Genomic DNA, 106,976 nt, shown 5'->3' on the forward strand with positions numbered 1-106,976 from the left:
AAAAAAAAAAAGATAAAATGTGCTGACCTTAAAAGATTGAACAATGTTTAAGAATACCGCTATTCATTTGAAATAATGCACTTATTGTTCATCTCCTCTATGGAGATATTTTCCATGGCGGCCATCTATGATCATGCTTGAGGTTTCACCAAACAAACCATGGGTTTTGAGGTCTTATATTTTTTGCTGTATGTCAACAAAATCGATTAAATTTTCAGGATGATCTTATTTTCATGTTGTTATAAGCAAATATAATGTTCCAGAAAACGCTAGTTAATAAATACATTAAGAAAAAGTACCTTAAAGTTGCACTTTCTGTTAGTATTCCTTTTTTGGACTTTAACTTTTTAACATGTTCTAGCAGCCCTATATAAAACCGTGACACTCGAAAGGCCATATCTTTGGAATGAAACGTCCGATTAAGATTATTTAAACGCCAAAATGTTTCTTTCATCAATTCCCAGCCAATAAGTTAGGTCTGAATCAATTTAAAAGCACTTCAATTTTTAGTGGACATGCCTACTATTATACCCTTTACTGGCAAAAACGCGTAGGTTGGCTCACAGGTCCCATGGCTAATGATTGGCTAAATGTATGAACTTCAATCGCTTGGCCGGGTGCACACCGGATATGCGCCAAACAGAGAATTGTGAAACTGCAATATTTTTGTAAAACCACAGAAGATAAGATATTACCTCTTCTCTGGTAGCTTCTGGTAAAAGCAAGAGAAGTGATATTTCGATGAAAATACATTTTTTTTCAATTTTGCGAACATATGGTTTGAAAAAACACCCCTTTTTTTGTGTGTTTCGCGAATCGCGTTTCTTCATCTGAAAACACCCCTTATTTCATGTGAAATTTTCAACGAGCATGAATACAGCGGATGCACAAAGTCTTGAGGGGCTGGGTAGACATAGACCTTAGGTACATATTTAGAGGAGCATAACAAACACCAAATTGGTGTCGTATGACCTTTGACATGCATGCATTCTTTTGTCGAGAGTGACATGGTCTTTCAATTCGTGCCGAGTGTCCTTGGCAGACTTGACTATGCTTCAGTGATCATGAAAGCATAGTCAAGAAGACTATCGTAAAGGCAGTTAAAAGCATATGGTCACATTTTTTAAGTTGGGACCCTATTGTGTCACATACACACATTTGACAAAAATTACATGCATTAGTGCTCTATGCCTAATAACTCGAAAAATAATTATCCAAAGTGTGCAAAAGTATACATTGTCGGAAACCTGAGATATTGAGGATTGCAAATATCTAATGATTTTTCCAGTATACAGGGTGACCTAGGAAATATACAGGGTGTAACAAAAGAAATATTACAATGTAATGCAATTTGTTGTATGCTTCCTAGTTTATACATAGTGTATTAAAATAAAAATTGAAGTTCATGTTTGAGAAGCCAAAAGTAATGCCCATCCAGACATACATAATTTATAGTGGTTAATTAATTGTATAACGGAATTACAGGGTGATCAAAATTTGTCTGATTTTTACATTAAAAAACTTTAAATTCTGTTTAGTACAGGCATATGACAAAAATGTATGTTCTATTTGTTCAAATTAAATACTTAAAAAGAAATTCATGAACATACATTCATGTTAGAAAGGAACAATTCATTTCAAAATGCCAGATTTGATTATACAGGGTGTTCAAAAAATGAAGAAAACAAATTCTGATGATTATGTAATTACCCACATTCACAATATTATTTATTGATGATCACAACATGTTGCCTGGCAATAATTGCACTGACATCTTGTTAATAGTTTTACTGCTGATCTGTGAAAATCAACATAACAATTTGACAATCATATAGGGTGATAATTTGTAAACTTGTATTTAACTCTAGATACATGCAGTTGCATGGCAAATGGCTCCTAAAACAATGAATGGTGTGCATATAATGTATAGTGGATAAGACTTCCTAGAAGTTAACAATTAATATAAAAGCTTTCAATTGTTTTAAAAAGTAAGGAACATTAATTAATAATAGCATGGCTGCATGAAACCACTGCAGAACTATTTCCCCCAATTATAATTCAAAATGGGTAATAATCGGCATTTTCGGGTGGTATTTGTAATATAGTGAGGCTCTAATTAATTAGTGATATTAATTAATTGGGAATTAAATTAACATTTATTTAGGCTGGGTTATTACAATAATGCTACTATCCAAATAAAATAATAAGTTAATGAACTAATATACACACGGTTATTCATTTATATTGCCTATCCCATTGAAATACACAGTCGCATCCTCACCCTCGCAAGCATCCTCACCCTCCTCCACCCCTGACCAATTATAATTAACGAGTTATAGTAATTAATCTAAACTTTCTTTATAATTTTATCTTATAGATATTATTAAAGCAATAAATTATCTTCCAAATGAGACTAAATATACTCAATTGTGATGTCTTGTTTGAGAAATATGAGCATTTGAATGGCAAATAAATGAAAAAATGTGACAAATCCACCCTTTTTAGGGTCCCAACTTAAAAAATGTGACCATATGACAATGGCGTATGTATACTCGCTGACCGTACAGAGGTCTAGTCCAAATAATCAGACCCAGAACAAAATATTAATTTCTGACATGATCGTGTACTGGGTCTGAACTGTTTCCATATGAAATCTTGATGGCAAATTGGACAATAGAAGCACATGGTTCTACGTGACAGCTTTTTAATCCCTCATGTTACGTGAATCACGCTATTGTGGACCATCCCCCGGGGGACCATCCTTCTGATACTTGAGTGTTTGGACAAGCGGAACGGTCTTTTGTCTACCTCTCTGTTTGTAAACACACCAGGAGGTCGAAATCGTCCTCCTCGCCGAATACGAAAGTCAGCGTAATATACTAATAGTACGGCACTAACAGAGGTCAGTCACAGGCTAATGTCATTAGCCTTAGTCGGATGTCCTTCAGCCTATTATGTGTTTTATAAACAGGTGGGAACACCCATTCGTGGCTGTAGATTCACCCTACCATGGCATTTTCTGCCATGAAGATATCGGGGCGATGTCACTGTGCGGGGTAGTATCATATGAATTTTATGATCACGACATCACATGCAAACTTTAATTAAGCTTAACTAAAGTGTACCGTTTGATTCCTAAAACCTGAGTATGTGGTGCCATGATTAAGCAATTGACAAATCGTACTCACCGTAACTTGTGCTGGAATCTTTTTTGTTGTAACTTTCATATATTTATAAGTAATTAAATTCAAACTCAAGAAAGATCACCATTCACCACCCGGATCACCAACGTTTCATTTGGACTTCGATGGCGCAATTTGTTGGTATGGAGAGACTGTCACCCATTTCTCACGGGTGCACACCGCCAAAACTAATGGTATTTACTATGAAGTGGAGAGGATCTTTTTTGGAGAGTTCAACTTCAAATGTGGCGAGTTATCACCTTCATACTGTATAGCCAGTGTGTGTGTGGGGGTGTGTGAGTGGATGGGGGGGGGAGCAGATAGCTATTAACCTGGAGGCCTAAACTGGTGCCCCACTGATACAAAATGAATGAGAAAAGTGCCCCTCAAAAACTGAAAAGAGAAAATTGGGAAGGCAAAGGAAAAGTACAGGGGCAAAGGAGCCTGTTTTCCACCAAAATTCATCCATATTTTGAGTCAAAATAGTGTAAAATACAAAGCAAAATTTGTGCTTGCGTAGCACGCACATTGCCACAATTCTGTCGGTCGGACATCCGGGCATGAACTGGCTTACAATAGCACTGGAGTGGAAACAACATTCGCATTCACAAGCTATCACACTGCACTATTGTGCCAGGTTCGACTCTCTGCAAATACAAATATGCGATAAGTTGTTTTCACGCCAAGGCATGAATTGATGTGACGTGGCCCGACCGAGAGAATAAGGCCTTTTTGGAAGCTCAGACTTTACATACATGTACATTCTCTCTAAAAAAACGATTATGTATAATAACCTCCGATAAGGGGGGCTGTCATTTTCTTCAGGGGGGTCATGAATATACTGGGGGGGTCATAGAATTTTAGACCAAAAATAGGGGTTATGATCATTTTACACCAAAAATAGGGGGGTTATAGAATTATTAATGGCTGGTGACCCAAATTTTTTTGCATGCGCGCATTCTTTTAGCTTGCGATCAAAATATACGCACAATCTTTAGTTATATAATTCAAAATTTTAATGCACTCCATGATAGGGGGGTCATAAAAAATTGACTCCGGTCACCAACATATTCATGACACCACCCCACCCCCCTTCCGAAGGAAATGGCATCCCCATAAAACTGGGTCAAAATTATGCAACCTGGAAATTTTTTTCGCTTTTACCCCCAAAATTTTATTTTTTCCCCCGACAAAAAAGCTGGCTACACCCCTAGATTTTGTGAGTATTCAAATTTGCAAATCTAGACTCCCTGCAAAATTAAATCCAGAAATATAGTTTTTACAGCACAATTTGGTCAGAACGGTGATATTTCCTTCATTAGAAATCAACTTGATCTTTATTTCACAGACCATGCCTTATTTTCCTTTGTCATTGAAATTGTGAGATAAAGTTGAATAAGTGACTACATGTAGATGTAGTCACATTGCATGCTTCGACGATCACTGATATCGTTTATTTTGTCTGTACCTGAAAGGTAGAGACTAGGCAATCACTTTTCCATAATGTATTATGTGCTTGTATGTAATATGGATGTAAATGTATCACTCAGGGGCGTCTATTCTTCCATTATTCGCCCCAAAGGGGAGGGAATAATTTTACCCCTTTGGGGAAGAATTTTGTGTTTTGAAAAAGAAAAAAAAGAGAGGAAAAGAAAACAGAAATCAACAGGATTCAAGGAAGATTTTTGTTAAAGTATTAATTTGGGCAAAAAGTGTATAACTGAAGCATGAAATAGATGATCACCTGCTGACAGTGAATGGTCTACAGGGTAGGTAAATTCATCAAGTGTCATTTGGGGAAGAATTATAACGGATACATAGCATTAGCATAGCAGTCTCTTGCCTTTTACCTATTCCCATCCCCAAAAAAATAGTTTGAGGGAAACCAGGGAATGCTTTAGCCCAAAACAAAACAGGGAAGAGTTGGGTCAGTAATGCTTCCCTGTCTGGGCAATGGTGACTAGTGGTCATACTAGCTATGTATCATAGCGATGTTTTTAAATATTTGTTGTGGGACCTGAGAGATCATCAGACATATCAAATTGCATTTTGAATGCAAGGAATGTCCTTCTGATATCAAATAATTTATTTTAAATTTGCGATATAATACACATTTTTTGTTGAAATTTAACAGCTCTCGAAGTAAATTGTATATAAATCTAATGATATATGTACTTAAAGTGTATGTAGCTGGGATGAAAAGCTGTCCTTCATATGACAATTTTGACCTTTTGTATTGAATATAAAGATTTTTTCCTCAAAACACCAAAAATATAGGTCTTTTTGAGAAAAAATGTATATCTTCAATATGAAAGGTCAATTTTCAATTGATGGACGGCTTTTCATCCCAGCTACATGTACGTTAAGTACATGTCATTAGATTTATAAAGTTTGCTTTGTCTTTGAGGACTGTTAAATATCTAAAATATTAAAAATATCAAATTTTAATAATTTGCCATAAAATTTGTATTATATCGCGAATTTCAAAAAATCTAAATTATTTGATATCAGAAGGACATTCCTGGTATTCAGAATACAAATCGATATGTCTGATGTGCTCTCAATTCCTACAAAAAATACTGTGCAAACGTTGCTATCTGATTCCTTAAAACCTTTTGTTGTAAAAACTTGATGAATAAAAGTACTACGTAAAGACCTTTTCCTGAAAGAAACCCTTTGATTTTCTAACCATGCATCATGTTTTTGAGACCTTTCTCTTTTTGAACCATTTGGCCTTACATACACTAAGCCAAAAAAGAAAATTTTTCACAAGGTCGTATCTTAAAATCCTGTCATCAAAATTAACCAAAATTACACACAGGATTGCCTCAATACTCTACTCTAAACATGTCAGTAACGAAGCAGTTGTCCAACTGACACAATAGCAAAATGCACTGATATGGAGCAGCTTCCTGGACCACATTCACAGCCCTATTGGCACCCAGCAAACGACATCTGTGAGAACAGCATCTTGAATCACAGGTCACAAACTTACCAACAGATACAAACAGATCACAAACTTACCAGGATCATCATGTCACATGTCTAAACAAATATTGAAGTCCTTTAGTAATGGGTATGTCCACTGTGCGCTTGCACACATGCTGTGCACCTGCTTCTCATGCTTCCAACCAAGTTCTTGATGATATCCTGGGGAAGATTGCCCCATACTTCCCGTTACTAAAGGACTTCATTATTTGTTTGGACATGTGACATGATGATCCTGGTAAGTTTGTTTAATGTTTTTAACTTAATGTTGTTAAAATTGTTGGCTGTGACCTGTGATTCAAGATGCCATTCTGGAGGCATTCTCACAGATTTCTTTTGCTGGGTGCCAATAGGGCTGTGAATGTGGTCCAGGAAGTTGTTCCATATCAGTGCATTTTGCAGTTGTGTCATTTGACCAACTGATTGGTTACTGACATGTGTTTAGATTAGAGTATTGAGACAATCCTGTGTGTAATTTTAGTTAATTTTGATGGACAGGATTTTAAGATATGACCTTGTGAAAAATTATAAGTTTCTTCGAATACTAGTAGCAATAAATCTCATTTAATATAATATGTATTCCAAGTAAAACAGCATTGTCTGAAGGAACCCTTTTAATTTTGTAACCATGCGTAGTGTTTTTGACTAGTAGCGATCAATCTTATTTTAGTATAATAAATTAATATGCATTCCAAGTAAAACAGAATTTTCTGAAAGAAACCTTGCACTTCTGTAACTATGACTTGTACTCAAAAATATCTTTTCCTTTGATGTCTTTTATTTTACCAAATTTTATGGTAAATTACAGTATTTTACTGAAAATTACCCTGTAAAATACCAGGGGTTTATTTTCCTTACCGTTTTAGAACACTGCCTATGGGAGGTAACAATGAGGAAAAGTACATATGTAGATAGCAACCAGCATATTAAAAATGGGGAAGAAGAATCTGGGGAAGGATGTGACACACCGCGGTAGGGTGAGGAATAATTTAGATTTTCTGGAAGAATAGACACCCCTGAAATGTATATGTGTGTACTCCCGCATGGGCCAAGATGTACGATTGCTTTAACCACAGTTCCAATATCTGTGCTTTATTAACCATTTCACCTGCCCTTTATACATAACCTAGATGTCCAACTATTTCAACATTTGGACAATGGTCTAATTTCAAGTCATTTGCACACTCAGGAAAGTTGTAACGATAAATATGGATGGACTTTATTAGTCTTCATGCATCTAGCCTTGATATAAATAAGACAAACTGATGCAGTACTGTTTTGTTTTTTAGTAAAGGTTTAATTTGCATATTGTTTTTGCATCTGATATCAGTGACATGAAATACATTTCAAGGAAGAGAGTGAAATAGCCAGAGCAAAAGTCAGATCATGCCCCAAAATAGTACCATTTTTGTCATATTTTGATATGATTACATAATGCCCCCCCCCCCAATATGTGGAATGACAGGTTAAGGTTTCTCAAATACCTTGAAGATGCCCTTTGATAAATCCTGGATTTGTGAAATTGATGATTATTCTAAAGCCTTGTATACTTAAAACCTTACAAAAATCGTATGTATCATTTACAAGTATGCTTTTAGGAACTACATACATGTACATGTATATACAGAATATAATTTATATGAAAATTCAAAAATTAGTAATTTGTTGTCTTTGTTGATGTCTTTTTCGTCAAATGTAGTTATTACATTCCCTGAGTACACTAAGGTGATATTTAGTCACTATGATAATACTTATGCGACAATCTTTTCATGTTCATTCACCTGTGTAGGAACGACCTTTATTACATAAAATAAGCCTTTGCATCGGGGCTTGAGATTGGAATTCCAATTTCCTTTCTCACAAAGTAAGGGCTAAGAGTAAAATTGTACATTTGTGTTTGGGAATGGCCTACTCTCCTTTTCCTTGCTATATTCTTCCATTTCTTGCTTTGTTTATCTTGGCCAGCATGCGTGCATCTTATTAGCCTACACTAGCTATCCAGGCTTGTGCATTTTTATTGTATGAGCTTGGCACGTTCCATGGATTTCCCAAAAACAAAGGAAAGTTTTTAGAATAACAAAAGATCAAGCTCCAAAATCCTGTGTAAAAGCTACGGAGTGTGAAGTGAAACTGTCTGATTTACATAACAAAGCACAATTTTTTGAGAGCCAACGCCCTTTATAGCTGAGTCTAGTCCGGGAGTCTAGTATACCCTAGTCTCGGTTTTATAGGAAGTAAGTGTGGTTTCTCATGTATGTTTGGGGTATGGTTTCAAAATCCTATCATACATCCCTACCCAAACCAGTGGCGTAACTAGAGGGGCGGCGGCAACGTGCCCCGGGCCCCCACCCTTAGGGGTGCGCCAAATTGACCAATTCAGCATCGATTCTGCGCCCCTCCCAGCATTTCAGCACAAAATCAATTGAAAGAACATTTTATGACCGATATTCAACTTCTAGTAACCAAAATTAAATAGTGGCAGGCCTTATTTGTCCAAATTATTTCAAGAATTGGGGAGGGGGCACCATTATGTATCCTAAGCCCTGGGCACCACAACCCCAAGCTAGGCCACCAAGTGGTGGGGGTGGGGATAGGGGCGCCAATTATGTTTCTTGCTCCGGGCGCTACCAACCCTAGTTACACCACTGACCCAAACCAAATTTGAGACCCCTGGCAGATTTGCCCATAGTGGCTGCCCCCTGGATTGGTGTGTCTAGTTACCCCACAAGGTCCCCATGCAGGACACCATTACACTAAAAGTTCTAATAGAAAGTAAGTGTGGTTTCTCATGTATGTTTGGGGTATGGTTTCAAAATCCCATCATACATCCCTACCCAAACCAAATTTGAGATCCACACCTGGAAGATTTGCCCATAGTGGCTGCTCCCTGGATTAAGAACGTCTAGTTATGCCACCAGTGGTGGCGCTACGGTCAAGGGGCATTCCTCCCCCAATATTTTTCTTGGCCCCGACTTTTGAGCCCAAACCCCCAAAATTACGTAAATTTCCACTTTTTGCGGCAATTTTTTTGTTGATTTTGCCCCCCCCCTGAAATTTACTTTTCCCCATGCCCTCCCCACCCCCAAAAAATCCTGGTGCCGCCACTGTACGCCACAGGGTCCCCATGCAGGACACCATATATTAAAAGTTCTAAAAAATCCCTGTAGAGAAAAGGCTTTGATTTGTATAAAACTAACTTTATGCAGGGTTCAAATTTCAAAGTTGATCAAATCTAGTTTGGTGTTCTGGGGACCTCATAGAAATGCTTAAAAATTATGTTGCAATTTAGTTTCAATTGAGAAAAAATAACTATATTACCAATGTTTTACATGTTTTAGGGGACTTTTTCAGCAATTTTGGTATATCAAGTCAAGTATATCGATGGGCGACTTTTTGAAGAGCACTGTACCCCATGTGGGTGCATTTGGGCAAAGGTGCCCGTACTTTTTGTGCAAAATTGGTATACTGATGGGTAGACTTCTCTGTAGTCCACTTGCCATTGTGCATACTGGCTATTTACATTTACACATAAAAAACTCTGATCATATTAATTTGTGGCATAGTCTGATTGGTTGCAAAAACAGCAAAAAGTCGTCATCCCAAAGTCTTGATGAATAAACTTGTGCATAAAACTTGTTCTGATTTTTCTGCCAGAACATAGCTATCCCAAACTTATTAATACAGATACAATACATTGCACATACAATTGAACACCTAAGAGGAAGAACGGCTGGCCCTTCTTCCGGGCAAACTCCATCAAAACTGTTTTTGAGATATTAAGAAAAAACAAACTTGGTAAAGCTTTAGAGCCAGAATGTTGGGACCTTTAAAACATGAACAAACGTTTCTTTTTTTTCTTCGAACAAGTTCATTGTTGATTTCAACTGTGAATTTTGTCTGAAGAAGCCACTAGTGTAGTGGTGAAACATCACTAAAACGTGAGTGAATCACCTTCGTTTTTAGTTGGAATTGTTCAAAATTAACAAAATTCACAGATGAACAAACATTATTAAATACATACAATGTACATATAATGTTTCCATGGCAACAGTACAGGTTCTAACATGAGCCGAGTTGGGCCTTGCTTCCATAATATACCCAATATTTGTGGAAGAAAGTCCCAACTCCATGGAGTTGGGCTTTCTTACATGGAGACCATGATTAAGTGTACTTGGAAGACTATTTCGAGAGTGGATTTGAGCCCTTTTTTCAAACAAAAGAAAGAACTGTCTGCTAGCAATAAAATGCTGGGCCCAACCCCAACTAAAATGGCGGAGTTGGGTTCTTCTTCCAGTCTTCCACTTATGTATTCAATTGTAAGAAGCTCAGTTACTTATCAGTAAAACTATTCCATACTACGTATTCATTCCATTCCATCAACAGCCCGGAGCGTTTAACAAGTCATTTTGGGTGAGCACTTATTTTTTCACATTGTTTACAAAATTTTATATGTAAAAAATGGCCCAAAATAGTCAGCCATCATCATTAGTGTGCCATATGTTTTAGCCCATGAACCAGATTTACATGGGTAGTTAAGGGGGTACTACACCCCTCGATAAATTTGTGTCTATTTTTGCATTTTTCTCAAAAACTAATAACACAGTGGTAACAAAAGTTATACATATTAAAGGGGCAAAGAATCCAGTTACTATACTGTAATTTCAGTGACCCAAGACAAGCGGTTCGTTATTTATGATAAGAAATAAGGTACAGCTAGGACGTACCTCATTTCCTATCATATATACTGAACCGCTTGTCTTGAGTCACTGAAATTTCAGTGTAGTAATTGTATTCCTTGCCCCAATAATACACATAACTTTTGTTACCAGTGTGTTATTATTTTTTGAGAAAAATGCAAAAGTAGTCACAAATTTACCACAGGGGTGTAGTACTAATATCACATTTTGCTTGTTGGAAAGTCACTGGGTGGGTGCTTTTAGGGGCAAGAGCGGTTAATGGAATGAATACGGTCCCTGTGTAGTGTGTAACCATTTCCCTACATGAATGGCTGTGAATCCTGCATGCTATAGACCACTTGACATCATTGTTTATCAACAAAGCAAGGGACTCCTCTATTCATATGCTCAAACATGGCTTTCTTGTACTACAATGTATATGAAATGTGGTGGGCGATTTAAAATGCATGTGCCCTGAGCATACTACGATGCGTATGCACACTGCAGGGCAAAGAACAATAGAAATTGAAATAATTCGTGCGAATACTGCCGGGCAATGATGTTACATGTCAAGTGGTCTATAACAAGAAACAGAAAGCAAAATCAATAGTTTTGCTAACATACTACACAGGCCCGTACGCAGGATTTCCTTTGGGGGGGGTGCTGATTTTGAAAGTGGACTTTTTCCAGGGGGGGGGGGCAATTTTGTGAAAATTGGACTTCTTTCACAAAATTTGGACCTTTTTTGTCCAAAAAACGTAAAAAACCTGGGCCTGGCACTACATGATTAGGCTATATATTAAATTGGACAGATCATGCTTATTTGTCTCAAACAACATCATAATAACTCTCTACCAGCTCCTATCCGCCATAGAAGTGATGATGTAACAGGATTAACTACCATAGCATTAGCCATAGGTTAAAACAAGTTTTGAATATATCGCACTGCACTAGCATTGAGCCATATCATGTTGATCACTTGCACCTGTAAGATAAGTATCTTTGAAAGGAGCAGTAATGTATATTTTGCAGGAAATGGCAGACGTACACAGGTGATGAGTGGAACCGGCTTGTAGTGCAGGGTGATATATTAAAAAATTGCTATGGTAGTTAATTCTGTTACATCGTCACTTCTACGGCGAATACGGTTGTCATTCACCTGGGGGACAGGAACATGGTCGTTTCATCACATTGTCTTTGTTTAATTGTCATTCTGTAAAGTAGAGGTAAAATACTATATGGAACAGTTCAGTGTTTTATGATATTGTCTGAGGTTTCAGTTTCACTTCACACAGGCTCTTCACATAGACACATACCCACTGTATTAGGGGTGGTGCAATAATTATATGTACCCCTAAGGTGGTGAATTATAGGGCAGGAGCGGGAAAGTATTTTTTGGCAGTCAAAAGTGGGAGGGACAAGCAATTTTTAGCAGGTCGAAGGGTGGGGGCAAGTAATTTTTGGCATTTGTTTTGGGCACCGTTCTATATTACGCCCTAAAAGGTGTAGGAAAAGTAGGAAAACATTAAGAATGTGTTAAAACATATATGTGTAAAGGAGGAGGGGCAAAGATATTTTGGTACATCAAAAGTTAGGCAAAGGTTTGTTGGCATATTGAGAGGGGTGGGCAAAGATTTTTCAGTGTTGCCAAAGAGGGGGGTGGCAAGCAATATTTGGCAGACCATTTTAAGAATTCACCACCCCAGGGAGTACATATTGCAAAGCCCCTTATTATTTGTGAAGTATTATTGAGACTCCAACAATGTGATCATCACTCATCTGCCAGCTTGCTGTCAAACGTCGTGGGGAAATGACCGTGGCTGCATTGATCACCTCCCCTGTACTGGTCACTACTCCTGTGTGCTTGACCGAATACTCAAATTTCTGCATCGTTTGACCTTGGGATTTGACGCAAGCGATGGCAATGGTGAACTTCCTCCCGATGTGACTTGCAGCTGGCGAAACAATGTATTTTTCACATATTGGTTCTCTTGTGTAGTATCTATGCATGTTAACAGTCCATACTTTGTCATCATTTTTATCACCAGGGTATAGCAGCTTCTGTGAAAAACCTCCTAAGTCAGTCAGATCCATATGGTTCCACTTCTATAACATAAGACGTGGTATTCCGGTATCGTGTGTACACCCCAAAGGGTGGATACAAATAAAATCGTGGATTCATACGAGGGCATACCTGGGAGCTGCTCATATCACATGCACATGCTACTGCTACAAAACCTTAATTGTGATAATCTTCGCCTCTTGCATGCCTTACTGGCAATGTTACTCCTTTCAGCATGAATCTGATAGGCCTCACTGTAATATTTCTCCGAGATTTCTGTATGTTTTGTTTTGTACGACTGCAGATGATCAACGTCTATGTTATAAAGTCTAACAAATGGCAGCATCCTGTTCCTCAAATCCTCAGCATCAATATCCCATAACAAGTTTGTCAAACCGATCTCATTAATCAACACAAGTTCCTCCTGAACTTCAGGAACAGAAAGAATATTTCTGACCTGATTATGAGCCAACTTTTGAAACATATTTGAATACTCCACAGTATACACAATTCCTGCAAAGTTGGTCCTGATTGCACTGTAGCATAATGGAAGCAAATCAGGAAGGAAGCTTTCGACATATTGAAGCCATTGAAATACAGCTTTCAAAGTATCGCCATGGATACCTGTGAGGACATCTTTTATAAAACCCACACAGTCATCCTTCAAAGCTGGTATATCATACTTGTCTGCCAATGTGTGAATACCACACACATTATCAATAGTCAGTGTTAGTGTTCCTGTGTACAAAAACTTCAGGAAATCAGAGAAAGCTGCCTCTCCTTCTGGTGATTCTTGAAGTGTGATCTTCTTTTCTTCAGATTCTTTCCAGTTTTCCCCCATAAGCATTGTAAAGAAAACTTTGCTCTGTGTTGCTAGGACAAACCTGTGCGCAGGAAATACCTGTTCTCCTATTTTCAAAGTCACATCACTGATGTCTGCATTGTTAAAATGCTCACCAATGTTGGAAACAATGTTGGTCTTATGCTCAATGAACTCCTGTCCTGATGCTTTCCGTGCCATCTTGATACCAGATTGAAATTAATACCCCAGTATTGAAAGTTACCTGGAAAAGAAATTCATAAAATCAAATTTAAGAAATACAAAGGCGGTTCTCGAACCACGAGTCTCGCTTGCTTTCGCAAACCGCCTAATTTCAGCGCGAATACTTTTGAAGTAAATGAACCTGCAGCAACCCATGGTGATTTGCCTGTTCAATATGAGCTTGATTGGACCAATATTGAAATTTGACATTTGACCCCTAAATTTTGGTGGTTCTCAGACAAAAATGGTCAAATATATATGAATGATGATTATACTCCTTTCATTTACATATAAGCATCTACCAAAAACATATTACCCCCCCCCTTAATTAATGTCCATTATTCCAAAACGGTTAATCATATGCCAAATGTGGAATATGCATTCAAAGCAGAATTTATTTCTGCGCATTATGACCAGGGGCATCGCTAGACCAATATGATTCAGGGGGTGTACAGCATGTTTTGCCGACAGAAATATTTTGTGAATTGTAGACCCAATTTTTTTTAGCCAGGACAGCGCTCAATGACTCTTGCAATTTGCCGATAATCACAAATCTTTGACTGGTTTTGACGACAACAGTCAATTTTTGCCGGCAAAATTGTGTATTGGGGTGTCACACCCCCCATACCACCTCCTCTAGCATCGCCCCTGATTATGACACCTCATTTATTGCAAATGGTCCCAATATCAAAGTGTACATGTACATCTAAATGAAAGAAACCCAAGATTCAAAAGTTGCAGCAAAATCCTATTGCCTTGTATTCAGTGTCTATGGAAGGAAATGTTTTTATCATTGGATTAGTCTCTTGTTTCGTGAATTTTGAGGTAAAAACATGTGATAATCAGTAAAAAAATATAATTATTCACATCAGTGGTCATTGTTTACTTATTTCCATATTAAAACATGACAAGTTCAATGTTTTGGAGGACCAAGAAGTGGTGAATTTGGGCCCCCTCCAGTGGCAAAAATCCCAGCTACGCCATACTGGTTCAAACAATTTTTGAATGATTATATCGCCCTGCACTACAAGCAGGTTGCACTCATCACCTGTGTATGTTTGCAATCAAAGATTGAATACAATACCGCTCTTTTCAAAGATGCTAATCTTACAGGTGTGAGTGATCAGCATAATATGCATGCTATATTCTATAGAATTACGATCCAGGTCTTTATCCCTGTTCTTTGACATCAATGGTTCAATGCAGTGGTACAGTGTGAATGCGATATATTCAAAATCTGTTTGAATATATTGCTATGGTAGTTAATCCTGTTATATCATCATTTCTACAGCGAATACTCAAAACTGTCCGGTGGTGGACAGGGTGTGGCAGTCTAGATGTTAGTAACAAGTGCCAGTGGCATGCAGCTCCCGGAATTTTTCGGGGGCAGAGTGAATTTCAGAGAGGGGGCAAAATCAACAATTTTTGCGCAAAATTACTGCAAAAAGTGGAAATTTTCGTAATTTTAGAGCAGATTTCTGTCTGGGGGAACATTTTCCCCCCATGGTGCCGCCACTGACAAGTGCTCTTTTAAATCTTCATCGTTTATTAATAAAATTTTGAACCGGTTAATCGGTAAGATTGGTTAATTATGGTTGAAAAATATATAAATCCAAGCTATTCAATATGCCATCATTTTACTGAAAAACATTGTGCAACTAGAGTCAACAGACGCTGAATACAAGCCGCAATTTGACCCCTATAACTTGACCCCTGGGTTACGGATGGGGTCAACTGCTCTTGCACTGTGCTTAGGATGTCATAAGAAATATTCCTGGTGAATTTCAGCTTAATCGAACTTATACATGGATTTTGATTTTTGAAAATTTTTGATTGACCTTTGACCCCTTTAATGACCTTTGACCTCAATGTAAAAAAACCTTATGTACACCGACAAAATGCATTGTTCCAATTTTAATTAAAAAATTCTAACATGTTCAGTTCTTGAGATAAAAATTCTTGAAGTTATTCAGCTAAAAACAGGAAGTGACCCTTAATGACCTTTGACCCCAAAATAAAAATACCATGCATACATCAGGGAACACTAATTCATGTATGTTGGTTATATTATTCTGGTCTGTTTACATTTTGAGATAAAATTTTTTTTTTCATTTTTGGTTTTTGACCGGAAGTAACCCCTTAATGACCTTTGACCCCAAACCTGTAGGCATCCTAAAGACCCTGGCTAGTAGCAATGCATGTGTGCTAATGGCGACTCTCTGCTATATATTTTGTAAAGACAGTGATTTTTTGAATATTTTTAGCTTTCAGACCGGAAATGACCCCCTTAATGACCTTTGACCTCAATTCTTTTTAGGAAGTTTTAAGCACTGCCACATGTTGATTCATATGCATGAGTCACATGATCATTGCATGAAATTTGTGGAAGGAGTAGCATTTTTGTGAAATCACACTTTTGACCATTATAGCTAGGTCAAAGGTCACAGCAAGGTCAAAGTCAAATGGAAGGTTTGGCCTAGTCCAGTGGTCATTTGGCTCAACTATGGTTGAAATCTGTCGAAGCATAAGAGAGCTAGGGCGAAACGTGGCAAGTCACGCAAAATGTCACGAGTTGCCAGAAGAAGAAGAAGAATTGAGAAGAGACAGAACAAGCCGACATCCGTCGTCGGCTTGTAAGAAGAAAGAAGAAAGAAGAAGAAAGAATTGAGAAGAGACAGAACAAGCCGACATTCGTCGTCGGCTTGTAATCAACAGACGCTGAATACAAGCCGCAATTTGACCCCTATAACTTGACCCCTGGGTTACGGATGGGGTCAACTGCTCTTGCACTGTGCTTAGGATGTCATAAGAAATATTCCTGGTGAATTTCAGCTTAATCGGAACTTATACATGGATTTTGATTTTTGAAAATTTTTGATTGACCTTTTGACCCCTTTAATGACCTTTGACCTCAATGTAAAAAAAACCTTATGTACACCGACAAAATGCATTGTTCCAATTTTAATTAAAAAATTCTAACATGTTCAGTTCTTGAGATAAAAATTCTTGAAGTTATTCAGCTAAAAACAGGAAGTGACCCCTTAATGACCTTTGACCCCCAAAATAAAAATACCATGCATACATCAGGGAACACTAATTCATGTATGTTGGTTATATTATTCTGGTCTGTTTACATTTTGAGATAAAATTTTTTGAACATTTTTGGTTTTTGACCGGAAGTAACCCCTTAATGACCTTTGACCCCAAACCTGTAGGCATCCTAAAGACCCTGGCTAGTAGCAATGCATGTGTGCTAATGGCGACTCTCTGCTATATATTTTGTAAAGACAGTGATTTTTTGAATATTTTTAGCTTTCAGACCGGAAATGACCCCTTAATGACCTTTGACCTCAATTCTTTTTAGGAAGTTTTAAGCACTGCCACATGTTGATTCATATGCATGAGTCACATGATCATTGCATGAAATTTGTGGAAGGAGTAGCATTTTTGTGAAATCACACTTTTGACCATTATAGCTAGGTCAAAGGTCACAGCAAGGTCAAAGTCAAATGGAAGGTTTGGCCTAGTCCAGTGGTCATTTGGCTCAAGTATGGTTGAAATCTGTCGAAGCATAAGAGAGCTAGGGCGAAACGTGGCAATTCACGCAAAATGTCACGAGGTTGCCAGAAGAAGAAGAAGAATTGAGAAGAGACAGAACAAGCCGACATCCGTCGTCGGCTTGTAAGAATTGAGAAGAGACAGCACAAGCCGACGTTTGACGTCGGCTTGTAAGAAAGAAGAAAGAAGAATTGAGAAGAGACAGAACAAGCCGACATCCGTCGTCGGCTTGTAAGTATTTAACATGAGCAGATGAAGTGTGCTAGTCCACCTTAAGCTTTAAAACATTCCATTTTAAATTTGAAAATTTGAAAATTATTTTCATATAAACTTGGTCAAAAAATGTGCTTGGATAGGTAGTTTTCAACAGATTTACCACATTCGCCTTGCTATAACATTGAATTGCGTTATCTATTGACCTAATGGAGAAAAAAGTGCAAATTACGCATTTTCGGAAACTTGTGCACATATTTTGCTCTCAAAAATTGCATTTTCCCTATGCTTATCTATGGGTGGGTTTTCAGTGGAGACCAATGCCCCTAAAAGCGCCCAATTAGAGCAAATTTGGGTGCTTTTTGTGAAATATTGGTACACTGATAACAGCAAAGAGTAGTTATAGAGAAAGTCAGCATCCAAAAGTCTGCATGGCACATCCTCGATTTCCCCGTACCAAATTTGTCAAAGAACCACCCCCACGGATTTGTACATGTGCTCATGCCTCATAGACCATGATATAGTCTGCATGGTCTATGATGTGGTGCATGACACTCTAGGACTAGAGAATAAGAAGAAGAATACTTTTAATATTTCCAGTGAACAATGAAGTGATATTAAATGTTAAAACTTAAAAAAAGTATCAGAATTATTCAAAATTCATAATTACCGTAACCTATTTTACCACCGGTTAAATAAGATGCGGTTAATTAACCGGTAAGATTGAGGTTAATTAACCGACTAAGAACACTGCTTTTTGCTGGTGTGATCATGCTAATTCCCACCGGGAAAAGTCCTTCTCATCAGGCAGGCAGTGACTGGCAGTCAGTCACACATGAACCCCCCTGACTCCCACTAGTACTAGCAAATCTGAACAAAGATCAATATACCGTTTTTGTCAAAAACACAATTCATGGTGTGCAGGGCACATCCCACTCAGACACCCCCCTGCCGAGGTTCTTCTTTATCAATTCTTTTCATAGACCAGCCCCCGGTGTCTCAATTTCTGGGCACCCTTACTGAATAGGCACTATAAAAATGGTGGGGGTGGTCCCCAGCGTTTTCTTTAAGCATTTTGCTGAAGGGGTATGTTCAAATTTGTTGGACCCTTTCAATTGTGAATTTTTACTCTGAAGGGTCCAAAACATTGCCCAAGGGGTATTTGTTTTTTTTTTTTAAACCGTTTTTTAACCATATTGGGTGTTTCTATATATTCAAATTTCAAATCTTGTAATATTTGAACGTGTAAGTTTTCAAGATTTTGTTGGACTTTGAACTCCAGGATTTGCAAAGTGTGTGAACGCGTAAATATGCGCGTTTTGTGCATTAAAGTAAACGGGTCATTCTTCGGTAAGGTGCATATTAAAGGTTTCTGTTAATTTTTTTACAGATTAAGAAAGAGCTAGATATGTCTCCAGTGTAGTAAAAAAGTGTTTGGCTCAATCTTTATTAGCAGCTTGATGTATTTTTTTGGCTTTTTCTGTAGCTAATGTCATCTCCGTCATCGTCGTCATCTCCGTCACAATTGCAACGAAGTTCAATTGATACCATAGGCGTAGATCCCGGGGGGATGGGGGGGGGGGAGTATCAGGATTTATCCCCCAATATTTTACCAGGGGGATGCTCCATTATACAATCATCCCCCCCCCCCCAATGTTGACGCCTGAATATGGGTTTCTGATCAAATTAACCTCATATTTGCCCATTTTAGCCCCAAAAGTGCACATTTTCACGCGCTTCGCGAGCATTTATTCGCGTTTGCACCATATTTCATCAGTTTAGCTTCAAAATAGCAAAATTTTTCGCGCGCATTTGCACCATGAACTTATTCTGTCGCCAAAAAGTACTGCATTCATTATATTTCCAACCCCATCCCCCCAATGTCAAAAAGAAATCTACGCCACTGATTGATACCAAAAATGTGTCGCACATTGAACATTTGTTTTTTACCTACAGAGGAAGGGAGTATAACCAAGATTATGCAACATATCATTACATTTCCATTTGACCAGTTTTAAGGTCAAAGCAGGGCATTATCTGTAGAGTGACAGAGATGATGTCAAGGAATGGAAATTCTGCTGTATCATCTCCGTCACGTGACGGAAATGATTCTCTCATAGTGAAAATCACCTCCAAACGTCATATCCGTCACAAAATTGTGACGGATATGACGTGATGGTATATTACGAAATTAACAAATTTACGACCTAGTGGTAATATAATAGTGATAACTTACGACCTAGTGGTATATAACTATAATATAATAGTGGTATATAACTATAAGTATAATAACTATAACATACACATGGTCAATAAAGGAGGTGAATAGATGATGTCATGTCATGAATGGAAATTATGCTGTATCATCTGTCACGTGACGGAAATGATTCTCTCATAGTAAAATCATCTCCGAACGTCATATCCGTCACAAAACAAAATTGTGACGGATATGATGTGATATGGTATATTACGAAATAAACAAACTTACGACCCTAGTGGTAAAACTATAACATACACATGGTCAATAAAGGAGGTGAATAGAAATAAACGTACCGTACAACTGTTGTAATTTTGAAAAAATTAAAATAAATAATGCGAACATTTTAGGTATCAGAAGCAGGGGCGTAGCCAGCTTTCTTGGTCAGGGGGGGGCAAAATAAAATTTTTGGGGCACAAACGAAAAAAATTGCAGTTGCATCATACAATACATAGAGACTGTATGTGTTCGAGCTTCCCGAAAAGGACCTTATTGGGATGATGTGCGCTCTTAGCGTGAAAAAATGGTATTTTACACTATTTTCGCCCATTATCCGGCTAAGAAGGGCTTTATTGTTACAACGTGCGCGCGTAGCGCGGAAAAATTTTGTATTTTACACTATTTTGGCCCTGAATTTTGCTAGACAAGTGGCTCCTTGCCCTTTTTCTTTTCCTTTGCCCTCCTGATTTTCTTTTTCATTTTTTGTCAGAGGGGCACTTTTTCTTTCATTTTTTTGTCAGGGGGGGCACTCTGCCCCCCCTGCCTACGCTACTGATCAGAAGCGTTCAGAGATGATGATTAATAAAGGTACCCACCCGTATGAGTGAAGAAATGGTTATAGTTTTGATGAATTTATTGCGCCAACATGAGGAAAAAATGTCTAAATGAATTTACTGCATATTGACAAGTGCTCTCTGGGTCAAATATATCACCTTATAAAATTAGTCTTCTTCTCCAGGTGCTTCTAAATTTTCGTGACGGTAGATGACGCAGACATCGGGACAGGATATTAGACATATAGGGTGAAATTATTTTTACTCCTGGCTATGAAAGATGTGTTACAACAACATTTTCTACAATATACAATAAATAACTTGTCATTCCCGGTGTTTTTTACGATGCTGAAGTTATCCACTAAAAGATATCAGCATCAAAAGTTTTGGTACGATTTATCCGATTACCGAATAGGGTGCAACTTGCTAGACTTGAGTCCAGTCCTCGTTTACGGAGTTTAGGGTTAGGGTTTAGGGTTGGGGTGGGGCAGTCTTGTAATAAGACTAGTAGAGTTGAGTTGCACCCTATTTGGCAATCGCTCCAAAGTTTTGATGACCCCAATCGGGACATGGGGTTTTGACACCCTGTAGGCCTATAAGCAATTTTCTCGAAAATAAGAACTTCTTTTAATATTTTGATGTTTTAAGATATAAAAGGAACATCAATACTAAACAACTGCAAAAAATAAAATTCAAAATCATGTTACGTAATTTAGTTATGACTCCTGAAAGTGGAGGGACTGCAATTAGGCACCTTACCGAAGAATGACCCAAACCCTGGTGGTCCCCTCCCATCGCCAAAAGCCAAAACGGGGCACTTTGTGAGAGTAGGGAGCGAAAAAAAAACAGGCTTTTTTAAATCAAAAGAGTCCAAATTTGCCCATTAGCGAGCATAATTAGCATTTATGCAAATTAGCTCATTAATTATGTAAATTAGAACATAGAACATATTAAGGGAAGGGGTATGAACGTTTGGACTGTATTTATTGTGGGACATTAGAGCACATCAGACATATCGATTGCATTCTGAATACGAAGAATGGCCTTCTGATATCAAATAATTTTGATTTTTGAAATTAAATGTAATACACATTTTATGGCAAATCATTAAAAATTGATATTTTTGATATTTAACAGTACTCGAAGTAAACTTTATAAATCTGATGATTTCTACCTAAAGTGTATGTAGGTGGGATGAAAAGCCGACGATCAATTGAAAATTTTTACCTTTCGTATTGAAGATATGGATTTTTTTCCCAAAACACCAAAAAAAAAAATTTGGTCTTTTGGGGAAAAAAATCCATATCTTCAATATGAATGGTCAAAATTTTCAATTGATCGTCGGCTTTTCCTCCCAGCTACATACACTTTAAGACTATATCATTAAATTTATAAAATTTACTTCGAGGACTGTTTATCTTCAAAATGTGAAAAATATCAAATTTTAATAATTTGTCATAAAATTTGTATTATATCATGAATTTCATAAAATGAAAATTATTTGATATCAGAAAGACATTCTTCGTATTCAGAATGCAATTCGAGAGGTCTGATGTGCTCTCATGACCCACAAAAAATGCTGTCGAAACGCTCATTCCAGTTCCCTTAAACACTTTGACCAAGTTTCAGGGCAAAAGTATGCAAAATAAAAGTACCATGAACATTTATGCATTGATTTTTAGCAAATTAGGCCTATTATTAGCAAATTACATTCATTTTAATGAGCCTTTGCAGTCCTTTTAGCTCATTAACTATAATTGATGATTGATAAAAACAATGTTTACAAAGAAAATATAGGTAAACTGATGTAGGCCTATTATGAAACTGTATGTTCGATTTGCTCCAAACAAAAGGCATATTGATCAGTGTACTTTTATACCCTACTCAATTATTCTGTTCTAGAAAATGCCTCCAATACCCCAATACCACCTCTGCACTGACTGACACAAGAGCCACTTCTTGAGAGTCTCTTGAGCATGCTGAGCAGACACTCGTGTCTCAAATACTTTCACTATCAGACATTTCACTTACCTTGAGAGATTATTTTAGTGAAACATTCGGTACAATTTGACATCAAAAGAGTGGCAACCATGGGAAGAAGAAAAGCTAGTATTTGAACTGCATCAATAGTAGCTAATAGTACATTTATGCCCGGAATTTATGACACTAAATCCTAATAAATCCTTGCATTAAAGGAGTATTTCGTGATCCTAGCATCCTCTTTTTATGACATTTTTCAGTACATATCCACAAAAAAGCCTATTCCCAAAATTTCAGTTGATTCCGATTTTATGTTTTATGAGTTATGCATGATTATGTGTATTACACTGCTCCATAGACAATGCGTTGTAATTTCGCTCTGGTGCACCAGAACGAAATTCAAATTTCACGATATCTTTGCAAAACAAATTAATCTGCAAGAAATATTTTGTACATAAACATTATGTAGCCAGAGGTTTCCAGTGATATAAAAATCTCAACTTTTTTGAGAAAAGTGGGGGATGAGGCTGTGGATCACGAAATGCCCCTTTAATTGCGAAGGTCAGCATTGCAAGGTTTGGCGGTTTGTTACTATAGAGAGCCTGTCTCCCATTTATCACGCAGCTTATGGACGCACAACACTAAATAAATAAATAACGGCGAGTGGTTTCCTTCTCTTCGTTTTAATTTTCAGTGTATGATAACGTATAAAACTATTATCTTGTAGAGAATGCTGACGGGTTTGCGAGGAGATAGCTATTGAACCTAAAGGCCTGAACTGGGGCTCCACTGATAAAAAATGAACGAGAAAAGTGCCCCTCTGACCAAGAACTGAAAGAGGGGGGGGGCAAAACCTGCATAAAACCACTGGTGTGAAATACACAATTTGTGCACGCTACATGAATAGAGCCCTTTTCACCATCATGGTCCAACTCCAATATTATGCAAAATACAAAATTATTGCATGCTACGCACACACATTGTCCCAATAAAGTCTTTCTTGGAAGCTCAAAGATATATGTATGGGCCCTGAGCCAGGCCAAAATGTGGAGGCCATGCTGCGTATTTTGGGGAGCTTTAGGGCGCCAGCCAAAACGAAGGCGGCGGCGGGGAAGAAGAAGGCGGCAAAAAGAGGCGGCAAAAAGAATTAGTAAAGAAATAAGGCGGAAATGTTAACAAATTGTACTTATACATCAAAATGTGTTGCTTTTGGGGCGGTTGCACCTATAAATCCTTTTTTTTTTTTCTTTTTTTTTTTCAAACGACCGTAAAAAAAATTGGGGCAACCTTTTCGGGCTGTTGAGGAAGGGATGGCAAAATTGATTTTCTTCAGCCCCGGGAAGGGGCGGCCACGGCACGCCACTGGAGGCCCTAAACTCACTGGGAGGAAGGCATGTATACTCAAGTACCTGGATTTTTGCGGGCATAGCGCACGAAAAAATATTAAAATTCAGACTAATATAGCCCCAAATGAAGGTCTATTTTGGCCTTTGGGCTAAAAAGGAATGCACAGGGCAATTTTGGGAGCACCCAAAATTTAGGGGCCCTGGTCCAATGGTAAATCCGGCCCTGATCCCACCAATAATACTGGGTTATGATAATGCAACCAGGAAATTCTTTCCCACTGATAGTTTTATTTTGCCCCCCCAACTAAGGAAGCTGGCTACGCCCCTGGATACTTAGCTTAAAAGCTGAGTGTTAGTGGGATACAATAATTTGCGGTTGTAAATTAAAAGAATATCATTAAAGGAGAGTACAAGGAAAAATATGATTTTGAAGGCAACATAATATGTGTAACACCAAAAATACATGAAAAGAATATAATTTTCATTTATTTATACATTTTATTAGAATAATTATTTACATGTAAGCTTATATAACATCACCTCTTGAACTTATACATACAAGTTATTCACCCAACTAGTACCCCCAAATGCATGTGGGCATACATCTTTTATAGTTTCATAAACTATAGATTGTGACAGTGGTGGCAACAGGAATGTTTTTCAGGGGTAGGGCCGGGGGGCATGGGGGGAATTCAACAAATTTTACACAAAATTGCTGCAAAAAGTGAAATTTTGGTGATTTGGGGCTTTGGGGGGGGGGGGGGGTCCCCACTTCCCTGTACTGCTGCCACTTGATAGAACCAATCAGAACAAACATTTTCAAAATATCCGTACACTGATTGTGTATAAATGTATTTATATTTGCTTGCATTTTTACACATTTTTGGTGACAATTTTGTTATAAAAACAGCAAAAATCACAGATTTTTTCTTGTGTATGAAATAGGTCAATAAATGTACATCACTTGTTACTCAAAAAATTGAACAAAATAATGCATTTTTGTCCTCACGGTTGTTTGATGTGATCATTGTAAAAATTATTAATATTTCTACAAAAAATTACATAATCTTCAATTCTAGACCTTCACAATACCAACAGCTTTCACACTATTAAATAGACACATGTTTTGGGCCTATTTTTAACTTGGAATTTCTTTTCTTTATCAAATTTTTCATCTTTTCTGCCTTTTTGCAGCTGTATATTTGTGTGCAAACTGAGGGCGCTATTTATTTTTAATTTAATTTAGCCCCAAAATATAAGTTATTCCCAGGCGGCGGATGACATGATCGCGCCGGCAACTCGTGAAACCGCCCGGCCGTATGGCATTTTCCACATACTGGTTAGTTTTGTGGGGTTCATTATCGAACCCCAACGGTTTTAGCTTGTATTTATATTATTTATCAACATAGGCCTATTTGTTTGTGATATTTCAAGCGTTTTAAAATTTCAAAATAATCCCATTCAATTACACGGTTGACGATGAAAATTTACTGAATTTAGGGACTGCACGTCATACACCACCTGGTTATTCCTATCATTTCATGATCAAAAGTAATTTGAAAATTTCCTTGCTACTCATCTTATGTTTTAATGCCGTAACATGTATGACAATGGTCTACCCCTTGATGCAAACAAGAATTGAGATGAATAAGCGCCATCAGTGTTCAATTCTGCTTAAAAATGAATACAGTTCCAGGCGGCGAGTGGCATGATAGAGCCGGCAACTTGTGAAATCACATGGCCGTATGGCATTTTCCATTATACTTGGTTAGTTTTGTGGGGTTCATTATCGAACCCCAACGGTTTTAGCTTGTATTTATATTATTTATTAACATAGGCCTATTTGTTTGTGATATTTCAATTTTCAAGCGTTTTAAAATTTCAAAATAATCCCATTCAATTACACGTTGGAAATTTAATGAATTTAGAGAATGCACGTCATCACCACCTGTACAGTTCTATGTCATCATAGATGTTGTGCCCAAAAGGGTATATCTGCATTATTTTGTACAATTCCACTTCCAACACATGACAGACATCAAGTTTATTAAAGATAATAGATAGTAAGTAGAGAAATTAGCTACATTTTGAATGGACTGGGCTTCAACTTTGTCAATACTGCTGTTGTCTTGGTTTTTTTTGCTATTCAAAAAAAAATTCTTTTCAAAAATACCTTGAATGACTTTATATCCTTCACTTTTAGGCTATTTATAAACAATTTTAATTTTGTTATACTTGCGCTGGGATCACTGAATGTGCTTGCTCATTCAGGAAATCGGTAATTATTTTTTTGCACCTTAGGATAGTAGTAGCATATTAAAGCCAAACATATTTGACATGATATCTTTACATAAACTTAAAACATGTATTTATTTCAATGAGGCTTCACCTTTTGTCAATTCCCTAGCTGCTGTTTTCTTTGTTTTTTGCCAAACTTTTCATTTCAAAAATATCTAATGAGAATTTTAATGACTTATAAATCCTTACATGTACATACATGAGTAATTTCAATCTACATGTATAGGGTGCACAACTTATAAGTTCCCCCTAATGCTTTTTGAAATAAATCGAAAATTATTTAACGAAATGTAAAATTGTAAAAAGTTATGAGTAACCTTATTTGTTTTACAAATCTGGGCCAATTTGTAGTGTCACACATCATTGCGTTTGGTCACAATGGTTCATTATGTAAAAAAAGAGGGAGTTCTAAAAGTTGCACCTGAGTCCATAGGAGTCAATTGTCAAACAATACAGTATGTTAGGCCTGTCCATGTGTTTGTAATGGAAATAAAACTTAAAGCCTACATGTTTAGTAGGGGATGTGTCCTCCTGCATGGTTGACAATTGCATTGCAACGTCGCCGCATGCTGTTTATTAAATTCCGGACCCGTTGCTGGTCCATGTTGTTCCATACATGTTGGATTGCTCGGGTTAGCTCTTGCAGTGTTGTTGTTTCATTGATAAGGTGGTCAACCTCATTTTTAACATATCCCTTCCATCTCCGCCATTTATCATTAAAAAGAAAAGAATTAAACACCTGCTTTGCTTTTGAAAAAGAAGAAGAATACCAAAGATTATGTTTTCTTTTACAAACACATGAACATCCCTGGCCTACTGTATTGTTTGAGAATTGAGTCCTATGGACTCGGATGCAACTTTTAACACTGTCTAAAACGGTCTCTTTTTTACATAATGAACCATTGTGACTGAATGCAATGACGTGTGACGCTGAAATTTGGTCCACATGTGTAAAACAAATAAGGCTACCCACATCTTTTTACAGGTTTGCATTTCGTTAAATATTTTCGATTTTTTAAAAAAAGTTGTGGACCCTACCCATATCAAAAAAATAAGGTAGCGGATGCCTACCCGGTGCTGATCCGCAAGGTATCCGATACCTTGTGGATGTCATTTTTAAAGACATCCGATGGCACCCGCTAGCGGATTAGTTTTCGGATGCCTCAAAGTCAGAGGTGGGAGCTACCGGGTAGGTATCCGGTACCTTAACAAGTTATCCAAAAAGGCACCCGCTAACTTAGTCAATAAAAGGGAGGCATCCGAAAGGGCACCCGCTAACTCAGTCAATAAAAAGGAGGCATCCGAAAGGTATCCACTAACTTAGTCAATAAAAGGAGGCATCCAAAAGGTATCCGCTAAGGTCATGTGATCACCAACTGCCATTTCAAATTTGCTGTTGGATTCATGCAACATGCTGTTCTCTTGATGTGGTGTTTTGGTCTCTTCACACAAATCATTCATTTTTTATGGAGAATTTTATGCTACAGAATGACTACAATGACTATATTTATACACATGTTGATGCACAGGTAAATTAAAGATTTGCAGAGTTGCATTTCAAGCAGTAAATGTTATACGCTTATCAACTGCATGTACATAATGTGTGCACAGGCTGCTGAATTTTGCAGTATGCACTTGCAAGTATCCAAAATTAGTTTTCTGTGATAACCTTGCTTCTAGCCACTGCAAATTGGATTTATATCATTGGCAATTATACATTTTGTATATTTACACTTTTGCTGGGATCAATGACTGGGCCTCTACATTGTACAAAAGGATTTGAAACCAATGTCCCATATCAGAATCTTTATTGATATTCACCTCACATAGGGTATAATCAATGTACATATATCAACAATATACACAACACATACATAAAACACAAGTTAATATTAACAGTTCACAATAATTAAATTTGCTATTATACGCTGGCGAAGTTATGTAATAATCGGATTAACTACCATAGCAATAGGTGAAAACAATTTTTGAATATACCGCGCTGCACTGATACCTTCACTCAGTACCTCTGCATTGAACCGTATCATGCTGATCACTTGCACCTGTAAGATTAGTATCTTTGAATATTGTATTCAATCTATGCTTGCAGATCGACATACACAGGTGATTATTTCAACCTGCTTGTAGTGCAGCGCGATATGTTCAAAATTGTTTTCACCTATTGCTATGGTAGTTAATCCGATTTATTACGTAACTTCGCCAGCGTATAGTATTAGGGAAGCTGTTCTTATGTAAAATAATATTTACAACATAACAAAAGTAAGGTACATGTAAAGGGACATCCATGTAGCAAATGCACATACATGTAACATATACAAGAAATAGAGAAATACAATCATATTCATCTGCACTCACAATGAAAAGGATATGGTCATGTGTCATATGGTGGGGCACATTTGCGTTACAAGCACTGATTTTGATCATTTGTCCTCCTTTTCACTTAAATTGTTACATCTCTAAAACTATACATCTCACATCAACAAAACTATACATTTTTGGAAAGCTTATGTTCCAAGGAATCCAACTGGGCAAAAATGAAGTTGGTATACAGGGTGCGTAAGAAAATATATAGGGTGATATCATGAAAAAAATTAATTTTACTAATAAATTCATAATTTATTGCATTTGCTACTGATATGGAATACAATGTAATATAATTTTGTGGCAGGCAACACTATGAGCTTAAATAAAATGTTTACTTTTGCCATGTTATGATTGACCAAAGTGGTGATACAGGGTGTGAAAATATACGGAACTTCACACACAAAATGTTGATTACATTTTTGAAGATATTTTCTTTAGAGTGTATCCTACATTTATTTTAACTGCATATTTGGATTCCTGGGGTAAAAAGCTTTCCAAAAATGTATACTTTTCCTATCTTAGGGTGTATACTGTATAATTCTCAAGATACAACAATTGAAAGCCAAAACGCATGTCGTGACTGAAAATCTTGGCATTTGTGTGTAAGTGAATAGGAAAAAATTGAGGTTCTTGTGACTTGCGGTTCTCAGTGAATACTTGTTAACACGATTAGATAAAATTAATAGCTGAATATGAATAATGAATGATCAAGCTTTCATTTGAAGTATGATTTGCAAGTATAGCACACAATTTGGCAATGATATAATTTAAAATTCAAAAGGATGCCATGTCTCCCATAGAGAATGCACATACTCCACTACCGCTTATCCACTACCGCTTATCCACCAGGTTTATCTTCGTTAACATTTTGGTATTTTTCACTAATTAAACAAATTGGCATTCCAAATTGAGAAACATATTTGAAAATTAGAATAATCAGGCTGTATAATGAGCCCAAACTTGATGCAATTGGACCAAGAATACCCCTGTGACAACAAGTTAAATCTGAAAGAGGAGAGAAAAATGTAACGTCACCAGGTATTTTGGGGTCCCACCATAAGACACGTGACCATATATAAAAAAAAATTTGCCATAAAATGTGTATTATATCGCAAATTTCAAATTATTTGAACAAGGACATTCTTTGTATTCAGAATGCAATTCGATATGTATGATGTGCTCTCATGTCACACAAAAATACTGTGCAAACATCCATACCCCAGCCCTTGACAAAATTAAAATTTGATGGAAACTGTACATTATGGCTTTTAAATTGAATCATTGTACATGCAATGTATCAATAATTATTATATTCATATAAAAACATCCAAAATATGTTTGTACTACATGGAGAAATTTGGACTATGCCATTTTGGATGCAGGGTGCACAACACTAAAAGTTGATCAGAACAGTTTCTATTTTAGCCCCTATAGGCTTTATTACTTAACATTTTACTTATGCAGTAATATTGTAGCCATAATGCGGTGGTCATCACCTAATTTCCAGCTGTCTAAATCACGAAGTGGGGAAGCGACCTGGAATTGATACTCCAGTGTACTTGATACTGTACGAGCCAGGATTCACAAATTTGTTATCTTTTGACAGGAAACAAGCAATAGCCATGGTGAACTGTTTACCAACATGACTATGGTCTGGTGTCACAGTGTAGAGTTCACGAATGGCATCTGACGGATCTTCTTGGTAACCTCGATGCAAATTGATAACCCATTTTATGTCATTACTATCATCATCTGAATATTGTAGCTTCGGTGAGTAGCTTTCCAAGTCGGAAAGATCTATTGGTTTCACCAGGAATGAATCTAAACGAGTCCTATACCTTAAGCAAGTTCCGAATGGAGGATTAACATAAAGTCTTGGGTTGATATGGGGGCATACCTGGGAGCTGTCTGCATCACATGGACATGTTGCTTGCACAGCACCTTGTGACAATCTTCGCCTCTTGCATGCCTTCCTTGCAATGTTATTCCTCTCCGCATGAATCTTATACGCTTCACCGTAATATTTGTCCAAATTGTTTGCAGATTTGTGGGATTGAAGACGATCAATATCTATGTTGTAAAATCGAACAAATGACATGAATTTGTCCCCCCACTTGCGGTTGTCAAGAATTTTGAGCAAGCAAACTTCATCAATCAGAACAAGTTCCTCCCCGGCTTCAGGAACAGAAAGAATAGTTTTTATTTGCTCATAAGTCAAATTTCCAAAGATGTGCATATAAGAAGCATCCAACTGAATTTGTGCAAAGTTGGTCCTGATCGCACTGTAGCATGATGCGACAATGTCAGGAAGGAAGCTTTCTACATACTGTAGCCATAGCAACCCAGCTTTCAAAGCATCGCCATGGATACCTGTGAGGACATCTTTCATAAAGCCCACACAGTCATCCTTCAAAGCTGGTACCTGTACATCATATTTATCTACCAATGCGTGAATACCACACACATTATCAATAGTCAGTGTTAGTGTCCCTGTGTACAAAAACTTCAGGAAATCAGAGAAAGCTGCCTCTCCTTCTGGTGATTCTTGAAGTGTGATCTTCTTGTCTTCACATTCTCTCCAGTTTTCACCCATCAGCATAGTCTTGAAAACTTTGCTTTGTGTTGCTAGGACAAATCTGTGCGCAGCAAACACCTGGTCCCCTACTCTTAATGTCAAATCACTGAGGTCTGCATTGTTGAAATGCTCACCAATGTTGGTAACGATTCCGGTCTTGTGCTTAATGAACTCCTGTCCCGATGCTTTTCTTGCCATCGTGATATCAACAATTTCCATTTGGTTTTTATCTCTATGAGAGAAGAAAAAGAAGTATTATTTGTGTACGGAAAATTATCAAATGAAATGACAGATCTGGTTTGTATTACAAATTCAAACATGCACTTTTTATAAAAATGAGTTGAAAACATTGTACATGGGTGTAACATTTTGTGAAGTGTTTGCCGAGATCATTATATTCTTTCAAATCGGTCATATGATAGCAGTGTCGACTTCTTGAGAGTATAATCTAAGCCAGGGGTTTTCGGGTGGGCTTGCGGGTAGCCGCCCGAGATTACATTATCCGGGCAGGAAATACCCTGCCCGGGTGCCCGAAATTCCAAAAAAAAAGAGGAATTTTTTTTTGGTTTTGTAGGACCTAGACCTAAATGCTGGGCTGGGATCATTCATGGTTGACCTAAAAAAAAACTTGATAATTTGTATTCATGTCATACTCTATTAATGATATCAAAATGCATTCAAATTCAATGCATTTTGATATCATTTTTAAAATAGAGTATGACATGAATACAAATTATCAATTTTCATATGAACAACACAAAACATCATGCAATTTTGTTTGTTTGTTTGTTTGGTCAACCATGAATGATCCTAGCATTTAGGTCTAGGTCCAGGGACACTACAATTTCCCAAAAAAATAAATAACTTTTATCAAGTTGAATAGAACAGTTCATATTTCACCGAATGAAAATATTTTTTCCATAGAACAGTTCATATTTCACCGAATGAAAATATTTTTTCCATTGAACGAATAAAAGCATTCAATACAGAATTTCTTTTCTTCCAATGAATTTTGCAAATCACCAGGAAAACATTTAATCAGTGCCGCCGAGAGCTATTACGGGCCCGGGGGCAATGTGAACGCACGGGCCCCTTTGATCAGTGATGACGGTGCAGGACTTCATATAAGTGTGGGTGTGTGTGTGGGGGGGGCAACAGTGGCATAAATTTCTTTATAACATGGGGGAGGGAGGTTGGTGTAAAATCCTTGAACATATGTTGCAGACGGGAGCGAAAGTAGCATGTTTAGATGCCAATAATCAAATATGAACATTGAAGGAGACAAATGCTTGCTGAAGCCTTTAAATTTGCAATTTGAACGGCATTTTGCTCCCATATTAAGTTTCTCTGAACAACTTCCACGTGGGGTGTAAAAAATTTGACAATTTAAAGCCAATTTGAAGCTAAAATAATCCAAGTATGAATCGGTGTATTATGCGCGAAAAAAAAAAAAAAATTTGTAATTAGAATTAGCGACTTTTGCTCCCAGATTGGACATATTGAAAGAAACTCCGTGCGAAGTGCGGAAAAATTGCCAATTTTAAGGTAAATGATCATAATAAAGTGAAGGGCAGTAGGGCACAATGCGCGCGAAAATTTGCAATTTGTGTTCCCACGATAATTAAGCTGTGCACTCCCCTGATTTCTCGTAGATTTCATTATATCAAGGATGATCATTTTGGCAAAAGCAAAGAGTAAATTCAAGTGAAATATTTATTAGAGTGTGTGCTTCAAACGCTATCTTGTATTTTTTTATATAAATGCACGTCTCTTTTTCTATGTTTTTACGGGCCCGTTACTTTTGTTTGGTTTTTATGGGCCGTAAAAAGAGCAAAGAAAACATACCTTATAATGGACCCGTAAAGGCAAAGAAAAGAGACCGTAGTGAGCCCGTAAAAAGCAAAGAAAAGACACCATAGGCCCGTTAAGGAAAGAAAAGAGACCTTAGTGAGTATGTAAAAAAACCTTAATAAGCAAAGAAAAGATATATAATGGACCCATAAAAAGAAAAAAAGAGACCTCGGAGGGCCCGTAAAAAGCAAAGAAGAAATACCTTAGGCCTAAGAAAAGAGACCTTTGTCGGCCCGTATAGTAAAGTAACGAAAATATGCCTTAATTGCAAGATATCTATTCTGAACCTTTTACGGGCCCCTGAGGTCCGTTTTCTTGGCTTTTAATGCCCCATAGTAAAGTATCTTCTCTTCACTTTTTACGGGCCCCCTAGGACCCCGGGGTAACGACCCCGCTTACCCCCCCCCCTTGTCGGCGGCACTGCATTTAATAAATTTAATACAAAAATATAATTAGCAAGTCGAGGTGGTCACCATTCGTGATATAAGCCCGCGTCTGTCAGCATTGCCATGTTAGCGCTGTGCACCAGTGCAATGGAAAATGGACTATTGCCCTGGTGATGGTGCAGAGTGCAATATAGTGCCGTACTATTACGCTGACTTTCGTATTCGGCGAGGAGGACGATTTCGACCTCCTGGTTTGTTTACAAACAGAGAGGTAGACAAAAGACCGCTCTGCTTGTCCAAACACTCAAGTATCAGAAGGATGGTCCACAATAGCGTGATTCACGTAACATGAATAGGGATTAAAAAGCTGTCACGTAGAACCATGTGCTTCTATTGTCCAATTTGCCATCAAGATTTCATATGGAAACAGTTCAGACCCAGTACACGATCATGTCAGAAATTAATATTTTGTTCTGGGTCTGATTATTCGGACTAAGTGCAATAGTCTTTTTTTATGTAGCAAAAAAATAAATAGTAATTGACGTGATCAATCAAATGATAAGAATCTTTGTATGAGTTGTATAAAATAAATTAATATAATACTACACAGTTCATTTCATGAAATGTAAACATTAATTCTATTTACATACCGTACATGTACTACTCATAAATACTATTTAAAAAGAAGCTTACCAGCAGATGCAAGATGAAGTGATGATGTGGTCGAAAACTGAGTAGATTTCTTGTTTCAAACAACAGTAAACCAAATAATTCAGTGAATCAGTCCCAAAACAAAATATTCACAAACTGACAATGACTGAATTTGTTGAAATGAAAACCGCGGCGGTGGTTAATGAAAATGAAAAACTACACAGCTTTTTTAAAATGTATAATAAGCTTAAACCTCTATCCATGCTACGGAAAGTAACATATAGACTCTCTGGTCTGGTTAGACTGCGGAACTCAGTCCTCAATGGAATGATACTATTGATAGTCAGTCACTTATCTTTTGGTCGTTATATGACCCATATGACTATCATTTGCACCCCATGTCGCACGATGTCGCAATAAAATTTGGTCTTTGTATTTGAATAAATGGCGCTCGCCGGATGTCTTACGTAATACGTATTATACGTTTGGCTTTATTTATTCACCTGCAGCTTGCTTTTATTGACTTGTTCATGTTTTCGATTTCCCCTCTCTTTGTTTGTATATTGTGTTAGCGACCGACCGTCACCATCCAATCAATTTTCTATTTCCGGATGTAGACAACCTTTGACCTACTAACAAAAATATGGCAGAAAACGTGGATGAACCTTCGACGAGTAAATCGTCAAAAATGGATGGCACAGCAGATTCAGAGCTATTTCCTGGATTCAAAGATGTGACTATGTATGCTCAGGTAATTAGAGACATTAAAAATAATTTATTTATTGCATGGACAACTACGACTACGTAGTACGTACATCATGTACATTAAACTTGAGTAAGCTTAAAATCATGATTGAAAATCATTCATCTACAGTACATCATATAGGTATCCCAGGGCGGCAAACCTTAGTTAACACATTTGCCAGTCAGCGAAATTCGCCGAGACCGGGGCCCAAACACAATGCATATTTACATAGAAATTTGATTTTTTTTTTCGAGAACAGGTCGGTGAACATGGTGAAGGAAACCTACATAAATATATACAGGGGAAAGAAGAATTGCGCATCGCACACTAGCACATTTAAACATGGATTTACTAATGGAAACATAACATGCATAGGCAGATATACCAGCAGAGCAGGGGTAGAAATAAGGGACCATTACCTGATAGCCATCCGGGCTATCTAGCCATTTTTTCTGATAGCCCTGAAGGAAATTCAATAGCCCTGAAAAAGACATTGTTTTCGCACAATTCAAACCAATCGCTTGTTCAAATATTCAGTTATTAGTGAGTAACCCTTACCCCCAGAACCCCTGAAAGTGTTAAAATATGCACTCAAATCCTAAAATGAAGGGTTCTTAATCTCGAATCTGTCAAGTATTGAATGTACCGTTTTAATTAATTGGTAATTAAAGAAATGGAGCTCAGACAAACTGGCATTATAATAAATACGAACCAGCGTGCACTAACGATTACATGTCGTTGGCTCACCACCACACGCCATAACAGCTCATGGCGGATCAGCCGGCGAATTGAACATGTAATGATTTTATTCTCTCGTAAATGTCGCACGGCCAATGATTAATTGGTATCAGATTTTGTGATTTTGGTTACAATGATGTGTTACCGGTATAAATTCATGGTATAAAAAATTTAAGTTAAAGCCCGGCAAAAATGTGATCTCGCTTTTCACGCCACGATTCTCGCCTGTAACCAACCATCTCGCTTTTTAAGAAAGTTCCCAAGCAGTTTACTTACTATAAAAGTGTTGCTTTATGCCATAAAAGTTCGCCGAATTCCACAAAATGCAGTAAACTTCGGCAAAGTGCAGAATTCAACACCATTGGCACCACATGGAACCCATGCATTTCTCAATAAAAAATGACATTTCATTGCAAATGAGTTCAAGTTTAGGCCAAATATTATGATATTTATTGAATTACTGGAGTATGATGACTATAAAACATAATTCAAGGGCAACTTTTTGTCATTTTTTTTCTTCTACGGCCGATCATTGTGTTGTATTTCACCGATGGCATATCTCTACACACCACCCACAAAGCATTTCTTTCCGATCCCTAGAATTAGAAAATTTTCCAACTCATGTACGTGTCATCATTCAGCACTGCAATAACTTAGCAGCAGTGGTTCTAGACAATATCGCAATCTGTGTAATTATGCCGGCGGAGTGTATTTTATTTCTATTTTTAAATTATGTTACAATGCTACGGTGACTTCACTTCAACAAATGTCGTTACATTGCATTTTATGTTACATAATTTCTGGACAGGTCGTAAATATTGGAGATCGAAGCTTTTATTTTTCTTTCACAGGTTTTCATTTTTCTGCGCGCATGAAAACCCCTGTAGCCCGACGGGCTACATGGAGATAAAACCCAATAGCCCGACAGAAAACCTAATAGCCATGGCTATCGGGCTATCGCTTATTTCGACCCCTGCAGAGAAAAAACTCCGGACATACCTGCCTGTGCGGGGACTTGAACCCCAGACCTCTCGCTTGTCGGGCGAGCGCTCTAACCACTGAGCTACACAGACTTATACGTCGAACAACTGAATACATGCACAACGTACGGACCAATATATTTTTGTAAACATTTTAGGCCTATAAGTATAACAAAATGTATATTTTCGTACAATTGTACAACTATCGTTTCTACCCTATGACCTATAAAAGTTACCTGTTATCAAAGTGTCCGCAAAAAACTGGTCATCGCAAGTATCTTTGATGCTGAAAAGTAACAATATTCACGCAGGGACAGGCCGAAAACCTTACCTCTATCGTAAAATCCAGCCCATGCATGTCATAAATAATTCATTATTGCATTGTGTAAATGTCACTGAAAATCTCTGAGCACATGCACAGCGGATTTGACAGATAAAAATGACATTTGCAATTCTGAGCAACGGGATTCCATGAAATTGAAGATTATGTAAGTTATTCTACAGGATCGGTAATAATTAACAGCTGGTCTGCTGTATTTGAAGTGCATATTGAAGTTTGTAAGTTTGTGACTTCGTACGTTATGTGCAATAGATATTACAGGAAGCTTAAATTGGCACGCTTTCCTGCAATTTGTCTGTCGCCACGAAAGTTATTTCGAAATTCAGGGCACGCCACACCGAGTGTGACGTGACCTCGCTAATATAACACAGACTGTCCCTGATAAACAGGACTCAAGTCTGGTACTTATGGATATGAGCAGTCAAGGGTGAACAGTACAAACAACACATTACACACCAGTGTACGAGATCAATTAATGATGCTTACCCGCCAGCCTAATAAATCATACAAACAGAGGAAAAGGCTTACGCATCTTACACTGGAACATGGAAACATTCAAACTTTACAACTAGCGCACGAGATCAAATTAATGATGCTTAATCGTTATTCTTAATATATCAATATACAGGGGAAAGAAGAATTACGCATCGCACACTAGCACATTTAAACATGGATTTACAAATGGAAACATAACATGCATAGGCAGATATACCAGAGAAAAAACTCAGGACATACCTGCCTGTGCGGGGACTTGAACCCCAGACCTCTCGCTTGTCGGACGAGCGCTCTACCATTGAGCTACACAGACTGTCCCTGATAAACAGGACTCAAGTCTGGTATTTATGGATATGAGCAGTCAAGGGTGAACAGTACAAACTAGAAGGCTATATATTTGTACACAAATACGGCTATACCCGCATGTTATCGGTTTACACAAACTTACAGTCCTTATTTGCTGAGGACTTAGGTTGCTGTTGTCAGTCTCTAATTCACAGTGAAGCTATGCAATTTGATAGATTGAAATTCACAATGTGCAATTTGATTAGGGAAAGCTATTCCAGAGGGAGTATGTAAATTAAATGGAACAGCCATTTCAGAGGGAGTATGTAAATTAAATAGAACAGCCAATGGGTATGTAATTTAACTGGAACAGCCTTAACGCTTTCTGTCATCTATATTATTATAATTACGCAATTGTCTGTGAATGGGATGGGGTGGCTGTTATTAACAATATAATTCGCAGGTGCAATCTGTGTACAAACTCCGAGCCCTGAAGTTGCTTTATTTGATGATAAACGGACAGCCCTTTTTAACATTTGGGGCCCTGGCCCATAATATTTGACTTATGAGGCTCATGTACACATGTTGAAGTATAATTCTCAAGTGCTATCAGTAGACTTAAGCTGGGCACTGTAGCTGCTTTATTTACTGAGTAACGGCTGGCCCTATGTTTTAGCGCTTGGGGCCCTGGGCCCATATTATGTGACATATGGGGCTCATATGTACATATAACAATATAATTCTCAGGTGCAGTCTGTGTACAAACTTTGAGCTTTGGTGAAAAATGGCCGGCCCTTTGATTTAACATTTGGGGCCTGGGGCCCATAATATTTGACTTATGGGGCTCTGTGCATATGTTGAAATATACTTCTCAAGTGCTATCAGCAGACTCAAGCTGGACATTGTAGCTGCTTTATTTACTGAGTAACGACCGGCCCTATGTTTTAGCTTTTGGGGCCCCGGGGCCCATATTATGTGACACATAGGGTTCATATATACATAAAACAATATAATGCTGAAGACCTATTAGTGTACCAAATCTAAACCCTGTCGCTACTTTATTTGTTGAGAAACTTGACCGCCCTTTGTTTTAACATTTGGGCCTCTGGGGCCCCTAGCCTTAAACATCTGGGGCCAAAATGGGCAGAAGACACATTACAACTTAGGGCCCATACATGTGCCACATATGAGCCCTAGTGCCCTTGTAGTTTTATAGCTAGCCTTGTTAACCTGTTGCCCCTTATTTTAACATTTGGGGCCCTGGGGCCCATAATATATGACATATGGGACTCATGTATACTTGTATATATAGAGTACCCCTGGCTCTATCAGTGTACCAACTCAGGGCCCGAGGCTGCTTCATTTAATGAGAAACCGCATGCTTTGTATTTTTACATTTGGGCCCCTGGGGCCTGTGACCTTTGACCTCTGGGGCCCAGATGTGCAAAGGATAAATCTACGGGTAGGGCCCATAAGTGTATTACATATGGGCCCTGGGGCCCTTGTAGTTTTAGCGCTAGCTTTGTCAATCTGTTACCCCTTGTTTTAACATTTGGGGCCCTGGGGCCCATAATATATGACATATGGGGTTCATGTATACTTGTATATATAGAGTACCCTGGGGCTATCAGTGTACCAACTCAGGCCCCTGAGGCTGCTTCATTTGATGAGAAACGGCATGCTTTGTATTTTTACATTTGGGCCCCTGGGGCCTGTGACCTGTGACCTCTGGGGCCAAGCTGGGCAAAAGATAAATCTACGGGGTAGGGCCTATAAGTGTACTACATATGGGCCCTGTGGCCCTTGTAGTTTTAGCGCTAGCCTTGACAGAATGTTGTGTTTGATGGAGGAAAAGGAGAAGGAGGAGAAGAAACCATAGAATGGCAATATACCCGTTCATGCTTCGCATACGGGTATAACAACACATTACACACCAGTGTACGAGATCAATTAATGATGCTTACCCGCCAGCCTAATATAATCATACAAACAGAGAAAGAGGCTTACGCATCATACACTGGAACATGGAAACATTCAAACTTTACAACTAGCGCACAAGATCAAATTAATGATCAATGCTTAATCGTTATTCTTAATATATCAATATACAGGGGAAAGAAGAATTACGCATCGCACACTAGCACATTTAAACATGGATTTACAATTGGAAACAAATGGCTTCAATTTAGGTGTTTATTTTGTAAAAGTTTCTCATTTCTGAGGGGGGCACATCCCCCCTCAGACACCCCCCTGCGTCGCGCAAGCGCGACGAACGGCACTGCCGCGCCAATTATAAGAAAAATAAGTGTGTGCCCTCCCTTTTCAAAAATCCTGGATCGCCACTGAGTGCTATGGTTTGAATGTTACCAGTGATGCCAACGCCGCGCCTTAGGCGCACAATTGGGCTACTTGGCAATCACTTGCCGCTACTCAAAAAAACGTGCCGCTACTTGCCTAAAATTGGGCTACTTTGCCCAAGTCAGGTTGCAGCAATAGTTTGATGTATTTTCCTTTCAATTTAGCCAGTTTTATAAAGGTTTTGAATCTCTGAAGCTCCGAATTGCAATTACAAAGGGTTTTGTAACCATTTATTGATCGGCCTGTAACTTCCCATTGAGTGATTGACTACCGGAAGTTTGTTAGTCAAGTGCTTTTCCGCCCAATTGTGTGATTTGTGTTCAAAATTCGGGTAAATCTGCCCAAATATACAATATTGGGCGCTTTTTTCGGAAGCTTAAAAATTGGGCTACAAATGTACTTGAGATCACTTTACCGCGGCCTGGCGAGCCAATGTGCCGCGCCTTGGCGCTGAAAAGTTTTGGCAACACTGAATGTTACCCATGTTTGAGGAGGTGCTACTTTTTGACAACTTTTTCGTGCATATTTGGATTTGCACCTGCTTTAGACTTACCCCTATTGAAAATTAAGATGCCATATTTGGGCAGATTCGACTTTTCCATTCAGAAAATGTTTACTTTTGCTATAACTTGGAAGTTACAAGTGTTTTAATGCAAAATGATGCGATGCGCGATACTTGAAATTTACTAACAAAATGGGCTATGGACCTTGTGTCAGGCCCATTATTTGCCTACTGTAGCTGAAAATAAAAATCACCAGGCTGTAGGCCTACTTTTTGTCCTGAACCATAGCCTGTCACCATAGAGTCTATATCCAGGAAATAAGAAATGGTGATCCAGAATGGGGTTCTCTGCCATTTGAGGTCAGAATTTGGTACTAATTTGTGACTATTTTTTTAATTTTTCTCAAAAACTAATAAAACACTGGTAATGGTAACAAAAGCAACATATATTACAGGGGCAAGGAATCCAGTTACATGTACAACACTGGAATTTCAGTGACTCAAGACAAGTAGTTATTGATTTATTGATCAAATATTGGTTTTCCCGCATTTTTGACTGTAACTCCACAACTGTCTGTGCTGAAATAAAATTTCCAGTGCAGTAGTTGTAGTCCTTGCTCCTATAATATACATATCTTACTTGTCACCAATGCGCTATAATTTTTGAGAAAAATGCAAAAATAGGCACAAAATTGGTCAGGGGCAGGGCTGTCAACTTTTTGGAATTGCTTACGTGAGACAGAGACGCACTGGATTTGCCGACTCAATGTTCATTTTGTATTTTTGAGCCAAGGCGCCGAGAATGTGAAAAGGGGGGGGCAACAAATTATTCATGACGATGCGTGAGATTTTACTCATTTTCCAGCTTTTTGCGTGAGCTTTACTACCTTGGCGTGAGATTATACTACCTTGCTTTAATTGATTGATTTTTTCCACTTTTCTCTTTCAGCAAGCATTAGGGCAGCTGATGAAAGCAACCAAGACTTCTCACACCTTACCCTCAGCAGGAGATGACTACGATTTCTACTCTAGCTATGATAGCTTCAGGGACTTCTGTGAGGAACAAGGCAATCATGCATTAGAAAGGCAAGTTATGATTTCAACGTCTCATTCAGTTTGGGGGTGCTGTAAATTCACAGACCATTACTGCCAATTCTATTACCTCCACAACAAAATCGCGCTCTGTGATTAACTGAAACGCATCACGTGAAAGACCATTAAAGTCTTCATGTACGATTTCCGTCAAATTTTGATTTTGTTATTCTTTATTCAAAATGTTGAAATAATATTAGTAATAACTGACGTGAAGGGTGAAAGGTTGCTGTCCATTTAGGTTGAAATAACAAGGTAAAGTGAAAGAAACCCCACTGATTATTTTGGCCATTTAACATGCAGTTCTATGAGAGGACATATTATCATAACTTTTAAATTATGATAATATGTCGAACTTTGCTCTGTTGACCTTCAAAGACAACAGATTTGGCCGGTTTCATTTAGGTGCAAGTTGGGACATGTGTAAACATTACAAATATGCAAAAAAAATCAGGTTTGGAAAAAAATAACCATTTTCATATTATAAGATCGTACATCAAGATGATCTGAAAAATTATCGGCCCGTGTCGAACTTGCCTTGGATTTCCAAACTCATTGAAAGAGTTGTCTCAACAAGAATATCCGATTTTCAGGAAAGAAACCAGCTTCAAGAATGCTATCAATCTGCTTACAAGAAACGTCATAGTGTTGAGACTGCTTTGTTACGCGTCCAGAGTGATATTTTGAGTGCATTGAACAGTGGGGATATCTGTGCTCTTATTTTGTTAGACTTATCTGCAGCATTTGACACTGTTGACTCAGAAATTCTTTTGAAAAGGCTGCATGATTATATTGGCTTGAGTGGCACTGCGTTATCCTGGGCTAAATCATACCTAAGCGATCGTTCTCAGCGTGTTGTCATCGGCAACGCCATGTCGGAGCCATGCTCACTTGAATTTGCCTTACCGCAGGGATCGGTGTTGTGGCCGCAGTGGTTTACAATTTACACTCATCCAATTGGTGACATAGTCAGAAGGCACAATCTGCAATTCCATCTTTACGCAGATGACACCCAGATTTATTTTGCTTTTAAACCATCTGAATCTTCTCAAAGTGTTGCTCGCATTGAAGTTTGCATCGAGGAAATAAGAATGTGGATGCATGTAAACTTTCTTAAACTCAATGATACAAAAACCGAATTTCTCATCATCGGCTCAAAACATCAGAAATCTAAATCCATCATTAGTAACATTGTCATCGGAGAATCGCAAATTACACCATCTTGTGATGCACGAAATCTGGGTGTCATCTTTGATTCTGACATGTCTCATAAACTGCAAGTTGCGCCCACTCTCAAAGCCGCCTATCATCAAATCCGTAACATCGGCAAGATACGCAAATATCTCACAACAGAAGCAACTAAACTCATTGTTCATTCTCTTGTAATATCTCGCTTGGTAATTCTCTTTGTACGGTCTTCCACAATCACAACTTCGTCTGCCTGCAATTGGTTCAAAATACTGCCGCCGCCTCATCACTCTCACAAAGAAACGTTAGCACATCACTCCAATTCTAATTGACTTGCACTGGCTGCCTGTTGAACAACGCATTGAATTTAAGATCCTCACTTTTGTTTTCAAATCACAAAACGGACTTGCACCATCGCCGATCTTCTGCACATTTATATACCTGGGCGCACTGGACTTCGTTCAGCCAATCTTCATCTTCTTCAGGAACCACGATCTAGCAACTCTTTTGGCGACCGTTCTTTTGTCATTTGTGCTCCTAAACTTTGGAACAATCTACCAATTCACATTAAAAACTGTAATACTTTGGACTCTTTTAAATCTTTGTTAAAAACACATCTGTTTAATATCGCTTTTGCTGATGACTTGTAGTGTAGAATGTTTATTATGGTATGTTGTATATTATCTGTTTTTGCTCTGTTCATCATGTTCCCCTTTGTGGTCATATTCCTGTTGTTGCGCAGTGAGCGGCTCTGACGGATACTTGCGCATTATAAATTTCCATATTATTATGGCTTTAAATAACAATAAAGTGGCCAGGGCAACAAACTTTTATGTTCTTCTCGCATCACAGCGCCCAGCAAAGCACGATGCAGTATGTTCGCGCCGTTACACATTCTACGCAAAGCATTACGCTTGGTTACGCGTTCAATTTTTCCTGTAATACTCTCTATCACTTACGCTTTGACTACATGTAGGCGCTTCTCCTTGCGGTAAACAACTTCAAATATTTGGGCAAAAAAGTGATATTTTCTCTTTAAATCGCAAACTTTTGTGGTAATAAAACAGAAATAAAGGGTGCAGCATTATCCTTTACACGTAAATAATGTGTCCTCGGCAGTAAAAACGATTAAATAATGGGTTCGGCTGCGCATCACCCATTATTTATGTTTTTACTGCCTCGACACATTATTTGCGTGTAAATGATAATGCATTACCCTTTATTTCTTGAATCTCATCCGTGTTTGTGATTTGTAAATTGAATTTAATTAAGATTAGGCAATTTTCTCTCTCTATCATTTCTTTTTCAGTATCAACAAATTGATCAGGCAGCAAGGGGTCAAAGGTTACCTTCAACCTGGAGGGTCGTCGGTATCCTTGGATGATAAAATGGACATCATTGTTGAAACCAATGATAACTTATTGGAGAGAGTTGTAAGTTAATTAATTTACTATTAGGTCAGCATTTCCTAAACTAAAAGGCCATCTGTATCAGTAATATAGTTGCTCAAACTCCAAGTAATGTTTTTGTGGAGGGTATCTGCCTTGCATAAAAAAAACACTTGTTTAGAGACACTAGCAGGACACTTCGCCCGAGTTCCCGCTAGATGAGTAAATGAGAGCGTTCTCTCAAACAGGAGGAATAATACTGAACAGACCTGTAGACTCATTGAAAAGGTAAACTTTATTTTTCTAGACCTGTCCCTTCTTGCATTTCCTTTTTAACTTTCTTTCTTTTTTTCTTTTTTGTTTCTTTCTCTCTTTATTATTTTTGCTTCTTTCCTTCCTCCCTCCCGTACGATATTTATAGTCTTCGTAGGCCTAATCCCGTTATCCCATCCCGTATACTATAAACCATAACCCTGTACGCAAGTTGGCTATGCGCACCCCGTGCATGCAAGTCAAGTTGCACGTGGTGTGTACGCTAACGATGGCGCGGTTTATGCTAGACATGTGTACGTGTTGGTTGGTATAGCCTGTTAACAAATAACCGCTATAAAATTGCCTGAAAAACTCACTTTTTTACTGATTTTGAGGCCAATTCTTGACTGTTTTCAACCAAATAAAGTTTAACACGTTCCCGCATATTCCCCGATCTCCCGTTTGAATTTGGCGACATTTGTATCGAAAGTGACATACATACAACATTCCCCTATTTATAGTAAGATGCTTGTAGATGGAATTCTATGGTATGTCATGTAATTTTTTTTTCTTTCTTTTCAGGGCACACTCTTAGATGAAGCATCCGGGATCACTAAACCAAAGGAGTCTCTCTTTCCTGCTGGTTCCAAACCTGAACTAATGGTAGCCAGTTGGAATAGGAAGGTATGAGAACCACAAGCTTACTCAGCACACACAAAATGTTTTTGACATTATTCGCAAAAAGAAACATGTAAATGTCTGGTTATTAAAAGGGTATAAAACTTATACTGGTGTATATTCATACGTAGCGGTAAATGTAAATAGAAAGCAAAATTATACTTCTACGCTACTCAAATTTGGTACACTCACCGGAGCGCTTTCTCCGGGTCAACCGGCGTCTTCAGCGGATGTTATTGATATGAAGATTGTTGTTGCTAGTGATGTAGTACTAGGACACCTCTGATGACGTCACAACATCTTCAAGTTTGATGTCATCAACAAATGACCATAAATAGTTTAAAGCCTAGTCATAATTGGCAATTGGAAAGAGCATTTCAAGTTATCAACCAATCAGAAATGCTGTTAGCTGACCAGTAGTGTCCAGGGGGACACACAGCACAAAGAATATGCAACAACATATTTTTGTGCTGTTTATTTGTTTCTGATTCAAATATAATGATCAGCCATGAACATTACCAAAGTACATTCTTTGGAACATTGTATTGGCTCCAACTGCTCTTTGGTGGGCCAAAGGCTGAATTTGGAGGGAGAAGGGTTCTTCCCCAGGGAGATTGAGGGTTCTTCCCCATGGAGATCTACGATGTGAATGACATGCTGCTAGACTGCATCTGACTGTGACAGCGCTGTACAGTTGTTTCAAACCATGCCATGCTAGCATCTTCACAAGGTAACAACCAAGGCCCTGATGTTGCTTTAATTTGTTTTGTCCCTCCTTCCTTGCTCATCTCTTTTTTTTTTTTTTTTCGTCACCTTCCTCATCTTTTTATTTGTTTGTTTTATAGAGAAAAGCCGACACAGGTGAAACGGAGACCAAGTCGTTTCGTATGATGCACGCCAAGAATGTGTCGCGTCCGCAGATGAAATTTAGAGACAAAGTGGACAACACCAACACGCCATTTGTACCTGTCATCAAATACAAACCTAATGCCTTGAAGCCACTCAATGTGGGTAAGTGATGGGCTATGCCAGTTGAAATCCTTACACCCCCTCGGGAAGACATGACCTTAATCTCCTACACAGGGGGTGTAGACTTTAAATGGAGCCATCCATTTAGGTAACCCCATTTGGAATTCACACTCCCTGTGCAGGAGGTAAAAGTCATGTCTTCCATAGGGGGGTGTGGATTTCAACTGAATAGAACAATGCAATGTGATGAAATCAAACAGAATGAGTTGGATGTCAGGGGTGTGTCCAAAAACATTCAACCTGGAGGAGGGGACTGACTATATGGCCAAAATAGGCTATTTTTTATGTTGATGGCATAATACTGAGGGAGTACAGCACGCAATGTGCACATCCTAAACACAGGAGTTTGGATCTGATTGGGCAATTGTATCACACAATGAAATATTGACTCTTCCTTTGCTGAACAAGCCGGGAAGCATTGGGCTAGTCCAGTTGAAATCCAAGACATGATTTCAATATGGAGTTGCCTATTTAGGTAACCCACGTTTGAAATTCACACTCTATGTGTGGGGGACTAAGGTCATGTCTTCCATAGGGTGTGTGGAGTTCAAATGGAATAGCCCATTGCATGACCTGACATGACCCCATTCTTTTTACTCAATAAACAGTGTGTGCATCTGCCAGTGTGGAACTTCCCTGATAACAGCTTACACCGTATCTTTCTGTTATTTTGTTTGCAGGTACACCTGGTAAGGCCGACAAGAAGACGCCTAAAGCATTAGCTGATTTCATCCAGCAACAAAGGAGAGGAGAAGGGTCTGATGACACGGATTCCAGCCAGTAAGACTCTAGAAAATGTAGTATGATATAAACAGTGGTGGGCAGGGGAAAAAGAAAAAAAGTAAAATATGTATTTAAAAAATAAAAGTTCACATATAGATGAGTTGACCTCAATGTTTATCAACAAAGGCAAGGGACTGGTATATCGATATGCATGAGTGAACCCCGTGCAACCACTACACTGTTCAATAGCCTTATTCATAGTGATGTGGCGGGAGTTTTAAAAACACGAGCCCTGAACAAAATAATAATAATAATCTTTCTTTATTGAGGGTAGTTCCACTTCAGTGTCAAGCACTGCTTTCCATGCAGGCCCTCATACAATTATAAATACTGTAATACATATTGATAAACAGTAAAATTGAACTTACATGGCAATATGATGCGCACGCATACTGCCAGGTAAAAAACAATGGAAATTGTGATGATGTGTGTACATACTGCCAGGCATGACGTCAGAAGTCAACTCATCTGTGTATTGGGATTATAGACAAATCAAATTTCACACATTCCTACACCTCAATGGCAGCCATAACCGGATCCCTGTTAGGTCCATCCCACCTGAAATGTGAAATGATGCGACCTTGCCGGGGATTTTAAACTGCAATCTATCACCTGTGTTACACGTAGACAAAGGCATGGTGAAAATTTACAACAAAATACAATATAACATCAATTTTTAAAGCAGCTTTAATCCACCCAATTGGGCAGTCACAACACCAATTTGGTGCGGAGGGGACCCAGTAAGAGCCGAATGAATTCTGACCATCTCTTGGCTCATTGGATTTATCTATATGGGAATGTTTGCGAAGAGATGTGTGTTTACACACAAAGCTGTGGGTTGCAAAGGGACACTACAGAGTAGTGGGATGCCCTTCCTTTGAATTTGAATAGTAGGGAGATATTTTGATATTTCACAGATAATTAGCCTTCTACAAAAAAGTAAATGTTACGCATTTTTATTTGGGTTTCCAGCGTGTTTTAATGTTAAAAAGTCAAAAACTTATTGGTCTGCAGCAAGGGTTCTGCCCCATGTGGATTTCTGTATCATTTTTGCCCCTGACAATTTATCTTGAGGTCATCATATATATCAAAACACATGAAATCACTTAATCGTTAAACAAAATACTTCAGATTTGTCGCTTTTAAACCAGGCAAAGTTGTTGAACCTCAGTACAGGTTGTAATACATTTGCTGTAGTAAATTAGAGCTCTCATTAGAATTAAATCAATTACATTCATTTGATTTTGCTGCCCTTCATCCACAGAATTCAACACCCGTACCAGTATGAATTGGATCATTTTGTGCCAAACCCGGAGCAGCTGAAACCAGTTGAGTCCGTTTCCGTGCAACCTGTGGATGATACCCCGTTGACGTTGGTGGATAGTGTGGAAGAATTAGAAAAGCTGAGCAAGGAGCTGAAAAGCCTCACAGAATTTGCTGTTGATTTGGAGGTTAGTGTGTTATGACCATAAACTAAAGTGATACAGACTAACCATCATCATCATCAGTCAGCTGCGGAGCAGGCGACTATAAGCTTTCTCCAACTATAGCGATCTCGGGCAAGCAAAACAATTTTGTTTGGCTGCAGCATCCCTTCAGTATCTCCCAGGAGGTGCTGGACATACTGTAAGTACAGTGTGCGCGACCGTCCCGGTTTCCTCTTCCCATGTGGTGGAATATAAAGGGCATATTCTTTCACAGGCAGTATATGGCCGAGAAATTTGAGTTGATGAATCTTGACTCTGGCAACCAGTGGAGTGGTAATGGTCAGATTGTATATGGTTTCATTTGTAATCCGATCCACACGCTTGATGTTTAACATGACTCTGTAGCAAGATGTTGCAAAGGCATTGATCTTGTTTTCCATGTCCTTGGTGATTACAGACAGACTAACCACAACCAGCCAAAGTCACAGCATCACTTGTTTCATTGCACACCAAATATTTTTACTGTCCGTTAATACGTGAACGCGAAGAAGACACGTAACACTCTATCACATATTCAAATGATCAGCCCTCATGAATATGCGAGAATTCACAGCATGCAAAGCACAGGGACTTTGAATGTTGGTGAATGGTCTATTTCTCTTTTGTTTATGGTTATGTCTTTTTTCTCAATATATGGTCCACAGCATGCAGCAGCCGATATGACTATCCCATTGTGCTATGCAGTACCATAATATGACTGCACATGTCATAGACGTGTACACAAATTCTTTCACTTCAGCTTTCAATTACTCGCTTAAATCAGGGGTGCTTAGACTTTTGTTTTAAAAAAAAGATGATGCTAAAGTATTGTGAAACTGTCCATAGCTCTCAATATTTAAGCAGCTCAAAAAAAAAAGTCCGACCGACCTTCTTGAAAAGTCTGCCTGCCCGTAAAAACTTTTTTTTTTCTGTTGCCAAATGAATTAAATTTGATCATTTCATTCTGGTTTGTTTTGACAGCACCACTCTTACAGGTCCTTCCTAGGGTTTACATGCCTTATGCAGATATCCACAGGGACACACGACTACATTGTGGACACGTTAGAGCTACGAAGTGAGCTGCATATCCTAAATGATTCGTTTACAGACCCCAGCATTGTTAAGGTAAGTGGCAAAACAACCACATGTACCAAAACACAGGTACTTTAGCAAAGCATCCAAACCTATCCTCAACATGTCTAGGAAATTGCAAAGAAGTCCACAGAGTATAACCACAATAGTTTTTGGAGATATCTTTTTATTTGCTCTTCATTGATACAGCTAGGTTTGAATAGCATGAGCCAAGTTAGAAATCCACAATGTGGTTGTCTGAGTTGAAGAGGCCTAGTATAATTAATAGCCACTTGAGAACCCAGACAATTCAGTTATTAGTGCTCAGCACTATGTCGAGTCGTGCGATATCGGTGTTAAAAGCAAACTTTCACTTGATTTTGTCTCTTGTGGGGGTAAATAATGGGAAAAAAGATGTTTCCATTTTTTAATTTCGTGGGAAGTGGTAAAATCCAAGATGGCCGCCAAAATCCTATAAAACTGACTGACACATGCAAAAAAAAGCTATATATCACTCTTAAAATATGCCAAAATGTAAATTTCAAATACTGGAACTATGTAGCCTTGTGTCAGATACTCAAAGAAAGATTTATTATTTCGGAGTAACTGGTAAAATCCAAGATGGCCGCCAAAATCCTATAAAACTGACTGACATATGCTAAAAAGCTACATATATCGCTCTCAAAATATGCTAAAATGTAAATTTCAAACACTGGAACTATGTAGCCTTGTGTCAGACACTCAAAGAAACATGTAATATTTCGGGGTAAGTGGCATAAAATCCAAGATGGCCGCCAAAATCTTGTAAAACTGGCTGACACATGCAAAAAAGCCACATATCTCTCTCAAAGTATGCTCAAAATCTAAATTTCAAACACTGGAACTAGCATTGTGTCTGGCACTTGAAGATATATTTAATATTCTAGCCGTCCCAGTTTCCTCTTCCCATGTGGTGGAATATAAAGGGCATATTCTTTCACAGGCTCGTCATCTTCAAGACGCAGTATATGGCCGAGAAATTTGAGTTGATGAATCTTGACTCTGGCAACCAGTGGAGTGGTGTTGGTCAGATTGTAGATGGTTTCATTTGGAATCCGATCCACACGCTTGATGTTTAACATGACTCTGTAGCAAGATGTTGCAAAGGCATTGATCTTGTTTTCCATGTCCTTGGTGGTTACCCATGACTCGCACCCGTACAGAAGGATAGTGACACAAGTTGTCTCAAACAGCTTGATTTTTGTTCCGATTGGCAGGGATGGGCTTCTCCAAAGGCGTTCCAGTTTCCAGAAAGGGGCCCAGGCTAGTGCTTTTCTTCTTTTTAGGTCTCCAACACTAGAGCCCATCTTGGAACCCATGTACTTGAAGTCTGTGACATGGTTAATGGTACTACCATAGACTTCAAGTGCTGGCTGGGCGTTACAGTTTGCAGTCATATATTCTGTCTTAGGTGCGCTGATGACAAGGCCTAGATCTGCTGCTGCTGTTGCAGTCCTACTGGGCCCGGGCCATAGAAGATTCCAACAGGGCAATATCATCAGCAAAATCCAGGTCATTCAGCATCTTAGCAGGATACCTGCTAGACCGACGTGGGTAGGTAACAATTCCAGCGTCAATTCCAGAAGTTGATTTTTTTTCAGGAGGTAGTCTACCAGGATAATGAACAGGAATGGTGCCAACACATCACCCTGAAGCACTCCAGTTGTTACTTGGAAAGGCTCTGAGATACTTCCGTCTATCATAACGGCACTATTGGAGTCCTTGTAGAGCACCTGGATGGCATTGACCACAACCTTTGGTATTCCATAATGCCTCAGCACTGAGAACATGAGGACCTGTTGATGGAGTCAAAGGCTTTTTTGAAGTCCACAAAAGTGACTGTCAAGGGAAGTTGGTACTCCTTGAAGCCTTCCACGATCCTCCTCAAAATGTGTATTTGCTGAGCACAGCTTCGACCTGATCTAAAGCCAGACTGGTTGCTTCTCAGTAAAGGATCAATGTGAGGCTGCTTATATACTGAAATGTATATGAGTTTGTTTTTATGATCACGCTTCCAAGTGTATAATTCCCGGTATAATTATGTCTTTGAACCAAAAGCACAATGTTTTACATAACCAGACCCCTTGCCAGGTCCAAGATGGACGGCATATCAGATACAGTACCTACTCATGGCACTAGTACATGGTTATACACCACTAATAGGCCTGGGCGATGCATGGAACTATTTGCTTGCGTGACATCTGAAAAGACTGTTTAAAATCACTGTAATTGACCAAGTGATATAGCCAAAAAGTACATTTTGGGTTTTGATGCTTCAAATGGTATATTTTTCTCATTATATGACACTTTTTAGCATTATATACGCCCTATCTAATTAATTGTAACTTTCAGCTTCAAGGGCACAATGCCATTTTGTTTGCAAAAAGTCTCATTTCAACCTATGTTGAGTTTTTGATCATTTGGGATCTAAATCATCTAGTTTCACCTGAAATTGGTTGCGTTTAACTTTATTTAATTGTGAGAGTTCTGAATTTGAGAACATTCCACCCGAAATCAGCCATTTTCCCATTGACAACAATGTAATGGGTTTAGGGGTTTAGACAGCGTTATCCTAGATTCACGTCCCTTATCTGGGGTTAGGGCGCCTTATCTGGGGTTTAGACTGCATTATCCTAGATTCAGGTCCCTTATCTGGGGTTAGAGCGCATCATCTTGGTTTAGATGCCTTATCCAGGATTTAGACTACCTTTATATAGGGTGATTCGGATAAGAATGGACCACCTATATCATAAAAGTATGTTTAAATGAATAAAACACAATATATTTACATGAATTATGGTAAAACTGTACTTTTATATGAAGTTAATGAACTGAAGAACTGAATGTTTACAAACGTTCCCCTCCCTGGTTCTCTATCACTTTGCGGCAGCGATTCTTCCACCCGTGATCTCCCTCGAGAAGATTAGGAAGAATCGTATGGCCCCCAATTTCACATAATCCCATGCATCCTTGATTATTTTGACCAGCATGTTCTTGTTTGTGGCAAATGGGGGAGAGTAGACTTTCTCTTCCATTATAGACCACACATTTTCAACTGGATTGAGATCAGGGCTGTTTCTTGGCCAAAAATCTTGTCCCAGTATGAGGGAAATATATGACTATTTTGCCTTTAAATCAAAGATGCAACCAGAAGTTAGTTGTTCACCCTACATAAAATGGTCTGAAAATGAAAAAATATTGCCCCAATTTCATGGAGAAAGTTTCTAAATGGAGGCTGATATGTTGTCCTGAAAATTCATTGACACCCAGATGTTTAGTGCTAACGATAACTACCTGAGGGCAGCATAACTGATCATCTGCCTAGTCCATACTTGTCCGAATCACCCTATATATAGGGTTTGTGTTCCTTATCTAGGGCTTAAGGTGCCTTAGTGGGGTTTTTAAACTGCCTTATCGGGGGTTTATGTCTCTTATCTGGGGGTAAGGTGCCCTATCTGGGGTTTAGATGCCTTATCTAGGGTTTACGACCCTTATCTGGGGTTAACGATCCTTATCTAGAGTTAAGGCACCTTACGTGGGGTTTAGATGCCTTATCTGTGGTTTATGTTCCTTATTTAGGGTTAAGGCACCTTATTTTGGGGTTTGGACTGCTTTATCTGGAGTCTACGTCCCTTAATCTGGGGTTACGGCGCCTTATCTGGGGTTTAGATACCTTATCTGGGGTTTAGACTGCGTTATGCTAAGGTTAAGGTATCTTAGCCCCAGGTAAGGATCAGAAACCCCGTATAAGGCCGTATAAACCACCGATAAGATAATAATATAAGCAAAATTCTGCATTTTAGTGGTGGTTATTTTTAAATTTTGGCAGCCATCTTGGGATTTAAGGTCCTGTGCTGTTTTAGATTATTCCAACGGATTTCTAGACCCTGTAAACATGGGTATAGACACCAGCATCATACTTCTAGGACTTTTTGCACCCGAGATATAGCCAAATTAATTTTCACTGGTGGCCATTTTGAAATTTTGGCAGCCATCTTGGAATGATAGGCTCTAGGCTGTTGTAAATTACTCTATTGGATTCCTTGACCCTGAAAACATGGGTATAGACATCAGAATCGTGCTGCTGGGTGCTTCTCTGACCAAGTTATGGTGATTTTAAGGGATTTTGGCGCCATCTTGAAAACCGCCTCTACCAAGAATTCCCACACTGTTCGATGGTGCAGACTTCTCTCATTTTATTCAGCGTCCTCAAATCTATAAAGAAACACCTTCAAAACTTCTTGTACTCAACCCGAGAAGGGGAATTCCATTCTGTACCCTACTAAAGCGCAATTTATGAGTAAAATATGGCAAATTTTCAATCACGGCGGCCATCTTGGATTTTAGGGACTAAATGGTCTTTAAAAAATGGAAACATGTTTTATTTCAATCTTTGCCTTCCAATGCAATGAAATCAATTGAGAAATTGCTTTTAACAAAGAAAGCGCACGACTTCTCCTTTGTTCAACATAGTGCTGGGTACTATATGGGCTGTTGTTATTGAATTGTTCTTCCAGACATGCATTGCGGCCAGGACCCTGTGGTCACTTAAGCAGAACTTGATCCTTTCCTGTATAAAAGAGACTACAAGAATTTGTCAATTGAGAATTTGGTAGTCAAATCCCCAAATATTTGAAGATTTCAAATGATAACTTCCCCAACACATCAGCAATTTGTATTGTGGTTTTCATCAACACACTGAGGTTATGATTGGATGCTTTGCCTTAAGGCCAAAAAAAAAAGATTGTTTGCTTGTCCTCCACAACTTTTTCAGAGTTGGGTCGGTCGGTCGGGAAACTTTTTTTTCCCCGATTGCACCCAAGTTCCTACCCCATGACCCTCTCTATCATCGATCTCATTTCCTACACTTCTTACTTTCTGCCACTTTAATACACCTTAAACAAACCATTCCTTTGACCTCCACATTATCCATATTACTGTTGTATAGGCCTCAAATAGTGTGGAATTAATTGGAACGCTGCAAACCCAGTTAAATAAAACTTTAATACCGCCATGTTTCTTACATAATATTATGCTGCCTGCAGACCAAATACAAACGTTGCGTTGGTGTTGTTCAAAATATGGACTATTCAAAAATAATTCAAGTTTTTTATTTTACGCATAAAGTAAGTAAATTTCTAAATATGTTTTTAAATAATTATCTAATTTGTTCATATGTGTCATTTATTTCGAACAAGTAAAAATAACAGACAAAAAGTATTACTTTAAAAATAGCATGTTGCATCAAGTGTTTGTTCTTTTATCGAAACCACTATCTCTTACACACTCCGACGGGCAGCCATAGCTTGCAAACCAGTACTTGCAGTAGCAAAGCTTTACCTGCAGAGAGATGGTTGTAGCGATTTTTTGCGATATTCTAGAACTATTGGTGAAAACTATTTCTAATAAACACCTCAAAAGAAATAAGTCCCCCTCTGAACATGTCGTCATAACATCGTAAGGTTTCGTTTTGTACCAACAAAACTAACTTTGAAATAATTATATGACTGTTTACTAAGTGCTGTGTAAAAATGAGAGATTTCCATGACTTCAGGGCTGAATGAGCCTAAATTGAAGACAAAAACTGCCCTTTTCAAAAGTCACAAAGTAGGCTTATGCTTGTTAACTGCAAGGCGTATTGGGACAAGGAATGGAACTGACCATCTTACAACTCACTGTGCTGAACTCTGCACCAAGGGGATTTGCATCGCTGAATGATCAAGAATCGATACACATTACAGTAAATGTTCACTTGGTGAGGATTTTAAACTGCACTCAAACACATGGGGTTTTCCATTAGTAACAAGCCATGAATCAACATAGGCCTACTTTGTGACTTTTGAAAAGGGCAGTTTTTGCATTCAATTTAGGCTCATTCAGCCCTGAAGTCATGGAAATCTCTCATTTTCACACAGCACTTAGTAAACAGTCATATAATTTTTTTCAAAGTTAGTTTTGTTGGTACAAAATGAAACCTTACGATGTTATGACGACATGTTCAGAGGGGGGACTTATTTCTTTTGAGGTGTTTATTTTATTAATTTCTTCATCTTATTTAATTTTTGAGTTTGTTATCATTGTAGTTTTGTTGAAAAGTAGTACGGTACATAAAAAAAATATATAAAAAAACTCGCACAGTCACAAACATGGGTCAGTCGGTCGGTAACAGTTTTTAAAAACTTTTTTATTTTTAAACTTGGGTGGTAAATTACGGTCGGTCGCTGGAGGACAAGCAAACAATCTTTTTTTTTTTTTGCCTAACTATAATATGCTTTTACAATCATACAATGAGCTGTGAATGTATCGGGTACAATTCTGTCACTTGAGGTCAACTTCTGTGCTTTGCTTGGTTGGATGAAGGTCGATGAACTATGTCACTGGAAATTAGACCGTTCCTGCAGACCAAAAGTGGTGGTAGTCATTGGGCAGATCCAGATTAATTCCATACCTCCCATGAAAGAAATGCAAGAGTTATAATTCCAGTGGAAATTTTAGTTGAAAAGCTCAAATTACGGCAGACCTACTACACAGTGTCATAGCCCCGATATCTTCATGGCAGAAATCGCCATGGTAAGTTGAATCCACAGCCACGCATGTCCATTTTGTTCCGACCTTTGAGACACATAATGAGCCTAGGGAAATCCGAATAAGGCTACTGACAATAGCCTGGTAATTGACCTCTCTGTGTGTGAGTGAGCATGTATACGCCATTGATGAGGTCAATGGTCATATGCTTTTAGACTGCTTGCACGAGTGAGTGCAGCTAGCCTACACTGCGCTATAGTTCTGCACATATAAAATCAGAATATTTTTGTCAGTTTTTGAGTTCAAGACGCAATGGTTCTTTCACAAGATGCAAGCTAACGACTATTTATCCGTTGAACACGTATATTCAAGTGCAAGGAACAAAATCTGGCTTCTTTAGACTAAATCAATTACGGGAGATATTCATCATTTTCTACCCTGGTATCCAAAGATTTATTGTCTGAATATCAAATCGTGCATAGCACATTCACGTGTATCGATCCCGGGTATTAATTTCAGTGTCTCTGCTGCATAATGTAATTATTAACTGGGCGATGTCGGTGTGTACTATAGCTACAGTGCAACAAGGCATAAATGCCCTAAACTGCAATTTTGGACAGATTGACACGTAATTTAAAATCTAGATTAAAGTGAAAGATGTCACTTACAACTAGACTAATTCCAATCAGCCGCCTACACTTCGCATGTACTGTGTATGCTTCGTAGTGACGACTGATTATCTTACAGCCAATATCATGACGGACTTCTGAAAACTATTTAATGCAACTTCAGTTGTGCGCCAGTGCGCGACTGACTAGCGGCGCCAGCGTCGCAGCGTCGCTGTACCGCGCCGCTGTGACAAAATCGCGCTCTGAACTTCTAAAAACAACAAACGCGGTCAAAAGGTCAATTTGGACACATTTGCGCATGCTCTATGCCACAGGAATCCTGTTGCAAAATCCGTCACTTTTTTTCCACATAGTTTTCTCAGTCGTCAATCCAGACGGTTGACGACTGAGGGCAGCAGTCTAACTTACAACATTGTTTAATCAACCTCTGATCTTTACTAAGGTTGCAAATTTTCACACATTTTCGTACATTTTCATATAATTAACATAATAATAAGAAATGTATGAAAAAAATGAATTTATTTTTTTATCGTCAAAAGTAAATATGTTATAAGAATCAAACTTACAAGAAATATTGACTCTTGTCAAATCCTACAATTCTGTCAGAGAAAATCTGCATATTTGTTTTAATTTTTTTAATTAATGGACATAATTGATTAATTAATAAATATTTTTTCAATGACTTACCATAACTCCAAACATGTCAAGAAATATGTCAAATTAAAGCTAATGTAATGCTTTATAAATTGGTCAGAGCACATTTTGCAAAATGCATTTAGTATTTTAGTTATAAAATTCCAAACATTCTATTCCAAATTTTTGCTATACACGCACAGGAGCTGTACTTTTAAAATCCGCGCCTAATCAATAATGAGTATTTCACGCCATTGTTAAAGGACTGTGCTCCCTGTTGCATTATAGAGTGACCAGGTCCTAGAGTGTGATGGTTTTGTAGCAGATGACAGTGTTCATTCAAGCCTGTCAAGGTCAGTTATTAGCCACTTGCTGAATGGCTGGGCATTATCAGAGCTATCAAAGAGATGCCTTATGCAGCTGCCAATCACAGTAGAGGTTTGATAACATTTTGTTAAAACCCAAAAGTGATATAAGGACAAAGCTGTGCATGTTGGTACTTGATTGTTTGGATTCCTATAATGTTGAAAATCCCTTGTAGTAGTATTTTTGTATGTGTAGTGAATATTGTTCATAAATTATATAGCTTTTAAATTTAGGGCATTTATGCCCTGTTGCACTGTAGAGTATGTGTATTTTAACAAAGTCCAGTTGCCAAAAGTGGACTTATATATATGTTATCAGTAAAGAGGATGTAAATTCTTATCACCTATTTTGGATGGTATTTCACCTGTTATCAGGACAAGATTCTCAATGACCATGCTTTTGTCCTCTCGGATTGTCAAGGCTGGTTTTGCACATGATAAGGGGTAAAATGAAGTGAACTCTTGTTGCGTCTTGCATGAATTGAGTTAATATCCAGTGCATAGGTTATGGTATACAATTAGCTTATTGAGCTATTCTAGTTGAAATCCATACACCCCCTATGGAAGACATGATCTTAAAGAGGCGTGGTCATTTTTCATGTTCTCTTTTCTATCTTAGATTGAGGCCTACCATAAAAACCTACTATTTCCAAATTTTGAGTTGCATTGTTTCAGTGGTTTTGATATGAGAAGCAGAGAAGCAGACACTTGTATAACAATGCCCCATAGGATAGTACATACTGCACTTCCAGTGTGGTGACCACAAATCACTACGTTTTTGTTCACACTATTTAAACTAAACATCTCGGGCGTTGAATTTCACTTGGGTAATGAGAAAAATATGAGCTTTCTTCTGATACCAAAATCTCAGTTTTGATGAATAAAAATGGGTATGAGGCTGCTTATCTGGCCAACTTTAAACTTCCACACAGGGAGTGTGGTGATTTTCAAATGGGTTACCTGAATGGGTGACTCTGATGAAATCTACACCTCCTGTATGGGAGATCAAGGTCATGTCTTCTGTAGTGGGTGTATGGATTTCAATCGGAATATACCATTGTCGTTATTTCTTGCAGGTGTTTCATGGTGCCAATATGGACGTAGAATGGCTTCAGCGTGACCTGGGGCTGTATGTGGTGAATATGTTTGATACCAGTCCCGCTTCTCAACTCTTAGGCCTACCGAGGCATTCCTTAGCATATCTTCTTCAGCTGTATTGCAGTGTGGAGGCTGATAAACAATACCAGTTAGCAGATTGGAGAATAAGGTGGGTACAAAGAGTCTTATCAGGGTTTTCAAATATTCTCAGGCCTGAAACCTGTCCCAGATCTCTGAAAATTGCCCAATAATTTGGGCTACCAAATTGTAGATTCAATAACCCTGGCATAGTCTTCTGGAGGCAAAATCCCAGCAAACACAAAAATGTTCTTAAAATGTTGTAAACATTTTTTAAACACGTTTGATTTTATTCAGAATGTTTTAATAACATTTAAATTATGGGTTATATAAAGGTTATGCAAACGTTTCATATGAGAAAGCACTGCAACAACATTTTTAAAATGTTGTCAAAATGTTGTTGTAAAATGTTTTGGGTAAGCATTTTTGCAAATATTTTGTCAACATTGGAATAACAGTATGTTAGAATGTTTTTTATTAATTTTTCAAACAATGTTTTTTGAATGTTATTAAAACAATCTATACCTTTTAAATAACCCAAAATTTAAATGTTTTCTTTATTAAACGTTTTGTATTTGCTGGGATGGTATGTCCATTGCACAGTCATGTGCTTAAATTAAGTGGCCAACTCGCAAGGTTCCTTGGCTTTAGACCAAGCCTTGGTAGATTTAAGCATGTTTGTTTATTTGCAAAGATTTCTAAAAGGAGATTATGGCTATGAATTAAAAGATGGGCAGGGTACCCCGAATCAGACCAGGGCCTGGGAGGCTATATTACTTGATTGTCGGCACCCCGAATCAGACCAGGGTCAGGTTGGATATTCTACTTGATTGTCTGTGCGGGTCGGGGAATCCAGGATTGTTATTTTTGAAGTCCTTGGAGTTCAGTCCAGGTACGAGGCAAATATTTCAGTTCTTGGTTATAAATCTACAAATAAAACAACGATAAATTAGATTTATTACTAAATTAAATTGACAACAACCACTCAAAAGTATGCTGACATTGACACACTGCAGCAGGCCTGCAATTTGTCTTCGACGCCACTCGGACACAAAGTACCGTAGAAGTCTGTCTGGAAATAAACGAGTTCCTCTTGAGTCTCCACTCCTTTGCTTACCAACACATACTAACACACACTACTAACCTTGGTAAGCACTGTACTTCAGCGCCAAGCATTTGAGGAGCCAGGCTTAATAGCGTCCCTGATGCCTTACCTAACACTGCCTCCACTACTCAATCCTCCAGCTCCATTTGTATACCGCTGCTATCTACCTGTCCTCTGTCCTCCTGCCTACCTCTCTGCTATTCCTGCTTGCTCTTTTTGGCTTCTCCAGGTATATCTTCCCATCTGCAAATATAACTTGTGATTAAACTATTATATTGATCTCATAATCCTTATCACCTTAAACATACCATGAAAAAAACAACTGGCATGTCTGCCTGCGCTGGGCTGAACACGGTCAATGAGGATCCACAGCCCTTGATTAGCATAATCAATATACAAATGAGCCTTAGCCTCAATAGGAAAATCTCATTCTCCACCAAGACTGCCAATTCCTATGCCAACAAAAAAAACGATAAGATATTCCAAGTGATGTAACCGCCAAACAAAGTTGTCAATGACAATGAGAGGGCTGCTGTTACAGATGAAATGTACAAGAGTTCTTTGTACGTTATGTATTTATGAAACAACATAATTGCCGTCTGTACAAAAACCATACCAACTCCTTCACTTGTTGCCACAATAAAGACTGCACAAAAAATAATGCAGCTGTTATAAATACGCCTATAGCGTCAGAACTAATAATTGTGTTCACAATATTTCAACATAGAAAGCAGGATGATTTATTTACACACATTTTAATACCCCATTTGTCTAATTTCGTTTCAATATTAACAACACGGCAGCTTTTTAAAGAAAAATACCAATTAAAAATTTGCAGCTATTTGTATTGATTTGAAGTCATCCCGAAGATAAATGGAGGGTTTTGCGTAATAACCATTGATCGCTGTAAACTGCAACTTTATTTTTCTTTAGCACTACTGTGTTGTTAATATTGAACAACATTTGACAAATGGGGTATCAAAATGTGTGTAAATAAATCAGCCTTCTTTCTATGTAGAAATATTGTGGAAACAATTATTAGTTCTGAAGCTATAGGCGTATTTATAACAGCTGCGTTATTTGTTGTGCAGACTTTAGATTCCTGTCTTATGAATCGGCCGTTTGACACCATGTATCCCAAAACAAATCCTGGTATTAAAACTTCTGTGATGAAATGGAGTTTGGTAAGAAGAGGTTAACCAATTGCTTTGCTAAGATCTTGAAACAATTTCCATGGCAAGGACTTCAATTCATCTACAGCTTTTTTAGCATTGAAAAGTTGTTAATAAACTTTGTCCTGGGAAACTTTCGCTTCGTGAGATAGTTTTGTCTTTAACAGAGCACCACACGGCACAGCATGTAAATATCCAGCAATAGATTTGTCCAGTGCCACAAGCGTAGACACCAACGACAGTTTCATAATATTTGTCGAAATATTCAGGAACTGTGTTGATTCAAATATTCTCTTGAACAAACAAAAACTCTGTAAGAGAACAAAACAAGTAAGCACATAAATCTACAAATAAAATGATGATAAATTAAATTGATTACAAAATTAAATTGATAACAATTGCTTGAAAGTATGATAACATTGACAATGCAGCGGTCCTGAAGTTTGTCTTCGATGCCACAAATTAGGTAAGTCAGACACAGACTCCCACAGGTGGAATTCCATCTATAAAAAACAAGGTTTTTTTTTAAAGAATAAGACCAAAGGCAGACACCCTCCACAAAAACATTATTTTGGAGTTTGAGCAAGTATTTTACTGATACAGGGAGCTGTACAAACGTGTATCATTTTAAGACCAATCTAATGTAATTTATGGTGATCTAGGTGTCCGATTTTTGGCTCTTTTGACAAAAAAACCTTATTTGAAGGCATATATGCATGTAGATGGAATTCTACAGTATATCACATCCCCATCCTGCACATAATAAGTAACTGTTTGATGCCGTTCCGGTCTGAAAAGTATTGTGGAACTCTGGCTTGAAAATGTATAGCACCAGGTCAAAATATTTTCACCGGGTCATTTTACAATTTGGGTGAAAAAATTAATGATGACAGGGGTCAAGCCATTTTTACTATGAAAGCAACCTTCTAAATTCTTGCAATGTTTTACATATATACAACAACTTTTATATAGCGCAATTTCAAAATGATCATTGCAATTTACACTACTACTATAAACTACAAGAAAACAAAAACAAAACAAAAAAATGCCAACAATGGTTAAAAAGGTGGGTATTCAGGCTACGTTGAAAGTAGCAACTATGGCAGATGACCTAATGGATGAGGGAAGATTGTTCCAGATTTTGGGTCCAAAGACACTGAATGCAGGCCTTCCCTAAATGGAACACGGCTGATCAGACAATCAAAGAGGTAGTTATAGAGTGGTGCCAGACCGTTCAATGTCTATTTTTGGAATGACAAGGTGCGTAGAATCTTGATTGTGACAAAGGCTTTCCCCAGATGGAACACGGATGATCAGACAGGTAGAGTGGTACCAGACAGTTTAATGTTTAATGTCTTGTAAATGTACAGTAGTGTCACAAACCCCTCACCGACATATCCTGCGCCTCCTAGAGCCACTTCTGGTCCTGCCGGGACTCGAACCCACGACCCTGGGTTTAAGAGGCGAGCGCGCTAGCATATAGACCAAAAGAGGACTTCCCCATCAGGTCTATAACACTAACGCACTTATACCTCCGTGACATGCTCCCCCTCCTCGTAAGCCGCGCGCGCCTTACTTCCTCTTCCTCGCGCCTTACTTCCTCTGTTTAAACTGGTCGTCCTTGATACAAGGCATACTCGGCCAGACTGGTCGTCCTTGATACAAGGCATACTCGGCCAGCCATTTAAGAGGCGAGCGCTAGCGTATAGACCAAAAGAGGACTTCCCCGTCAGGTCTATAACACTAACGCACTTATACCTCTGTGACAGTAGCACTTTGTATTTATTGTACGTTACAGACCCTTACCGTCAGAAATGATGAAATATGCCCGAGAGGACACCCACTACTTACTCTACATATACCACAAGATGAAGAACATGTTACTGAAGCAAGGCAACCAACAGCAGAATTTACTCAGGACAGTACTAGATCGTAGTAGGGACGTTTGCCTTAAGGTAAGTGACGAAAGGAAATTGAGCTATGCTAGTTAAAATCCATACACCCTATGGAAGATATGACCTTGATCTTCCACACAGGGAGTGTGAATTTCAAATGGGGTTTACCTGAATGGACGACTCTATTTGAAATCTATTCTACACCTTGTGTGTGGGAGATTAAGGTCATGTCTGCAGTAGGGGGTGTAGATATAAACTGGAATAGAGGTAGTCATTGTGACGTCAACGCCGCCATCTTGTGGGTACGGAGTGCCTTGTTGCTAAGATCACCGCGTTGACGCTTGACTAGACTATGCCATAGTCGAATTTTATTAAAAATATGTTATTATTAGTCATGATGAACCCATTTCGTTGAACTCAAAATTATACTGATGTTTATTAAAACTAAAGTATTCAATAGTAAAATGGTCATAAAGAGTTAAAAATATCAGATGATTAGTGACAATAAAAGTAATTGAATGCAACATTATCTTGCATAATTATAATGGCTCACTTTAATACTGAACAATTCTGATTTTGGAATCTACCAGTTTATTGATAGCGAACTCCGAAAATTCGACTATGGACTTTGAATTGTAAGCAGAACTTTACCCCCTGGACTTTGCTCGCTAAAAACACACTGTCAAGCATACTTGTTTATCAGTCCATTAACCACAAGTGCGCGCTAGATGTTTGATGAGAGATTAACTTTCGCGTCAACACAAAAGCGCCGCAAATACCACAGACAGTTGTGTGCGGTGTAGTTAATGGTGATGGCGCTGGCCCAGAAGATTTAAACCATAGCGAGATATGGGCGACCAATCACAAGGCAGATCCATTTAAAGATGCATTACATCATGGCCAATTTTAGTTAGGCCAGAAATTGGCCTAACTCTCCATAGAGTCCCGTGTTAAAAATCTTAACCGCAAGGCAAAGTCATTAGTCTACTTGGGAAGCTAACAAAGAGAGGGAGTAGGGTGACTGAAAAGATCAGATGTGAAAATCTATCAATTGTGCACACATTAATTAAATCGAGAGTTTTAAGCTTAAATACAATATCCAGAGTATGCACAATGGGCAAGTGGACTACCGGGTAGTCTAACGCTTGACTGAAGATGTGCGTCACGCACTGCGACTTTCACGTAATCGGGGGGCGTAATGTCTAACTTCTTTCTTTTTTTGTGCCAGTCGGCCAGCATTAGTCCTCCCAGTTACACCCGACTGGCACAACCGGCGTAGCTACAACCCTGTTCCAAACTGTTGACTTGTACACTGTTTACATTATAATTTCAGAGATACATCAAACCAACCTTTACCGATGAATCCTACATGACATTGTTTAGAAAGAATCGCAAGACGTTCAACAAGAATCAGCTGGACGCGTTCAAGTTGTTATACGCCTGGAGAGACCGGGTGGCAAGGGAAGAAGACGAAAGCACCGGCTATGTGTTGCCTAACCATATGCTCTTCCATATTTGTGAAGAACTCCCCAGGTAAGTTTACAAAACACAGAATTAGAGAAGGAGAACCGGGACTCGACCGCCATCTTGAAACAGGCATGGAGCAAAAGTTGGTGGTATTCGGTTTCCCTCAGAATGTACTTGAGGCAATCTTTGTCATGCAAGCGCGAAATGGATGATGGGTGCATTTGAGAGACGCACTTGATGCAAACTGCACACGATTCCAAGATGCTTTGGATATGATGCAGAATTGTTTTCGTTCGTCATCGCGCATCGTCGGCAAGGACCCGAATACCCCCAATTTTCTCCCCATAGTTGACGGCGCGATTGTACGTGGCGGTATAGAGAATCCTGATTCTTCTTTTCTAACTCTGTGTACAAACTTTTTTAGGTTGCTATACAAACACAACACAAAAAGAATTCTTACTTATGTAACCCGTCATAAATTGAAACCAGCTGATATTGTAACGATTTGATTGACACAGTCATGTGCAGTATCTTGTTAGCTCTAATTTGATACCGCATTTGCTACCAAAACCTGTAAATTGACAAAGATTGATACAGTATATGAAATTTGGTGCATTTGTAAAAGTTACAAATTTAGTAGCTGTAGAGGTGAATTGCAGAGCGCAACATTTGACACAGCCCGAAACAACCGCTAGGTCATATCGATCACATTATGCCCTACTATTCATCAGTAAAGCATTGTAACTTGTTTTGTTGTATAATTTTTTACCATAGAGAGGCTCATGGTGTGCTGGCCTGCTGTACGCCTATCCCACCATTATTAAAACAACAAGTCAACGAAGTCCACCAACTTATTCTGAAGGCAAAGCTTTATCATATAGTACAGGTATGTACAAAGTTGTGTAGTCACAGGGCAGAGAAGATATATTACCCTTCCCAGAATCCTTAGCAACATGACGCATCACCACACTACATCAAATTACTTTGTACAGGCTCCTTTCGTTTTCATGTTGATAATAAACTGGCTAAAACATAGGTTTGTCACATACCAACTGTGAAGTCTGCTAACAACCGTGGAGCTCCACAGTTGGAGATTTTTGAGCCATAGAGGGCGGTACACCACCTGTCATTTTCTGATTTGATCAACCTCCACAGTATGACGGTTGCTGTCAGACTTGTTTAAAAAAATCTCCCCAGTTTGAATGTGGGTGTGTGAATACACACATACCTCCACACTTGGCAGCATTTACAAGAGGGGTGCATGTGGAGGTGTCTGGATATGCTATATGTATGGAATTCTGTCACAAAAAGTGGACCATTCTGACAACAGCAAAAAATATGAATTTGTTTCATACCCCAGGGTTTCATATGCATCAATCCACTCCATTCACTAACACAGAGATGGTAATATAGTGTCTGTGTCCCCCAACAGCCTCTGTATATGAGACAAGTGGGATGGTCGACCTGTTCTCCTTTGGCAATGGGGTGGTGTGTGTGTGGAGCATGCCTTCTACCAATTAAATCTTAACTTGGTAGGATCACAGAGTATGATCACCTCTTGTGCTGTATAGTAATTGTTTGTGTCATGTTATTTGTACATTTATGAATATTAATAACTTCCATTTGCATATTCTTTGTATTACAAATATTCATTATTTACATACCATTGTTGTGGGGCCATCTTAATTACGAACTGCATAATTCTAGTTTTATTTACACTTTGTGTTTCAGTCCACCCCGACAAAGGAACATAGGATACCTACTCCAGCCAAAGTGAAGCCAGGAAGTTTTGTAACCAAAGCAGTTGATCCACTAGAGAGCCTGACACTGTGTCCACATGACATATCAGATGCACAGGATGTGAATAAAGACATAACACAGTCAAGAGGACTCAGTAATGACTTATCAGGAGGTGAGAAAACTGGAATTTATGACCAGTGGCATAGCTAGGGGTAAAGGGGCCGGGGGCGGCTAAATCAAAAAAAATTTGTGTATAGCCATACATAAATGGAAGTCAAACATGTCAATAAAATAGTCATTATGAGAGCCTGTTTAAGGCAGAAATTGACCAGGGTTCCCGCAGTCCTTGAAAGTCCTTGAATTTGAAAACACCTTTTCAAGGCCTTGAAAGTCCTGGAAATTTGCACAAGGTCCTTGAAAGTCCTTGAAAATTGAAATTTTACCTAAAGTATAATTTTGACCAAATTTGGAGAGTGGAGAGGAGCTGTCACTTATGTGCCTAATGGAGAGCCGCATCATGATTTTTGTGTTGTGGTAAGTCCTTGAAAATCATGCTTTTGGTCCTTGAATTTTAGACGCTTCAAGTTGCGGGAACCCTGAAATTCACTTTGATTAGGACCAAATTAGTAATATTTGTGTAAGTATAGAGCCATATACTGCTCAAATATGTTCAAGGGGAATGAGTCGCATGTCGGCCCTGGTCGAAAATGAGTTTTATACATGTTTCTAAAGAGGACATTTAGAGCTTTCAGAAACTGAAAACCCTACTTTTCTTTGTGAAGTTACGTCAATTTATCAATTGCTGAAAACAATATAAAACAAAAGAATTTTAACACTTTCTTTGCCAATATCTGAAAATCAATATTAGCAACATCCGACTCATTTCCCTTGATCGTGTCACATATGAGATACTGATGGGCTATTTCAAACCAGTTCACATTGATTCAGATTTGGTGTCCTGTCTGAAATACCACATTTTCTATAACCTCCTTTGATAATCTCTTTTCGTGATTCTGTTGTAGCCCTTATGGCCTTGGCAACTACATCCACCATGTTTGGCAGTGCCAGCCTCCCAAGGATACCAGACGTGAAGATGGCGTCTCCAATCATCGCATTGTTTTCAATCAGTGATAAGAAGACTGGAGATGACATGAGTGAAGCCCAGAAGAAAGCTGCATCTATCAAAGCATCTTTAGCTAATCCATTTGAACGGGTAAGTCCAACCAGTTTAAATTTTGTGACTAATTTTACATTTATTTAAAAAAAAATAACTACACACTGGTAACAAGTTATGTTTATTATAGGGGCAAGGAAGCCAGTTACTACACTGGAATTTCAGTGACTCAAGACAAGCGGTATGTTATTTATGATAAGAAAAGAGGTACCACTAGAATGTACCTCATTTTTTAACATATATAATGAACATTTGTCTTGAATCACTGAAATTTCAGTGAAGTAATTGGATTCCTTGCCCCTATAATATACATAGCTTTTGTTACCAGTGTGTTATTATTTTTTGAGAAAATTGCAGAAATTGTCACAAATTTATCAAGGGGGTGTAGTACTGTAGTACCGCCTTAAGTAATCCCAGTGAAAGAGTAAAAATAGAAAAATTGTGTATAAATTGCTTAAAAGTGAAGGATAAGTCATTAAACCTGTCATTAGGTATTTTCCAAATGGCAAAAAAACTAGGAAAACAGTAGTATTGACAAAGTTGAAGCCCCATTCAAAAACATGTAGCCTATTTCTTTACTTAACTTAAATAGAGTTATTACAATTTTTATAAAAAATGTCATGTTCTGTAAAATACACAGCTTTCTTTTTCTTAACCACTAGCTATGTTTCCAAAAAACTGAATTTTGAGCAAATCGCTAAGTGGGCCTTTAACCTTCTTTTCTTTAATAATTTTTGACCACCGTATTCACCCACTAAATCACCGATAGACATTCGGAGGAGCAACACTCTTCCATCGTATATTGTACAACACAGCTGTGAAACTACGGGGCCCGCTAATGTCAACCACCTGATCCTAGGCTTCAAAGGTCTATAAGATCCCACAATGTTGGAGTCGAGATACAAGAATTGTCAGCCATCAAAGATTAATTTTTGTACCATCTACTGCCTACATGTGGAAGGGTTAAAAACGATGGCTTTGTTCCTGTTCACTGTATGAAATATACTTCTGAAGCGAACAAAGCATTTCCAAGAAGTACTTTCTGATGAATTAAAGTTTATTTCTTATGGTTAGTTTATCTTAGATTCACTACATATATTGTAAGCCTGTGATAATGTTGATTGCTTGCTTGCAAATGCTAATGTTGGTTACTGTTCTTATTCAAAACATTTCTGTTTAAACTGGACTGAAGAGTGTCTATGATTATCAAAATTATTTTGCATTGAGAATTGTGTAGCAAAAATATTTTAGAGTAACTGAATTAACCCTAACCGTACCGTGTACTACAAAATACTACTTGATTTATGCGCTGTTCGTGTGTGCATCCCATGTGGGGTGTGATGACGCAATCGCACTAAGTGATATATAGGCACGGTTTCGCTGGCCAGTGAAGCCCAAGACCAGTGGCAAGGTGTCGCCGACCGTTTGCTTGGCATGCAAGGGGTCTCGGGTTCGAATCCCACCCAGAGCAAACAACTTCTTTCTTTCTTTTCTCTCTTTATTCCTTCCTTCTTTCCCTTCCCGTCGCCGAAAAGCCCTTAGGTCGTTAGGGTTAGGAAACCATTTGGCTTTTTGGTGTAAAATCATTCAGTACTTGAATCATTAAAGTACTTACCTTTCAGTATTTTGGATGTGTTAAAACAGTACCTATGATAAATGTGCTTTGCCTAATTATGCTGGACTGGTGCAGGCTCATGAGAATTTACGCAGGCATTAGTTGGGACTTAATTACCATGCACAGTAGCAAAAACTGAATAATGTTTGCCTCTTTTACAGAAAATTACAGGCATAAGATGAGATTTTTCAGTTGATCAGGAGAATTCTGGGTTTTTTGGCTGCTCCAATTTAGCGCATTTGTATTAATTTTCAGCCCAATTTTGGGTAGTTTTGTCCAATTTAACACTTTTTTCAGCCATTTTGTAATACTTAGTGTGTCATGTAATTTTTTATTATTTTTTTTCATTTTCATTTTGTCCTCATTCTTTGTTTTTCAGTACCTGCCAAGTTGTAAGCCAAGTCAGATAGCTTCATCCTTGCTGGGGGCTGACAAGATCAGTTTCAGTGGTAATAAGAATACTAGCACAACAACTCCGGCAATTCCGTCAAATGTAAGTATGTGATGTGTGTGTAGCTTGGGGATTATGTGGAGAGGTTTTCATTTGTATGCACACTGCAACTTGGTGATTTACTTCACATGTATGTAAGGGGTTCCAGGGCCCGCAGATGTGCAGGAATGCGACCCTTGGGTTGCAAGTTAAGAATCTGTACCTGATAATAATACAAACCAAACAGCATGTGCGTGATTTGTTAAACACAAATGATCAGCCCTCATGAATATGCGAAAATTCACAGCATACAAAGCACAGGGAATTTGCCTGTAGTGAATAATCTGTCTATTTTCTCGTCTAGGGATTAACCATGGATGAAAAAGATAACAAACCGCGTACCAGCAGTCAAAGTGTCAGCATCATCCGATAATGAGGGCTAACTGTTTCATGAAATGCGACAGGCAAGTCTCCTATGCACTTATCGCGTATTTTTACGGTCTATCGCATAATCGCGAAAGGCACGCAACGCTCTTTCGCATATGTGCCCATCCATGACAAACTGGTCGTAAAGTCGGCATTTTCCATTTTGAGATACAATCAAAAACAGTAATTGGATTTCTATGTTGAATATACTAGGAATTTGACCTTTGATGAACTATAACTTCACTTCCAGATGTCGGATGAAGCTGGTTGAGGTGTCATTTTGAAGCTGAAAGTGAACTTTTTCAAAAGCTGAAATAAACAGAAAATGATCTAGAGCCGACTTTACTACCACTTCGTGGTGGATGGTCACATATATGCGAAGGCACGCAACGCTGGCGTGTTTGTTAGACACGGCACAATCGAACATCGGCCTTCGTGAATATGGGAGAATTGACAGCATACAGGGACTTTGACTGTTGATACATGGTTTGTAGTAGTCTATGGGATTAACCCTTCCACTATATTTGATAGCATGTTGTCATAATTGTTCATCCCATAGCCAATGGAGGTGGTGTGGAAATTGAAGGCCTCAACTGAACCCAAGAAGAAGACACCTACAAATACTGCTGTAGCCCCATCCCCGCATAGGAAATGGACCAGTCAACATGCTGCGAGTACAGTCAATAAATTGGAAATGCCAGCGGAAGATGAAGATGATGAGACTGTACCACTTAGACAACAGGTAGGGGATTTGATTAATGTTAAAAAAGCACCTAATTGGAGTAGAAAACATAGAAAATGCAATTTTGCAAAATTAAGCTCATTTCCATGGAAATGACTTACCTTACAATAAAATCAGTCAGGCAAACTTGACATTAGCGCTGACAACAAGAAGTACCAATCACAGAAGCATAACGTCATTCCGTGGGCATGTGTGTTGATGTAACGCTTAGCGTATACACGCATACACACTGAAGTCATTTTAGTGCGTATCTGTGACAAATGCTGTGTTCCAGGAGATATTCATAACCTCATGAATATAGGCAATGCATACGATCCAATCGTATTTTATTATTTGTAAAAAACGTGAATGCAAATCGAGGTCATTAGTATCTCACAATTGACCGCAAAATGCGTAATTGTTCCATCGTAAATATTAGTAACCTCAGTGAGCGCCATGTAATGCGTTGAACAAACTTTGCTCGCCCTGGCTGCCGTATTTAGATTACCATATTTGCACAGATTGGGTTATGCACTTTTGTAATTGGTCGTCCTGTTTTAGCCTGTTCGATTTTTGGAAAGGGAAAATGTACAAATTGTTAATTTATACAAACTTTTGAGGAACGTTTTGTGTTATTTTGTAAGGTGAAGAGATCATTGTTACGAGGTTGATAACTTTGCATCGGTAATAAGTCCGGCATTGTGAAAAATCTAAACATTTTGGTTTGGACCTCTGAATATATTCCTCGATTCTAAAGGCAAAATTTTTAGATTTTTCACAATGCCCTCCAAATAACCAATGCGCATGGTCAGGCAGTCAATTTCTTTTGATTGAATCGCACTTGCTGCGTATATTCATGACGTTATGAATGTTTTTTTATTTTGACGCTTTTCACAGGTTAATTTCAGAATCTCACGTTTAAATACGTATTGACTCCATAGCCTTTAATGGGTAGTACCCACAAAATGGATCTGAACTGTGAACAAAATCAAACCTCTTCCTATATCCCTGTCCTGTCATATTCGGTTGGCATCCCTTTGATTTAGTAGCATTTGAGCACTATTGGGCTCTGCCTGGCTGTGGCCAAATGTTAAAAAAAATTTTTTTTTAATTATAGCGCTAAATTATCTTGCTATACTGTACTTCTACCACATTCAACAACTGGTAAGCACATTTCGTATCAATTCCTTTTTAGGGTCTGAAGAAAAACCCAAATCGTGATTCACCGTTACCAGAACAACCAAAACCAAAGAGAGCGAAGCTTGCTACGGATGCCTCTGCACCAGAAGCCACAACACCAGGCAGCTCTTCATTCCAGGCATACGATTACAGCAAGGCCAATATGCAATTGTTTGAAGGTAAGCACTGGTCACATTGGACCGATTTCAGTCAGATCGGCTCTGAATCGGGATTGGGGAAATGCCTTCATTTGCCATCTCTAACGAATCGATTAATTGTTTTCATGCAAAATCAGTATTTAGGCTTCAAATTTCACAACAATTAGTTACATGTGATATTTTACCAGTTGATTACTTCAAAGAATTTATCAGAGATATGGGGTTTCCCTTGTTTGAACTATTTGCCATCAGTTAATGGTTGCCGATTATAGAGGGCACCTTAATTTTCCAAGGAATGTATGGCACCTTATTTTTGGGATTGTACTGAACAGGATCAGTATAAGATTGGCCGATTGGGGGGGTTGGTGATTTTCACGGCCGAACAGGCAGCCAAGAAGCCGACAAAATATTTATAACACATAGTACTTAATGTGAATATATTTGGAAACTCAAATTAAACACCCAGTTACCTGTCAAGAATTGATAAAATCACAAAAATTAACCCAACAAAAATATCCCACGATAAAGTAAGCCAAAAAATCAGGTTTGAAAACAAAATAACCAAACTTATTTTAAAAGATTGTACATTGTTGCTTTAAAGCCATTTTATAACATTTTCAAACAAAATAGATTAGCATTTCTTAGCCATAAATGTTAGCTTTTACTGTCAGATATATCCCTTTTATTTTTGAGCGAACAACTACGGCAAAGCAAAGAAAATTGGAATTTACTACCAGCGCACATGTCGCCAATACGCACCACTCCTTCGGTCATGTTATGGTACGACCCTTTGTTGTGTAGATCACCGTCCCGCACGCCGTGTACGTATTAAAAAAAAAACATCGTGTATGCGTTCGACTAATAATTCCAACGTAATAATAAAGTGCCGGTTCCGTCGTTTTATTCGAAATCTCGGATTTTGATAAAACTACAGCACCTAGAGTCTTGATTATTGCAGGGTATATTGGTTTAATAAAGTACAACTTAATCGTGTAAAAAAAAGAATTTTAAAAATTCAGTGAGGGCGTCCTCCTCAACAAATGTTATAATATGGCTTTAAGTGCTTTGCTTTCTCTGTAAAAGGTGCTCATGTAAGGAGTTCTCATAATAAACAATTTGTTGATGTTGATGTTTATATTTATTTATTAATTATCTGAATTCTTGTTTTCATCCTATCACCGTGATTAGTATAAATGAAAAAGTGACGAGTGATGCATTGCAAAATTAGGCGATTGCCCATTTCTTTTCAAAAGCGGCGCATCGCATTGGCTCAGAGATCAAGTATAAATTCAGCTTAACTCAGTAAGGAGCACATTGTAAAAGTCATTGTTTATGTTTTCATTATCTGAATGTTTGTTCTCATCCTATAGGAGCATTGAAGCAGAGCCATGGCAAGAAGAAACAGTTTCATGCTACTGAAGAATCTGATAGTCCACATTCCAAGGTAGATAGAGTGAAAATATTTCGAAATTTTTACATTATTATCCAACCTCTTTTATCCGGCTTTCATACCCTCCAAGATAGTGAGAACCAATCGGATCAAACGTTAGTAGATTACTAGCCGCGCAGTGCAACACACGCAGTGCTTTCGGATGCGTTCATTTTACTTGCGGGTTGATGCATTTATATTTGCTTGCATTTTCCAACATTTTTGGTGACAATTTTTGTTATAAAAATTGCAAAAATCACAAGATTTTTTTTCCTTGTGTATGAAATAGGCACAGAGGAGAGAGAAAACACAGCCCGTACCACCAGTCAAAGTCTCCGCATCATCCGATAATGAGGGCCAATTGTTCCATGAAATGCGACAGGCGAGACTGCTACACAATTACCGCGTATTTTCATGGTCTATCGCGTAATCGCGGAAGCATTCAACGCTCCATCGCATACGCGAAGGCACGCAGCGCTGGCGTGATTGTTTGACACGGCACGATCGAACAATTGGCCCTCATGAATATGCGAGAACTCACTGTATACAATACACAGGGACTGTGCCTGGTGGTACGCTCTCTGTTTTCTCTCTCCTCTTTGGAAATAGGTTATTAAATGCGTATCACTTGTTGCTCAAGAAATTGTATAATATAATGGACTTGTAATGAGATATCGACGTGTCTAAACAATTATGCATCTCATCTTTAGCGTCTTGGTATCGCATGCAGGTCGTATCAAGTGCGTCTCTCAAATGCACCCATCATCCATCTCGCTCTTGCATGTCAGCGATTGCCTCAAGCACATTCCGGTGGAAACCAAATACCACCAATTTTTGTTCCATCAAGGTGGCGGTCGAGTCCCGGTTTTTCCTTCTCTAATTCTGTGTTCTGTATGCATCTAAATGTCTAAATAATCAAGTATTGATTTTGTCCAACTACTTCAGGATGCTGCTTCTGATCTTGCGGATAATATAGACACAGACTTCACTCTTCTTCTGATACAACAAGGCTTGTGGTTCCTTGATCTAAAAGTCGTGTAGGAGACGGTTCCTTTGTTGTTATGCACCTCAGCTCTCCTCTGGAATAGTACTTCTGTGAACATCATGGAAGCGGCGTCTGATTCCTAAAAACATGAAAGCACACCTGTTCCAGGGTTAATTTCCTGTATTATTCCTTGTGTATTGCTGTACTATGTTTTGAGGCGCTGTGTGCTCTGTAGAGTGCCCTAAAAATATTGTGTAATAATGATACTAATCATAATAACATGTTATGTATGGGTACACACAATTTGTATTGGGCAGTGTAGACTGTATTGTGCATCTTTGAATAAGTTCATCAGGATTGTTTGAAATCAAATATTGGTAAATTGTGTTTTACAAATCCACTTGATTACTCACGTTTTTAGACGTTTCATCTTCCTACGGAAGACTTCATCAGTAATGTGATGAACCAGCAACTCTCATCTCCAGAGTGCACAGTTTTTTGCAGTAGCTGGTCATATACATGATTGAGTGAGTATGTCCCTTCATCACGGTTGATAACGGAAGAGGAGGATAAACAACAGGAGGAGGAACACATCAAACATGCGCTAAACCAATGTGGATATCCGAACTGGACTATAGAAAAAGTAAAACATCAGATAAGCGATAAGACCAAAGCGAAAAAGAATACAAAGGACAAGAACGCAGAAAAGAGTAAGGGCATGGTTGTTTTACCGTATTTCCAAGGTGTGTCTGAGAGACTGCAGCGAGTGTTTAAGAAACACAACATCCAGACAGCGATGAGACCACACGATACGCTAAAACAGAACCTTGTGCACCCCAAAGACAAAATTGAAGCCACCAAAACTTGCGACTGTGTATATGAGATACCATGTAAAAACTGCAAAAAGTCGTACATTGGAGAAACCGGCAGACCTTTCGGGTAAGACTCAAGGAACACCTAAAGGAATCAGAAAAAAAAAAAAAAAGTGGGAGGAAATTTACTCGCGCAGTACGCAAGGAGTCGGTCGACGAAATTAATAAATCCGCCATCACAGACCATGTGTCACAAGAAAATCATGTTATTGATTGGGATGGAGCCAAAGTAATTGACAAAGACTCTTGCAAGCAAACTAGATGTATCAGAGAAGCCATGTGGATCAGGAAACAGGGGGCCAATATTATCAACCACGATGAAGGGATATACTCACTCAATCATGTATGACCAGCTACTGCAAAGAACTGTGCACTCTGGAGATGAGAGTAGGAGTGTTGCTGGTTCATCACATTACTGATGAAGTCTTCCGTAGGAAGATGAAACGTCTAAAAACGTGAGTAATCAAGTGGATTTGTAAAACACAATTTACCAATATTTGTATTGTGCATGTCTTTGTATAGTTGGTCAGCCTTTTAATACGGTTTCATTTTTGTTTTGTTTCATGCAGGGATCTAAATCCAAGAATAACCCTTCCTCAGGAGTCCGTAGTGTAGTATATGGTGGGAGAGGAACAGAGGGAAGGGGCAGAGGAGGATGGAGAGGAGGTGGAGGAGGCAGAGGAGGTGGAGGAGGCAGGGGAGGTGGTAGAGGAGGCAGAGGAAGGGGAGGCAGAGGAGGAGGAGGCAGAGGAGGATTTCAAGGACGAGGAGGAGGAGGAAGGTTCGTAAAAAATCCAGTTTTAGTATATAGGCCTATATGTTTTTGCAGCTTTGACAGTTTGGTACTAACAATCACTCCCGATGGAATGATAACCGCTCCCCATGAAATCTTAAGGCGGGTGATTGGCCAATCACTTATAAAATCTAGATGTAATGGCTTACAATGACATCAGTGTATCAAGTCCGCTATTTTGCGCATGTATCTATGTGGCGTCATTAATGCTCTGCGTGCTAGCTAATGGGTTCAACATAAAAAGTTTTGAGATATTTCCTCAGAGCTCTCTTAAGAACCACTGAACCAATACTAGGCTTGTTTTTACTCATTTCAATGCATTTTACATGCCGATTCCATATTAAAGATGGTCATGAAAATTTACAATTCTGAATTTTTTAATTAACTTATGCAGTCGACACCCACGTGGAGAGAGTCGAACAAACGTGTGTACAACAACTTTAAATAAATTTGAAAATAAAACATACTGATTTGAATTGTTTCTCTATTCCATTTTGTAACAATTTCAGAAATCAACAGTGGCCAAAGAGATGACTGGTAGCAGAACATGTAGGAAGCTTGGACAAGCTGAAGTAAGACTAGTACCGTCTCAGTGCCATTATGCACAAAGGTTATTTGAAGGCATTGCATTTTTTATCAAATTATAATTTAAATAATTTTTATTGAAAAAAAAAATTAATTATGATTTTACTGGACTGACCTGCATATTGTTGCAGCTGTTTTACAAATTAATACAAGGTCAAACAAGTTTGTTTCCTGTCACACACAAACACAGTGCATGCTGTCAACATATTCTCTCTAATAAAGGCCCCTCTCTAATAAATGCCTTCACCTGCAGGAATCATTCATTAATCAGTTTGCTTTCTAAATTGCTATACTCTATCATAAGGAACACGTCCGACACTTCTTGATAAATTAATTAGGGTGCCAATTCATAACTGAACTGACTGAAATCTGCCCATTTCAGATGTGTGCATATCTTCTGCTTACTGTATTGTTTGTAATAAATGCCCCAGGCCGTTGTATTTTTCCAAAAGGGGGGGGGGGTTATTAGAAGTGAATTTTCAAAAAAGCATCAAAATCGGCAGTGAACTAAATTTTCAAAAAAGCATCAAAATCGGCAGTGAACTTTGGAAGAATCACTCACTTCCAGGTTCAAATTCAAGATGGCAGCGGCCACGGAACCGTGTGGAACAGGATATTTTTGCGTGCATCGTTAAACAAGAATCTGATGTGAATTAGTGAAATTCTACCATAAAAGGTTTGAGTCATAATAGGTTTTGTCCATATAACTGGAAGTGTTCATATCAAATTTCGAGGCCTGAAGAAATTTCTCTCCTGTAACACTTCATGAATGCGTGAAAACAGTTCAGAAGTGTAAATAATCTGTTAAAAAAACAACTTTCAGGTTGTTAAATATTCTGAGAGAAGAAAAAACAAACTTTTTTGGGGAGGAGCTTTCAAAGTAACAGTCTTTATTATTTTGTACAGTAAATATTTTTTCTAGGTTAGGTTCGGTTGGGGGAGGAAAAAAACGATTTCTTGTTTTTGTAACCAAAAGTTTGATAACGTTCTACAAACGAAAGTACTTTCAGTAGGAAGCTGACCCCCCCCCCTCCCTCTCTAAAACGTAAGTGTGAAATGTTGGAAATTCAAACTCACTTTTTTACAAACCTAATCAGACCTTAAAGAAAGTTCTTTCATTTATTAAGGTTTGTTCCCCTAAAAACATCTCATAATTTCACATTGTCTAAAATTTGACATGTTTAAATTTAAAGCATAAATGGTTCGCAGCGTGTGTGTTCTGAAGGATGTTAACTTATTTTTCTTCTTCATTTTCAACGTTTTTATTTTCATGGTGAAAGTGATGTTGTTTCACAAATTAGTTTCATGCTAAACTGCACTGGATTAACAGATCAGAAATTTGAATTTTTGTTATCCCCAACCATCAAATATTTCATTGAAAAGAGGATAATATCATGTACATACATGTACCGTATTTCGTCAAATAGTCGCTCACCCTCAAATAAATGCCCCCCCCCCCCTCAAATAAACGCCCCCACCACTTTTTTCAACCAAGATGTTTCAAAAATGCCGATATTTCCATGCGATCTTGTGTAGTAAGCTTACCAAGTTGCCCACATGGTCGATAATAGCGTCAATAATTGGCAAAAATCTGGATCAGAAACCCGGAAGTGAACAAGAAGTCGGTCTTTCTTGTTCATAGTTGGTCATTTTAGCGTGAGTTTTATGTTTACCTAATGATTTTAACGGGAATTATCATTCTAAAATTGACCTTGAATAAACGCTCCTTGTAACGTAACGTCCCCGGGGGCGTTTATTTGACGAAATACGGTATGTTTTAACAGGACGGGATATGAGAGATGTAAATCATATACCATGCTATTCAAAATGCACTTGAGGCTATTTTACCGTTTTGCTGTAATGCATCACTCATTCTTAAACACTTGAGAAAGTTCCTGCAATCTTATTGAATATAATCGATATAACACGGTTCAGCGGGTGCGACTCAAGCGATATGCGTACGTGCTGTATGAACCAGTGGAGGTGCAAAGCAGTTCCTGGAATGTTATTGAATATAATCGATACAACACGGTTCAGCGGGTGCGACTCAAGCAATATGCGTATGCGCTGTATGAACCAGTTGGAGGTGCAAAGCAGCAACAGGACAGATCGATTCTAAACCCTAGGTAAATCCTTGCAAATTGTAGGATTGAATTTGCTTAAAATTTGGTACACTTATGTTTAATATTTTCTTTGAATTGAAGTGTTTTAAAAAGAATAAAGGTATTGTTTTTTAATTGCTGTTGTGCATCTATCATCTCGTATGACAGGGGCGACATTGTTATTTTTGGCGTAAAACAACTCGGCTTCGCTTTGTTATCTTGCTTAAAATAATGATGTCGCCCATGATTTATGAGACGATAGATGCACAACAGCAGCTAAAAGCAATACCTTTATTCTCTAATTATTTTGTTGTTGTTTTTAAAGAAAAAATTTACATATTTTCAACTACTTGTATACATTCTTAAAAAGTCACTTGATTTCATCATGCTTACAATTTTAGCATTTTTAAAGTTTATTTCTTTCCTTTGTTGAAGCAGAAAGCTTGTACGCCATAGATCAGTAATGGTCATATTATTTTCATATTTAAGCTCAATGTTTTTTGAGCCTTAATAAAAAGTGTCTTGTGCACACTTGTTAAACTTACAAAGTTGTTATTTGTTTATTTTATACTGTATAAGAATGCACACCAATAAATACAAATCTCCTATACCCTTGGAAGAAAAATCAAGTGTTTCAAAAAGTGAGAAAGTGCCATGGCACTTAAATCAATACATTAGAAAATGCTTAAAACCCAACTATTATGCCCTGATTCATCATATTTATTCCTCATTTAGGCCTGGGAAATAGATTGTCTATGAAAAATGATTGTCTGCGAAAAATGAGCAGGATTTGACTTTTTATGCAATTTACTGCGAAAAGTCACTGGACTCTGTATGTTTTCACTAAACTGGCAGTCTTTATCTGACCTTCAACTTGCAGAAAGTGTAAGTTTAGAAGAACTGAGTCACTCTCAGGTCAAGAAAATGATGATTTCCCGGTCCCTGTTTGTGCAGAAAGTCGATGGGACTATTTACTGGTGTGCACCCATTATGTTCATAATAGAAAACTGTACACATATAGTTCTAATAAATGGGCATTTTTTTTCATGCACATATTTTGGGGGCGCAGGCCCCCCAGGGTAAAAGCAGAGGGCGGCCAAAACAAAGGGGCGGTGGAAGAAGAAGGGGTGGCAAAAAGAGGGGCGGTGGAAGAAGAAGGGGCGGCAAAAAGAATTAGTAAAGAAAAAACGGGCTGAAAAAATTTGAAAAAGTATAAAAATATTTGAAGAAATTGTTGCTTTTAGTTCACTTTTTCAAACGACCGGAAAAAAAATTGGGTCAACCTTTTCGGGCTGTTGAAGAGGGCGGCAAAAAGTTGAATTTTCTTCAGCCCCCTGGGGTAGGAGTGGCCACGGTAGGCCACTAAAGGCATACAATTAAATTGTGCTGTTACAGTTGCAATCCATACACCCCCTATGGAAGACATGACCTTAATCTCATTGACTACTACATGACTACATAAATCTACACAGTGGGTGTAGATTGCAAATGTAGTCCCCCATTCAGGTAATCCAATTCAAAATTCACACTACCTGTGTGTAAGATTAAGGTCCTGTCTTTAGGAGGTGTATGGATTTCAACTGGAATAGCCCTTTTGAAGAGTGTGCACCTGTAAATAGGTATCAGCTACTTTCTGGATGAGATCAATGTTTTGGAAATTGAACAACTTGACTTGATTAAATAAGATGTATTTTTCCAGATTAAAGCCTATGTTAACCCTAACACCCAAAAAAACCACAAAATACCACGATGAAAACCACTGCACATGCGTGAATCCCAGGGTCTGCGATGACACAATCACCCCAAGTGTTAAATGCTCACAGATTTTGTTACCCGTGTAGCTACTGGTCCGTGATCGTGTGCTTGCCATGCGGGGGGTCTAAGGTTTGAATCCCGGGGGTGTCAAGTGACTTCTTTGTTCATCTTCTCTCCTTTTTCGTATCTTCTTTAACTTTCAATATAAAAAAGCAGGGTTGGGTGATAGTTGGCAGTGGTGATACAAACCCACCCTTTTTATTTCAAACCCACCCTTTTTATTTTATACCCTTTATACCAAAACTCCAAAATGCACCCTTTCTTAGCATGGTTACTGATTATAGATAAGTGGTTATGGTGGTCCAGGAGGTGCAGATCTGCACCCAAAGAGAATTACATTGAAGTTTTAGATGACCAAACAGAATGGGATTTCAATATTTTTCAATATGTTTCATTTAGTGTTATTCAATTGGAAATTACAGTAAGCTTTGAGATTGCAATATTATTATTGTCGATTTCTAAACCCACCCTTTTTATTACTGACCATGCTTTATATTTGGACACACATTTTAACCAGAAATTTTTCAAACCCACCCTTTTAGGCATTTTGTGGACTCTTCAAACTCACACTTTTTCAAAAGTGTGGGTTACCAACTATGGTGTCAGGGTTAATGTTACAAGGAAAATTAGAAAACAGAGCATTAGGAACCTTGTTTCCTCTAGTTAGATGTAACCTTCCATCTCATTCTCCCACTTGTCCGTTTCTTGATATCGTAAGTCCATGATGTTGTTGCATGTCCTCTTCCTCTTTACTCCAGCTACCATATTAATGCTATTAAATTGACAAAATGGCTGGGTAGGTGCTTATTGGGGCATGGGTGTTTAATGGAATGATTGCTACTCTTTGTGAATAATTTTGCTTTTCAACGTTGTGTTCCCTCATATATCTGAAGTAGCAAAGTCTGTCACGGATGGTAAAATGATACCTGCCCTATTATGTAATTGTTGACAATATATTTTGTTAATATCATTTTAACAACATTCTCGTTTAACCCTGACTCCCAAAGGGCTTTTTGGCTACTGGAAGTGAAAGAAGGGAGGAATAAAGAGAGAAAACAAAGAAGTTGTTTGCTCTGGGTGGGATTTGAACCTGAGACCCCTTGCATGCCAACCACTAGGCCGCCGGCACTTAGCCACAGGTCTTACGGCCAGGCCGGGCCAGTGAAAGTCTCCCCATATATCACTTAGGGTGATTGCGTCAGCTCACCTCGTGGGATACACGCACGTGCAGTGAAGTTGTTTGTAGTGTTTTGTAGTACTCAGGGCGGTTAGGGTTAATAACCTGTCATTTTGATTGACTTCAAAAAGCCATTTAAACGTTTTCAAACAAATTTTGAAAATTTATTATTGTTTATTGTCTTCTGCAAATGTCATCTACCTACCTTCTCTGGATGAAGCTAATGAATCATCCATTGTAAAGGCAACTTCACTTTTGCACTAATGGGCTATTCCTGTTGAAGTCCATACACCCCTTATGGAAGACTTGACCTTAATCTTCCACACAGGGAGTGTGAATTTCAAATGGGGTTACCTGAATGAGTGAATCATTTTGAAATCTACACCCCATCTGTTGGATATTAAGGTCATGTCTTCCACAGGGGTGTATGTATTTTAGCTGAATAGCCGGATACTATTTTGGGTTCAAAACCTTTTGACACTTATTATAAAGCTTTAAATGGATCAATAGATAATACTATTTTTGATTTTAAGCAGAAGTTCATAAGTAGTAAAAGCAGTAATGAAAATTAAGTGTAGTGTAGATTTGTCAAAAGTACAAAAGACTTAACAGAAAGTAGATAGGGAGAGTTCAGATGTAACATGTGATAATGTGATATACTAGTATCCAAGGTTGCCTTGTGTATTTTTATGTTAACCTCATGAGAACTACTTGCCAATTGGCCAAAAAGAAGTTCTCATTATCGATTGGACCAATCAGCAACATTGTTAGAATAATTTCACCACACAAAAAAAATTGGGGTGAATTGTTTGCAAAGCTCCATTCTGATTGGTGATTAAAGTGAAGATATCATGTAATTGACCAATCAGAGGCAATGTTAGATCAGCAGGTAGTGCTCAGGGGGTTAAAGCAATAATGAATTGCATGAAGAATAGATTCCTATAAATTTTAAATGTTAGTTGTCACTGATCACATTGTTCACTTTTAATTATGAGCCAAGCACATGTTGTAAAATAAAGAAAATTGCTATTTCATTCCAGCGCCTACAATGTGTGTATTAGCTCACTGATCGTATTACATGTACTATTGTGTGGAGCATCACACGGCTGGGATGTATATATAAGACGAACAACAAATAGTAATATGCACACAATTTATATGTCACTGAGCTGACATTTACGAGACTTGTTAGGAAGCACTTGATCGGTGAACTCTGAATAAAACCAGAGATCTCCGGAATTTAACTGTAATTAAGGGCTTCAGGCTTAAGGTCCGTTCATACTATGTTGCAATTGCAGTGCGGTGAGTTGCCGATATATTGATTACTTTTTGATGCAACTCGTCGCATTTCCAAGTTCAAATGTATTTAACTTTATTGCAATCCGCAATACAGTATTCTCTTGATATGATGCAGTGCAGCATCGCACCGCAATTAATAGCGTAGTATGGACAGGCCTTTGGTCTTTAATGTGGTATTTTAGTTCACCACCTTGCATTACAATCATGCATAACAATCATGCAAAAGTATTCGAGAAAAATTGAGGGCATCGCTATGGAGCAAATCACACATTATGGCTTTAATATCAGACCTGAAACTTTTCCATCTTTTTGGTGGATTTCTTTTTTTTATTGCTCAAATTTTATGTGTTCTTTTTTTCAGCCAAATTTGAGCTATTTTACCCCAATTTCATGCTGTTTTCAGCTTTTTTGGAGCATTTTCAGCTTTTTTCACTAGAAGTCAATTTTTTGTCCGTAATATTATTATTTTATGCAGTGAGATAATTAGTAATCACTAATTAGGGGAAACTAATTAATATGACTATGGTATTGGAAGCATGTGATCATTATTAGGAAGAGAAATTAATATTAAAATTTTTTTTTAATAATATGAAGTTTAAAATAACTCGTGGCAGCAATGGTGTGTAGTGAGGTTTCATGCCTCAACTCTTCATATATTTAAATAATTTTATTGATAGTATACAAATATTAACTGTCTATGAGTGTGATGGTCGAAATATAATCACGAGGTGAAAGATGGATTGTTCCATTCCACGAGCCGGAAGATGGATTGTTCCATTCCACGACCGGGCGAGTGGAATGGAACAATACATCTTTCACCAGTGATTATATTTCACCATTACACTAATTTAAGACAGTTAATATTTGTTTTATATCACTCATGCATAAATTCTATTACTAAAATACTATTTAAGGTAGGAAATACATTTTTTCATCAACATAACACCATGTTTTGCCGTGATATACTTCACATTTTGGGGTCTACCCCATAGCTAAAATCGGCGAGTCCAAGAGTCAGCGCACGGCTTGGCGCAGGTTGAATTTTCTTCAGCCCCCTGGGGTAGGAGTGGCCACGGTAGGCCACTAAAGGCATACAATTAAATTGTGCTGTTACAGTTGCAATCCATACACCCCCTATGGAAGACATGACCTTAATCTCATTGACTACTACATGACTACATAAATCTACACAGTGGGTGTAGATTGCAAATGTAGTCCCCCATTCAGGTAATCCAATTCAAAATTCACACTACCTGTGTGTAAGATTAAGGTCCTGTCTTTAGGAGGTGTATGGATTTCAACTGGAATAGCCCTTTTGAAGAGTGTGCACCTGTAAATAGGTATCAGCTACTTTCTGGATGAGATCAATGTTTTGGAAATTGAACAACTTGACTTGATTAAATAAGATGTATTTTTCCAGATTAAAGCCTATGTTAACCCTAACACCCAAAAAAACCACAAAATACCACGATGAAAACCACTGCGCATGCGTGAATCCCAGGGTCTGCGATGACACAATCACCCCAAGTGTTAAATGCTCACAGATTTTGTTACCCGTGTAGCTACTGGTCCGTGATCGTATGCTTGCCATGCGGGGGTCTAAGGTTTGAATCCGGGGTGTCAAGTGACTTCTTTGTTCATCTTCTCTCCTTTTTCAGTATCTTCTTTAACTTTCAATATAAAAAGCAGTGTTGGGTGATAGTTGGCAGTGGTGATACAAACCCACCCTTTTTATTTCAAACCCACCCTTTTTATTTTATACCCTTTATACCAAAACTCCAAAATGCACCCTTTCTTAGCATGGTTACTGATTATAGATAAGTGGTTATGGTGGTCCAGGAGGTGCAGATCTGCACCCAAAGAGAATTACATTGAAGTTTTAGATGACCAAACAGAATGGGATTTCAATATTTTTCAATATGTTTCATTTAGTGTTATTCAATTGGAAATTACAGTAAGCTTTGAGATTGCAATATTATTATTGTCGATTTCTAAACCCACCCTTTTTATTACTGACCATGCTTTATATTTGGACACACATTTTAACCAGAAATTTTTCAAACCCACCCTTTTAGGCATTTTGTGGACTCTTCAAACTCACACTTTTTCAAAAGTGTGGGTTACCAACTATGGTGTCAGGGTTAATGTTACAAGGAAAATTAGAAAACAGAGCATTAGGAACCTTGTTTCCTCTAGTTAGATGTAACCTTCCATCTCATTCTCCCACTTGTCCGTTTCTTGATATCGTAAGTCCATGATGTTGTTGCATGTCCTCTTCCTCTTTACTCCAGCTACCATATTAATGCTATTAAATTGACAAAATGGCTGGGTAGGTGCTTATTGGGGCATGGGTGTTTAATGGAATGATTGCTACTCTTTGTGAATAATTTTGCTTTTCAACGTTGTGTTCCCTCATATATCTGAAGTAGCAAAGTCTGTCACGGATGGTAAAATGATACCTGCCCTATTATGTAATTGTTGACAATATATTTTGTTAATATCATTTTAACAACATTCTCGTTTAACCCTGACTCCCAAAGGGCTTTTTGGCTACTGGAAGTGAAAGAAGGGAGGAATAAAGAGAGAAAACAAAGAAGTTGTTTGCTCTGGGTGGGATTTGAACCTGAGACCCCTTGCATGCCAACCACTAGGCCGCCGGCACTTAGCCACAGGTCTTACGGCCAGGCCGGGCCAGTGAAAGTCTCCCCATATATCACTTAGGGTGATTGCGTCAGCTCACCTCGTGGGATACACGCACGTGCAGTGAAGTTGTTTGTAGTGTTTTGTAGTACTCAGGGCGGTTAGGGTTAATAACCTGTCATTTTGATTGACTTCAAAAAGCCATTTAAACGCTTTTCAAACAAATTTTGAAAATTTATTATTGTTTATTGTCTTCTGCAAATGTCATCTACCTACCTTCTCTGGATGAAGCTAATGAATCATCCATTGTAAAGGCAACTTCACTTTTGCACTAATGGGCTATTCCTGTTGAAGTCCATACACCCCTTATGGAAGACTTGACCTTAATCTTCCACACAGGGAGTGTGAATTTCAAATGGGGTTACCTGAATGAGTGAATCATTTTGAAATCTACACCCCATCTGTTGGATATTAAGGTCATGTCTTCCACAGGGGGTGTATGTATTTTAGCTGGAATAGCCGGATACTATTTTGGGTTCAAAACCTTTTTGACACTTATTATAAAGCTTTCGTGGATCAATAGATAATACTATTTTTGATTTTAAGCAGAAGTTCATAAGTAGTAAAAGCAGTAATGAAAATTAAGTGTAGTGTAGATTTGTCAAAAGTACAAAAGACTTAACAGAAAGTAGATAGGGAGAGTTTAGATGTAACATGTGATAATGTGATATACTAGTATCCAAGGTTGCCTTGTGTATTTTTATGTTAACCTCATGAGAACTACTTGCCAATTGGCCAAAAAGAAGTTCTCATTATCGATTGGACCAATCAGCAACATTGTTAGAATAATTTCACCACACAAAAAAAATTGGGGTGAATTGTTTGCAAAGCGCCATGCTGATGGGTGATTAAAGAGAAGAGATCATGTAATTGACCAATCAGAGGCAATGTTAGATCAGCAGGGAGTGCTCAGGGGTTAAAGCAATAATGAATTGCATGAAGAATAGATTCCTATAAATTTTAAATGTTAGTTGTCACTGATCACATTGTTCACTTTTAATTATGAGCCAAGCACATGTTGTAAAATAAAGAAAATTGCTATTTCATTCCAGCGCCTACAATGTGTGTATTAGCTCACTGATCGTATTACATGTACTATTGTGTGGAGCATCACACGGCTGGGATGTATATATAAGACGAACAACAAATAGTAATATGCACACAATTTATATGTCACTGAGCTGACATTTACGAGACTTGTTAGGAAGCACTTGATCGGTGAACTCTGAATAAAACCAGAGATCTCCGGAATTTAACTGTAATTAAGGGCTTCAGGCTTAAGGTCCGTTCATACTATGTTGCAATTGCAGTGCGGTGAGTTGCCGATATATTGATTACTTTTTGATGCAACTCGTCGCATTTCCAAGTTCAAATGTATTTAACTTTATTGCAATCCGCAATACAGTATTCTGCGATATGATGCAGTGCAGCATCGCACCGCAATTGTGGCGTAGTATGGACAGGCCTTTGGTCTTTAATGTGGTATTTTAGTTCACCACCTTGCATTACAATCATGCATAACAATCATGCAAAAAGTATTCGAGAAAAATTGAGGGCATCGCTATGGAGCAAATCACACATTATGGCTTTAATATCAGACCTGAAACTTTTCCATCTTTTTGGTGGATTTCTTTTTTTTATTGCTCAAATTTTATGTGTTCTTTTTTTCAGCCAAATTTGAGCTATTTTACCCCAATTTCATGCTGTTTTCAGCTTTTTTGGAGCATTTTCAGCTTTTTTCACTAGAAGTCAATTTTTTGTCCGTAATATTATTATTTTATGCAGTGAGATAATTAGTAATCACTAATTAGGGGAAACTAATTAATATGACTATGGTATTGGAAGCATGTGATCATTATTAGGAAGAGAAATTAATATTAAAATTTTTTTTAAAATAATATGAAGTTTAAAATAACTCGTGGCAGCAATGGTGTGTAGTGAGGTTTCATGCCTCAACTCTTCATATATTTAAATAATTTTATTGATAGTATACAAATATTAACTGTCTATGAGTGTGATGGTCGAAATACAATCACGAGGTGGAAGATGGAAGATGGATTGTTCCATTCCACGAGCCGGAACGGCGAGTGGAATGGAACAATACATCTTTCACCGAGTGATTATATTTCGACCATTACACAAATTTAAGACAGTTAATATTTGTTTTATATCACTCATGCATAAATTCTATTACTAAAATACTATTTAAGGTAGGAAATACATTTTTTTATCAACATAACACCATGTTTTGCCGTGATATACTTCACATTTTGGGGTCTACCCCATAGCTAAAATCGGCGAGTCCAAGAGTCAGCGCACGGAGTGGCGCAGGCGCACTACGGCAGAGCACTATGATAGTAAAGACTATCACACGGAGAGGGTGATGGTAAAAATGGCAAATGGTAATCAACCAATGAACTGTCTAGAATTTATGTATGAGTGATATAAACAGGTTTATCAGATGGTACGCTAATGGAAGAAGGAATGTTAATTTTTGAATTGCAGGAAGTGACGAGTAAAAGAAAAGTTTGAAGAAAAGGGAGGAAAGGAAACGACGAGAAAGGGTTGGGAGGAGGAAAACTAGCAGGAAGATGAATACAAAGAAAGAATAAAAGAAAAGAATACAAAGAAGAAATGAAATTGAGAAAAAGAAAGGGCTACGTTTTATAGAGTATGCCATGTATGAGCTACTAAGGGTGGGCATCGCCAGGGTTTTCCATGTCACAATATCACAGCAAAATGTATCGCAATACATTTTGAGACTCAAACAAATTGTAGTTAGAAGCGTAAAATAATGCTGTATAATCTTAAACAATATTTCAATTACGTCAAGTACATCCCAATTTCTTCATTATAATTAGAAAGGAAAACTCTGATTACTAACTTGGAATATTATTGCCAAATTTGCGACATTATTCAGCTTTCATTTGGGAGTTGTTGAGTCTGTAGTTCATTGTGGGGTCATTGATGAAACAGTGAGATTATTATCGCATCGCGATATAGTTGATATTTTCTCATGATATTGTCGTCCAGCACACCCTACTTACGAGCTACACTTTATTATGTGAGTATGCACCATTCTCAATTCTCAAGATAAATGGGAGGTTGGATACATGACCAGATTCTAAACCATGTTCTTCAAAATACATTACCAGCAGATCAACTTACAGTTCCCGCCATGTGTCCAGTTGCATCCTACCTCCGGAAGAAAAAGTCACCATCTCAGATATCATCCTGTTCCAGCTGCCAGAGATACTTACAAGTACTCATTTTATGTAAGAACTATACCAATCTGGAATAGGCTACCCCAGGAAGCAGTTGACTCGCCATCTGTCGCTGTCTTCCAAGCTGTGGCTCTTCCGGTAGTGCGGGATCTCCAACCCACTACCACCCATCATCGCCTCTAAAAGAGATGAAGAGGATTTTTACTACGCACTTTGTATATCTGCACCTACACAACTGCACTTTGTGAAGTCTCCATGGACAAGTTTCAAACTTTCTTGGAGTGAACTGACTGAAGACTGAAGACTTGCACCTGTTACTGCCTGGTAGTGATGAAGAAAGTTTTTAAAAATTGAAGAGGAAAAACCAAGGTGTTGTTCAACATTTTAGCCATTTTCCCACATGTACAAAGCATGTCACAGACTTCAAGTACTTGGGTTCCAAAATGGGCTCTAGTGCTGGAGACCTAAAAAAAAAAGAAAAGCACTAGCCTGGGCAGCTTTCTGGAAACTGGAACACCTTTAGAGAAGCCCATCCTTGCCAAACGAAACCAAAATCAAGCTGTTTGAGACAACTTGTGTTACTGTCCTTCTGTATGGGTGCGAGTCATGGGTAATCACCAAGGACATGGAAAACAAGATCAATGCCTTTGCAACATCTTGCTACAGAGCCATGTTAAACATCAAGCGTGTGGATCGGATTCCAAATGAAACCATCTACAATCTGACCAAAACCACTCCACTGGTTGCCAGAGTCAAGATTCATCAACTCAAATTTGTCGTCCATATACTGCGTATTGAAGATGACGAGCCTGTGAAAGAATATGCCCTTTATATTCCACCACATGGGAAGAGGAAACCGTACTTACAGTATGTCCAGCACCTCCTGAGAGATACTGAAGGGATGCTGCAGCCAAACAAACTTGTTTCGCTTGCCCAAGATCGCAATAGTTGGAGAAAGCTTGGTGATGATGTACAAAGCATAATATACATAAGAGGGGAGGAGGGTAAAAACTAACTCATGGTGCATAAGTAGGCCTACTTGTGAAGATTATCATTCATCCAGGTATTAATAACTATGAATTCAATGATTCACAGATCAACAAACTTTTGCCATCATAAAATCAGTTAGCCCCCGCTGTTGTCACTTCCTATTCAAAGGCGTAACACATGATCGTTCCCAAAGTCAAAAATACCCCCCCTATTTTTTGTGCTTTCAAGAACATTTTCAGCATTTGTTGCCCATATTTTACACAAAATCGGCACCTACAAATTAGCCTTTAAAAAATTACCCATATTTTTTGCATTTCAAGTACACTTTTACAAAAGCACCCCTTTTTTAACATTTCAAGAACATACACAAACCTGTTCTAATTGATTTTTTTTTCTGAGGAGAACTATGTTGTCGTCAACAAATCCCAGAAACAAACCAAGTTAGTTTGATGAATATTAGGAATGCAAAAATATATCACAAAAGCGAAATTCAGGAGTAAATTGAGCGAGAAATGGTACAATTTCTAGGGATTTCAACACTGTCGTCAAAAACAATCCAATTTTTTATGTTTGAGAACATAGTTTAAAAATAAACCTTTTTTTCCACGAAATTGGGAATGATCATGCATACACATAGTCAATGGTAAGTGGTAACACCGGGAGTTGGCCTGATAATGCATCCGGGATAATGCACCCGGGAAAGGATGTGAAATATTGTCACTCATAAAGTCCAGTAGATCAGATTATAACCTTAACCCCATGATGAGAACTACCTTCCGATTGGCCAAAAAGAAGTTTTCATTATCAATTGGACCAATTAGCAACATTGTTAGAATAATTTCACCACGTAAAAAAATTGGGGTGAATTATTTACAAAGCTCCATTCTGATTGGTGATTAAAGTGAAGATATCATGTAATTGACCAATCAGAGGCAATGTTAGATTGGCAGGTAGTACTCAGGGGGTTAAATTCATACTTATGAAAGAAGTAAATGGCAATCCTTTGAAGAGAGACTTATGTATACTGTGCACAAAAAGTCTCCAACCACTTAAAACAAAACCAATATCTTAATGACACTGAGCCTAATTTGCCAAATGAATTAGTCAATAGATTTGTGCTGCATATTTTGATACCTCATTTGGCATGATGCAGCTTTATTTTCCCAAGTTATACCGATTTAATTTAAAAAAAAGACAGCATTTCAAAATTGACCAAATTTGCATGGGCACAGCGAGTGAGTATTGATCTGTCACTCTATTAAGGTGGTACTACAGCCCTTGATAAATTTTGTGACTATTTTTGCATTTTTCTCAAAAACTAATGAAACACTGGTAACAAAAGTTATGTATATTGTAGGGGCAAGATATCCAGTTACTATACTGAAATTTCAGTGACTCAAGACAAGTAGTTATTGATTTATTGATCAAATATTGGTTTTCCCTCGTTTTTGACTGTAACTCCACAACTATTGTCTGTCCTGAACTAAAATTTTCAGTGCAGTAGTTGTAGTCCTTGCCTCTATAATATACACATCTTACTTGTCACCAATGCACTTTAATTTTTGAGAAAAATGCAAAAAGAGGCACAAAATTGGCCAGGGATGTAGTACCACCTTAATGAGCCTGATAGAATAGTCGGTAGGAATCACCCTGAAGGAGGAAAATAGCCCAAATTTGTCAATCTTTGAAATGCTCTCTTTCCAGTCAATTTGATATAACCATCGAGATAAAATATCTATTTTTTATCTCAATGGTATAACACAGGAAAATACAGTCGCATCATTTTAATGTATGATATCAAATTATGCTGAACAAAATTATCTATATATTGATTATTTGGTAATTTAGGTTGAGCGTCTTTCAGATATTGCTTTTGTTTTATGTGTTCGGATACTTTTTGTGTGCAGTATAGATAGGGACGAGGGGATTGAAAATTATGTACATATTTTGTACATGTGGGAAAATGAGGAAAAAGGAGGAGGTGAATGAACTCCATATTAGGTTCAATAGCACTCCTCCCTATGCCAAAAATAAAATTATAGCGCAAATGTCCCTAAAATGAAAATTGATTGATCAATCAATACAAGTCTCAGATGTTCATATATTCTTTGTAATGGACTCCTTCTTGGATCAACCATAAAAGACATCCAGAAATTACAGAGGATCCAGAACTGGGCCGCGAAAGTTATTTGCCAAGCGTTGAAACGAGATCATGCCACGCCTTATTTAAACCAACTACATTGGCTGCCTGTTGAGGATAGAATTACCTTCAAGATCTTGGTGCTAGTGTTCAAATGCCTCAACGGGATGGCACGTACCAGACTTCTTATCGCAATGTCTTTCTCTTCACATTCCAACCCGTCAAGGTCTCCGTTCAGCAGCAGACACAACTCGCCTCTCTGAACATAACTCAACTAAGACACTAATATCTTTTGAAAAAAGGACATTCTCTTACACAGCTCCTCGCATCTGGAACAGTCTACCTGTCATCATCAGAGAGTCTACCACATTACCTGCTTTTAAGAAATCATTAAAAACACATTTGTTTCCTGCTTAAATGACTTTGTTTTTCTTATATATATGTCTATTGTTTCTCATATTTGTAGTTTTTATTATGGTTCTTTCAGCGCTACGTTCTTTACATAGCAACGCTATATAAGCATTTTGTATGTATGTATATTCTTTTATACATTGGAATAGGATGCTTCAGTTTTTACACAAAAAAACATTTCATTTAAAACCCTCTCATTCGGCTACTTCAAAAAGGTAATCAGGCTTCAGCCTGTGCAATAAATTATCATTAAAATGAATCTTATTCTAAAAACATTTTAGAAACAATTTGATTTTGGCGTATACTGCTGTGGTTCAATAGCTGCTTGTGCATGGATGCTTGAGATGAAACCACATTGTTATCACCAAGTACTTGTTGGTATTCACTATTGGCATCTACTCAATAATCTTGGTTTATTTTGGTAACTTTCACTCCTTCGAGAAGACTTTGAAATTGACAATGTCTCAATATAAAGTCATTGTCAGCTTACCTGTCAATCAAGTGATATTTGGCTATTCCATTTATCATCCATACACCCCCTATGGAAGACAGGACTTTAATCTCCACACATTGAGTGTATACTTCAATGCAGAGAACCCCATTTTGAAATTCTCACTCCCTAGACTTGAATGCTGATCCAAGGCATTACCTGTTGTTGAGTTGCAAGTCTGAACATGTCTGTTAGAAGACAAATAGGGCTATAACCTTTGACCTCTTCACCAGGGCTTTGGGCATATACTATACCTCCTTGGGTACATAGGATTCTATGAAATACACCGGTCATTCAATGCATCAATATAGAACAAGTTAATTTTAGGCCAAAATATTAACAATTCTTGCAACCAGGATTTTTAAATTGACCCAATTAAAATATAATTGTTTTTATTGGTGGTCGGCAATAATAATATTTATTTTACAACTTAGACAGAGCTTTTGCTTAAAAACATTCCTGAGAGAGTCACTTTTATCAAAATTTTTAGAGGTGAAAGTCTTACAATCATGTCGACAGTTTTGAGACAGAATATGCTCCGAAAACGGTGCATTTTCCATCTAAATGCAGGCTAGGCGGCAGTTTAAACTTTATTGCAGAGGTTGTTATGGGTTATTATTTATTCATATTCCATGTGCCAAATCCTGGTGAAATTGTGTTCAATCTCTGTTCATCTTCCTGTCCACAGGCCTATGAAAAATCACATTCATGTGTTGAATGTGTGGCTTGTATGAACATGGAGTGCTAGTTATTTTTACAACTGGGATCTTGATCGATCCGAGAACAAAAGCTATACAATAAGGTACAATATTGCCAACCCTGCTTTTAAGGCGCCAGATTGCGCTGGTTCAGTGTATATCATAAGATCATTTACAATGGCTTCACCAAAATATACGTCTTTAGATCCCGGTTTCGGATATTTTGTTTGAAAGTATGTTTTCTTTACGAATTGATGGAGCAACATACATCAATGGGAATTGGGTGGCTTATCAATGAAGTTTTCCTCCATCGACTAAACGTAACAGTTTTAAACCTGAGCACATGTAGCACAGACTGTTGTGCTTTCACTACTTTTAAGGCATTGGCAACACTGACTGAGATTGAGATAGGTTCAAATGAGGTTTTTTTGCTAGGTCAAACAGATGTGTGAAGTCTTACAAAGTGTCACAAAAAGTGGACCAGTTTAACACTCAAACCAACATAAAATGCCACATAAGTATTACTATTAATTCGACGTTGTCTGTAGTTTTTGCACACGTATCTTGTACGCTAAGACATACTTATTTATAGAGAATTTTGGAGAAATAAATCCTAGTGTAAATTGATATTGATTTCATATTGTGCTATTCCAGCTGAAATCCATACACCCCTGTGGAAGACATGACATTTATCTTCCACACATGGGGTGTGAATTTCAAATGAAGTTATCTGAAAGGGTGCTGCTATTTGAAATCTACACTCCTTGTGTGGGAGATTAATGTCATTTCTTCCATAGGGGTGTATGGATTTGAACTAGAACCACCCATTTTTGTAGTGAAAGTTTCACATATATACACGAGTTTATTGACCTTGGTTGACTGGTTGTATTTTCCAAGTATAAAAGGGTTGTGATCAAAGAGCTATTCGTTGATTTTTTATTCTTTTTTTACTCAAATTTTCATAAATAATTTTATAGTTTTAGAGTAAATAATATTCCTAACCTCATTAATATACGCGAAGCCTGTGATCCAATCAAAAGAAATTGTTTGCCTGACCGCGCACTAATTGCGAGGTCATTAATAACTCACAATGACTCCTGACGTGCTACAATGACTTCTGGCGCGTGTGCGTGTATAAGCTACGCGTTATGACATTGCACACGCCTACGCGATGTTGTCGCGCCTCTGTGATTGGTAGCTCTTGTTGTCGGCGCGAATGTTAAATTCGCCTGGTCAATTTTTTTTTTGTAGGGTAGGTTCAACAACAATTCAAACTGGTTATATTTAACAGCGTTTTATGGCATAAAATAACATAAAATGCCATTTTGATTTGTTCAAAGTATTAGATACGACGGTAATGAATGACAATAATAACTTTGCACCATCTATTTTGAGGTCATTGTGTGAAATTGTCGGGTTTTGTTTTCCTCGAGCTACCACTCCCTCGGGAAAAATACCTCAGCCCAAAACAAAACCCTCCGATTTCACACAATGACCTCAAAATAGATGGTGCGCAGTTATTATTGTCTTAATTATTGTCATGATTGTGTTTGCTGGGATCTGAGAGATTATAGCTGTTAATTATTGTACAAGAAATTGAATTGCCTCATTGTGGAGCGCAGGGCTAAGGATACATAATCAGGGCCGTTCACACCCGGTTGTGCTGGGTTTTTTCTCTGTTTTTGACCAAAAGGTCTTTAACTTGTTTCAAAATAACATTCCTTTAAATTGATTAAATTAAATTAAGTTATTAGTACTATTGCAAACATTCAATGTTTGAGGGGTGACTAGAAAATCACCTTATTATTCCCTCACTATTAAATACTATGTAATTTCAATATGTGAGGATTTTCCACCACTGTTGAAGTTTTAAAGCAGTCGCTATGAAAAGTACCGGGCAACGAACCTGATCCAGAGAAGATAATTTACACTCCCCACAATGCATTTCTTCCATTTCAATTTTCTGTACTGATTTGCTATCTAGTGCAACATTGGTTGATAGCGACAAAAAGTATCTTGATGAACAGAGTACATCCAGATCTTGCAAACTATGTTCATTTCTTGACTATCGTCTCATGTTTAGCCAGTCTATTCTCAACATGAAAACAAAAGGAACATGTACAAAGTAATAGAAGTGTCATTTGCTGTAATGAGGTGATGTGTCACATTGCAAAGAATTCTGGGAAGGGTAAGCTATCTTCTCTGAACTGATCATTCTTTATGTAACAGCAAAAATGTGATGCAATTAAGCAAAATGAGTCAGTTGTCCAGCAAAATCAAAATTTAGTTTTCAATTTTATTGCATGTGCAATATTTAGAGCTTTATTTTGATGAAACTCCATCACAGTTGGACTTGTGGTTCCAGAGATATGGTAATTTTAGCGTTGTTCAGAACAGTAAATTACAAAGGATGTTGAATGCTATTGTTGGCTATATATCTCAAAATCAGTATTAGTGACAAATTACTCATATAAATGATCTGTCACATTGAGCAAATCTTGATTGCGCATTGCTAGCAACTTAAAGCCATATTATAACATTTGCTGTTGAGGACGCCCTCACTGATTTTTTAAAATTCATTTTTTACACGATTATATTGTACTTTATTAAACCAATATACCCTGCAAAGTCAAGACTCTAGGTGCTGTAGTTTTGTAAAACTCCAAGATTTTGAATAAAGTGCCGGAACCGGCATCTTATTATTACGATGGAATTATTAGTCGAACACATACACGATGTTCATAACACACAATACGCATTACCTGCGTGTGGGACGGTGATCTACACAACAAAGGGTCGTACCATAACATGACCGAAGGAGTGGTACGTATTGGCGACATATGCGCTGGTAGTAAATTCCAATTTTCTTTGCTTTGCCGTAGTTGTTCGGCTCAAAAATAAAAGGGATATATCTGACAGTAAAACTAACATTTTATGGCAAAGAAATGCTAATCTATTTTGTATGATAATGTTATAATATGGCTTTAAGTGCACCTCGGTTTGGTAGCTTCATCAGTCATTTTTGAGCACAAAATAAAGAGGAATTCCTTATAGTAAAGAGCAATATTGGATTTTATACCAGTTTGTTTTCTTTTGAATCAGGTGGACAGTAATTGAATAACACAATGGATGTTTTTCTATAAAAGAACATTCTGTAAATACACTGAAGGACATACAGACATCATACATAAATAAAAAGAACAACATTCTTTATTATGATGTGATGCATAGAAACACACAGTGTACAGGCCTAAGATTTGATTATAACACACAGAATATTAAAATAAAATTTGATAATAACATTTTGTCATGTTCTGATCAAACCTTAATTTATTGTATACTGTCTGTATGTGCTTCATGTGGCTGTTACATCAATGACCCCTACTCCTAGCTTAATTTATTGTATACTGTCTGTATGTGCTTCATGTGGCTGTTACATCGATGATCGCTACTCCTAGGGAGTAGTGTTGGCAAATATGTGACCATACAGCACAAATGTGCCATAAATGTCCTAAATTGTATTCTGAGTTACAGTGTAAAATGTGCATGAAGGTTGTATTCATTGGTAGCTCAAGTTGGCGTGACATGTATCTCATTTTGATAGTCAAACACCTTTTAAACCAATCAATAATCATATTGTTGAAGAGGATAATAAGCTTCTACCTTGGATGTCTATAGAATTCGTAATAGCTCTGGTCTTTGTTTGCTTTGGCTAAATCCTGTTCAAGTGGTGGGTTACAAAGTATTTTGTCTAGGTATGTATAACCAACAATTAACAATGAGAGGACATTTCTGAACTTCATTGACTTGGGGATGATTTGAAATGACCGCCAATTATGACTGTTTGAAATTTATTACCAGCAATGTGGAAAAAGATACACATGTAGAAACAAAAAAAGCTACCATTTTGTTAAAGGAGCAAAGTTCAACAAACCATAACCCTGCTTCTGGATATCGTTTGAAGTCAAATGATATACCATTTTAAAGCTTATGATATATATTTTCTAAACACAAAATATAACAATTTTTATAATCTCATGAATATACACGATGCATGAGACCTAATGGAACTTGTTTATTTGCCCGAATTTGATGCATGGTTACTAATGTTTGACAGTAGACCTCCACATGCTATGGAACTGCACACTATAATGACTTCTTCATACATGTATTGTGCGTGAACAAACAGTTTTCACGCAACCATCTAGGTAAGAATTCTCTTCCTCTCCCAAAATGTTCCTTTATAACGTCAGAAATCATGCAATTATGTTCAGTTACATGTGACAATATAATAACTGTATAATTTCTTCTCACCCCATACACTGTTTAACATGTGTAGGTAGGGGCAGTGTATGTGCAGCATCTCATGGTCAAATGTTAAGAAAATATTTAAAAAATATGTGCTCTTTTGCGTGATCCACAGCCTCATCCCCCACTTTTTTATATCACTGGAAACCTCTGGCTACATAATGTTTATGTACAAATATTTTTACATTACTTCATTCAGCGAAGATGTCGTGAAATTTTAATTTCGTTCTGGTATACCAGAACGAAATTACAACACATTGTCTATATGGAGCAGTCTAATACACATAATCATGCATAACTCGCAAACGCAAAATCAAAATCAACTGAAATTTTGGGAATAAGCTTTTTTCATGGATATCTACTGAAAAATGTCATAAAAAGAGGATGCTAGGATTAAGGCTCTCATTTTAAAATTCGCCCCGGGTACCCAAACTTTTCTTGAGCTGGTACCCGGGTACCAAATGCAACAAAAAAAAAAATTGCAAAAAAAAAATAAAAAATCATGATCATGATTGACCTAAAAAAAAAAATGATGATTTTGCACATTGTTTTGTGTTTTAATCTGAAAATTGATACATAGTTTTCATGTCATACTCTATTAATGATATCAAAATGCATTCAAATTCAATGCATTTTGATATCATTAATAGAGTATGACATGAAAACTATGTATCAATTTTCAGATTAAAACACAAAACAATGTGCAAAATTCAATTTTTTTTTTTTAGGTCAATCATGATCAAAATTATCCCTATTTTGGCCAAAAACATGGCGTTTTCACACTAAGAAGATTTTTAGGGGGTGTCCCGCCATGGAAAAATTTGGCGGTGTGGATGTGTCCCTAAATCTCTGCTTCTGCAGCTTATGTAGCTTAAAGCTAGCATCATTCGCTGTAGAAGTGATGTAATAATCGGATTAACTACCATAGCAATAGATTAATACAATATTTTTGAGTAGATCGCCCTGCACTACAAGCAGATTGCACTAATCACCTGTGTATGTCAGCAAACATAGATTGAATACAATAACGTCATTCTTTTCAAAGATACTAATCTTACAGGTGCGAGTGATCAGCCTTTCTTTGACATCTATGGTTTAATGCATAGGTACCCCGTGAACATTGTAGTGCGGGCGATATATTCAAAATTGTATTCATCTATTGCTATGGTAGTTAATCCGATTAATTACATCACTTCTACGGCGAATAGGACAGATGTTGGTGGCTTTAAGGTTGAAAATGGCATTTATCAGTGTTTGCATCTCAACTCTTCAGTGTTAAATTTGCAGCTCTTCAAATTTTCAGCTCTTCTCATTTCATGATATGAATGCTCTTATATAAATCCATTAGTATAATGGCCGTATGCTTGAAGTGCCAGAGACAATACATTACAAGTTGACTAGGAGTGGGGTTTATTCTTAGAATAGCTTCCTTTTGTTACATTAGATAATGATGATGTCAATGACCATCAGTTTAATGATGGGCGTGTGTATGGGGCACACCGACTGGTTAATAATTACATTGTTATGATTGTACTGCAGAGACTTTAAAATCAATACCGGGATCGATACATGTGAATGTGCTTTGCGATTTGATATTCAGGCGATAAATCGTTGGATACCGGGGTAGAAAATGATGAATATCTTCCGTCATTTTTTTATTCTAAAGAAGCCATATTTTTATGTTTGCACTTGAATATATGTGTTGAAAGGATATGATAGTCATTAGCTTACGTATTGAAAAAGAACCATGCATATTGAGCTCAAAAACTGACAAAATTCTTATTTTATATGTGCGAACTATAGCGCAGCGTGAGGCCACTCGTGGAGGCAGTCTAAAAGCAGGTGACCTCATGGCGTATACCATGCTCACTGACTTTACAGAGGTCAGTCACCAGTCACCTAGCCTTAGTCGGATGTCCCTCGGCCCATTATGCGTCTCAAAACTATTAAACAGGTGGCATAAACCTCTGTCACTGGACATCCATGTTGATAGAGGGCAAATATGGTGTTAAGAATACTATTATTTTGGGTATATGACATGCATTGGTAAGACAGTATAATTTCAAACATGTGAAGTGTGTCCGCCATATGGTCAGAGACTTCAGGTATGAGTGTAAACAGGTTATCTACATCCCTCAGTAGCTTCTGAGTGATGTATGATGTTTTCTGTCAACCTGGTCTCCTTTTCCTGTGGTGGTGTATACAGGGCATATAAAGGGTACTTTCTCTGACATCCCAAAAATGTGTCCTAGGAATAGTAGGATTAGGAATCATTTGTTAATGACCGTACACGAATATTGATAAGAGGCTTGGGTACACAGTTATTGATAAGAGGCTCAGATTATTGGTAGCTTGATGTTGAGCATAATTTTATAGACAAATCCAATTTCACGCATTCCTACACCTCAATGGCAGCCAATAGCTGGGTCCCATCGGCTCAATCTCACCTAAAATGTGACATGATGCAGCCTTGGAGGGTAATTTAAACTGCATTCTATCACCCGTGTTACACATAGACAAAAGAATGATGACAGTTTACAGCACAAAAGAATCTAACATTGATTTTTAAGCGGCTTTAATCCGCCCAATTGGGCAGCCACAACACCAGTTTGGTGTTGCGTGGACCCAATAATGGCCGACCAAATCCTGACCATGACTTGGCTCGTTGGATTCGTCTATAGTATGATGTTTCAAAACCATATCACCATAATCCAGGATTCAGTAGTAGTGTCACACAGGTTGTGTCCAGGCAGGGCTGTAAACTTTTTGGAATCGCTGGGTGTAAGACATTTGAACATCAGTGACGTACCAGGACGGAATTATTGTTTGCCGACTACAAATCTTCATTTTGACCCATGAATATTTGAACCAGGGCACTCAAGATTTTAAAAAGTGGGGGGTAGGGACAACTATTTATTTTGATGATGCGTGAGATTTTGGCAATTTTTCAACCTCGGGGTGACATTAACTACCTTGGCATGAGATTTTACTACCCGAATGTGTGACTGTCACACTCAATGCGTGACAGTTGACAGACGTGGTTTTGTGGATGTGATGGACTTACAAAAAGCTGACCATGCGAGTGCCTTTTGTCAGCATAGGTGGCTGGCTGTTACCAGATGTTATGAAAAGATCCTCCATCTTGCAAAAAAGTACTTGGCACACTCTGTCAAAATTTTGTGCAGAATTTGTTGTGATCATGCAAATGATGTATATTGTGTTTGGGAACAAACACAAACATGATACTACAACAAAGATTTACCCTTCCTCTCTCCCCATCAATCAATCAATGTTGGAACACATTAGGAAACCACTGAAGACATTGGCATTTCTCAACAGTGCACAGGGCGGGGGAGAGGGGTGACAGCTTTGCGTTCTTTCCTCGCAAGCGATCCAAGACTTTTTCCAAGATTGTAGGTACTTGAAGTCGGAGACATGATTGATAGGCTCTTCATATGCTTGGAGTGGCTGTGGGCTGCAGTTAATAGTCATGAACTTTATATTAATGCATTTACTTAAAAGGGCACTTCGTGATCCACAGCATCATCCCCCCACATTTCTCAAAAAAGTTGAGATTTTTATATCACTGGAAACTTCTGGCTACATAACGTTTATGTACAAAAAAATTCTTGCAGATTAATTCGTTTAGCAAAAATTTTGTTCTGGTATTACAACAGTGGCCTATGGAGCAGAGTAATACACATAATCATGCATAACTCACAAATGCAAAATCAGAATCACCTGAAATTTTGGGAATAAGCTTTTTTCGTGGATGTCTACTAAAAATGTTGTAAAAAGAGGATGCTAGGATCACGAAATCATTCCGATTTTGTGTTTGTGAGTTATGCATGATTATGCGTATTACACTGCTCCATAGGCCACTGTTGTAATTTTGTTCTGGTATACCAGAACGAAATTTGTGCTAAACGAATTAATCTGCAAGAAATTTTTGGTACATAAACATTATGTAGCCAGAAGTTTCCAGTGATATAAAAATCTCAACTTTAAAAAAAAAAAGTAGGGGTAGGGGGATGAAGCTGTGGATCATGAAGTGCCCTTTGGCTAATTATAAAAACTTTCATTGGGTACAATTGTGCAATACATATAAATTTAAGAAAAAGTTATGAGCTGTTATGGCATTGCTGTGAGCAAATCATGCACATTATGACTTGAATCAGTAAGCTTTCACATTGTTAACTTCATTCACACATCCAAATTACAAATTCTGAATTTGATGGTATTCTGATTTGGCAAGCTAATACCTTCAGCAGCCATCAGCTGAGTGGAAGAAGGTCCTAAGTGCATAATAATAACAAAGCACTTAAAACCTTATTGCACTAAGCTGATGAACTAGGCCACACAAACTAGATAGAATTAATAATGAGATGAAATTGACCTCATTATACAAAAGAGACACAGATGTCTGTATTGTGTATTTTCATTAAAGTGTATTTTCTGGGAATTAATTCAATATAAAAGACATAAATTATGCCATCCAGTGACCAGCAATATTGATAGAGAAAATAAGAACCAATGGGTTGTATTGTTCAATTGGGTAGAAAATCTAGGTGATTTGCTATACTAGGCTTGTTCAGACGGGAGATTACCTCCATGTTACCGTAACATAGAGGTAGCTGATACTCGTCCACATGGTTCCTCCTCATGGTCGCCCGGGCACTAGGGCTGGCATTCTCGGGCAATTTTGTACCTGGGTATCCGACGCATTTTTCGGACGGATAATTTATTGCATTTTGAAATCATTAAGTATGACATGAACACATATTAACACTTTGCATATTAAAAACATTTTTTTATAGTCATCCATGAATGATCTTAGCATTTAGCTCTAGGTCCAGGGCCACTCCAAAACTAAAAAGATTTTTTTTTAAATCCGGGAAATCCTGATGCTGAGCTATGCTGACTCTCTTATGCGGGTAGTGAAATCTTGGTCCGGTACCTGAAAACCCACATGAGAACGCCAGGTTTACCAGCATGGTAGTTAACTCTTATCTCTTCATGTGAGTGTGTTACCATAAAAATATTTAAAAAGCGCAGTGATTTATAGTGCGCTACGCACAGAACAACGCCTGACGTTGATCCACAAGCCTCAGCACACTTTACAGGTTGTCGCTGACCACTATGGCCCCACATCATTCCATAAACCATTTAACAACAATTCAGGGACTTTGCTGCTTCAAGAGCGCACACCCTAGACATTCCACAAATAACCTTCGCAACCAGGATCAGCTCCCCGAGTTTCGTAGCGGTTACCATAGAGAGCTACAGATATTTCTTGGTGGTAAATTTTTTGTGTTAAGCCTTGTGTTTGTTACCACGATACTTGTTCAGGCAGTTTCTAACACTAAGTTACCTCAGAGGTAACTTAGAGTTAGCCTAACACAAACTTAACTCTAAGTCCATCTGAACCAGGCCTTTAAAGTGGGATGATTGATTGCTGCTAATTAATTTATTGAAAAATACAATCTGATACACTTTCACCAAAGATGACAATTGCAAAAATACAGTTACCATTGTCATATTGTGCCTCAACTTTAAATTTTGGTAGTGTTGAGCAGCGGCCATTTTTTTAAGTACCAGAAGAGATGAGCAGAACTGTGGTCTTAAGTTCTTAAAGCCATAAGTTCCATAATGTGTGATTTGCTTCACAGCGACGCCCTCAATTTTACTCGGATTTCTACTTTTTGCATAATTATAATGCCCAGTGGTGTACTAAAATACCGCGTAAAGGACTAAGCCTGAAGTGCTTTAATAACAGTAAAATTTAAATTTTTATATTAAAACCGGGTCGATCCGGTTTTATTCAGAGTTCATCGATCGACTGCTTGCTAACATCTCCTGTGGATGTCAGCTTATGTGTACACACATCGAGCGCGATGCTCCATGTAGTATTACATGTTACGATCGGTGAGCGTAGTACACGCATTGTAGGCGCTGGAATAAAATCGCAATTTTCTTTGTTTTACCTCATTTATTTGGCTCGAAATTAAAAGGGGATAATGTGATCAGTGAAAACAAACATTTAAGTAGGAATCTATTCTTTATGCAAATCACACATTATTGCTTTAAGGAACAGATTTAGAAGAAGAGGGAGCTTTTGAACACAAAATCCTGAGAGAAAAAATGGAGGAAGGTAAAAACAGGCTTCAAAATTCAGTTTTTTGCAACTTTGTTAGTACCAAAGATGTGCTGTCTTAGCCTGCTAGTAAATATTTTACTCAACATTGAGTAAAAAGGTCACAGCTCAACAAATTACTCAACATTAAGCTCATATAGGCCACAACTCAACAAATGAGTCAAACATTACTCAATGTTGAATAAAAAATTATTCAATGTTGAGTAAAAAAATATTCAATGTTGAGTAAAAAATTACTCAATGTTGAGTAAAATATTTTTGCAGTGTATTTGAAGATAAAATTTGACATTTTACATGAAATTGTATATAGAAAAATTAGCTATACATGTATTTGAATGGGGCTATCAATACTGTTGTTTTCCTTTGTTATTGGCAAATTTTCATTGCATAAAATATCCAATGACTTATCCTTCACTTTTAAGCAATATAGGTGCAATTTTATTTTTTTACATTTTTGCTGGGATCACTGAATGGGTCTTTAAGCAAAATTGATGAATTTGAACAAGCAATTCATATTATTACTTAGAAGGATTGAGTCTTAAAGAATGTGAAAATGTGAACGGATACCATGATAATGTGGATATCGGAGAGCAGTTGACTGCGATGAAATGACATATTTTTAAAACATCAACCAAATTCGAAAGAATTTTGAATGGCAGTGGGTTTCGATTTTTTTTTGTGGTTTGCATGTTGGATCATGCATGTAATTACAAAGATCACAATAAATTGTTAAGAAAGCTGTAGTGTTTTGATTTAAAAAATGCCAAATTAACATGACATTTTGTGAACTTTCAAAATAAAAAGGTAGATATTTTGCCAAGTAATTTATTTGCTAAACCACCTGAGATCACAATTGAACAAAAATTGTCTCATCTCTGATGGTGAAGGTCAATAACCTCCATCCAATAAGCATAGCTCAGAAATTGACCTCAAAATGTGGATTATGAGTTTTTGTACCCATCACACTCAAAGGTCATTCTATGCATGTAGAACCCTATTGGGGTTAACAAACTGTGTACTTAGAGATGAGCATGTTTGATGTCATTGTGTATTACCAAAGAAGATATCTTCCCCTTCCCAGAATCCTTTGCAACATGACACATCACCTCATTTCACCAAATGACACCTAATTTTTTTACAGGTTTCCGCTGTTTTCATTTTGGGAATTGACTGGCTAAACATGGGTTGATAGTCATGAAATAAACGTATTTGCAAGATATGTATGTGTTCTGTTCATTGAGGTACATTTCATCACTATCGACCCATGTTCCCGGTGGGTTCAGTCTTCACTTACAATGTGTACGCATGATGGTTCCAATTAGGGGTACTTTTCAAGAAATGTCCGCGGAATTTTCGAGGACAAAAATGTTCACGATTGTCCAAATTCGGGGTGTTTTGGAGCAAAATTGTCCTTGAAATGAAAAATAGGGTGTATTTCTAGGACTTTCGTCCGTGTTTTACCGCTACAGTTTTTGTTATTGTCCTCATTTCCCCGTGAAATAGGGGAAATTCAAAAGCGTCCTTGAAATGGTAAAAATAGGGGTATTTATTTCGGAAAAATGCCCTCGATTCCTTGTGATAAGGGGTGAAATGAAAATCGTCCTCAAAATGATAAAAATAGGGGAGGTATTTGGGGGCAAATTTTCCTTGATTTCACGCAAAATAGGGGGTAAAATTGCTGCAAATGTCCTTGATTCCCCGTGAAATAGGGGTCATTTTCAAATCCTGGAACGGTCATACGTCCTACCTTTAAATACAAACTGAACCCACCGGGCCCATGTTGAACAAGAAAGCAAGTTATTGCAGAAAATAGAAATGGAAGAATTGCATTGTGGGAAGTGTAAGATACCTTCTGTAGTGTATTACACTATGAGGTGATTGACCATCCGTCTCTCAGCCCACAACTATATTTAAAATGCATCTGTGTAATATATGAAGTGATCTGCCAAAATTAGTTCCAAATCGGAAGATTTGATTGTGCGATATGGCCAGAAATAATGAGCAATTTGCTTTGTATTTTTTTACTGTTATCAACAGCATAAAGGAAGTCCGATTTTCCAATAGGAACTGATAGTCAAAGTTGAGGTTTTCAATAGAATAGGGACTAAAAATAGAGGCTAAAAGGGTTGAAGAAATATATGGTGATTTTGCCCGTCGATTTTGCGTTTGGTCACTGCATATCGTATCTGATAATTTGATTGATGGAGGTCAGTTAGTAGGCGGATAGCAATCAATGGTAAGATCTATTTTTAAGGAGTATTTTGTGATTCTAGGATTCTCTTTGTATGGTATGTTTGAGCAGATATCCACACAAAATTTGATTCCCAAAATTTCAGTTGTTTCCGATTTTACGTTTACGAGTTATACAAGATTATGTGTATTAAATTGCTCCTGATAGGCCACAGTATGTGTTGTAATTTCGTTCTGTTAACTGAGTACAAATTTGACAATATTTTTGCTAAGGGAATTAATCTGCAAGAAACTTTTTGTAGTCAGAGGTTTCCAGTGGTATAAAAATCTCATCTAAACCTCGTAATTTAACGATATGGGGCTAATATTCCACTGTTATTTTGAGCCACAAGCCTTTCACGGTCTTTCAGGGGCTAATTTATATTAAATATTTCTCCCTGTAATTTAATTTTGGAGGACTATTTTTGGTGAATATCCTCTTTAGCCCTTGTCTATTTTGAGCCCTGTTGGACGGAATGATTACTGCCCTCTTTTGACCAATTATTTTTTCGACTG

At 37.9% G+C, this 106,976-nt stretch overlaps 4 protein-coding genes across 4 annotated transcripts in view; 1 reads left to right on the forward strand and 3 right to left on the reverse strand.

Moving 5' to 3' along the window:
• The window catches only part of LOC140156408 (BTB/POZ domain-containing protein 17-like), an 8,886-nt gene extending 5,617 nt beyond the window's left edge, over positions 1-3,269 (reverse strand). The window contains exon 1 of the mRNA XM_072179359.1: positions 3,189-3,269. The gene's annotated coding sequence lies outside the window, so the exon portion shown is untranslated. The remainder of the gene's footprint in view (positions 1-3,188) is intronic.
• Positions 3,270-11,620: 8,351 nt separating this feature from the next.
• Positions 11,621-22,939, reverse strand: LOC140157408 (BTB/POZ domain-containing protein 17-like). Its single transcript, XM_072180593.1, has 2 exons — positions 22,783-22,939; positions 11,621-13,972 (listed from the first exon to the last, which is right to left on the reverse strand). The coding sequence occupies exon 2, from the start codon at positions 13,927-13,929 to the stop codon at positions 13,057-13,059; it is 873 nt and encodes a 290-aa protein (XP_072036694.1). The 5' UTR covers positions 13,930-13,972; positions 22,783-22,939; the 3' UTR covers positions 11,621-13,056.
• Positions 22,940-30,273: 7,334 nt separating this feature from the next.
• LOC140157975 (BTB/POZ domain-containing protein 17-like) lies at positions 30,274-34,576 on the reverse strand. Its single transcript, XM_072181224.1, has 2 exons — positions 34,263-34,576; positions 30,274-31,564 (listed from the first exon to the last, which is right to left on the reverse strand). The coding sequence occupies exon 2, from the start codon at positions 31,549-31,551 to the stop codon at positions 30,274-30,276; it is 1,278 nt and encodes a 425-aa protein (XP_072037325.1). The 5' UTR covers positions 31,552-31,564; positions 34,263-34,576.
• Positions 34,577-34,812: 236 nt separating this feature from the next.
• On the forward strand, positions 34,813-78,182 carry LOC140157410 (exosome complex component 10-like). The gene is made up of 20 exons (XM_072180594.1): positions 34,813-34,971; positions 41,613-41,749; positions 44,253-44,376; positions 45,166-45,267; positions 46,107-46,272; positions 46,971-47,070; positions 48,338-48,524; positions 49,521-49,664; positions 58,878-59,068; positions 63,053-63,209; positions 64,483-64,682; positions 65,391-65,502; positions 66,348-66,528; positions 67,379-67,569; positions 69,525-69,638; positions 70,561-70,743; positions 71,918-72,080; positions 73,430-73,503; positions 75,915-76,126; positions 76,648-78,182. The coding sequence occupies exons 1-20, from the start codon at positions 34,864-34,866 to the stop codon at positions 76,670-76,672; spliced, it is 2,871 nt and encodes a 956-aa protein (XP_072036695.1). The 5' UTR covers positions 34,813-34,863; the 3' UTR covers positions 76,673-78,182.
• Positions 78,183-106,976: the final 28,794 nt, after the last annotated feature.

This window comes from Amphiura filiformis, chromosome 7 (genome assembly GCF_039555335.1).
Source record: "Amphiura filiformis chromosome 7, Afil_fr2py, whole genome shotgun sequence".
In the NCBI taxonomy this organism is placed as follows: domain Eukaryota; kingdom Metazoa; phylum Echinodermata; class Ophiuroidea; order Amphilepidida; family Amphiuridae; genus Amphiura; species Amphiura filiformis.

Bases quoted from the DNA above. Each gene is read 5' to 3' on its own strand.
- LOC140157408 (XM_072180593.1), bottom strand. From the start codon at position 13,929: ATGGCACGGAAAGCATCAGGACAGGAGTTCATTGAGCATAAGACCAAC.
- LOC140157975 (XM_072181224.1), bottom strand. From the start codon at position 31,551: ATGGAAATTGTTGATATCACGATGGCAAGAAAAGCATCGGGACAGGAG.
- LOC140157410 (XM_072180594.1), top strand. From the start codon at position 34,864: ATGGCAGAAAACGTGGATGAACCTTCGACGAGTAAATCGTCAAAAATG. The intron at 47,071-48,337 runs GTAAGACTCTAG...CTTCATCCACAG, and splicing joins GATGACACGGATTCCAGCCA to AATTCAACACCCGTACCAGT. The intron at 70,744-71,917 runs GTAGGGGATTTG...ATTCCTTTTTAG, and splicing joins CTGTACCACTTAGACAACAG to GGTCTGAAGAAAAACCCAAA.